The sequence below is a fragment of the Falco peregrinus genome, chromosome 5, assembly GCF_023634155.1.
Source record: "Falco peregrinus isolate bFalPer1 chromosome 5, bFalPer1.pri, whole genome shotgun sequence".
Classification (NCBI taxonomy): Eukaryota; Metazoa; Chordata; class Aves; order Falconiformes; family Falconidae; genus Falco; species Falco peregrinus.
Window position 1 is genome coordinate 52,877,655 of NC_073725.1, and position 115,069 is coordinate 52,992,723.

The following is a 115,069-nucleotide window of genomic DNA, read 5'->3' on the forward strand; positions in this document are numbered from 1 at the left end:
CCTTTAATAACACAATTAAGCTGCTTTGGGCAAAAAATCCAAAACAGAACAAACTCTGTCCATTAAAGAAAACTCCAACCTATCATGTGGCTGGTTTTCAGAAGAACCAGTTGTTTTCTTTCTCTCTCACACGCTCCTTCAGTTACAGAAAAGGAGAAGATGAGCTCTGCAGTCATGAACGCTGAGTTAGCAGAAGGAATGATACAGTGCAGTCTTACTGGTCAGATGTGTTTGGTTTTCTGCTCAGGTATTGCATGGGGGTACAGCCTGGAGGAGGCATGAAGACAGTATGTCCAGAGGGCTAAGTATCAGGGATGCTGAGGCCCCTCTAGAACACAGATATAATGGGGCTCGTGATGTCAGAGAGCTTAAAATTAGACCTTTTTTTTTCCCCTTTTTTTTGACAAGAACTGTTGTCTGATGAAAAATAGTCAAGTATTAAAGAACAATTTTATTGAGCTCGTATTAGGAATAACAATTGTTTCACTGTTTGAGACTCAGTTTTTATATAGCAGCTACATGGTGACCACCTAATACTTCTTGCACTACTTGAGGCACTTCCTGCTGTTCTAAATACCTATGCTCAAAGAGAAGTTTTATTACTTTTCCTGATCAGGCTCCGCCCGATGGTTTGCTCAGTGTTTTTTCCTCATAACAGTTCTGTGAAACTGAAACAACTTCCTAAGGAACACACCACCTCTGCTTGCAGAAACAGTTGTCTGCCCAAGAATGAATGCTGAGACACACTCCCCTTGGATGAACAGTAAAGCTTCGTGTCTGGGAAGACCTGACCTCATTTCAGGCACTATGATGTGCTTTATTGCCTCTAGTAGCGAGGGATTTGGAACAATACATCTACCTCAAAAACAGTTCCAAAGGGTACTTGGGTGTCCTTAGAATAGGTCTTCTCAGTTAATTGCAGTATTGTCTCTATGGGAGTTTCTAGCAGACACTCTGAAGGCAGGAATATGACTCTTATCAGTAAGGATTAAAAACAGGATGCAGAAGGCTCTATCTGGAGTAATTTCTGAGATGCAATGATAGGCAGCAATGCATGGTACAGATAATTACTGCCAGCAGGTTGTACGGTGATGTAGCTTTGCCACGTTTGAGGTAGAAGGCAAGCTGAGGACCGGGAGAAGTCCTAGAACACGACTCTTTCTAGTGGATTTTTTTGTTTGGTTGGTTTTTTTAAGTCCTGAGAAGAAACCATGTTTTCCATTTGCCTAATTAACTATAGTTAAGAACAAATTATGATCTCCACTGAGTAAGCAGAATTGTGTGACAAGCCTTGTTTGTTCTTTGGTCAAACAAAAGAACTCTTCAATCTCACTTCAGTTTTATTAATTGAAGATATAATCTATTCCCCCACTTGGTAAACTGAGGCCAGGAATTCAGGAGTTCTACCGAGACAAGGGTCTTGTAGCGTTCACAACCCACATGAAGCAGAAGGCTCTTTCATGGCATTTTCTCCTTAAACCCTACTGACGTTTATCACTTCCTTTTGAAGCCACAACGGCTCAGCCTTACCCCAGTAGAAGCTGCCATATAAAGACCTAGCATATTTCGCTGGCAGGGTCTGAAATTTCGGGACCGGCACCTGCCTGCTCCCATCGCTGTGTGGCGGCGTTTCAGAAAGCAACAACACGCCCCGCGTCAGCGCAGGGAGCCGAAAGCCCGGCCTCACGGCCCCGAGCCAGGGCCGGCAGGGGCAGGGAGGCCCGCCCGGCCCCGCTGCCCGGCCTGCTCGGGCCGGCTCCGTCCCTTCCCGGCGTGAAGGGGCACGGCCGCCGCACCGGCCGGCCCGCGCTGCCCTGAGAGCCGCAGCGATGGTCTGTCAGGGCTCCGGGCACCGGCCGGGCGCTCCCTGCCGCAGGGTGCTCGGCGCGCAAGCAAACGCCATTTCCCCGTCACCTGGGAAGGCACCGATGCGACCCCGCGGCGGCGCCGGGCGGCCTGGCGAGGCCCCGCGACTGGAGCGCCGGGGGCGGGGCGGGCGGGGTGGGGTCCGGCGGAGGGGCTACGGCAAGTGCGAGGAGATAAAATGCCTGGAGTGGGCGGGCGGTGTCGGTCCGCCTCCGCGCGCGCATTCAGAGCGGGTGACGTCAGGTGCATCACGTGCTTCGACTCGTCACGCCGCGCGCGGGGCCCACTCCGCCAATCCGCGGGCACTGGTGCCGGCAGAGCGCGCCGCTCCGCGCAGTGTCGCTGGCCAATCCCTTCCGCCGGCGGAGGAGGGACTTCCGCCGGGAGCCGGAAGCGGGTCTCTCATGCGAGCGGGTGGTTGAGTCTCGGCTGGGAGACGTTTCGGGCCCCGGAGCCGCCGCCGCCGCCTCCTCCTCCTCCGCGCCCCCCCCCTCCCCGCTGTGCTGCCGCCGCCTGCTCCTCCTCCCGGCCCCCGCCCCGCTCTCCGCTCTTCCTCTCCTGGCATCCGGCGGCGGCGAGGCCCCGGCGGCGGCGGCGGCGCAGCGAGCGGCCCCGACGCTAGCGGAAAGCCCGGCAGAAGCGAGAGGCCTCGGCGCTAGCGGAGAGCATCCCCCCCCCCCCCGTGCCCGCCTGTCTTCTCCCCTTCGAGGCCCGGCCCGAGGGCGGCGGCGGCTGCTGGTGACAGGTGAGTGCGAGGGGCCTCCCGGGGCTCGCGCCCTCCTGGCGGCGGTGCCCGCTTGGGCCGCCCTCCCCACCCCCCCCCCACCCCCCACCCCCACCTCCCCCCCCCCGCCATCTCCCGGTGTGAGGGGGAGTGGCAGAGCGGGAGGGGGGAGACACCCCCCCGTTCCGCCACCCGCCGCCCCCCTCTCACCGGGGAGGCGGCCGGAGCCGCCATCTTCCCACCCGAGGCGGTTCCCGGGGGAGAGGTAGGAGGGAAGAGGAGGGATCCCGGTTCGGGGCCTTGCTGGTGGCGGGGGGAAAGGCGAGTTGCCGGGCTGGGCTGCCGGGGCCGCTCCCGCACTGCGGTCTCACCGAGCGGCGCTCGCTGCCCCGGTCGCAAACGATGGCCGGGCAGCGGCCGAGTGAGCTTTGCCCCCCGCGCCGGTTTGGCGTTGCCGAGGATCTCGGTGGGCAGTGGGTGCGAACGCCGGTGGGGACGGCGGGGAGGGGGCGAGCGGTGCGAGGGCACGCCTGGAGCACCGGCTTCATGGCGCTTTCGGGCCGTGCACCCTTGGCGGTGAGGAGCTGTGACCCTCTCGGATGAGCGCGGCTGGAGGAAGCGGCAGGCGCGGGCGGTACCGGCCCCTCGCCGATTGCTGCGGGCAGTGCAGGGCAGCGCTGGCTCTTCCCGAGAGCTGTGCCCTGACCGGGTGAGTGGCTGGTGCAGGAGCCAGCAGGCCAGCTGTGCTCGCAGGTTACGAAGCAATACTTGCAAAAGCAGCTACCGCACAAACAGTGTTTTGCCCCTAGGATTTTGTTGTTGTCGGGCCTTCACTAGCTGCCTCAGCCAAGTTGTTTTCACTCTCAGTTTCAGGCTGTGCAGATGCTCAAAATTACTACATAGCTTTGTCCACAGTTTAAACAGATGTGCAGTTGCCAAACAGTGTTGTACAAGATTCCTGTGTGGCAGATAAGTATAATTATTTTATTCTGCAGGTAAGGGAATTGAGGCAAAGTGGTTAAGACTTGCCTGTGGCCACAGAGAGCGAGCTGGTTTCAAAACCACTGTTTAAACTTGAGTCACAGTTGGGGTAAAACCATGGGAATTCTGGCTTCTGATCTTGCGTCTTGTCTCTGGCCTAGTTTTGTCAACCTCCGTCTGAATCCTTAGTAAAATTGGAGTAGAAATCTTAAGTACTGCCTCAGGATGGCTGTCGAAAGGCTTTAACCTTTCATGTGGTTTAAGTTTTGTGTCAAATGAACTTGGTTTTTATGGATTGGATAATTTTTCAAAGGTCAAAGCAGGTTGTTTTCTTTTTTTTTAAACTGGCTGAGATTTCACAACTCCAGGGTTTTGATTCTGATCTGGTAACTTTTTTATCAGTTGAACTTTCACTTGTTTCCTGCTGACTTGTAAGCATTTCTTCAAGTTAATTCTTGAGATATGAAGCTATTCAGCTTAATCACCTTAGCTATTAGAAAAACATTGATATTTTCTGACTTTTTTATTATTAATTCTGCAAGAAGTGAAAGGAAGGCAAAAACTAGGATGAAGCCTGATAAAGCATGTACAGAAAACATATGTAATGTCTGTAGGAAATTTTATTCTTCTAGGTGTGTTGTCATTTATATGTGTATGCTATTTATATGGAAGCCAAAGTTACTCTTAAGTTTAATTGGTCTTACGGGTTTTTTGGGGAAAAAAAATAAAAGCTTATTGAAACTGAAATAAAGGATTTGCATAAATGATGCATTTGACCTCTTGGATGTTCCTAAATGATTGTATATTTTCATGGTATATAATCGGGTCCTTAAGTGCACAAGGTGTTCTGGGTTAGATTGAATTGTTTCCCTTGTAATTATTCATGTTTTTTCAAGTGTTTACACACAAATGCCTTAAGGGAATAAAGGTGTTGGCGCAAGTGTGTTCTGCCATGGTTGCTTTTTATGGCTTGCTCTAATGCAAATATACACATAGAAAGGTATGGATCACTGATATGTACATAGATATATTGTTTAGATATGTGGCTAGGACTTAAATCTGCTTCAATACAGAGCAAGATGGAAGATCTAGAACTGGAGGCAGTTGTGGGAGCTTTAGGGTTTTTTTGTTTCTGTGAGACATGTGGTAACCATGTAGGCAATTTCTGACTCTTCCTTGTTTAGAGTGAAATGAACTGCATGCTTTATTTTACTGAAATGCAAAATAAATAGTCAGGTTTGTCTAATACACATGTTCTGTGGGGATCTGTTGCTGTGTCTCAGGTCTCATATCTGGCAGTGGCTTTGGCTTTAAATCAGTTGTGAGCTTAATTGGCATGGTAATATAAACTCTTTGTTAAATATTTATTACATTACCTCACAAAATGCACATGCTAGACACGGAAAAGGCATGTTTCTGGCCATAGTGTGTGACAAATCCAAAGTGACAGCTGAAAGGTAACAAGGACAGACTTATAAAGAACAAAGTAATTAGGTGTAGATGTGTTTCATCAGTTTAATTTTCTTAAAATAGGTGGCTTTTGGGCCCTTCAGTGCTATTAATCTTTAATTCCGTGGTGCCTGTATATATTCATCAGACATTCACATTCTCATAAATTAACAGGTAAAGTACATGAATAAGCCTGTAGAGCAATTGTCTTATCTTTTCTTGTGCCTGTGTTGGAAGAAGCAGTTTTTGTTAAGGGCAGTGGCCTTATTGATCTTGAAAAGCATTCTTGTCTTAGAGATGCTTGGTGAAGGAAGGTGTAAAGGTGGCTTGAGAGGTAGCTAACAAATGCAGTGTCAAGAAGGCACTTGCTGGCACAGAGAAAAAGGCAGAAGAGACCAGATTAAGCAAGCAAAGAAGCACAGTTTCAAGTCTAGAGAATACGAAGCTTTGATGGTGTGATTTTTTTTGTTTGTGGGTGCATGTACATGCACCGTGAGGAACTCTTACATGGCTTAAGACATTGTAAAAAATGCGGTTTGCATAGTGTTCTGTTCCTTCAAGCATCTACTAGCAAAATGACATTTTTATACAAGTTTGTGTAACTCTTAGACATAACTAGAAAAGACTCTGGCTGTGTTTATTCCTGTATGTAATCAGTGATACTAAACCAACGTGAGTATTGCATGTCTCTTGTACTTGCATTCAGAATGGGCACACAGGTATGAGTAGGAAAGGAAGGATGTTACAAAACAGGACGTTGTAAGAAAGAAAACCCTCCCCATGCAGTTTTGAAAGAGGCAATAGTGTGTGGAGAACTGTATAGCAGATGACAGCAAAAGCTACTCTTGTAGTAAAGGCCCTGGAAAGGTATTTGAGCAGTGTTGTTTCCAAAGCAAGTCATACACATGCTGAAAAATAATACTGTTATTTTAGTCAATATAAAACAAGATCGAGACAGGTGGATTTCGCCATGTAAGCCAGACATTAAATTAGGGAGGGAAAGTGATGTAAAACATGAACTTTGAAATAATGCTGTTTTATTGTGATACCTCAAAAAAGAGAAAACGTGCACGCACACCCTCTTCCCCCATGAACTGGTTATATGCTTTACCAAAGGTATGGTTTGAAAATGTTGTAAATACAGCTGTAAGCTAATGCTTGGGGAAGTTCTGTTTTCTTTTCCTATGTATTAACTGTGCTGAATTCGAGGCAAGCTAGTGTGTCATAAGTCAAACACAAAAACAGAATACTTCTGAAGCACTTTCTCTGAATGTGAAACTTGGTGATACTTCACCTGGTCAATAAATATAATTCAGTGCTGTAAATACGAAGCAGTTGAAGACCCATTGCTATTCCAAGAATCTGTTTCTTTCTCTTTAAGGATATGCTGGCTTTGACTGGCTCATGATAAAAAATTATCTAAAACCAGTAAGTTTGAGGAACTTGTTAGAAACAAACTAGAGGTTGATTTCTGTACCACCCATACGCTTAAATTAATCTAGCCAAGTTCTACAAAGTAGTGTGGGAGAAACAAGTTCTATTAATTTGTTCTTAGTTGATAGTTCTTAATTTTTGGTGATGTGATGGAGCCAAGGATTTATAATCCCTTTTTCACTGATCTTTCCTGTTTGTGTTGTCTGTGTTTGTTGCTGTTAAATACGCTTTTTAAGGGGGGTGTCCCCCCGTATTAGGAAGCACGCACTACAAAGTAATACCTGCAGACAACAGAGGTACTTTGGAGTACTTAAATTAGGTGTGACTGTAATACAGCATAATTGTGCGATTAGGATAGCCGTGACAGTATTCGTTCTGTGATGTGTGCTGGTGCAGGTATTTTGTGTCTGGGTATATGTTTCAGGAACAGCAATTACCTCCAAAATTGAAAGACTGACAGGGGTTACTAATATGTGGCTAGCTACTTGGCCTAGAACATTGCAGGGAATTGGGGAAATGCTGTTTTGACGCCCTGATGAATCACCAATTTCTTTGAGCCTTAATCTTTTCTAACCCTCGTTTACCATGGAGGGCTGGGCTATGCATATTCTGGATCCTGTCAGTCCAGCTCCTTAATGGGTAGTTGAATGATGTAATACAAAAGGAATCAGTTGTTCATAAGCTGAATGGATTGCCACCTCTGCACTTCCAGCAGCTCTGTTGTTACTAGCATAAGGCTGTTGGCACGTAAGGAGTTGGTATCCCTGAGAGTGTATCCTACAGTACAGGTTTATTCTGGATAGCGTTTGTGGCCATCTGGGGTTCATAGGTACCTCGGGTTCAGTGTACGTGTATTTAAGGTAGTAGTAGCTATACGTGACTTTTAGTTCTGGACTGTTACGCAGATGGATAAATAGAAAATTAATGCCTCTAGATATCTGTAGAAATCTATGTAGCGTGGTAGCCTATGATAAATTAGACACAGAATTACTTCATCTGTTAGACTCCTTCCTAAAATGCCTGCATCACTTTCACTATTGAAAATAGCCAACACTGGCAAATACAGACTCTGGAAATGACATCTTCAGATGCTATCAGTAGTTCACATGGGACTTGTTCAGGAATATACTGAGTCTTGAGTGTAGTTGTAGATCAGTTATTTTAACTAAAGCTAGTGCTGGGCTGTGTGCAAGTGTAAATACTGTATCATTTAATTTTGCTGTTAGATTTCTTCTGATAATTGCAAAGAAACAACAGTATTTTTCCCTTTGCTTAAATTAATTCTCCCTCAGCTTCATACTGGCCCTTCCCTGCTATCTTCTGGAAATAAACAATGATGAATATTAACACTTTATTGATGGTATTCATAAAGCAGACTTCCATCTGTCTTGGTATTGGAGTTACACACCTACTTCAAAAAACTGTAGATTTGTTATTCTATTAAAGTGTTTCTCTGTATTTCTCAGCAGACCTAATGTTCTGCATTCTATTTTCAAGTGTTTTATAATCACAGGATGCCAGTGATCTGACAGGGAATCTTGACAAATTAAATGTTAGTTAAATGGTAATTATGTTGAGGAAAAAATATTTAACCATTTGATAAATCTCACGTGTCAGAAAATTAATGAAATGTTTGAGAATCTTTACAGTGATGTTGGCAGCTTTATGGTTTTGTTTTCAGTCAGTGTTGGTATCCATAAGCATATTTTCACAGGTTGTGGTGCTGTCACAGGTTGCCTCACAACAAAGCCTGACTGACTGTTGTTCAAACAAGGAACTGATGAATCAACAGACCAATGTCCAAAGTAACTTGCTTTTACATATCCTGGCTCTGAAGGCTTATGCTCACACATTTTGATGGATCCTATGGGCTTCTGCTTCTTGTTCTAGGAATTAGAAAAATAAAGCACAAGTGAAGAATGCATTGGGGCACAGTTACTTTAAGTGCTGAGCTACCTGTATGTGTGGGATTTGCAGTCTTATCTCAGAGTTTCATTCCCATTCAGTGTTGCTGCTGCCCAACAGATAGGGGCAGAAAATGGTCAACATGTTGCTGTTTAAAGCAGCAAGGCAAACAGTTTGGCCAAAATATCATTGTCTTTGTTGGCATGTCTCCAGGATCTTAGGTTTGTGTCCCTGTTCCTGTTTAAATCTTGTTGTCCAATATTTTGTAGTAGATGTCGAAAAGATTTGTATTGTAAAGAAGGGAGTGGGATCTTTTTTTATGAATAGTTTCCAGCTTAGTTTGTAATTATTTTGTTATGATTATAATTTTCTGTTCCTTAATTAATGTTGTGTATTTTAACCACCTGGATTCAAAGACTGGAGCTTTTAGGAGAGTCTGTACACAGTTATTTTGACTTGCAAGGAAGAATTATTGTTGTTAAATCTAAGCTCAAATATTGGAACAGTCCATACTTAACAGCAAGTCAAAACCTGAATTACCAGTAGTTTTGATTACAGTGATACTCTAAAAAGGTGGGGTTCTCTAACTGAACAAATGTGCACCCAGCAGGTGATACTCTTAAAACAATGTATGAAACACTAAGCAAGAATTGCTTCTGATTTCAGTTAAGCTTGTAATGGAGGATGGTGGCTTTTTTCGAAAGAGGAAGTAATACTGAAGTCACTGGATTATTTGGGTTAAATTCTGTTTTTGGCAAAGAGGTTAATGAAATAATCATTGGCAAAAACATTAGCTTCCTTTTCTTATTACAAAACCTTAAAGTTACATGACACTTTTTTGTAAGTAGTTTAATTTCACTTCAGATTTGGTCCTGAGCATGTTTCAAAACTTAAGCTAACATATTTTAGGTAAATTAATGCCTTTCAAGTCATCCAAAAACACCCAGAGCCAAGAGCTGAAGGGGAGTTCATCCTAGGCTCTTTGTTTTGCAGAACAGCTGTTTATTAAAATAGTCTTTGCATAGTCAAGGATTACTGTATACATTTGTGTTGGAAGAAATCTTGTAATTGTATCTTCTCATTTATCACTGCAGTTTATTAACATTTTATTTGGTTCTGTATATGCCTCTCAACTGGACTTTACGTAGATGTAGACTGTTTTCTTTCTCACTTTCTCAGACCTGTTCTGACCAAAGATGTATTCTAGGAGTACTGTAACAGCTGTCCCATCAGTCTGCATCAAATCTTTTCTAGTATTCTAGTTCTGCACGCATTTGAGTTTGAGATCCTTGTAGTAAGATTTTGGCTTCCCTGAATAAGACATTTATTGTGTGGTCCAAGAATGTGATGATAAACTTAAAAAATTTCCTTTGAAGCTATGTGTGTGTCTTAGAGTAATTCAAAGCACTAAAAAAAAAATTGCATCCTAGAAGTTCCTAATACAGTTTTTGACCTTCTCTTGCTTAAGCATAGCACTGATTGCAGACTTGAAACGTAGAATTCAAAAGAATAAGTGATATTCCAAGATGATAAGCCTATTAAGACCTGTTAAACAATGTCAGACTTCTAACCTCACCCTTGGAGCTACCTTAAATATTAACCATATAGCTCCAAGTGATGCTTTTAATCTTGTCTTTCATTATAAAATACTTCATCCTGTTCTGCCAACTTCAGAATTTTTCTGTTGAAGGTGCTGTCCATAAAATCCTACCCAGCAGAGCTGGGTTAGTTATTTCCTTTACTTTTATGAACTGTACTGCCTAGAGTCACAGGCAGCATCATGAGTGTGCACTGGCCGCTTTCTGGTTAGTGGTGTAGTGAAGTATGTGGAAAACTTAGATTGTATTAGTAAATTGGGAGGAGGAACATTCGGTAATTGAAACAAGGAAGTTTGTTGTTCCCAGCATTGCTAAACTGACATTCTTCATGCACAGCATTTAACTTGTTCCCTCTAAGCAAGTGCTAAAGCTTCTGGTATTTTGTCATGTGTTGTATCTTTTGAAGCGTTAGTGTTTCTTTGAAGAATTTGGAAAGGTCAAATAGGCCATCAATTGCTGCATCTTAACTTTAAAAAATTTGAAGCAGCTGTTAAAATACTGTAGAAATTGCAGTTGTTTTGTGAAATAAACAGAATTTATTAAGTGACAGGTCCATTTGCTGTGACACTATCACACTGAGATGCTGGTGAGTCTGTTAGCCAGCAAAGTACAGTATCTTTTCTAGTTTTCATTCCCAAGTCAGGAATTACTTTCAGTCTTAGAATGAAAACTGCCTTTCCTGATGAAAGTGCAACAGTTTCCATAACTTTACTGCTCTGTGTAGAGCTCTTAGCATGCCTTGTTGTTGTTTCCTTCAGTAGTGGAATGGGAAGATTAATCTGTCTGACTTCCATTCAATAGATACTTTAAAGAAAAGTGAACACCAAAAAATCCTGCTTGGTTAAGTGAGAGCAAGCCACCTATGTGGCGAGGGAAGGGAAACAAGGAAAAATAAATGATATTATGCAAGATACTATCCTTGCATGATAAATCCTTGTGTGTGCGTGATTTCAGAGAAGATATGATAGAATGAGACATACTTGGTATCCAGTGTGCCAGAGTAAACTCACCTGCTGGAAATAGGATGTGTGTCAAAATGAAGAACTATACCTTTATAGGAAAAAATATCTGAAGTCTTTCAGGTGGCTTTTTGATAGCCATGTTAATCTCTTCATGTGGTGCTTGGTTGGCTATAAGAAGTAATATAGGCTGAAGATAGGTGTAGGATTTTGGAAAGTTTCCCTTTAAATAAATCAGAGTTCAAGCATTTAAGTTGCCATCTGGTGTTCTGAAAATGCAGATTTAAAAAGTAAATTAACAATAAAATGAACAATTTTTTGTGAAATGCATAGTCATTAGTACTAAAAGGTATCATCTCCTGCCCTGTCTACTCCAGGGCAAGCTTTAATTTTCTTTCAAATTCAACTTACTACTTCTAGTCAATTTTGTCTTGGTCTTCTGTTTTCTGTGTGTACAGAGGTGGTGTGCAATTGCTACACTCAGGTGACCTCAGTGCAGACAAGCAACATGGATGATGATAGTTGATAAATTAGAAGAAGTTTTGCATTTGATGGTCCTAAACTTCAGAAGTAGTTTTGTGATGCTTTCCTAATATTTGCATTAAGTGAAAAACTTAGTTTCCATGTCAGCGAACAGTATTTGACATTAAATACTGGTATTGCATTAAAAGCCTGTAATAGCCTTCCTGCTAATTTGTAGGCATAAAGGTATGTGAAGTTACTGAGAAGCTGTTATTTTCAGAGAAAAATGCAATTAGCCTATCAAAGGTCACACCAAAGCATCTAGAGTTAATATTTATGTAGTAGGTAAACAATTTTAGCAGTTAAAATGATGTATATTAGTAAAAATACTAACAATTCTATTTGCATTACCTCTGTGGTGGCTTGTAGTTGCGGATCAGAATCCCACTGCACTGGACTCTGTGCAAGCAGAGACTGTTGCCTTGTAGCTTAGTCAAGCGTAACAGGTAAATGCAGGTGGGATGGGAGTGTTACAAGAAATTAACCTGAGCAGTGGATTAGTATAATATATGATGCCAGTCCTCTGATGAAAACCTCATCAGTTTTTAAAACACACTAATTGTAAAAAAATCTTGCAGGAGGAGGGAGTTTCTGTCATGTCCCACAGTTTGTTAGGCATAAACTTGTTTTTTATTATATTTGGATGTTATTTAGTCTGACTGGTTTCAGAAGATTTTATGAAAAGTTACTCTATAGTCAGGCTCATTTAAAAATATGTATTCTTTATTATACAGCTTGGAAGCAGAGGCAGATGTGAACTGCTGTGCAGAGTGTGGGGTCTGGAACTCCCAAGCTTGTCCTTCTGTAGGTGCTTTGAATCATCATCGCCCCGTGTTCAGGCTTAATTGGTTTTCTGTTTTGTTTTTTATTCAATGCAAAAGAGCAGTGGTTTGCATTGACCTGTTCTTTCACTCTTTAATTCAGTGCAGGCATTCTGCTGGGATTTCTCTCGTGAAAGTCCTGCAGGCATGTTACTATCGTCTTTTGTTTCTTTTTTTCTTTCTCTTTTAGTAGAAACTACCTGTGATGCTTTGTAGGCAAGAGTAATAGCAGCAGCAGAGAGCGATGTAGACTTGACCTGTTAAGTTTCACTCAGAACTGCATTACTAGGTTTGCAGTACTCTACTGCTGATGATTTCCTAGAGAACAGGAAAGGAGGATTAATGGCATGAGTTGTTCAACTGGGGTCATCCTCTACTACTCTTCTAGTGGTCCCAGAAGTAAAGCATGTGTATGAGCAACTATTGTGTAGTTATCTGTTTAACTATTCATAGAAAAAATGGTTTGTTCAAATTTATAAAAATCCTGTTCTTGCTAGAGATGTCTTCTGTCCTGGAAAAGCAAAAAACCCACTGGGGCTGGGAAGTAGAGAGGTCAAATGCTCATGAATCTAACAGAGGGCAAGTGATGGAATATTTTACTGGAAAATCAAATTTTGAAGTGCTAGCCTGATGTGCTTGAGGGGCAGATTCTTGATCTCTTTCTGGAGAAAGATAAAAGGCCTTTTTTTCCAGTGTGAGGTGTTTTCTGCTTTTTGTAGGCGTTGGGTAATTTATGTAGAACTTGTGGTTCTATATTCAACTAGATAAAGCAACTTTTCAAGAGCAGATGGGGTTGTGGAGAGTTACAATCCATAATGCTTAATATTAAGGTGGTATCCCACCATTTGCTTCAGAATCGCCATGGTTTGGCAAAGCTGCTAACAACTTTAACTTTGCCATTTGAGGGGTTGTGCAGATAATGCACAAATGAGAGTAAAGGATTTATTTTAATTTACGGTTCAGTACTTTTTGAAATCATCATCTGATAAAAAAAATCTGACATGATAGTTGTAATAGCAATTAAATATGCATCTTTATGGATAACCTGCAGGGTGTGTGCTGTTAGTCCACTTACAGTGATGAAAACAAGCTTGTGGCTTTGTGATGGATGTGCTACATGAAGCAACCCCTGTTAATTAATGAGCTGGGTTTCTTAATGTTACACGCTTCAGCCTGCAGTCAGGAGAATGCTGCTTCAAACTTGAGAGCTAAGAACAAACTGTAAGAAAACTGAGAACTGCTCATGACACAATCACATTTGTCTTGAAGGCACACAATGCTTTTACCCGGGCATAAAAATTTCTTCCCAGTGGGTTACTCCTGTCTTGGTAGAACTCCTAGTATTCTTAAATGGATTTTTTTTTTTTTTAGATTGTGTACTACCAATCATGTGGTGCATTGCATTACTGAGGAGGATATGATCCACAGACTTATTAGTTCATTTCTTGAGTGCACATCAGATGATACCTGTGTATACCTATCATCTCGGGGTGCAGGGTGACTGCGGAAATTCTTTGTAAGACCTTTCAGTATAGTGAAAAAATCTCCTTTTATTTTAAGCATATATATTTAAAATACCATGCATAAAAGGCTAGACATAAAAAAGGTAATCAGGATTATTTGGTGGTGGAGTAATCTTGTTATCTTCAGTGTACTATAAAGATCTTTCTTCCTGTTGTTTGAGATTTTGTGAGTAAATAAGACTGTAATTTTACCCCCTTCATGTTTTTCTTGCTCTTGACTGAAAGTTTTTTGTATACCTCTGTATAAGGTCCTTATCATTTACCACTATCAGGTCTCTTTACTATTTTATCACCTTGCTTATAACTTCTTGTTTGGACAACTAATTACTATAACAATCTGAATTTCTAGACTTGTGGAGTAATCGGTTCTGGTGTGCAGTTCCATCATGTGGGATTTTGTATGAGTTAGAAACCTCAGTAAATGATGGGAGTTGCAAATGGCATGTGAAGCCTAGTGCAGAAATGTTTTTGTAAAACTTCAAATAAGGAAATGCAGTGTTCCCTTTAAATAGCAGGGTTTACTGTTTCTCTTGATCTCAGCAATTCTTAGAGGAGAGACCGGGTTTGAAGAGATAGCTAACAGAATTACAGAACAGTTTTGAAGGCTATCAACCTTATAAAGAACAGAAGGTTTTTTTTTTTAAAAAACTTGTGAAGTAGATGCAGCAGCAGCTCTAAACCATTTGAGCTGGTATTTTTAATTGCAAAATGTTAAAAACGTACAGCATTAAGGTTTAGGTGGTTTTTCTGAGACAGTGCGCTTCTTGCTGACACCTCACTGCCCATGTGGGTTTTAAAATGCCTTGCACCTGCCAGGTACCGTGTTACTGGTTTGCCCTTGGTGCTTGTGTCCATGCCCTCTTCAAGAACCAAAACGCTGTGGTGTTCTGGGTGCTGCCTGGGAGGTGCCCAGGCATAAGTAATGTTCTTGGCAGAAAGGAAAACTGAAACAAATCAGATGGTACTTTTCTTGGGTTTTTTGAAATCTATTTTTCCAGTCACCATACTGGCACATACACTGGATGCATGTACATTTTGAAACGTTCATCTGGCAGACTTTGATGAAAGTACAGGGTCACACTAAGCTCCAGAGGTGAAATGTTCAACTTTTTCCCCAACTGTTTAGCTAATTAGCAGCTAAATTTAGAGCCTTGTGGTAATTTTTAATAGTAGTGTATTCAATATTTAACTTCTGTAGAGACACGCTGTGACTAAATATTTATGTCATGTCAGCTGTTTAATTGCTGTTGTGTAATACAGAGTTTACAACTGACATAGGCACAATGATGATTGCAGAGATTGCCAAAAACAGATGTGCTTTTTGGGGTTGTTAGATTATTTATTTTTTTCATTTGCAGCTATTATGTCCAGTGTGGTAATGTAACTGCCTCACAGTGTGTTTTCTTTTGAATAATGCCATCTTTTGAATGATAGGTTGCTTGTCACATCTACTCTGTAAATAAGCTGATTTCCTGTTTTGAAAGGAAGGATGGAAACCCCTGAGTTCTGTCACAGGCTTTCTGTATCAGAATGATACAGCTTTGTATGGTTATTCATCTACAGAATGGTGATGTGCCCCATGCAGCGGGATGATGGTTCAACTCTTAACGTTAGAGCTTAAATCTTTCTTTGAAAGTCTTTTAAAACAGCCATTGATTAAAACTGCAAGCTCAAGTTTGTGTCACTGCTCATAATGCTAACAGAGGGAAACTTGCAGCTTTTCAGAGTTTGCATTTGTCACTTGATGTTCTAGGGCTTCACTATCCTGTGTCTGAGTTAGCAGCTTTACCTGGGCTGACAACATGATTAACTTCTGACAGATTACATATGCCTTGGTAATTCAGAACACATGTGAAACTAATAAAGGTAAACTTTTAAATAGTGTACTTCTGGAAGAGGCATCTGTTGCTTCTTGTATCAACTATGTGATGTATTCAACAGGTGCTAAAACTCTTTTCAAAGCAGAGGTCAGTGGTAGCTCTGTTAACTTCTGCTGTGGTGTTGTGATCCCTGTGAATGTGTAAGAGTGTGAAACACGGTGAGAAAGTATGTTATCTCTGACCCTAGAAAGAGGATTTCTGTCCTGTAACTGGAAGTTTGTTGTGAGACTTAAGTTAAACGATGCACCTGTTAGAAAACACTTTAGGCTTTCTCATGTTACTCGAAGGGTATTTCTGTATTAGCCTTGTGAGAAGTTTATCTTAATCTGTGTTTAAAGTTTCTAAAATGTTTGCTGGGAAGAGTTCTGCACAAAGCCAAGCTCAAATCTGTTTTTGTTTGTGCTTGCTGGAAGAGCAATGAAAAGGTCTTTTATTCTAGTGAGCTTTTTTGTTTTATGGTGTTGCTGTTTGCAGTGTGAAAGTTAGTTGTCAGCACTTGCATTTGTAAATCTCTTTTTAAGGGCTGATTACTCTGGGCTGAAAGTTGGCAGGCAAGATCTCAGCCCTAGAGCATTGTTTGGGGTTTTGCATGTTTTTAAATAACAGATCTATCTGACAGGTTTGATTGAGAGAACGCATGCTGCTACTCATACTCTTACAACTCTAGACAGCAAAACAGACTGTATCAAAGCACGCTTTGAATATGAATTAGAGAAATTAGAGAGGAGTACTAATGAAAGCAGGAGAACTGGGGGATACACGGGGGGGGGGGGAGGTTTGGGGGGGGGGCAGTAGTGGTTTTGTTGGCTGTGTAACAATTGTGTAGATGTCTCTTCTGAGCTGTTCGCAAGGTTGTAGTGTATGTGGATGCAGTGTGTGTTTAAGTATCTTCAGACAGTTGAACATTAATTCTGCCAGTACTATAAGATACCTAAACCTGAACTAAAATGCGGTGTAAAGGTTGGCCTGATGTTGGCACCATAATAACACACAGGTGGCTTTTTAGATGAGAGCAGTCCCAGCTCTGTTTAGCTTGGCAGCCAGACAAGAGTGATCATATGGTTGTGTGCACTTACCTGTATAGTTATCCTTTATATCTGGTATGTTCTGAAGTGATGGAATTATAACAAGATGCATTTGACAGTGTTTCCCAATAAAGAACCACGTTGTCAACTTAAAAACTAAACCAAACCAAACAAAAACCACACACTAACAACCCCCAACTCTTTATTTGTGAAGATGGTTGTGGATGTTGCAGAGGGAAACCAGTAGGCTGAAATATGTGCATCTGTGTCACTTTGCCAGGTCTCAGTCCCTCCTGAGAATGTTCTTCTAACTCCTCAGATTAACCGCTGCTGACCAGGTGCCCACAGAGACAAGATCTGTACAAGTAGGAGTGAAGAGTTACTGCCCTGCCCCCATTGTCTTCTTTCTACTGAGAAAACAACTGTATTAAGGTGCCCTTCTCTTTCCTGTTGCAGTTGCTAATTTAGGAGACTGAGCAGTGTATTACAGTTTCAGGAACAGTAAGGACTTCATGCTTGAGTGTTATGCGGTTTCTAAAGAAATGTAGTTTTACCTATACTTTAAACATCTGGGGGTAAGCGTCTTGACTGCTTACAAACCAAGTGCAGACTGCTTTTGATAAGCTTCAGAATAATCCATGCAGTTTCTCTTCAGTTAGGTAGTTCTTCAAACAAGTATTTGCATGTCTCGAGAGTAACTTTGCTCTTTACATAATATATCTGAAGTTGTTGAACTTGACTAATTACTCTGTGATGACCAAATGGCAAGCCAGAAGGAAAAATAAAGATTTACTATACATACAGAACTGAAATTATATATAATATTACAATGTTAAAATTGTGTACTTCTAAATCAATTCATAAATGGCAGCTATTCTGTAGAGTATGTGACTAGACATAATTTGTGGAGAAATGAATATTCTTTTTGTGAATCTGCTTGCTATAGACTACAGATATTATTTAAAAGCTTACTTAAGAGTTTGTGTGCCTCTGAAGGTTTTTCTTGTGGGTTTGTTTTTTTTTAATAACTTGAATGAAAAAAATTGCAGTCTACTTCTGACAGCTTAGTGTTCTGCCATAGGTATTGCTATCTCTATCCCAAATGGGTCTGCTGACTTGTATTTTCCTCTTGAATGCCTCCTACATATTGCAGCAGCGTGTATGTATGCAAAGATATGGTTTACCAATCAGCAGTTCAGTGCATCTTTTGAAGTGGTGGGCAAGTTCACTGTTCAGTGAGATAATGAATTTTATTGGTGCATTAAGATGCCACATTTAACTGGCTTGCGAATTTGACTATTAAACTAGCATTAAAAGAGGATAAACTCTCTTCCAAACGATCCATCCTGACCTGCAGTTTCTAGTACTACCATATAGTGATTATTGTACCTCTAAATAAGCTTGTGAATGAAGGTATGTATCAATACTAAGGAGAAACATGATAAAACACATCCTGTGAAGAGCCTTTAACATTTTGTGACTTTCAGTGTTTCTCTACCTAAAGTAACACTGCCCTTTCCACACTCACTGTATTCTCTGACATGGTAGTCATGGAAGCCTGCAGTCACATAAGTTTTATGCCTTAAGAGACTGGTAAGTGACAACTCTGTGGTGGAAAAGTTGATGTCGCTAACTTTCCAGAACAGCCCTGCACATTAAGTTGTGAAGTATATCACAACAGATGGGATTTTGCAGCAGAGCACTTGACATCCTGAGGACTTGTAGTAGTGTGACATACTAAGTGAAGAAAATTGCAAAGGAAACTTAAGCATTTGGGGTCTTTCTGTATGGCTTATCAATTTGCTGAAAGGCAATAGCTGGCTGATGTTTAAAAGCATGGGACTTAGAAGGCAGATCAAATTTTCTGTTTAAACAGATTATGATAGTATCTCACTCGTTTTGGAAGTAATCTTGATCATTAAGGATCAAAATGCAACTTAAATATATGGGTTTGGCATTGAAGCTATTAAAAATTATTTGTTCACAAGGTGAGTGGGTTTGGTGTGTTGTGTATCATAAGAAATCTGTGTAACTAAAGAGAATATGATTATTAGTTTGACTAATCCAAACAAAGTTAGGTAGAGCTTCAATCTAGACCTAGCTTGTGGTAAGTGTCTTGTGTAATCTCATCTAAAGGACTCCTGAAAAGCAGTAGAATGATGTGGTGCTCTGATTGTGGCTTGCCTAAGAAATTGAAGTTGCAATGTGCACATTGCAGTCATGCATCATCTATCAAGTTGGCTAACAACTTGTCTACACTCAGCTGAAATTAATGATTTAGCTGAGTATTTTGTGCTTGATGGCCAGTCAGCAAATGCTTTAAAGGATATAGGTGTAATAGAACTTTACTCTTGTTTGACTCGCATGATCTTAGCTGTTTTCCTTCCATAATCGATAGGTTTATGAAGTACTGGTGCTAAAACTACATACCGGAGGATGGAAGATATTGCAGCATGACTGGGGACAAGTTGATCCTACAAGGGAATGGGGATGTGTGAGATAAGCAGGTGACATAGAGGGGTGCAAAGAAGTACCTTGTCATTGATTTGGGGGTCAAAATACTGAGTAGATAACATCATTGCTGACTGGAACACATTTGTCTTTCTGTAAAGGAGACTTTAGCTGGTGAATCTGGACTAATGTACATGTTCAGGGTATAGTATGAACAGCAGTGGAGATCATATACAGTCAGCACAAAATGTGTAAGAAGCCTTGTGGTTTTTTAGAAAAATATTAACCTAAAATTTTAGAAGGCTAAAACCAGTTTCTTTAAAGAATATTAGCAGAAGCATTCTCAAAGAAGCTTGAGACACCTTCCACAGTGTTAATGTGCACACAGCTTCTAATGTGTGGGTTTAAGTAACAGAGTCTAGCTATTTAATACTTGCTTTTGAAAAATTGCCTTAATCCTGTGAATGGTTGTTGGTTATTTTATAAAATACAGACATCTGGAATGAATTCCAGACTTCCTGCCAGGTAGACTCTGTGTATGTTCGTGTGTGTGTAACACTGCGAGGGGCAGTATAATTTTGTTCTGGTGGGTTTTTGTCTGTATCACTTCTCCTTTCTTTAAGTAGTTTCTATTCCAAGATGAGAGGCAAGACGTTAGGAAAGAAATTTCTGGGAATGTAATAGTGACACAGTGCGTGTGTTTGTTTCAAAAAACATGTTTTTCATGCTGACTTTGCATCAATAGTGAAGTGATAAGCAACTGTTCATCTAAGCTGACTATTTCATCCTGTCGGAATGTCAGTATATTTGTTTCTTCAATGGTGCACGCAGAATATCTTATCTTCTGCGTAACCCTGTAATAGAATGCTTGAATCAGTTCAAAGGTGAATGTCATAATTTTATTTAAAATTTTTGGACTGTATTCAAGCAATTGTATAAAAGGCTTTTGCTTTTGTCCATTTCAAAAAATAGTATAGAAGAGATTCCATGGAAGACCATAACACCATAGACTGAGAAATACTTTCCAACTCCAGTCTTTTCTGATCAAGATACCCTGAAAGGTGCTTATGCTGCTAAAGAATAGAATCGTACAGTCGCCTTCTGTGTACTGCAAATCTTGATTGTTTTTTTTAAATGAGACCATAGAGGATCTTACCCTGAAGTTTGGTGTCACCAATTTGGAAGCAATACATTTCTGTCATGTTCTTACAGATGCAGTACTGGAATTTCTGCGTGAATAAGTAACTCAAAGCATATTACAACTTTCTCACAGTCCTTTTGGAAAAGATAAAATAAATTACTCTGATGTTACACCCTAGTATTTACTTTCTGAATCTTCATGCTTCGAATGACTTTCTATCTTCTAAAAGACCAGTAGTTTTGTTTTTTTTTTAAATAAGAATATTAAATAATAGCATCAAATTTCAAAGTGAAGCTGCTGTCAGTTTTTCAACTCTACTTAGTTTTCTACTTGTCTAATCAAATAAAGCAACACTTTAGGCTGATGGAGCAGTACAACTACTTCAGTGTTACTAATCTAGCAGAACTGTTGTAACATGCTTCTTAAAACTTGCAAAGATTCAGTGACTGTCAGAGTAGAAGACAAATGTTGGTTTGTGCCTAAATGCTTTTTAGTAAGTTAAGTAAGTCCATCAGGTGGTATGAAGAAGTCATGGTTTGAAAACCAATCTGAATAATTAAGATGAGAATAAAGTGAAACATTCCCAGTGGAATTTCCCTGCCCAGTGCTGTGGCAAGTGTTCTTGTGCACGAAGGCAGACAGTGACTAGGAACTGAGTGTATCTGCAAGATCGCTTTATCCTTGCCTTCCACCATAACGTTTTCTCTGAATGTGTGATCTTGACCATGTTGTGTGGTAGCTCTTTGGACCATTGGTCTGAATCACATGGCACATCTGGAATGGCTGTGAGTTCTCAGGAATTTCAACAACCACTTACAGAATCTTTTCTCTTCCTATTTCCACAGCTTACAAAGGTGACTGGTAAAGTTCTCTCTGAGCAGCCAAAAAGCAGACAGCTCATGACTTCTGATCAGGACACTAAAGTTGTGGCTGAACCGCAGGTGCAGCAAGTACAAGAAGTTAAAGACGGTTCTCATCTGGTGAGTATTACATATTCCCCTGGTGTAAGTGTTGCATGAAACAGCTTATTTACTATGTCTTAATCAAAATTTTATCTCAGAACGTTTTAGAAGTTGGCTGATAGCATTGCAGCTTAAATGCTAGAGCCAGAGCAGTTGAAGGTGGCCAATTCTCCATACCGAGTAGAAGCCTCGACTTAACATTTCTTCAGCCCTACAGGAGATTTAAACAAAAAGCAAGTTACAAGAGTTTGCACTCATTTAAGGTAAAGGGCTTTTTAGACTGCAGAAATTGTACTGCCAATCTTGCATTACGTTCTAGCTCCCAGATTCACATGTGAGGAAAATGCAGGAAGTGCACTTGGCATGTATCTACAACTGAAAAAAGTACAAACCCATACAAATAGGAAATTGGATTCTGTAGCAGGAGTTTTGCTCAGTCAGTTCTGCCAAATGGCACACGTGCTGCTGCTTTTGTGCTCCTGTGCAGGATCCAGTAAGTTGCTTTATGGGATGCTTTTGGCAGATCATACAATAGCTGTTACTGTGTGTATATGTATCTGTGTTGCAGTAGATGTTACATAAGTCTTCAAGAAGACTGAATACTTTGTGTGTAAGCTGTAACATCATATTTTCATCTTTGAAACTGCTTATTGGGAGGAATATTTCCTCTTGGGACATCTTGAAGGGTTTGGTTTTAGTGTATGTTCTGCTAGGCATTTAGCCTGTGCTATACTAAGCAGCAGATGCTTGCTGCTTCAACTTACCTCAGAGCAAGCGCGAAGGAGCATTTTGGAAAACACTCTAGACATGTGTTTTTCTGTTAAACAAGCTAGTGGGGTTTCTTTGTTGTCCCGTCCCCCCACCCCCACCCCCCACCCTGTTTTTTTAAATCCTGTCTTCTTTTCTGCTCTGTTTCACCTTTCAGGTGTGAATTTTGTCTGTTTAACAGTAGAGGAGAAAGTTGAACCCACTATTGGGCCATGCTTTTGGAAGTTGAGCTTTTGTGACTCTTGTTTTTTTACTGTACTCAGAGCAGTAATGCCAAGAAACCAGCATGTAAGCCTGAGTGAGAGGCTTTTGTAGATTTGCTTCAAAATCTTTGAACTGTCAGTGTACTTTCAATAGGTGCATTAGTATTAAAGGTGGTTTGATTAGTCTTCACGTGGCTGGTTCTTTTAATCTGGCATACTAGAATTTTTATGAAACTACATATAAAGTTAGATCTAAATCTTAGTTTCTGTTCTTTAATATTTATTTGGAGAAAGGGAGTAACCATTTCATTCTATTTCAGAAAACCTGCCTGCTCTTTTCCTCAGTAGAGGAGACTTAACGTCAATTTAGATATCTTGGAACGTGTCCATAGTGCTATAGTGGCACATTTAAAATAACTAATTCTTTTGAGACTAAAACTTTTCTTTTGCTAAATATTCCAGAAAGATGAGACCTGTAGTTTATTAAGCTTTTTAAAGTTATACCAGTAACATAGTCTTGTATTCACAGCACCAGAAGGTAATTTTCTTGTATAAGAATCATCAGCAATACATGCTGTTAAAAGTGGTGTTTTCAAGATGGTCTCTTCCATAATTACACGCTTACATGAGTATATTTTGCCAGTGCTTCAGGACTTCACTTGCAAATTTTGGGGACAAGGCTATAGTTTGAGGAAAAGCTTCACAAAGTACAGGAAGAAGTTAGAAAACTAAAATCACTGAGACAATTTCATCTTTGCAAAAATGTGATAGGCATAAGAAAAACTTCTGAAGTCCTGACTCAATTGCATTTAGCAAGTACGTGCTTCAGGTTATCTGAAAATCACCTGCTGTTCCTTCTGTGTCTTAATTACTTTGAGAGCAGAGGGCTAGACTGCATAAAGGTATAGATTCATGTCTGTGGTAATCCCTGGTTTTATGTATATTTGGTATGGGGCCATACTACCATGGTATCTAGTGCGATTTATAGGGATGTCATCTTGTGAACGTAAAAGAAATTTGCTGAATTACATTCCCTAGCTATTTTGGCTGTGCTGTTCTAGAATCTGGTGATACCTAGTCTGATTGCTGTTGTGGCAGTTCAAGAGGAAGGTTGTAGAATGTCTGCTGGAAATTTTGATACACCTCTATAGATCCTGGAAAAATAACTCCCTGTATGCTAGTCTTACCACATGTAATAGCTACAGAATTATTTTTGTTACATCTTTTTTTTAATACTAACAATAAATAAATCATGCAAATAGTCTATTTTCTGTGGCAGAAATAAAACTTAACACATGTTCTACTGTCAGTAATGTTGAACAGATAGTCAGTAGTCACTGAATTAAAATGAAAGTTTTGATGTTGTGGTGGAACCCTTCAGAAATCACTTTCCAGGACTGCTTATGTTAATGATATAGAGGTAATTTATTTACTAATAGTTTAAAAGGCTTAACCTTGTGGTGAAGGAGGCAAACCAATTTCTTCTGCTTTGAAGTAGCTATGGAACTATATGCTGTTTAATGCCTAATGTAGATTGATTGCAAGCTTAGTATGGTTCACTTTCAACAACAGTTCCTCTTGAATGGCTGATATTAGTAGTACTTAACAGCAGAATGTTAGTAGTTTAGTATGCAAGTCCATTGAGGGAAATTGTCAGCTTGAGGATCCTCATAAAGTGCTTACACATGCAAATTGGAAGTATATGATTTAGAGTATATAAGGAAATTCTTAGCTTTGATAAATTTGGGAGTTAAATATTTGTTGGGTTTTCTGGCTTTCTTTTTAACCTAGAGGGGTGGGCTTTGTCACTTCAGGTATTGTCTGTAATTGGATATTTACCTATTTTTTTTTTTGTATCCTGATGACAGCTGTTCTTTCCAAGAAAGCCCTTTTCAGACTGGACCCAGGAAAGTCAGTATTAAAGAAATGTGTCACTCCCTTTTGACACTCTTTCCTTTTCTATAAGTAATGCTGTGCTGCTAGAAACTTGAGGTTATTGTTGGAGGGAAGAGGCCAAGACCCAAATGCCATGGTGGAGGTAGTTTATATGACCTGTCTCTGCCAGACAGGACTTAACTAACCTTTAGTGCTAAAGGCATGATCTTTTTCCTTACTTATTGATCCTAAACTCTTCTCCTGCCATGCCCACGTTTGGTGTCTTGGAGCACTTTCCAAGGGCAAAAAAATTTTCTTTCCTTGATTAGCTGAATCGAAGACCTGATCTGGAAATTTGAGGTGAACTTTAGAAGGGAGTCTTGTCATCAAGTGGCAACAGGTTCTGCAAACGTTGGTTTGTTCTAGTGGAAGATATTGCTGTGGTGTCATTTGAACTTGCTGTCTGATTGCAATATAAGCATTGCCCTAGTTAAATCTCTTCCTAGTTGAATAATTATTGGGTGCTGCCATGGGCTTCTGTTAATGGGAATTCAAACTGATGTCATGTGCTGGCTTTTGTCAATGCTTATGGGTGCTGTAATATACATTCAATCATATTGTTGATTCTAAGCGCAAGAAAAATAGCTAGCAAGTCAGAAAACTTAAGATGGGACTTAATTGTACTCCCTAAAATGTTTTTCATAGGAGGTAATATGGAAGGATGGCTAGGGCTTAGAGCTTCTGGGTTGTGTTGTTCAAAAACCCTTTTATAACCCATTCAAGAATAAGCTTCAGAATAAAAAGGGACTGAGGAAGTTACATTTACTAGTTTAATATAGGACCCTATGTAACAGTTCAGTGAAAATCTGGTATAGCATATAATCCTCAGATCATTTGACAATACACAGTATGTGCCAATTAAGAGCTAAGTAGCAGTTTGTATAACAAGTAGGTGATATTTAATAATTCTGAGATCATGAACAGCTTTAAAGAAGAGATGGGAGGATTAGATCTTAAATTGAACATCTATGGTGTCAGCATCATGTAAAGGATCGATACTTGTCAGTGTTTGCTCTTTCTGTCACATTATCATAGATTTAGACCATAAGTGCTGAATAGTTCTGCACCTGGTGGCTTGTAGTGCTAATGTTTAATTGGTTTAATGTGTCAAATGTCTATTTAACCTCTTTAACAGTCAATTTAACCTTGATATTTTGGAGGGAAAGTTAAGCAATCTGATTAGTTTCCAAAAACCTTGCAGTAATGAAGCTGTGATGTCTGTTGTGATGCTGTTCTTCTCCCTCAGCTGGAGGTGGGCATGACATCAAGTATGGCCTAGGAATACAGGATAATTGCTTTCCTCAGAACTGGTTACAGTTGCATCATCATAGAAAAAGTATAGATGAAGTTAGATGTCTGAAGGTTGTAAGGACTTTAAAGCTAGACTGTATTTTAAAACTTAAGTATGTAAGACTGTATATGGGATAAACCCATATTCCTTGACAAGAATTAGGGACGTGTAGAAATGAAAGTAGCTAGGTAGGTATATTCCTATTAATAAGCTTGTTGACTTCTTGCCTTCTGTGTAGGTGTGTGCAGAACATAGGACTAAAACGCTTATTAAAATTGTTCACATTACGAAAGTGCAGCTTCTGCTTCAGAGCAGTTCTTTTTCATGGAGAAGGAAAACCTATTTAGGCTTCGAGTAGATGAGAAATATACCTATAAAGGAAAAAAACTAACAAAATAAACAAAACTCGCCCCCAGCTGAGCTGGGCACTGAAGTGGCAAAGCAGAAATTCTGGTAAAGTGCTTTTCAATTCCGGTGGTGGTGTTTAGCTTAGCCAGAAGGCTTTTAAGTCTTACTGAACCTTGCAAGTTAACCAGCCAGCCTTGGGTAATGTAGCATAAATTTATGTTGCTGTTTTTAATGGTGATCCCACAATAACCAGTATTGAGAAATGTAACTTTGTGAATGTGCACTATAGGTGCTTAAAAATAGAAGTTATCCCTGGAACTCTTAGATAAAACCAGGGGAGCAAGTACAAAATGTGCCTTTGCACATAAGGTTATGGGAAAACTGGAAGTCTGCTTGCCTGAACCACTTCACCCATTTTTCTCCCTATTAGTTGATAGCAAAGTGCTTGTTAAAGCACTGAAAAAGTGGACTTTGCCCTGGTCTGTCTCTTAAAAGCACTTTGTTCCCCTCTAGAAAGCACATAGTTAGTAATGGTTAAATAACAGAGGGGAAAAAATCATGCTATTTGTTTACCCAATGATGGAGTTTTCTGAATAGTTGTAAACTTTGCAAGTATTACTGTGACTTTATGCTGACATTAAAAACAGTTGAATTGTTTGCTCATGGCATTTGTTTAAAAAAAACTATTATAAGTAACTCCCTCCCCATTCCCTGATCTTGGTTCCAGGGAATGCTGAAGAGAGGAGTGATTTGGCATAGCTTTAAGTCTGGATCTAAGCATGTTGAGTAACTTTGTCCCCCTGGAGAATTAAAAAAAAAATGCAGCAGATGGCAGCAATGATGCATCAGACTTCCGATTCTTAAGAGCAATGTATCTGGAGGTGCTTTGAGGCTTCACTTATTGGATAAGATGAGGGGTGGGGGGGCAGGGTAGTCTTCCTCTTATACTATGCAGTTTCAAAGCAGATTTGCTGTGGAGGGGATGTGTCCCTAGCTAATTCAGCAACCTTTCTTTATGGTCAGAGGATTAGCAGTGAATAGGTTTCCCCTGAAAGTTAGCCAATATGTTTTTTTCACATATAGAAATCTGAGTCTGCCTATGGCATTTAAATATATGGCAACCTGTGTTTAAGAATCTAAAGCACGTTATTTTTTTGTTTCATTTGTCCTATAAGCAGAATACTTGTCTGGGGAGAAAAAGCTGCATTGGCAACTACATTAGAGCTTTGCTCTTTTGTGTGTTACAAGTGTTTATAAAGAGAAGTAGGGTAAGGAATGACTCAAATATTCTAATCCATTGTAAAAGCTTCAGAGAAGAGAACAGAAGCATTTCATGCTGTATATGGAAGAGATTCACTGCCAGTCTCTGCTGTTACATGGGAACTCCACTGTTACTGCAGGAGCAGTTCATAGTGGCTGCAGTGCAGACTAAAGTGAAACATTTGAATTTCTAGAGTGATTCTGCACTTGCTCAGTACTACCTTGTAGTTGCAAGCTATTATAAGATTGCAAACAGTTAGGGATAGCAAGAGTTTTTTTTATTTTCTACCTGATTTTAATGCAGCTTGATTCTGCTTACTGTGGTTCAGTGCAGCAGCATTTGTTTTTTTTCTCAGTCTTCAGATGACAACAGGAAACAAAATGCTTGCTTCTCTTTTGTTACTCTAAACAGATGTCAACTTAGTTTACTAACAAGATAGAATGAGTAAAAGAGGAACTGATGCTTGATTTATTTCTATGTTTATAGTAGTAAATTTTCTGTATTTTCGGTCAGAATTAAAGGAAGAGAAGGAGATGGAAATGAGAAAGTGACTGTGGGCTTCTCTGGTAAAGATGGAAATTTTTTGTCTTGGAATTTTGGAAACAAAGCAGAAATCTTGCAGTGTGGTGGTGACTGAGACCATATAGACAACATAAATGAGACTGAGTCATTTCTCAAGCCTTATATAGGCTTTGTGACTTGCCATGAAAGCAGCTGTAAAATAAGTCATAATGACAATCATGCCAAAAAAAAGTAAGGGTAGTAGAGTATTAGAGCATGGATCTCTGTGTATTAAGCAGCCTTTACCCTGCAAGTGGGTACAGTAGAAAATAAAATAGATTTCTTACTAGTTAACTTAAAGCTGTAGTTCAAGTACATCTTTATTAAACTAGCCGTAAAGTGCACAACCAATTGAAAAATAATACTTGAGTTCAATGTATAGCTGAAAGAACATTTGAAATAGAGTTTAAGGGTCTGTCTTGTTTTACTTTCTTCTGTGTTTTCAATACCTTTTAAGTAACAGAGTAGAGTGGTGCTGTAGTGGTACAGTCTGCAAGCTCTCTGAAGGATGGGGTCCAAATTTGAAATGAGAGGAATGGATTTGAGGAGGTCTGAGTGATGTAAGGTTATGTAAAGGCAAAGAACATCTGTTTAGAGCAGAAAAGATTGCTAGGTGTTTTCAGCTTCTTTTATTGGGTTTTCATTTTTGAAAAAACAAACACTTTTTTAGCAAGTAAAGGGACTTAGTAGTAGAAGTCTTTCAGTATGTAAATACATGTGTATAAAGATGTTCTAGCTGTCCTAAGGTCAGAAAGAAGTCTGCCTATGTACAACAAAGAAGACTTACACTGGAGACAGACTTTTGGAAGAAGTAGCGTTTAGTCAAATCACCTTTTAAATTTGTCTTAAGTTTTTTTATAAAAGAATACATACTTTTTTGGTGCTTAAGTATAATTAATCCTGCCACAGTACCATAAGATGGCTAGATGATCTTCAGGCCCCTTCCAGTGCTGTAATCAATGAAGGATTATGTATTTTCTTGTGTGCAGATAACAAACAAAAAAAAAGGGCTTGGAACAGAATTAGCTACTGATAACGTACAATGTCTCCTCAATGGAATACATGAGGTCTTATCTATCTTTAGCCTGCTTTTCCTAAAGAAGTAATCTTGCTAGAGGTTCAGCTCTGGGGGAAGGGAGGAAAAGGAGAAAATTGTCCAAAATGTCTTTGATCTAATAGCTTCCACTGGTTCAGTCTTAAAATCAGATTTAAACGTGTGAAGCCAGAATGCATTTATCCTTGTACAGAAAGGAGGCGTTGTATTAAACATGAAGGCAAGCAGGTTTTTGGCAGATACAGACATTGTGAAAGATGTCATTTAAGCATTTTAATGATTTGGATGAAGGAAACTCTTCAGGAAATGAAACAGTGGAAGTTCATAAGACTTGGTAATACTTGTAAACAGACTGTAATCTCATTAGGAGAATTATTTGGCTTGAATATTACAGTGCATATGATGAAATACTAAAACATGGCTCAGCAACTGGGATTTGGACTTTGAGTGGCAATGACATATGAACCCCTGTATGGTTTTAAAGTGTGCTATTTTTGGCAGCTGGGTGTTGGCTTGTTTCCTCAGTAGCAGTAGAAAGTTAGTTTAGTGTACAGAGGAAGGTGATTTGCAATGAGAAGACTCCTCTGACGCTACTTATTAACCATGGGCTGCTGCTTCAGTAAAGAATTGAGTAACAGCACGAATGAGGAGAAAACCAGCTTGTTGCAAAAATCTGTGGAAGAGGAAGCGCCAGAGTCAAGGATAAGTAAAACTTTATCTTCAATTTTAGGAACTGTGGAAAGCCAGGATCTGCGTACAGTGGGAAGGACAGTTAATGGGGCAGCTGCGATGGTCAGCATTCGGTGCGTTCGTAGTGATGATTGCGCAGCATCAAATTCTAAATCTGGGTTCTGGGATAGAAAAGCAAAATATCAGTCATACAAAACCATGGAGAATACTCCTCGTGAGAGCTCTAGGAGAACGTATGACAGACCTTTTAGCTTCTTTAATTCCTTTAGTCGCCTCCTGAAGGTCTCTGGTACATACAGAAATCTGCAGAAAAGTGAAGAAAATAAAGACAAGTTTTTTAAAAAAAGAGCACCTAAAAAATCTAGTAATAATGGTCAGTACATGAACAATATAGAAAATATTAACAGTAATATTAATGAAAATGTAGCTGCAGAAGAGCATTGCTTGTTTGATCATATTTCTACTTCACATGTACCAGATATCCTAGACAAAGGCTTACAGAGTGAAATTTCCTTAAATAGAAATTTTCTGGAGGGTCATGCAGTTACATGTGACCATTCAAGGCAGAATGAAGTAACAGCAAATGCTGAAGATAGCACGAGTGACAGCCTGCAAAAAGGTTCAAATTCATATGGAGAGAGGTCTCCAACATTTTCCTATCTTGATGTAGACAACAGACAGAATAGAAAAGATAGGGAGTTTTACAGTATTTGTGTTGTAGATGCTGAAGATCTGAAAGGGGATGAAGAGGTGCCAGCTACTGTGCATGGAGAGACTGCAGCAGACATAGATAACTCAGCTGTTACTGATGAAGGAATGTGCAGCATGGCACGACCTCTAGACACTGGGGAGGAATTTCCAATGCAGCAGTCGGCACAAGTGGAAGCTAAGCTTAATTTGCAGAAAGAACTGTTTGAGTTTAAAAAAAAGGATAGGTCAAACATGCAGAAAAAGGAAACAAAGGAATATTGTAGCATAGATACCCAGTCTTCTTACGATAACTTACTGGCTAACAGATGTCAGGTGCATAGGTTAAGTACTGACAATACAGTAACAGATGGCTTAAGGGCGAAAGTATATGATGAAGTTGTCCCTGAGAATCAACAAGAGGTGGTATGTGCTGTAGATGATGCTGTCAGTTGGAATGAATCGCCCCATACAGCTAGTGATACTTTAAAATCTGCAGATGCTGCTGAAGAGAACAGATACAGCCCCGATTCAGAAAACATGAAACACACTGATTGTATTTTCAGTGTCTTGATAAACACTGGAGAATGTAATTCAGAAAAAAATGAGGGAAGTCATGATTCTGAGACTGTACCATTCGATTTAAGTAGGCATCCATTGAGTGTTGTAAGGGAAATAAATACTAAACAGGTGGCAGAGAACACAAGGGGTAACTTTAAGTTATTGTTAGAGTTACGTGAAATGGACAATGATTCTTTTTTGGTGAGTCAACATGCAGAAAATCTTGCTGAAGGCAGTGACTTCCTAAAGCCAGAAAGTGAAGTAAACTCAAATGTGGAAAAGAGAACATTTCAAAGAACATACGGCGATAGCCAAATGTTTGTACCTGACTGTAGTGAACACCACAGGGTTTTGGAAGAAATCTTGAAAGATAAAGAGAAATGCACAGGTACAGTTTTGGGTAGCCGTGAAGCTTTGAGTAGGACTGAAATGCACAAAAACTTGGGAGAAGCTTCTGATTTTCAAACTCAAATTAAGAGTTGCTCTGAAAACAAGACATCAACTGAAGGTGCAAACCACCGTGGCATGGAGGAAGATGTCTGTGTGAGTATTGTTGAGCTAAAAAACATGCTTGAAGAAGCTGGTAGCTTGAGCAGAACTCGATCATGGGTAAGCGATGACACTTTGACATCTCATGAATTACATCACACAAGTGCAGATGAAATGTTCTTAAAGAAAAACAGCCTAGAATCTGGGATTTCACAAGAGTCACCAGGGAATAAAGAAAAAATATGCAGTTATTCAAATTCAGATAACAAATCCAGCATCTCTTCTGTGTCTGTGGAACATGAGGATATGAGTAAAGTGGACATGAACTGTAGACAGGATGAGCAGCAGGGTGCATGTTCCCTCCACACAGTGGCACATCAGTGGAATGCAGGAACTGACCCAGCCAAAACAGCTGGGGATGTAATAGAATCTGTAAAACAGACAAAATTTGAAGTTCACCTAAATGAGACAATTGATAACAAGGCAGAAAATGTAAACCAGAATTTGGATGCTAACATTGTTGATCATGGTAAAAGCCTCTTAAATTGCAGTGAAGTCTTGTCTCATGATCAGAATGCTTACTCTAACTCCGCTGTACCTGCAGCTTTGGACAACTGTGTAAAATTGGTAGATGACACTAAAAATCTGGAAGACGCCAGTAATCTCTTACATAAAGCCCACAATTGTTTACCTTCATTGTGTCAAAATCTATATTCTCATGTGCATGATAAACCAGTAGAAGAGCCTGAGTTATGTCACTGTGCCAGTCCAGAGCCAGAGGTCGGGAACATCCAAGTTTCTGTTGGGCCTTTTACTGAAGTAGGATCAGGAATTTGTGAAGAAAGAGTGTGTGGTGTTAATGAGCGTAATCTGCAGGATGATGAAGTAAAAGAGTGTGTCAGCATCCACTCAGAGGAGGAGAACCTTACTGGTTTTGATATGTCAACTGGGAAGCTAGAAGCTTTTACTACAGGGGATTTAAAGCAGTTAGAGACCAAGACTGCTGAACTGAAAAACACCAGTTACTTATTAAATACTGAAATGAATGACTTGACCACAAGTTGGGAACAGATGCAGTCAGATCACAAGACTTTCTCAAACAAAGAGCTTGGAGTCTTTGTTGACCCAAAGCAGGTAGACAAATATGCTGCTACTCCTTCCTATGAAATACACAGTGCCTCTCCTGGTGCCGCAGGATTTCAGCAAGGCAGTGAGCAGTGTATATTAGACCTGATGGAAGATGCGTTGAGTGACCAAGAGCACTCCTATGAACTGGACAGACAAAATCCCCAAGTTGAAATGTGGTCACATTTTATCAGTCTTCATACTGACAATACTGATTGGACAAAACAGCTGTTTTCTGGCACCGTTACTGCTGGCAATGGTGAATATCTGATGGGCTTTCTATGGAATAATGCGATTTCTAACGATACTGTAAAGAATGACAGGCTGTGTATAGTTAGTGAAGACTTCCAGAATGGACCTGAAGACTTGACAGGTACTTCATACTCAGTGAGAAGATACCCATATCAGCTGCTAACACCAGAAAATATTGGTACTTCGGGATGGCGAGATAAAGACAAACTTGTAAGTATTCTACAAAAGTGATTTGATGTTAAAGCTTAAAGCTGAAGCTAGGAATTAAGGCAAGTCAAACTGGTTTTATTAGGTAGCTATATTTAATGTGTTAACTTGTCTTGAAGCTGACCACTCTTTCCTTTGCAAAACTGAATGCTATACAACATGTAGTGGTTCAGGATGTTGCTGGATATTGATTATTATTTTTTCTTTTTTTTTTTTGTTCTATTTACCTTGTGTGCATGTTCAAATTTTGGGCAAAGTATCTTGATTGCACATTCTCAATTCTGGATGAGCTTGAGATGAACGCTTAAGTATGTGGAAGGGAAACTTTCTACAGACTGGTAATAGTACTCTTTACCTTCAAATAGGAAGAAATGTCTGTGGATTTCCTGAAAGCTTAAAGTTCTTGTTTTGTAGCAATTAGGAAACCTTTTGCTTGCTTCAGGAGGTGATCTTCTGAAGTGCTGTAGAAAGCAGTGGCTGCAGGAGGAGCATGAGGAATTGAGTTAGACTGGATCTTGGCTGGCTGGGGTAAGAAAGAAACAAAAGGTGACCCGTGGTAGCTGCTGCTACTCTTCCCTGCTGAGCAGAACCATTGCTCTCAACAGTACTCTGTTACACAGCTGCTCTTACCTTGCCCAGCAGTTGCAGTCCTGGCAGTGGATCGTACTAGAGTCTTAAGTTTATCTCCTGGGGGGGGAACTTTTGTATTAAAAATGGAAACTGATCAAACTTGTCATCTTTGAATCCTTACTATTCAAGCAGTTGAACACTACTACTTTTCATGTCTGTTCTCAGTCATTCTGTAGATGTGCTTAAGTTGAGATTCTTTAGATCTTTTTACCTTCTGGATATAGACATATAGAAAACATAGTGTTTTCAATACACTATGATAATGACTATTTGAGTGCATGTGTTTCAGAATAATTAAAGCTTCATGAAGTTTTGAAGTGCCCGTCTTAAGCTCTATAATGTTCCTTAAATTCATAAAACAAATCTTAATGAACTTTTTTAGTATGTGTTATTTTGAGCAATACTCTTTCCCATTATAATCTTCATAGTAAAATTTACCAAAGATACTCTGGGTATGGAATATCTTAATGCATTTTGCTCAAACATTAGCAAAACAAGAGAAAACAGTCTCATGCTGCTATCAAGAAAGTATTGTAGGTGCTGGCACTGCAGAGAGCAATCTCTGAAGTACAAATATAACCATGTATATAATGGTTATGTATAACAGTATATGACTGTTAAATGTGCCCATTTCTAATCCAGGTTAAAGGAGGTTGGCCTAAGATATGATTTAACTGCATATGGTAATTCATTCTTTTTGTCCTACCTAGGGGAAAATGGATCTAAATTTTCATTAGTGTTCTATTTTTCTTTTCTTGAAGTAATGATGGAAGTTGTCATTCACATCTCATTGCTTTCATTTTTCTGTAATGCTTCCTTAAAACTGTTAAATGTTTATATAAATCCAGAGAAAAACCCTGTGCGTTTTTATTTTCTTAAATTTTTTGTTATTTTTCAGAAACATATACAGTAACATTCCACATCAAGTTAACATGTTATGTTAGCGAACTGCCTGAAATCTAGGGCCAAGTACAGGTTGAGTTAGTTTGTCAGAGGCAAAGAATGAAAGTTTGTTGTAGTTTGCTTGGCCATCCTTTTCTAGTGATTCTTCATCAGGGAAATGAATCTTGTGCTGCACATTTCGGTCATGTCTGTACCTAAAACAATTATGGGATGGCAAGTCAGTTAATATATTCAGATGTGAAAAAACTTGACAATACAGTCTTGAGTTTCGCCTCTGATACTGTTATTTGAGAATGTACATATATGTGCACAGATGTGCTGTGCATCCGCCAAGTGCATAATCAAAAATCCTTCTCTTTGTAGGAGTCAACCAAGGTTTCTGAGTTAAACCCTAATGCAAAGGTTTGGGGAAATCATATGTTACATTTGGAAGCAAGCGGTGCCACTGATGGTAGCGTGAGCAAAACGTGGGAAGAAATACCTGACCAACCTCCAGATTCTTGTAAAGAAGGTAGGAATAAGTTTCTAGCTGTTGCTCATGCAAAAGGTAAAGCTGAGTGCAGAACTTTCTTGATTTTAATTTCCTATTTAAAAAATGCATGCAGTTTTTTAGTTTTATCTGCAGTGTTGCTGTGATTAGAAGGAATGCTTATTTGAGTGTGTCATCTCTGCTGCAGGACTGGATGCCAATGGTGATGGCGACAAAAAGCATCAGAATGCGGTGCTGACAGAGCTGCAGGAGCCGTCACCAGCTGTTTCTGTGTCAGACCAGGCAGATATGAACCCTTTGGCTCTTGATCATTCTGAGTATGAGTCTATGCACGAAACTACCCAGACAGGTAAGGGAAAGCTAATATTTGATTGGACTTGGATTAAAAAAAAAAAAAAGAAAACATACTTTGAGTTGAAAAGTGAGCATCCATTAAAAAACCCAACCAAAAAACCCACCACTTCTGTTGTTCAATGTATGTGTTCTGTAAACAGACCCTGGAAAATCCTGTCTCTTTTGCCCTCAGGTTTAGACATATTTAGAAATCAGTCTCCTCCTGTTTTGTGTAGGCCTTATGAGATACTCCACAGAATTGATCATAAGTTCTGGATATAGCAGAGTATTGTTTTCTGAAATGTTATTGTGAATGCAAGTCCCCAGTGTAGACATTTACATTTAGATATCTACCTAAGCCACATGTTCCTAGCGGGGTCAGGTACTGAGGTGAAATTTACATACCATTTGTGTCTCAAGTAGTAATGTTAATGTGTTGGAAGATTAGTCTTGTACTTTTTTAAAATGCTAAAATAAGCAACAGTTTAGTCTTGATTTCTTTGCATTCTTTTTTAATGAACTTCCATGAACTTTTTTCAGTGCAACTGTTAGTAGCTGTAGCCTATACCAGATGGCATGTTTTAAGAAACTTCTGGAAACTAGCATAGAGGTTCAGCCATGCTTATATTTCACTGAAGGGGACAGAAGGCCTGCAAGATGCATGTAGGATTACTACTTGAACGGAGATGAGGAATGGGAAAGAGGAAAATGTACTGGCTGTTTGAGATTTGAGACATCTGTTCCATGTGCATTGTGCTTAGCTGATTTTATAACGTGTATTTGAAATGACCAGTATAGCATCCATAATAGTTGGTAATCAAGATGACTGAAACCAGACACAGCTGTGGCATCATCCTTGCTTGTGTTGAAAACCGAAAGTTCTCTTTGACTCTGCTATTCAACGGTACTGTTGGGGAATATTAAAAAATTACTAACTGGCAAACAGAAAATTATATTTATGGTGCCTAGCTCTCTAGAAGGGAACAGTGTTCCGCAGTTTAGTGTTAGAACTTGTCAGTGTGTCCTTTACGTGCCTGAAACAGTTAACTTTTAATGAGTCAAATAGTATTGTAAATACCTGGATAGCAGGTCAGATCTATGCCACTAGATGAATAGTGACATAGGTGGTCCGAACTCTGAAATCTGACTATTTTTATTTTATTATTTTTTAAAAATGCATGTAAATTTGGTCTTTGCTAGGTTTTGGGCAAGGAAGAAAGAGGAGATGGGGAAGAGAAATAGTGGTACCGGCTAGGTGTATTTCTCAGGTGTTGGCATTATCTACATCAGAATAGAACATGTGAAGGACAAAACAGTGGGAGGACTTAAGAGTTGCTTTAGGAAGAAGGGTTAAGGAGAGCTGAAGAAAAGGATGAAATTACTGAAGGGAATGGAGTTGTTGGTGTGAAATACCCTGTAAAAAACCCTAATTTATGAAACATGTCATGTGTTTTACAAATCTCTAAAAGCCACAGTAAACTTCCGATCTTTAACAGTTTAACGTCTTAAACCATTGTCTCCTTCTTAGTCAAGATATTAAGTGATCACACATCTGTTGTTAATTGATTGGACATCTGCTGATATTTCATAACTATGGTTTGTAAACACTTTTCTGGATTAATGTGGTGGGGATTTAGAGCAAGGCCAGAAGTATGAAGTGCCTCCATTATGCTGGTCACTTGCTGTATTGGTTGCATTAGTCAGGGTTTAGTCAGCTGAAAATTGGTTTCCTAAGACTGGAAGACACATATGGGAGCTAAATTGTCTCAGTGTTTACTTTCAGATGTGTTTGTAGCTGCTCTTATAAAACTGCTTCAAATTTATATGTATTTGGAGAACAGAGATTGACAAGTAAAGTGAGATATGGGTCTTTTTTCTGTTTTAAATAAAAAGTGTCCCTCTGCCATTTTGGTGGGTGCTGAACTAATGAACATTTATTGAATTGGAAAAATTGTTACTAGTTATATAGACAGCAGTAGACACGATAGCTTGATTAAAATACTGTGTAATATAGCATAACAAAATTTAAACTTAAGTATTTTAATTATTAGGTGGAAATGAACAGTTGCAGCCCGAAGGTCAGGAAGACTTACGAGAATTACTGAAAAAAACACTGGAATTCTGTTTATCTAGGTATGTATATACCAAAATGTAGCAAACTGGAGGATAACTAACAAAATCCAGTACCTAACTTGGAATGTATATCAATATACTTCTCAGCTGTCACTTAAAACTGAGTGGGAAGGATGAGTAATTGGGGAAAGCAACACACAAATTTGAGTATCGTATTGATGTAACTGTTAAAGCTTGTGTGAAACTTCTGGGCCTAAAACATAAACTAGCAAATACATTGTTTTCTAGTGAGAGTAGTTACAAGCAGTTATGGATCAGGTGAATTTTAATGAGTTACTGATGTTTTTCTGCAAATTAAAACTGAGTAACTTAAGCCATTTTGTAAAGCTTTAAGCTAATAATTTAAAAATTTGCATTGATAAAGTAGGATTTTTGTGCATCTGTAGATCACTTTACAATATAAAGGATCAATTTAAAAAAAAAAAGGGCTCTGAATCACACATGTTGCAGTATAGACTGATGCAAGAGCATCAAAGCAGTTTAGTTAATTATTCTCAGTGCTTGTCTGGGTAAAAACAGCTTAAACACATGTCTTAATAACTTAGAACAATTCTTAATTTGTATACTGTTGCATAACCAGTTACAACCAGTGGTCATTTGAAGTAATAAACTCCCAACAGTATTATGTGTTTGGGGGGGTAATGTGCTGCCTGAACCAGAAAGATGTTGCATGAATGAAAAGAAAAATGTTCATGTTTCCTAGGAAGTGAAATTTCAGTAAGTGAACGGACTAGGGAGTTTGTAAACATGCTGAATACAAAATTTAGTGTAGCAATCTGCGTTCTATGTGATGAGTTGTTTGCCTCAGATTTGTTGGCAAAAGTTACATCTGTGACATTTCCTTGTTCTTATTTTTTTCTCTCCCAACAGAGAAAATCTTGCCAGTGACATGTACCTTATATCACAGATGGACAGTGATCAGTATGTGCCAATAATGACAGTAGCAAACCTTGATCATGTCAAGAAACTCAGTACTGATATGGATCTGATTGTTGAAGTGCTGAGATGTAAGTAAAAATCCCTCAGTGCTAGAAAGTGTTTTGGTTATTGCTGTATCTGGGTTACTGCTAATCTGGGGTTTCAATCTCTTCCTTTTTTTTTGTTCTGTATCACAATAAAATGCTATCCTTTTTCTGTAAGCACTAAGCAAGCAGCTCACAGTGTAGACCATCACAATTATAGGACTGCGGTTTTGTCAAAGCTACTTCACATTTGAGGTACTGAGTAGTGATCTCTGTAAATGAGAATGTGAGCTTAAATTGTGTGATGTGGTGGGACACTAGGCTGTTTTGTAAAGACAGGCAAAGAAAAGGAGAAGTCATGCTTTACGTTAAGGAGAACCTTGAATGTATGGAAATCACTATGGAGATTGTAGAAGCCCCATTAAATGCTTTTGGGTCAAGATCAGAGGGGTCATCTCCAAGGGGGAATCTTACAGTAGGCACCTGCTACTGACCTCCAAACCAGGACTATAAAGCCAACAAAATGTTTGGGTCACTTAAGCAGGCTTCAGGTCAACAGAGCCTGGTTCTTATGGGTGACTCCAACTGCCCAGACATTCAGTGGAAGAAGATACAGCAGCTCACATAATCATCAAGTTCCTGGAACGCGTAGAGGCCTGCTTCCTCATACAAGTGTTAGATGTGCCGACCAGGAATGAGGCACTGCTGGACTCGCTGCTCACAAACCAAGAAAACCTGCTTTGTAATATCTCAGCTAATGACAGCCCTGGCAGCAGTGATCACAATGTTGTGGAGTTTGGGATCCTGCTGAGCACGCTGAAGGCTAGTACTAAGAGAGGTTTTAGACTTTAGAAGTGCAGCTTCAGCTTGCTCAAAGCTCAGCTGGGAGGGATTCTGTGGGAAGCTTCCATGGGGGGGATAAAGGAGCTAGCAGGTGCTGGGAGTTTTTTCAGAAATGCTCTTCTGGAAGCACAAAAAGAGTTCATCCCCTTTAACGGTAAGGGAAGTGGGCAGACCAAAAGATCCCCTTGGCTTAACTGTTTGCTTCTGAGTCTGCTCAAAACCAAAAGAGAAACGTACCAGAGATGGAAAAGCAGATGAATGACAGTTGAGAACTATGAGGGCATTGCCAGGGTGTGTGCAGTGATGCAGTTAGAAAAGCAAAAGCTCAGCTTGAATTGAAATTGGCCAGAGATGACAAAAACTACAAGAAAAGCTTCTTCAGGTCAGTCAACAAGAAGCAGAAACAGAAGGAAAATCCTGGCCTGCCATTAAACAGAAGAGGTGAATTAGTCACCAACAATGCTGAAAAGGCAGAGACCTCTGTCTTTACCAGTACTGTTGAGCCTCAAGCCTTAGGAACAAAAATCCAAGTTGATGCAAAAACAGACCCAGACAGTCAGTGAAGGAAGAGTTGATATGTGAACTTTACGGGAGCTTGACCCCTACAAATCAGTGGGCTGTGACAGTATCACCTGAGGGTGATGAGGGCTGGCTGATGTCATTGTGAGGCTGCTCTCCATAATCTTTGAGAAGTTGTGGAGACTGGGGATGTCCCAGAAGACTGGAAGAAGACTAATGTTACTCCTCCACAAGGAGGGCTTAAAGGAGTATCCAGGAAATTATAGGCCCATCAGTCTTACTTCAGTCCCTGGGAAAGTTATGGAACAAATTCTCCTGGGGGCTATCACAAGTTAAATGAAGCACATTACTGGGAAAAGCCAGCAAGGAGTCACCAAGGACAAATCGTGCTTGACAAACCTGATGGCCTTCTATGACTAAGCTAGCTGCTTGGTTGATTTGGGGTGAGCAGTGGACATTGTCTATCTGGATTTCTTCAAGGCTTTTGACATGGTTTCCCACATCATCCTCCTAGAGAAATGGATGTGTTGTGGTCTGTGCAGTGGGTGGGAAGGTGGCTGGCAGGCTGTACCTGGAGGATGGTGGTAAATAGCTGCTTTTTAAGCTGGCAACCTATAATGAGTGGGGTCCCTCAGGGATCGATATTGGGCAAACTCTGTTTAATTTCTTCATAAGTGATCTGAATGATGAGATCAAGGATACCCTGATAAAGTTTGCTGATGATACCAAACAGAGTGAGGAAGTGGATATTTTGGAAGGGAGAGCAACCCTGCAGGAAGATCTGGATAGGCTGGAAAAATGAACTAACACAGTGTAAGGTCTAGCACCTTACGATGAGGGGTAATAGGTGCAAGTTACTCCTGGGGACATCCTGATGGGACACGAGGAAAACTTTTAACAGTGAGAACAATCAGCCACTGAAATAATCAATAATCTCCCCAGGGAAGTGGTGGATTCCCCAACATTAGACACTTAAGGTTCAGCTGGACAGGGTGCTGGGCCATCTTGTCTAGACTGTGCTTTTGCCAGGAAAAGTTGTACCAGATGATCTTCTAGGTCCCTTCCAATCAGGGATTCTAAGATTAAATTCTCAGAAAAGGCTATTGCATGTTACCACTAAAGTAAGAGTGAAAAAAGAACATGACTCTGTGTGCCTTCAGAATTAAAAACTAATGATTGCTGACAGCTAAAAATCATATTTTTTTTCTCTCTTAGCGTTGCCTTTAGTCCAAGTGGATGAGAAGGGAGAAAAAGTTAGGCCAAATCAGAATCGTTGTATTGTTATTTTACGTGAAGTACCTGAATCTACCCCCATTGAAGTAAGTGTTTAATTGTTCAGTAAAGAATGCTTTTTCCTTAGGATTTGGAAGTTAGATTTATTCCAGATTTGAATAAGCATATCACATTTCTTACTACATTGTTAGTTTCTAGCAATGTGTCTAAACCCTCATCTATTGAATGTGTTTGGATAATAAATATATTTGTTAGAAGCATGTTACCTTCAATAAGACTGTGGGTAAAACCTGTAGCTGTGCAGAGGGCTGAAAAACTGGGAATGCTGTGTTTGGTAGAGATACCATAATATTCTTGGACTCTGGCTTATCCATATGCACTTAGCGCTCAGCTCCTTGGATAAATAGCAAACAAAAATGAGGTAAGATAAGTCTTAGAATGGAAAATGCCACTGCTGTGCCTTGAAGCTTGTTAGGATAAAGTATGTAACTTTGCAAATATTTCCATAATGCTGAGGGTGGAGGTGTCAACAGGTTGCTAAGGATCTCTGCTGGCTTGTGGAATGAGAGCAAGAGTGGAGAACTTGATTCTTGGAAAGATATTCAATGCAACTCTGTATCTGGGACTATGACTAACAGAAAGACTAGAAAAAAAATGACTGGGCCATGGATTAAACCAACTGGAATTTTAAAAAAAGGTTCTTGATGATGAATAGGTATTTTATTTCCCCCTTTAATTTTACGAGGAAGAGTAAAGATTCTGAAAGAGTTGCTTTTGATAGTCTTCATACGAAAATAAAAAGTACTGCGGTTTAACTACAAAAAGTGGCCTTAATTAATAAACAGGAGCATGAAACAAAATGCTAAAAGGAATTGGAGGGAAGAAATTAGATATGCCATAACATGTAGCTTCAAAATATCAGCTGGTTTTAGCTTTGTAAATGTAACATTTCAAAGACTGCCTAGCTTTTAATACTACAGATACTTTTTTTTCCTCTGCTGTCATTAGTTTGTCAGGTTGGATATATTAGTACTGGGGGATTGCTCTTAAACGCTTAATGACAGCAAAGTTCTGAGGTGTCTTTATTCTCAAAAGAGGTGATCTGAAGTGTTTTATACATTGTGTTTAAATTTGCCAGTCTGGAAAATCTAGACTTAACAAGCCAGATCTAATAGGATAAGTTTTCTGCCATAGCATGATCAGGCTTTATTTAAGCAGCAGAATTTCAAAGTGCTTGTAAGGCCTCCCAAGTTGTATTGCTTTTTGATGATGCATGCCTCAGCTCTGTGACAAATAATATGCAAATGGATTAAAATGAATATAAAGTCCAAGTCTTCTGTACTAACTAGGCAATTGTTTTCAAGACAACAAACCCTGTTTCAAATATGTTAATCTGTAGTTCCTTGAGTTAGTGTATCTTTCTTTAGGTTTCTGCTGGAAGGGCAGGTTTCTACCCCATGCGGTATGCACAGGTTTTCACGTGGCTCTGTAGTTTTGGGGACTGGGGAGAAATAGACATTTTTCTGTACTTGACACCAAATTTAAGTGTGTCTCTATGGCCTAAATAGCTTATCTTCCTGGATATGAAGGAACAAGCAACTACTACTTGCCACATGGCCTTTAGACAATGCTTATTTGAATTATTTCTGGTTAGTGGGGAGACTGGAGACAGCTAACACTACTGCAGGTGTCTGAAGTTCTAAGTTCTGTTTTGTAAGGCCAAAAGGGATTTTTGTCTTTCTTACCTGGAGTTCCAGATTTCTGCACTTCAAATTGATGTTTTCTTCTGTCCATCCATTTTCTTTTTCCCCCACTCTTTTCTCTCCCTTCCTATCAAAACCACTTTCCTTAGGAGGTTGAAGCACTTTTCAAAGGAGATAATTTGCCTAAGTTTATCAACTGTGAGTTTGCCTATAATGACAATTGGTTCATCACGTTTGAATCAGAAGCTGATGCACAGCAGGTAAGACTATTTTGAATCATTTTAGAATATAACAGTAAACAAGGGTGGGATGAGAGTGGATTGATGGGTTTTAAAGTATATTACAAATATGTAAAAATTTTAAAAGAAAAATACTGAAACTTCTAAAACCAGTAGTGCTTCTCCTTAGCTAATATCCAGTTATCAGTACTATTAAACATAACCCTGTAAGAGTGTTATCTTGTTCACATATCCTGGCTGTATACAAACAGTTGTATTTTTTTTTTTTTTGTAGTAAGAATATTGATATATTGTATGACACATTGAAATGCTTTGATCGTAAAAATTAATCTTGTTTTAATGCTACTGAAGCACTTCGACAATAACTTAAATCTTGCCAAATGCAGATTACATATGAGGGTTTTCTATAGTCTAACTAGCAGATGCTTCAAGAATTAGCCTTAGGTTAGGCTTAGACTCAAGACTTAAGTTTCCTTTGTTGAAATTATTTGACAAATTTTATAATTACTTTTTTAAAGGCTTACAGATACCTTAGAGAAGAAGTGAAAACTTTCCAAGGAAAACCAATTAAGGTAAATAGAGCTTTATGGGAGGGGTGTCTTTTGGGCATGTTGTGTATATATTCTGGGGCTCATGCTGTTTTCTAATACAAATCTAAGTGGTCCAATCTGAGTAGTCATTTGAGCTGGAGATGGGCTTTGAAATGTAGCACATGCCATTTACTTCTCCTTTTCTTCCCTTCTGGCGGTGGTACATGCATCCCACCATCAGGCCAACAGGGAAGCATTCAGTTGTTTCTGCCTTCCTTGAAGGAGAATGCAGTGACTTGACAAGTGTCCAGTAGAAGTTTGAGAGCTGCTAGTTTGAACCATTTTGATTTAATTTGAAAGGCTGCTGTAATAAATAATCTAATCTCCTTTGCAGGCAAGGATAAAAGCAAAGGCAATAGCTATAAACACATTTTTGCCAAAGAATGGATATAGACCTCTGGATATGAACCTCTACACACAGCAGCGTTACACAACATCCTTTTACTTACCTCCGGTATACAGCCCCCATCAGCAGTTTCCATTGTACAGCTTAATTGGCCCACAGACCTGGTCAGCCACACACAGCTACCTTGACCCTTCATTGGTAAGTCTCTTGGTTATCAAACGGGTGCATTCTTTTTAAGTCTTGGGGTATAGGAAGCATATGTATCCCGAAAGGGGGAGTTTAAGATACTGATTCTTGAAAAAGTTCTTTAAAATTCTTCCCATGGTGTTCAAGATGAATTATTTGAAGATTGTATCTGGTCTCAGGCTGCAGTGTGATTCTCTTGAACTTTTTGAGGCAGTTCTTTAGTAAAGATTATTAACTAGCCATTACCAAAACATATCTTTCCTAAAGACTTCTTTTAGTAATGGTTAAAAGCCTCCTTAGAAATTAGATCTTCAGAAAATGTATGTGACTAGGAGAAAAAACAATTCTGATATGTACTGAATAAACTTAATGGAATCAGATAAATAAGGATACCTTAGTATATTGATCTTTCAGCAAGAAAATGAAGTTCCAGGTTAACATGCTGAATTACCTTATTCAGCATGTTCTTAAAAGCAAAATATTTTCTGTGCAAAAGTAACATCTTGTTTGGCAATAAAAAATAAAATTACTTTAAAAAATACTCACTTTTCAATTGCTTAATTAAAAAAAAACCAACTTTCTTAAAGGGGCTATCGGTAAGTCTTAGAGCTAGAGTGATAGCAATAAGACCATATATATGCTAATGAGATGTCCAATACATGCTGGAATGCTGCTTTCATCTTTTCCTCCACTGTGACAGTCCCATCAGAATTACCTTGGCCTTTGTAGTCTGCTGCCGCTGTTACCCTACAGAAGCTAATGTGAATATAGCTTTCTGTAATGACTGGGAGACTGTTTGCTCTATGTGGAACCTCTTTCTCCCCTCTGTAAATGCCTCTTGACTTGCAGCTAAAAAACTAGGGTAGCAATGCTCAAAACTAGAAGCTTTGTTGGAGCTTTTTTGGCAGAGGATTAAAGTGTCCTTGAACAAACTTGAGCAAACTTCTTGTGTAACAAACAGCAAGCTAATTAAAAAGTTGGTGTGCTAAATACTTTACGCGCAGGGAAGGTAGCCAGAACCCTTGCAGGGGGAGGCTTTTTCAGGGAGATGAAGAATGCGGAGGAGACAGGGTAGCACAGTGAATGATGCTGTTTCAGGAGAAAAGCCACCTTATTAAGCAGCAATGAAAACTGTTCTACCTCTAGATAACTAAGATTGACCACTGCACAGACTTGCTGTGGGATAGTGAAGTAGTTGGATGGCATTGGTGTAGAAGACATAGATTAATTGGCCACAGGTTCAAGCACAGCACAGTGTGTATCTGCCTTATGTCATCCTGGAACTTTTTGTGTTCCAGAAAGCTTACTAGTCTTGGCCTTTGGGGGAAGACGATTCAAGTTTGCCAGCATTAAAGATCTCATACCTTTCTTAAGAAACCAGCTAGCAGAGCTCTACCTCCTGCTGTTCTGCAGCATATTGTCATTGGTTAGCTGCATTTTGTGTACATTAATATGTTTCTTGAACCTTTTATAGGAAGAGCTATATTTGAATAGAAATTGCTTGAGAACAGGGACCATGAGAGACTATCACACAGGAATAATTTCCATGAGACAGGGTTGCAGTTTGTGTGTAGACTTGTGTGCAAATATAGCAGAAATTTCTTTTGTGCCTTAGCATAAACACTAGCAATGCTTTGTCTCATTTATTAGAGATTTAATACACCCATTTGCATGGACATCCAGTTTTAGTTCTGAAACTAGAATATGGTAACAGTTGTCCTCAAAATTCTAAACCTACCTACTTCTTCAAGTACTTAATAGTACTAAGAAGATCTGGTTTCTCCTGCTTGTATTAAAAAAGTGTACTTTATATGAGCCAGATGAATTCTGTGGAGAAAGCAAATTTATGCTTTTGCTGTTACTGGAAAATGAAAATGACATTTTTGTCTCAAAAAAAGGTCACCCTTTCTTAAAGAAAAGGGGTGAATATTGTTAGAGTCCCTTTAAGCAATGAGTTGAATTTGTTTTCCTTTAGTATGCTTAATGTCTTCTCATACAGGTTCACTAGTTACTAGTTTTGATTGAATTTTACAGTGCTCAAGTTGTAACTATTAAAGCAGAAAGCACTTCAAAGCAGTATTTTGATGAAACTTTGTTCCTAAAATAGCTTTATTAAAACTTCTAATGGCCTATTTTTGGAGTCTGAGATAGCACACATGACAGCAAATGCTAGGTTAGACTAACAGTAGTTCAACATGACAGCTTTGGTGTTAAACTTTTTTCATTGATTAGCGATTTGCTTTAACTTTTGCAAGAAAGGTTAGACAAGCTTAAAGATACCTTTATAGAAAATGGTCTTAATCCCAGCTGTTTCTCATCATTTAATTAACTGTAGAAGGAATGCTACGTACAAGTCTTACTGTTCTGCATTTTGCCTGTTTTCAGGGCACAAAGACAAGCATTTGCTGTTGCTAATGATAACACTTCCTAAACGAAACTCATTCATTCATTTTGAAAAAAAGAAAGTGTGCTAGTTGAGGTTGCAGAAATTACTATGAACATGTTTCAAGTTTGTAGGTATCTTGTTAATACAAGACATGGATATGCACCCACCCCAAAAAATCTTTTGCTAATGTTGCTTCTTCAGGCAACAAGACAGTAATTCACATGTAGAATAATGTGGTAAGATGTGAAAAGAATCAGAGGCCTATTCAACATCCACTTACTCTCTAGACTTTATTTAGGTGTCACATGGAAGATACGTAGAATGAGGGACTAAAAACCAATTTTTGTTCTTTTTTGGGAGGGATTCACACATAAATTAGAAGAAAAACTTACAGGCTGTGTAGGTTACTCTTTGATGAAGGATCTCTGTAGTCTGAAGTCGTGCATAGTATGGTGTGATATAGGAGTGTTGCTTACAGCCAAGAATTTTGGCTCAATGTTTTCCAATCATCAGAGCTTGAATATGTCTTCTCAAAACCCAGCATTTTCTAAGTTGGTTACAAGGCACTGGACAAATGCTGTATTGCTGTTTGAGCCAACGTTTTAAGTACTGCCCTGTATAGAATGATGTGAAGTATGGGGTTAAGAAAAAATAGTACTCAGTTTGTAATTATGAGCATGCAATGTATTCTTCAGGTAACGCCGTTTCCAAATACTGGTTTTATCAATGGGTTCACATCTCCAACCTTTAAGCCTGCTGCTTCTCCATTGACTACGCTCAGACAATATCCTCCCAGGAACAGGCAAGTTCAAAAATCTTTTAACAATATACGTACTATTCTAGTATTTGGCTCGTGGGCTTTTAATCTGCTTATTTTTGTGACACCAGCTAACTTGAAAATACTTGTGAAATTGACCGTGGTGCAAGGTTAAGTGAGGCCAAAGGGCAGATGGTGCTGCTGTTAGTGGATGTACTGTTTCTAAATGTAAATGGACTGTCTGAAAACTGAGAACTTGTCTGCTCCGTGATCTAGGGCATTCAGATGAAATACACTGAATGATGGCATGTGATCAGCAGGAAGGATTATTTGTATAGTATTTTCAATTTCAAGTAGTTTTTAGTAAAGCCATAGTTGAAAAAAGACAGCGAAAAGGTTAATTTTGGGAATTCACATGACCTATTAAATTGGATATTTTTCATTCTTATAAATTTGCAATAAAGGACTAAAGACCTTGCTTCTTCTCAATTCTGTGTATAGCCTTAGGCCTCAGAAGATCTCTCATAGTACGTATGTTGAAATGACTTTTGAATTTGTAGGAATCCTAGCAAGTCTCATATACGACATACAATACCCAGTGCAGAAAGGGGACCTGGGCTTCTAGACAGTCCTACAATATTCAACTTTTCTGCTGATCGTTTAATCAATGGCGTCAGGAGTCCACAGACGCGGCAGCCGGGACAAAACAGGACACGGATGCAGAATGCTACTACGAGTTACACCAAGAGGGAAGTGGGAACTGGACGGATGGAACAGACCAGTGTTGACTCGTCTCCTGGATTAGGTAGAGGAAGGTGAGTGTCCTCGATGGTTGTCCTCTGAACCTGGTATTGCTGCTTCTAAAGTGCTGAAGATAGAACATAAGCAAAGTGGACTTGCATGCTTTCCTACCAAATGAAAATCGTCAGTGGCAACTGACGAACAATTTACAGCTGTAAGATAACATCTAATCCTCTGTCCTTTCTTCATCTGTTGTAAAAAAGTTTTTACAGATTGTTTGAATTTAATGAAGCAGGTCTGCCCATTCCATTGTTAAGCAGTGTAGGCTGTGCACCTGAACCTGTACTAGCAGTGCTCATTGTTAATTTTTTCAGTTGAAAGGTCAGAATTTTGCCCAAATTAGAAATTTACAACAACAAAGGTGATGGATTGGTATGGATGAAGGAAAAAAGATTACATTCAAAGAAAACTATTGTTATGCAGGTTAAAAACAACCAAACAAAACCCCAAAAAAACCTCACCTGGGGAGCTGAAAATTGGTGGCACCAATATTAATTTGAGAATTTAGCAGGCTTATCCTGGAATTTATTCAGTACTGTACAGTTCTAAGTGCTTTATAAAAGTACTGTGCAGCTTTGTTTAATAATGGCTGTGTTTTTGTCTCCAAGTAAATCACATCGAGTGACTTACTGAATTGGAAAATATCTTAAGTCTTTTGCAGATGATTCTATATTAGACTTGTGTTGTATCACTGCAAAATTAAGTGGGGATTTTGTGCAAGGATTGTAATACTTGTCTAAATCTGTTTTGCCAAATTGTGTTGTAACTAGTGGATGTGAGAGTATGATTAAGGATATAGAAAACAAGATTGCTTAAGTGGAGTACGAAAATGTACAGGAATTGTCAGTACTTAAGTCAAGTAGAAAACAAAATAGATTGAAACATTAGAACGCACTGCAGATTTCAAACTGCTGTGTGGAGGGGCTTTAGTTGAAGCAGGGCTGGGGGAGAAGTGCTGAAAATGCTTTGGAGGGGCTTTACAGGACTTGAAAATAGCTGTATTTCAAAGGTGCACAGCCATCAAAAAAAGACAAACCCTTTACTTTGGGTATTGAAAGGTTTTGTCTAAGCCTTATATGTAATCGGCACAGAGATGCTTTAAATGCCGGAATTATTTGTGACCACTGTATTCTTATGCTGACTTGTATAAGATCCTTACCTTTAATTTTTCCCTAAAACACTTTTTTAATAACCTGTCTAGAATGAAGATAGATGAAATAAATTTTTGAATTAATTTCTCCTGGTTTTGCCAACTGCCTTCCATTTATCTATAGGCAAGGTTCTAATAACTGCTTTCTTTCCCTTAGGAAAAACTCATATGGCTACCGAAAGAAAAGGGAGGACAAGTTTACAGTGAGTGTTCATGATTGTATTAGTCTATAATAAAAGTAGGGTAACAAGGCAATAGTATGGATATTATGTGGAGTAGCAGGTGAGATGAGTTTTTGCGCAAGCAATTGTATGTCACAGTTGACTGAAGACAGCAGTCATGTGAGCTTATTGCATTTGGGTGTCAGAGAAGATTGTTAATGCAGAAGTCAGGAAAAAGTTAAAATTACCTTTTGCTCTATACTAGCACAAAATTTCCATCTTAGTGTTACTTTGTCAGCATACCAGCTGACATATTCAGGGAGAGCTAAATAACTAAGTTCAAACCACTAATACTTGATTATCATTTGTGTAGATGTTGAAGAACATCTTATAGATTCATGTGACATAATGTATAGCAAGAATGATAGTTAGTAAATGGTCAGTTCTGTTTCTTAAATCCTTTCCAAGTACCACTTGGTAGGGGTGTACTAACGCTATTGAAATACTAGTTTTGGTAAACTGAAATCCAAGGTGAATACCTAAATAACCTTGATACTTAAAAAGGCTTGACTAGATACTGTGTAGAAGAAAAAAATTGTAATTTTTTGGTAAGACTTAAGGTTTGATTTGATGAATTGCAGGAAGTGTCTGGGTTTTTTTGCCACACACAGCGTGTTCCTGAGTTTGAACCGGAGTATTCCCTTACTCATGTTACAGTTGCAAAGTAACCCCACTGCATGAGCCATAACACTTTCTCAAAGATCTGGAATCATTGCATTTGTGGATTTGTGGCTCCTGCACTTGAGTAGCCTTGGGGGACTTGGATGCAGGAGCATCAAGGTTTGGAAAGCATGAAGTGGCAAGTGGTTCCTTCCTTTTGGTTGCTTTTAGTTCTTGTCAAACTTGTCAAAGCTCAGTGAGATCAGATTGCATGTAGGACTCTCAATACTGCTTTCTCTTGCCCATTCAAAGCTGCTTGAATTTTTAGTTTGGTGTTTTCCTATAAACATTATTTTCTGTCTTTGGAAGAACAAGAAAGTGGTACAGGTTAGGCGTATAAGTGAGTGGCTGGAGTGAAAGGGTTACCTTGGACGCTCTTACTGAGCAGAGATGTTCTTCTGACTTAGCTGACGGTAAAAGCTATGTTAACTTTGAATGTAAAACTGGTAGACATAACTTCTTTGGAGGTCCACAGTTCCTTTCTCTCAGCCCCAGGCTTTAATTGCAGCCAGGTTCCTTCTAGTCTCTTCAGACCCATGAATCTTTCGTCTGTACTGCCCAGTAATGTGACTTGAACAGAGATGAGACCTGCTGCACACCCACAACTGTGTACACTGGGCAGGAGCATACTCTGAAGTGAAGGATTAACATTTGACCCCTTTAGACTATAGAAGTAATTGAATCCAGGGTCCTGTTTCTTGTATGATGCTGTAGTGACTAGATATAGTGTACACAGGACACAACTGCAACCAGTTGTGCTTGAATAGTGGCAACTTTTGATTTTTATTTTTTCAAGGAAAAATTAGAGTATGCGTACTTGCATGAGAAAGCATGAACCTTTTTATTGGATTATAATTGACTGTAGACATAAAGACATAAGCAGGTTTCTCAACTTGTCATAAGTTGATTTGAGAAATGTTATGCAGTATGCAGCTTAAAATCCATGTAATTCCCCTAATTTAATATGTTCATACTACTTGTCTCTTAATATGTTGGGCTTTTTAGGACCATTCTTTATAACTTAAAATGTTTGTAGAAAATACAGAAGCATTATCTATTGAGGACTTCAGTCCCCTTTTAAGAAAACTAAGTGCTGTGATTTGAAGAATAGTTCCTTAAAAAAGCAAAAAAAAAAAAAAAAAAAAAAAGGTTGTTCCTCTTGCAGTTTGAGCTGGATTAAGTGTAGTCTCCCACTGTGACCCTTTGACAGGTCATCTGACTTATATTTTTGGAGGTTTGCAGCCTCCATTCCTGTAGTGCTCTTAAACTGTGTTCTGGCAGGTAATGCTGGGTCAGTAGCAGTCCTAGGAGCTGCAGTTGTTCTTGCCTCTGTTCTTTCCCTACTTCCCTCTTGACACATGCTTCTTTTGACATGAACTGTAGTTTCTGAAAAGACCTTGAGGGTAGTTTTGTATCTGTTGCTCTTCACGAGGAGGAAGGTGTGTGGGGGAACAGTAAGTGGTGCAGCACATTTCTGTCCAGAAGCATTGTTCTTGCATTCAGACCATTTTGACTATATACTTATATTTTCCTTTTCAAAATAGGAATGGTCTCAAAATGCTTTGCATTTGGTATTCTGCAGATGAGATGACCTTAACACAGGCCTGAGCAGTCATGAAACAGTTACTACTTTGTTTACATGATGTAGAAGAAGTTAACAATTAACTTCAGTTACAGCATATTACAGAAGGGATTTTATTTTTTCAGTGTAAAGAGCATTTAGCTTTATAAATCCTTACAAGTGGTCCTTGCAAGTAGTCTTTAATTGTGGTACTCAACTCCTGAACTGCCTGCTGTCTGTATTGCAAAATAGTTGTGTTTAGCAGACTTTTTTTTTTTTTGCTGGGATATTGTTTTTCTTAGATTTAGTTAAAAAAATTCACATTGTTTCAGCAATAGTTTTGACATTTATCTTTGCATTTTTGTGAAGTGACCATGTAAATTCATATTAATTGCATGTTGTCTACACTACATGCAAGGCATGCTCTCTTGCCACTTCTTAATTTATCTGAACATGATAAAAGATTCTTGTTGACTCCTGCCTTTCATTTAGAATGTTACCAACCACATAAATGTGCTTTATATTTTCACTATATCATGATATCTAAACCATTCTGTTTTGCTATCTGTCAGTGTAAGTGTCCATCCTGAAGGAAGGGTTGGCAAGAAGACTTCTCTTATTCTACCAGTATCACTAAAACTTACGCATATGAAATATCTAAGGATGCTTATGCCATCACATTTAAATAACAGTTAAATATTTTAAGGGCAGCAGTGAAAAATGAAAGTATCTATTCCTGAGTGCTGTATCTTGGGAGGTGGGATGGAGGAGGCCTCTCTAGGGCTTCAAACTGTATTTTGCATTTGATTTATACCTGTGAAGTTCCACGTCTGTCTCTTTGTCATCCAGTGCAGTAACCTCAACATGTTGTTTCTGTTCCAGAGAGGCCAAACACAGTCTCCACCACCCCCAAAACCTCCGTCTCCTAGCTTTGAATTGGGTTTATCTAGCTTTCCTCCATTACCTGGGGCTGCTGGCAATTTAAAGACTGAAGACCTTTTTGAAAACAGGCTATCCAGCATGGTAATAGGAACGTCAAAAGAAAGAGTGAGTAACCAGTGTTCATTTTTGTTGGGAAAACAAAGCATTGCATATCTCTTGTTTTCAGATTTGGTGGCTTGTACATGGAAAAGACTTGTGGATTTGCATGGGTCCTAAGAAATGCTTTTAAAAGATAGCGGTCAAATGATGTGCTGCTGCCTTCTTCACTTATATCTTAAAATTCGTTGAGTATTCCTTTTGAAATAGTTTGGGAGTATGAGCACCAGTATAAGTAGATGTTAATAGCAGAGATTAGAAAATATGCTCTTTGCTGTTCGTAATTGCCTCAGGCTTTTTGATAGACTCAGGTGAAAAATATGTGATAAAAGTTTTCCTCATGTTCGAAAGTTAGACTTCTGAGATTTATATAAAACACTTTAAAGTGACAGAGACAAACTTTTAAGCACTGAAATATAAAGAAGCTGCCTACATAATCTCAGTACACTAAGCAGCATAGCTGGAACAAGAACTGTTACCAAAACCAGCTGGATCCCAGCATTGTCTTGTCATATTACTTGGAAAGATAAAAATATACCAGAATGACTTGGCAACCACTGCTTTCTAGATGTAGTAGAGATGCAGTTGAAAATTAATGTTCAGTAGCTGTTCAAAGATTTGGTTTAGAACTCTCTCTACCATGCCACTTGTGAGTGACAGTTCTCCTCTCTCAAGACTCATCTAATAACCCTGTGTACTATGGAACAGTCTAGGCTATGGAAGTCTATATTGGCTTTTTTTGGTAGCTCTAATTTAATTTGTGTTTTTCTAGCTGTACCACAACTGAAGAAATTAACCCCTGGATATAGCAATGTAAAGCAACATGGTGAAACACCAGTATCTCTCCTGCCTGGTCTCTAAAACCAGTTTATTGCAGAAGTGTTTTCTTTGGTGCCCACATATCAAGGGTGGGTAGGGAGGGTGTGTGTTGGTAAAGAAAGGAAGCGGCAGGGCAGCCTGCACCAGGTGCAGCGATTGCGCAGACAAGCCATCTGTTGTCTCCTGCAGTTGGTAACAGGGACAACTGTTCCAGGGTTGCATTTAGGGGGAATATGCAGGACAGTGCCATGATAAGATCAGAGTTTAACTTAGTGTCAGTGAGTACTCCAGACTGTAGTCTGTTCCTGGCCAAGACCTATTTTTAAAGTATTTTACCTCTATTTCTGAAGTGTTTTTTATTACCTTATTTCAGGTTTTAAATATAATTCCAGCACTTGCTATTGATGCCACGGCTGAAAACCCATTGCTTCTCCCATTAAAAATCTAGCACTTGCTTTGCACTTAATGTAAAGAACTTACACTTCTTCTCTGTAGAGGCAGTCTATACCTCTGTAGACCTCTGTAGAGGTCAGGCACCAAGGTTTTACGATATGCGATGCACTGGCACATTAAAAAGTTTCCTTTGATGTCCTAATTTTTTTCTCCAGCTTGCATGAGTTAGTCTATACCATTGTATGGAAGAAACGCGTTGTGCTGTCTTTCCTTGTTGGTGTTAATAAGGAATGAGGTAATAGCAACTGATACCAAAGACTGATTGAGCTCTACTACAAAGGTGTTTGAGTTTACATTAGAATCTTGCCAATGTATACCGGCTGCTTTTCACTTTGATCTCAGAATTTTTTCATGTCACCTGATGTAGGGTTACACAGTGCTACTCTTTATAGATGGGCAAGTCCAACGTACAAAAGCTGAGTGAACTTAAGTTGCGTGTTTCCAATGGTTGTTATCCATGCATCATCATCTTCATGCGCTTTGCTTTATGGTGCTCTTCTAGATGTAGGTCTGGGGAATGGCAGGTGTTAATGATCCCACATTTTCTAACTAGGAAACTGCAGTGCTGACAGACCAGGGGCTGAGTGTTTTGGCCTAGGAACAGCACTTGCATGTCTGCTTGACTTGAAGCTATTCACGCTTGACCAGGCACCTACAGTTTTGAACTTGGCTGGAATGCTCAGCAACTTGCAGTCTCAAGGCTTTGCACACACTACTATAATGAGTAAAACTAAAACTTTAGAAGCTATTCTTTTATTTCTGAACATCCTACCTTTTATGGTTTTACTTTGAGTAAAACTAGGCTTAGATCTACTGCAGTAATCTATGCTGCCTGGTTTGAAACAGTGTCGTCAAATACCATTTTCCTTTGTAACAGTGACCACAGGAGTCTCATGTTTTCTACACTCTCATCTGCTACCAGAATCTGTTCTGGTTCTAGAGTCAGACAGGTCAGAAGCAATACAAAGGACACAGCACTTCATTAAAAAACAAAACAAAAAACACCCAACCCACCACCACCACCAAAATGGTTATAAATGTCAGAAATCCATTTTTCAAGATAAAGTCTTTCTCTTTTCTTATTTTGTGACAATATATATTTATGTATGTATCTTGAACCTATTTGGCTTTTACCTGGAAGCACGGTATCACTTGGCCCTACCAGAATCTTTTAAGGGCTATGAAAAAAAAACCTCTTCTGCTTCGTAGCAGATCACCCTTACAGCATAAGAAAAGGACTTTCAAATTATGGTCGTATCCTAGTTTGCAAAAGCTTCATTTTTTTTTTTCTAAAAAAGGTTAGTATGTTTTAGCACCAGCTATTTGGGATGATGCAGAGCTAGAGCTTTGAAGATGATGATTCTTGGTGCGTAACTCCAGGAGACTTACACCTTAATAGGCTACCTATGGTCATGTGAAGAGGAACAAAGCCTGCTTTGTCACCAGCAGGTCCGAATTTGCCAGGTTGAATGAAGTGACTTTTGTCATCCGGATATGTCCCAAAGGGAATTAATTTTTGTGGCTCCTCCCCCAATTTTGGGGGGAGGAGCCACAGTGTGCGATTTTGTTTGTCTGTGTTTCCAAATAATTGTAAAGGAAAAATCTCTTTTGTTACAATAGATACATTGGATCCTTCTGTGTCTTCCTACGGTCAATTCACCTTTATAAATCAACTTGTAAACTGTTTACTGATTGTGTTAATCTTCAGGTAAACCATATATCAGATATTAAGATTGCCCTTCTTTTTTTCCCCTCCTTTAGAACATTAATGTGGATGCAAGTACAAACACTATTTCATCGGGAATTCCTCGAGAGCCGTTGTTGCCAGTTTCTTCTACATTGCCCAGGACGTTTGAAAGGTCTCCTTCGCCATCCCCGTCTTCTGAGTAAGCACTTAATTACATAGCTGTAATTATTCTGCTCAGAATCACATTTCCATTTTCTCTCATCAGAAGGATCAGTGGAACACTGTAAATGGCTATTCAAATCTTGATCAGTGAAAAGAATAATATTTTGTTGCATATTATACTTGTAATAAAGACAATAAAGCTTAATTTCTGAACAGTATCATAATAGAGATTCAGTCAGTCATTCAGCAGACAAATTTTGTGCTGTTTCAGTCTCTGCAAGTATATAGAAGTTTAATGAATACCTTACTGTCTTTGAAGCATAGAGGGTAAACCTATGGTCCTGTGGGCAGTATCATTGCCCATACAATAAATAAAGCTTTCAGTAAGACCTTATTTAGAACCTGCAAATCAAATAGAGGTGTTAAGATAACAACCAAATGCTATCAATGTCGCAAATTACAAATAGTGTCAAATTCCACAGGAATATCTTTTCTTTAATATTTGATAGCATTTTTAAATGCAATGCTAGTCATTATGTGCTAGGCAAACTATAGCTGTAACTTCTTATAATCATACTCAACAGCTTTACACCCATTATTAGATTATTCATCTATCCTGAAGTTTTGCTTTTCATGAGCCTTGCTTCTTGCTGGATGCTTACAGGGACTCCAAGGTTGTGGATAAACAGCAGAGAGAGACACAGAGTACAGAAAGGCTTTCTTCTTCCACACTCAGCACTGCATGTAAATCGGTACAAGTCAATGGGGCTGCCATAGTAAGTGACCTTATTACTTCACTTTCTCTTAATGATCCAGTTTGATGCTTTTAACAGAATATTGCTTTCATTGCTACCCAGTGTTGCTTAATCATGTGAGCCTAGTATCCTTAAACTTGTGTTGGTGGCCTCGTGATTACTTGCACGATACAATTATGCAGTTAACACTGCAAAAATGTTTAAAATAACTTGGTGAATGATAGCTCTGTCTGAATTCTCTTCTTGGTAGTATCCTTGAGGTAGAAGCGTTAATACATAAGTTGGTATTTAAACAAGAGTATTCATTGTCTTTCAGCTGTCTTAGTTTGCTTGAATCAGAAATATTTTGCCATGTCACAGTACCCCCATTTTTCTGGCATACTGTTTTGCATTTTACCTTGTCTTGAACCTTATTGTCTGTACAACTTCTGTAAAATTCATGCTCATGCCCTCATCTGCATATTTTACTGCAGCGGTCTTTTGGGGCAAAGATTTTTACCTTTTTTGTTCATAAAAGTAAATGATTTTTATTTTTCCTCAGGATGCCTTAACTTCACTGTCCTGTTTGCTTTTGATTTCACAGGAACTGCGAAAACCTAGTTATGCAGAAATTTGCCAGAGAACAACTAAAGATCCTCCTACGTTGCAACCCCAGAAGGAACAGAAGCCAAACACTGTAGCATGTGGAAAAGATGAAAGAAAGCCCACAGAAACAATAGAGAAAAACAGAGAACCTCCTCCTGCAAAGTCACATCCTGGACAACCCAAAGACCAGAGGAGACAGTCAGGACGCAGATCATCACCTCCAGCCGTTGGCAAACGCTTAAACAAAGAACAGAGTACCCCTCCAAAATCTCCTCAGTGAAACTAACACCTGGGAGGGATTTGAAAAGAGGTCTGCTTCCCACAAATTAAACCCATGTTCCCACTAAGATACCTGAGAATGAGTTGCTGGTTAGGAGCTTGCAGTGATACTAGGCATATAACAATGCCTGCAAGTTATTTTTCTGTGAAATACTTTTTCCCCTCTTGAACAAACATTCTATTTTTCTGGATATTTCTGGATAGTTGTTCTAAACCTTACATTTAGGTTGGTGCTTAATTGGAGGTGAAGCTTAGTGTGATTATTTTTTTTCAAGATGTAAAATATTCGTCTTTAAAAAAAAATCAACTTTTTATTAAGCCTCTCTGTGGCTGTGTGAGTGCAAGCTCTGTATAGTGAGTTTTTTCTAAACTGTTAAGCAGAAACGTGCTGCTGCAATATTTTTAATAAACTGGTCTGCAAGTACATATCTAAAGTGTCCAAAAGACTGGTAACGGCAGCTAGTGTGTAGAGTGCAAGGAAGTAGACATATTTTATTAATTAGTATGTGACCTTGAAGATTTTTTTTTTATTGGGCTGCTGTACTAAGTGTCAGCAAACAAACTTGCACTTTTAGGTTAAATGAGTAGTTGTTTCTAGCATTTTTAAAAATTTAATCTTCTATTGATGTTTTGCACACACAAAATGAATCCTACGGAGCACCATAGCAGTCTTTCTAAAATACTTCCTTTTTCGACTTACTGCAAGCAAGTAACCATCTTCTCACTCCAGAATAAAACTGATGTTATAATTTGCAAATACAAAGCACATTGTGAATAGAAAGAATTAAGTCTGTGAGCTTCTATGGTGGTGAAGCCTGTTAGTGGGTGTTATCAGGAGAAAGCACTGTAGCCTTCTTGTGATAACCTTAGCTTCCCTGTGCTTGTAAGGGAGTTAACTGAGTCAGCGCTGTATGTTCTGGTTACCCCTGTGCTCTGTGTAGACTTTTTTTTTAAACTCTGCCCCAAGTGCTCTTTGAAAGAGTCCATATCTTAGTCAGCTTTGTGTTGACGTCTTCCTGTAACTACGAGCATTGGCATATGGATTTGAATTTTTCAAGACGTGAGATAATGGTGTTTGTTTTGTGTGGTAGAGGAAGAGATCCCTGATATTTACCTCTGGGATGAGGTTTCTCACACTTATTTACTTTAGAAGTGATGCGCTTTCTGAAGGACAAGGATGCACTAAATTAGCGAGTTTCTAATAAAGTTGAATATAAATTATTTTTGTTTTAAAATGCCTAAAGTTTTTCTTTAAGTGTTTAAACTGCAGGAAGTTCAGACAAAAATCATTCCTGCTGATTATGACAGTACAGTTTATTCCACAAAAATGTTTATTTAAACAACTGATTTTTTTAAAGAATTATTTCCATCCAATATTTAAAGACTTGAATTTTATTTAAACTTGAAAATGACTTTGCCTTAACTTTTGTACAAGACAGCTTAGAGTTAATGAGGTCTGACCCCGTGGAGGGTTAGCATGAGTGGAATACAGAATTACTCAGTTACAGTATGTATCTATTGTCACTGGTCTTACTGGGTAAACATACTGTAGTACAGGAACTAGCAGCAGTTTTTGTAATATACCTTAAAGATCTTACACAGTTGATCTTTTTCAGATTGTTGAAAAACCTGTAAATGCAAATAGTCAATACTGTATTAAATATGTGCACTTGGAAGTGTGTGCTTTGCTTGTACAGTTGTAAATAATCAGAACATATAAAAAGGTACCCTAAAGAAAAAATCTGATAAAAATTATTGATATTATAAATGTTGCTGTTGAGCTGGATGTAGATAAACTAAATGTTGTGGTTTGAATATTACTTTAATTTGTTGTTTTTTCTTTTTCTTATTTTATTCTGGTGTGCTGAACTGACTCTGCCTCTTCACTGCAAAAGGGAAATGGAATAGAAGTCTTATTTGAAAGCCCTCAAATACTTTCCTGTGTCCTTCTGAAAACAAGTGATGTAACCAATTCAAAAGTGTAAATAGTGAATTTCAGCAGTCAAACTGTAATTTTGTCATAAAATCAAATTCAATTGGAAAGAATTTTAGACTGCTACAAAAATACACACTGAAGCTTACTTGTCTGCTTTCAAGAATATCAGTGCTTTCCTTAGCGTATGAATCATAGAACTGTAAAGTAACTATAGAAGTTGACTCCTGATAAATTTCCTATTATGAGCATCAATTGGTGACTAGTTGACCGTTTAAATCCAGCCTGTTGTATGCTGCAGAACTGGTCAAAGTAGGGCATGCTGGGATCTGATTTTTCTTGTTTAAAAAGCGCACTTTGTGACTGCTGTGAGAGGAGATAGGACTCTTGAGACGACGTCACCAAAACCACTCAACTAGTTCTGTCATTGGATTTTGAATACGCTTCTCCTTTCCCCAGCGGCAGTGAAAATGGCAGCTAGGTTTGTGTATGGTTTAGGCCAGCTGTATGATTCATTTTGTTTGTCTGCTGCAAGTGAAAGGCTTACCAGCTGCAAACAATCACAAGTGGTTCCTTACAGCGACTGTGTACAGCTAGTCATAATGCTCAACTGGTACCTAAGGTGATATGTTGACACCAGCGGGGTGTGTTGTGCCGTTCTAATGTATTCTGCTGCCATTTGTGCTAGGTCAATACACTGTAATTACTGCTTACCCAGCAACAGTCTGTTGCATTGAAAGTTTAAACCTTCCTCTGATGTGGTTTTTATAGCTTTTTTCTTAAAAAGAAAAAAAGTGACACGCCAAATAGCTGTGTAATATACAACTTATCCTTACTGCATTTTACTTTGAGATTTTTCTTTTTTTTTCCACTCAGTGACAAAATGGAGTTTTCAGAGTAGAGTTGTGAAGTTGCATGCAGGCTGTTGCTACGATACATAGAAGGATTAAACTGTGGCTTTTAAAATTCAAAATCTCCGAAAAGCAGTAGCTGAGTTAAAGGTGCAGGGATACAGTAATTGAAATTGGCATTTTACCTTGTAGGACTCTGGCCATGCTTTTAATTGTGAAAACAAGTCAAAATGGGATCTGAGACTTTCAGTTAAAAAAAAAATAGGTTGCTTTTAAAACTTACTGTTGTTTCAGATCAGTCCCCCACTGTGACGCTGTCGTTTGCCAGTTAGAAATCTTACGAACAGTGGCAATTTTTTTATGTTGCTGCATTATCCTTCAAAGACTTCAGCAGCTGGCAGAAAGGCCCTTGTTTGAGTGTGGTGCAGTGTATCAGGAGCAACAGCTGACTGTAATGGTGCATACCTTCCTCTGTATCTCCTTCAGCTAGCTACAGTTAGGGATTTTTATGTGCTTTGTAACCTATTACACTAATAGCAGCAGACAATCGAAGATTTCTAAGGAGACCTAACAGCTGCCAATTCACGAAATAGAAGTGTAATATGGGAGCCTTCTTGAGGGTTTTTGTTTTTGTTCTTCTTCCATTAAGACTGGAATCAAGCTTACATGTAAACTATCAGTAATTTAAGTTTCCTTTTGTGTCATAAAAATGTAAAACTGTCTAATTTGAAAAAAATATGTAGGTTATGAAAAATAAAGATTTAGGCACTGTTGAATTCCTGATTTTTTTAATTAAACCTTTCTTCAGCAGTATTTTTTATTACCTTTTGTCTTTTGCTCCCATTTTTGGAAATTGTATATTTCTAATTTTGGGAAAAAATCTTTGCTTGCTTTACTTCTTCAACGCAGCTGTTGCAACCATCACCTAAGGCTATGTAGCAGCAGCAGGACTACCTATAATGTACCTCTGAAGGCAGCAGTATCTATCTCTAGGTAACTGTGGTTAACTTCTTAAAACAAAAAAAAAAAGCTGATGTGATGTTTTGTTTACTAGGGGATATAATCTTCATTAGTGCTTTCCACAAATTATTAGATAAGGTGTTGGCTTGGTCTTAAACATGGATTTTAACATTTAGGTTAGTGCTTTGCTTGTTTGGCTCTTGAATCCAGAGAAGTCCTGGGATTACTTTTGGCTTTGGCTGGTTTCGCTGCTTATCCTGGTCATGCTGCTAGGAAAGAACTGCTGCTGGGATATCCTCCCTGTAAGTAAAAGTTCTATATTGGAAATACTTGAAACCCTTTTAAATTTTTTTTTTAAGTTTCTCAGCTGTATATGACAAGTTTAACAGAGGACATGAGCATGCAAGTATTAACAATTACTGTGTTCTATAAGTATCTTGGGAAGTATTGCAGTATTATTCTTCAGGCTGGATACTCTGTAAGCTTCTGGACAGGTTAGGCTGCTTGCTGCTTTATTTCCTCACTAGCGTGTGCGCAACAGAATTAGGGCAATGCAGAAATACCCATGTACACCGGGCACTGCATGTTACAATAGTCAGTTAAACATTAGGCTTTGGTGGTGTCATGGACTACAAGTAGTTGCAGACAACCAGTTTTCACTTCAGCGTGGAATATCCTGTTTTGCCCTTGGAAATCAGTTTTCTATTACTTAACGTGTGAAAACATAGAATTGGTCGGCAGTGTTGCCGTAGTCCCAGTGTGGCTTTTCAGGACCAGCCCAGCTGTGGCAGCAGTCGGGTAGCTGTTTGTTCACACAACCAGATAGGGCACTGTCCCCTTGTGCTAGTTTTCCCTAGTGCAAAGAGATGTTCAGTGACGGCTGCACCAATGTTCATGTTGAAAAAAATTTTGTTTCCTCTTGGGCATGAGGAGAAAAAGTGAATATGGAAGATCACATGCAATTGAGTATCCAGAGATTACTTACTGTCGCAGAAACTGTGACTCATTGAATTTGGATCCTAAGGCTTCTTTAGAAAAAAGTTCATGAAATATTAAGTCTGTTAATAGGTTTTTACTTCAGAAACCTCTGGAAGTTAAAAGCTCCTTTTCTGTTGATTATCACGTCTCGGCTTTTATGAGTGCAACCACTTAAGGCAGGGGAGCGACTGAATTTCAGATTTTGCTGGTTTATAGATGGATGTAACGTTACCCACTTCATCTCTGCTTCTGGGAGAATAAACTAGGTAGCAGTATAGAGCCTTGGTGCCATCTGGTTACAGTAGCTCAGTTACTGCAGCATCGACTCTCAGAATGGGTATACACCTCGTAATTCAATGTTCAACCTAAGCTGACCAAGTAGTTTGCTCCTTTTGAAGTGGTGTGTGGAATACTGTTCTGAACTCGTGTGCCAAATAAGCACGAAAACGCTGTGAAGAGGCTGCCCTGCCTGGGCTGTGCTATGTCCCTCCTGTCGGCTCCCCCACAGCAGCACGCTGGCCTGTCTGAAAAGCAACCAAGAAACAAGTTTGGGTTTTGTGTGTTGTGTTTTGGTTTTTTTTTTTTTTTTTTAAACAGGTCAGAAGCTGTTGTTGCACCATAAGCAGAACGTAGGATGAGTCAGGACTACGCAGTCGGTGCCCAGAGGAGACTGATGTGGTAACGGTCCTGGCAGGGACAGTGCCTTATATCAGCTGAATTAAACGGGGTGTTTGTATGATTAACTTAAGGTGAATGGAAAATAAAAGGTCCTGGCTTAAACGTAGCTTTGCTTGCGCGGTGAGCATGGCTCAGCTCATCAAGCGTGGCCGGTTTTGAGCCTTATTTTCACAACGGGGAGGAGAAAAGGTCGCAGATTTGCTCTAGCCTTTTTGGTTATTCTTATGTACGAGCTGTAAATGTGCTAAATCTTAAATCTGTCTCGCATTGGCAGGCTATTAGAAGACTTTATGCATCATCTTGTCACAACTGGTTTGGGAGCAGTTCACTGTATGTACTGGGGGAAGGGAGCCTTAAGATAAAATTGCCCCCTAATCTCTCTTAAATTCTCATCAGTTTGAAAGGCAAATTGCTTTGTGTGCTTGTTACGCACGTACGGTGTGGAAACCATCCTGCAGTCTGATGGCTTTACATCCCATTTACTGTAGGCAGTGTTTGCAGAGTAGTAAATCTACCGTGGCTAAGGATGCTCTGAGGCAGGAGGGATAAAGGGATGAATTTAAGAGTTGTAAAACATACTGAAGCTGGACAGATCTATGAAATCTACATGGATGGAATTGATACCTAACGAAATGTGTCTAATACCTTCCAAAACTGGAGCCAAAGTCATATGTGTGCTCTCTGTGCAGCTTGATGTGAGCCCAGACAGCAGGTCTAGCCTATCCAGCTCTTAGGCCAAGGCTGGGAGTGTTTCCCAGGAACTACAGTTCAGAGGCTGTAGCACACATGAGAAACTTTCGTCACTCTTTACTTTTTGTCTCTGACTTCAACTTACGTAGCTTGGGCTGAGGCTGCCAGCGTGCAGCTCGTGCAGCGCAGCGGCTCTGTGCGCTGCAGTGGCTCGCAGCTCCCACCAGCCAGCCCTGCACGGTGTGGGAGGCAGCTGGGGGCCTTGCTGGGATGGAAGGGCCCCAGGACACGCTCTGTGGTGGGAGCAGAAGTTTGGAGACGGGCGGTTAAATAGGCTCTCTGGGGGAGAAGGACTCTTTCCTAAATGAAATTTCTTGGGGATCCACGGTGTCTGCAGCTGGCCTTGCCTACACAGTCTCTTACTCCTCTGCAAGGAGGAATGTGATTTCTGTCTTGTTTCCCTTTAGAAATAGGATGTGTAAGATTTTTAGTCACTTTCTCTCTCTTGGTGTGTTCTCCTCCTCCTTTCTAGTGATTCAGTGCTCTCATTCTCGAGCTGCATCACTTGTGGAAGATGGCAGCTGTTGATCCCTGCTCCTAAGAATTACACCTACTTCCAGATATACAATAGGCTCAGCATTTTGAAACGTCTCAGTTGGAACTTTTTTTTGTCCCACTGGTTAAAGCAGATCTGATACTCAAAGGTCAGTTATCCTGATATGTGTTAAATCTTGGGCTCTAGGTTCCCAAAGTGTAATGTGTACAATAAATTTTTAAAAAGTGTGTTCTGTCTTTGAATATTTATAGCTGTTGCTGGGTTTGTGGTGTTTGTCTGATGCTAAGTTCTCCATTTCTGTTGGCTGGAATCTTGTCTCCTTCCTACGTACTGGCAATTGCTAGCTCCTCCTCTCTGGTATGACTCGTGGTGGTACTCGGGGAAGATGCCTGCCTTGAAGCTATGGCAAAAAGGTGCTGGAAGAGACCTGATGATTCAGCCAGATACCAAAGTGATGAATTTGCTAGAGTGATTTTCTCAGGGGATTTTGATAGCTTGGACTGGCAACCAAATGCTTCCTTGGTAGCAAATCCTGTTTCAGATCAACCTTTGAATTTCACTTTCCCTTTGAATTGCTCTTCCCATGGTGACTAAAGCTCAGCCATGCTGGCTGCCATCCCGCACGCTGCTGCACACTTTCATCCTCGCCTAGAAAATCTGAAGGCAGCCACACGGCTGGATACATGGAAGTACGGTGCCAGGTTTAATGTGCATTGATCTTGAAAATCAGGAAAACAAGAGATGTTCTTTGGAACTGGGTTTTAGTTCTGACGTGGAAAAGAGGATATGGCTACCACAAGTGGTTCCAGAATGGGAAGGTAGGGAAGCGCAATGGAGGTGGACTTAGCAAGTCATGCAAACAGCTCACTGCATGCCTCACTGTTCAGCTGTAGCAGGTGCTGCTGTTGCAGTGGTTCTGACACCCCAGGACCCAGAAGATGTTACTATTGTTTTGGTGTGAAAAGCCTCTACTTTGTTTCTGCATCAAATGATGCAGAGTTGTCTGAAACCAGAGGTACCAGCCCTTTTTCCTGTAACTTCAAGCTGTAGTTTCTGTTGAGGGCTGCTCTTTAACTGTAAGAGGGTGAGTTGCTGATGTTTATCTATTGTATCGCTGGCCATGATACATCAAACATTTATTTTGTTGACCTGAACGTTGCAGACTTGGTGATCTTGACAAGCTGGAGAAATGTGCCAACAGAAATCTTAGGAGGTTCAACAAAGGGACATGGGAAGTCCTGCACCTGGTGAGGGAACAACCCCATGCACCCAGGGGGTGACAGCTCCGCAGAGAAGGACCTGGGAGGTCCAGGTGGGCAACAAGTGGGCATAACTAGAGAGAGTCCGGTGATGGGCTGTAAAGGTGATTAAGGGATTTGGGGCATCTGTCATACGAGAGAGCCTGTGAAAGCTGGGACTGGTCAACCTGAAGAAGAGACAGCTCAGTGAGATCTTACCCACGTGTACAAATATCTGATGGGGGGAGTAAAGGCTCTTCCCAGTGGTGCTCTGTGACAAGAGGTAATGGGCACAAACTGAAACGGAATTCTGTTCAGGCAGAAGGAACACCTTTTTTTGCTGTAAGGGTGATGGTGCGGGTTGCCCAGGGAAGTTGTAGGGTCTCCATCCATGGAGATACTCAAATTCTCACCAGACACAGCCCTGATCCACCTGCTCTGCCTGCCTCTGCTTTGAGCAGGGGTTTGCACTGGATGATCTCCAGAGACCCCTGGCAACCTTCACTGTTCTGGGATTTTGGGATTCCCAGCTGCTAGCTGGGAAGGGAGATAGTCTTACTGTGGCTTAGTTATTGATAGAAAAATTCAAATCGTACTGATCATTGAGTAATTTAATTCCAACTGAGAGCCACTGTTAGTTCTTCGCACAGAGACCTTCAGAGACGGAGTTTGGTTTCTTTGCTCTGGCTTACCAGCAGGCAGTTTTCAGTGTGGGTTGTGGGGGGGGTTCTGCCATGATGTGCATTAACAGTTCGTATTTGATGCATTTTACTAACTGCCTCAAAGCCATCAACAAGTGTATGGTAAAGGTGAAATCTTCTACAGAACATATTATTTAAATAACTTTGTTCTAAACATCTAAACTGAATGACCAAATCTGAGTAAGAACTTAGTACCACTTTCTGTAGAGATTTATTTTCCTATATTCCAACAAATTCCATCTAGCTATTCCAGCTGCATGTCAAAATGGAAGCCAGGTTACTTGGGTAACTAGTCCAAATTCTGACTTGACCATTTCACATTTGCCTTTGTTACCCTTTTAGGAAGAAAGGTAACACAAAGTGATGCCCTGCATAGGTAGGTCTGAGGACTGACACAGGATGCTGGTGTTTCATGGCAGCACATGGGACCTGCCCCTGTCACTACCAAATAAACAGTCACAGAGTCTTGCTAGTGTGATGTGATGCTTGGATGCAGATGGGGATCTCCCTGTGCCTTCCAAGTTCTCCAAGCATGTCCTGAGTTGGAACACGTTTGTTTGTGGGCCCTCAGGCTGTGGGCAATCCTGGTGATTCAGCAGCAGTAATGGTGTGCTCCGCAGCCACCTTTAGGTGTTTGGCAGCGTTTCCAGGGACATCTAAATGTTTTCTAGCTTGATTCTACTTCTGTACAAACTGGTGGGTTAAAAATAAATAAAAGGTACTGTCCAGTAAAGAGAAAGAAAGAGTGCAGAGGGAACGATGTACTTTGCACCAGGAAGAGAATGGCAGGCTTAGCCAGGTGACTGTAGGGGCTTCTCGTGCTCTGTGGAGACGTGAGCATCATGACTGCAAGATACTTCTCCGTTGGGGGGTATAAGAAGTTTTGTTGGACTCTACTTCTTACAATGTCTTCCCATCCCTTAGCCTGACTTGGCAGCTGTGGGTGAGCTCAGCATGGTTAAAATCTCCCAAACAAATGACACTAGAATTGCCTTGTAAGCAGTTAAATGGGAAATCGTGTTAGGCTGTTGTCTGCTAATACAGCATAAAAGAGCAAGGAATGTGTATATAATATGCAGAAATTAAGTTATAAACTACTAGGCAGTGGTTGGGACTCAGCTTGCAGATGCAGATAAATTGAATTGTCTGCTTAGTCTGTGGAGCTGGGATCAATAGGCAATGGAGCCTGGAGGGCAGCTCATCTGCATCTCGATCAGCTTGAGTGGCTCTTCAGGCTCCCCTGAAACATGAGGACACGCATATACACAGCTGGTATAGACACCTGTAGCTTGGCGTTTGATCTGTGAACTCAATTTCATACATGAAAATGACCAAGTGCTACAATTCTTTGTTAATAGAGAAATACATAGCGCACTTTTAGTGGCCTAACAGATAGCCTTTGTTTGGAGAGGGCTGCAGCTCACGGCGTGTTTTTGGATTTGCTGTTAGACGCAGGGAAGGAATGTGAACCAGGCAGAAGCGAAGGAAAGACAGGGAAAAGCTGAAGAAAATCACAATCCTGAAGAACCAGGCTTTTTGCTCCTCTTGCTGTGAGGAGGGTTCCAGCACCCCGTGCGGCCCTATGTGCCAGCCGGCGATGATGGCAGGTTGCCCAGGCTGGCTGGTCGTGCTGCCCTGCCTGGCCCCGCTAGCCTCACCATGGGCAAAAATGGGTGCGTTTATTTGAACGCCTCTCCCAGACAGAGCTGGCTCAAGTGAGGTGTCTTGCTGATACTGAAGTAAGAGGATATTCCTTGTTGGAATTTAAAAATCCAGTTTATAAAAAATAATGTAGTAGGCGTGCTGATCTGCATTTCGGCTGCTGTTTGATCTGGTCAAAGAGAAGAAGCAGAGAGCTTGTGCGACATGATTTATGATGTCTTCAGTGTTTTGGCACTTCAGCTGTGCATATTATAAAAACCAAAGACCGTATCTCTTCAACCTTAAGAGTGACGCTTGGCCAAAGATGTATTGTAGTAAACTAATGCCACGAATGCCTTTCTGACTGCATCTGAGAATACTTTGCTAGATGGAGCAGTTGCTTTCTCAAGAGTGTTCTCCTTCAAGGACCAGGAAATTAGCCCTGTCTTATAAATACACTTCTAGTGCATTAAACCATTGACAAATGCAGCGTAGCCATTCTAAACTAATTTGTCTTAAGTGGGCATCTGATGACTCAATTTATCTGAACTTAGTCATTTGGATGTAGCTCAGCTGCTCTGTTCAAAGGAAATCATCTGGATGCATCTGCTGTTTCTTGCTCTTAGCACCAGCCTAGGACTGTACGGGAGAGGGCTGAGCGAACTCAAATCAGCTTGTATTTGATAGAGAGAAAGAGCACGCATGGGGTCGATTACTGCGTATTGCCTGTGCCCTGGTGGTAACCAGGAGTCAAACCCCAAAGGTCTGGGGAGAAAGTACTCCTTTAAGAGTGTCCTTCAAAAGAAATAGCCACCAGTATTGCTAAATCAACTCTCTCATTCGCTTTACTTTTACTTGAGTCCATCCTTAATAAAAGGGATTTGCCAGAGCTAGCAAGTTGCCTTGCGATTTAGAGTATATTGATTTTCAAAATTACTAAAACGTGGCATTAAATACCGAATTACCAGTGTCAATTGTCTGTCACCATGGGCGACGTGGTTTTTAGTAAGCAAGAAATCTGCAGATAAAGAGTTGTAGGATCCTTTATATATTTTATAGCATCTAAGAGATTGTCCAATTACACAAATGTTCTTGGACATGAACTGCAGCCTGGCTCACCAGCCTTCTCTCAGCAGTGGAGAGCAGTGTGTTGCTGCTCCATGTTCTTCTCCGTGGGAGGCCCAAGTGAACTATCCACAAGATGTCAGCTTCTACCCAGAGAGATGCCGAAGCTGGTTTTCATTAGTGATGCAAAAAGTCATTTTACGAAGTACTTCACAGGGATGCCTGCAGCATGTTCTCATGTGTAGATACCTAAATGAACACCATGTATCATGCTGTCCTTTGTTAAAGAGACTGAGCCTGTACTGGGGAAGCTTTAGTGATATCTTAGGGAGGAAGCACCGATTCTTTGACTAAAAGACTGGTGGTTTTTTTTTTATAAATACAAAGAAAATCAATGCTTTCATGCACATTTTCAATGAGTCTTTTGGCTTCTCTTGCCCTTTATTTAGGGAAACAACTGGCTGATTAAATCATCCCCCCCAAGTCCACCTCAGGCCCTGGAGTAGGGGCTAGACCCGTGCTGCTGGGCTTCAGCTTTGGATGTTTTCTGACACCGAGGAGGGAATTCCCAGACGTCTCCAGATTCATGTTATTTTTGGTCATCTGGGCTAGAATGAGGCTTTTGAGAAGACTTGCTGCCAGATTTGACTTGAGCTAGTAAGAGCTAGCTTATTGCTGGGGCCAAATGAGAGTCCACTGGTTGTGGCTGTGGGGTGAGGGGGTTTTAGTCTTTCCTGTGCCTGGCAGCGTTAGGGGAAGGCAAGATGAAAATCGAGATACACAGGACACCTTGTAGAGCTGGGATTGGGCAGATACCCCTGTGTTGTCGTGTGCCCCTTGGCTGGGAACGGAGCATAGCAGATTTCCACCTAGGTGAAGGTTTTTAGGTTCTTCAGTCTCCTGAGGCCGAGGAATGGTGATCGTGTTTCCCAGGTAGGTGAGCTGAAGTGGCAGCTTTTTGGTGGCGGGGAGCAAAGCTAGGTCTGTGCGTGTGGGGGTACAGCTACTCAGGGTGGGTACAGCTGCAGAGAGCTCCTCGGGATCACCTTAGCCATGGGGCCTGAAGGGCTTGTGAGCCTGGGGCTGGATGGCAAGGTGACAGGCACCCTGGCTGTGGTGGGCTCTGTTAGGGCTTCTCCCAGCAGCGTTTGGGCTGGCGTGGGTAGGAGGTTCCCATTATGCTCCTTTGGGTTTATGCAGGGGACTAGCTCCAGCACGGCACCAGCTCCTGGCTGTTGTAGCTCTCCCTGAGGAAACAGGTATCATTATTCTCTGGAACAAAACATTTAGGAATTTCAACATGTTTTATGGGATAGAATTATTTTCTAATTAAACTGTGAAAGCTTAAAAAGCTAGGTCTGTGTGTACGTGCACCTGAATAACTGATGATCTCCTGAGACTTCACAGTCTTCCCAAGTCTAGTCTTTAAGATTTCTGAACCTTAGTTCTCCTCTCCCTGTAAATTTACATATTTTCATAGCAGAAAAAAAAATATTTTAATTAATGCTATTAAAAAAAAAAGACAGGAAAGCTGAGTCTTCGCTGGTTAGGGATAGTGCACTGAGGGATCAAGGACTTGCTGCCTGGTTGTCTATGGCATTTATCATGCAGCTGATCTAGATCACGCTGGTTCCTTCTGGACTTGAGTCTACAAATCTCTGCAGAAACACCCCCTGCCCTGCGCTTTCTCAAGCAGATGGTTAGGCAGATGAAGACCAGAGATGTGCTACTTCAGCAAGCGCCTTGTTGGTGCCAGAAATTTTAAAAAGCAAGTTGGAGGAAGGAAAATGTGCAAGAAAAGTGCAACAGAATGGGCTGAAACTTCCCGGCGAGGAGCTATGCGCTGGAAGGACATGCAGGATGGCGCCTGGGGAGGAGTGAGGTCTGTGGCGGATCGGTGAATTGACTCTGAAGGGAAAATAGGAAAGGAGGGAACAGTGTGACCCTGAGGTGTGAAGAGCTAGGATGATCTCTGCTGCCTTGAGCGTGTTGCTTATCTCTCAGTGGCATGGGGAGTTTGCACAGCTTCCCTGTGTTAGATGAGCATAACGACACTGGCCGAGAGTCCCTTTAAATACTGTGGTGCAAAGGGCATGCAAACATCTCAGGCAAGTGTGAATTTTGCTATGTCAGGTGGGAAAATTAAAATGACAGAGAAAGCAGCTGGGAAGTGGGATGGGTAGCTGAGATCACAGTGATTTTAGCAATGTCTAGCAGAGAGGAAAGGATGCTGACAGGTCAGGGAAAAACCAAGGATACAGAAAGTGGTTTCTCAGCTGAGATAGAGGAAAGCCCTCTGTAAGTGCTCTGGGATTTTTCATGGATTTAGGAGGAAGGTGACTTATAGCTGGTCCTGGAGCTCTGAGCTGAGAAAGGTGACGTCTTGCCCAAGACACCTTCAGCACTTTAAACCAAAGTCCATTAATAAATACCACAGCTCTGACTGTATTCTGCTGTTTATTGGCATGAGAAGTGACCTTTTTGCTTTCTTCCCCTCTCCCTGGGAGCCTGATGGGCTGTGATAACCCACTTAGCGGGCGCGTGGGCGGCTGGTGATGGCGTCAGAGTGACGAGAGGGAAGCAGCTCATGCCATATCCTTACTGCTACAGCACTAAAAATAAACGCCATCTCATGTCGGGAGCCTCTGGCTGTGCCTCGGCTGTTCCTCTCCCCGGCGTGTCTGTCAGTGCTGCTCTGCAGCAGCTGATGCGCTGCGCTGCCTCTGAAGCGTCTGAGTCACCCGGGACCAGGCTATGGGGAATGGGATGTTTTTGCACGGCAGAGGACAGAGAGCAGCCACGGAGCCGTCACTGGGCCCCGCTGCTGAAATTTCAGGGACCAGGGCACCTGCGGCCAGCAGCTCCTCTGGGTGCCCAGCTGGGAAGCAGAGGTTTGGTCTCATCCAGGTCGGCATCGGTGGTGACGAACTGTAGAGTGAGCTCATTCCAACACATCTGGCACAGGGAGCAAAACCACACTGGGTGCCGGGAGCATCTTTGCAGGCACGTGAGCAGCTGAGGTAGCTTGGGTAGGAGGAGATCCCAGGCAGGGCCTGACCAAGGACGGTACCAGAGGTGGCGGAAGCAGGGGAAGGCAGCTGCCCTCATGGGCTGCCAGGTCCCTGCTGTGCTGGCCACTGGGTGCTCCCAGCATGTCCAGATGCGGGCTGGGGCAGCGCGGCTCCTGCTGTGCAGCTGCTTCAACACCTTCCGCTGGGTGCAGCAGCAGAGGGCACAACCTGGGCAATCGGACACATTCAGCGTGGGCTGAGAAGGCTTATCTGGAGAGGCAACACTTTGTGTCAGGCGACTCATTTACTCATAGCATGGATGGTTGACACAGGGTGTAGGATGGATTCTGCAAATGCAAACATGAGAAGGGAAAGAGAACAAAGCAGAAGACAAAACCCAGGAGGACAATGTTGCTGTAGGAAAAACACGTGTGACGCTGCTATAAGAAAAGCACGTGCCACATCATCTCTCTTTCTCCCTTGTTTTCCTTGCATTTCGATGACAGGCCCAGCATGTCAGCCACACAGGGTGCTCCAGCCCCCGTGTCTATGGGCGACCGCTGGGTTGGGCTGGGCTGGGGAGAGCTGCATCTGGGCTATGGTGCTCATGCCATCAGTGGGAGTAGCAGCTGTTCAGTGGGACCTGCTGCTGCTGAGATCCTCATTACCTTGTCACTGGTTCTTTATCCATCACCTACACGGTTCCTACTGCCTCTTTTTTCCAGTCCTGAGCTGGGACTGTTCCGCCTGGAGAAAAGAAACTGAAGGGGGTTCTTGTGTGTCTGTATTAGATACTTGCTGAGGGGAGTCGAGAAGAGAGAGCCAGGATCTCTTCAGGCTATCCAAGGAATGGATGACACAAAATGGGCAGAAACTGAAACAAAGAAATTTACATGGGAACATTAAAAAAAAAAAAAAGAAAAAAAAGAAAAAAAGAGCTTTTTCTTTTTTTTTTGATGAAGATGGTCAAGCACTGGAGCAGGTTGCCCAGAGAGGTTGTGGAACCTCCAACCTTGGAGATATTCAAACCTGACTGGTTGCAGCCCTGAGCAACCTGCTCTGGCTGACCCTGCCTGAGCTGGGGTTCGACTGGATGATCTCGAGGGATCCCTGATGTTCTTAGCCAACGTGTGGTTGTGCGGTCACGCTCTTTTATCCTTCCACCAGCTCCTGCTGGACATTTGACCTGCTGGCACAGCCATGCATAGCTTTCAACAAGCTGTTTCTGGTATAGTCTTTTTCCCCGTGAAGCCCATGGGTCTTCCCCTTGGTGAGCAGTGTCAGGTGAGATGGATGCCTCACCTTCCCTGGGGTGCAATAAAGTGGTACGTTTTCTTTGGACTGAGGGAGATTCAGTGGTAGGTGAGGGAGAAAAGAACTTCTCTTTAATTGCCTGTGTGACATGAAGGCAATGCTTGTGACTTCCAGCACTGCTCTCACTGAGCTGCCCTATCTCAGAGTTTGTCCCTAAAAAGATAACTAGAAAAGGCTTAGATTGTTTAGGGTTTTTTTTTAATAAAATTTAAAAGGCTTTAACTGGTAACAGGTCAGAGTTTTTAACATAATTTCAGGCTGAGATAATTGGGCAGTAGCATATACCAGCTTGCTGAGGAAGAAGGCATCAGTGTCAGGGGTGTTTCCTACCTGGCTGCTGTGGCACTCGTCTGGCTGGGCAGGCTGGCGGTGGGTGGGAGCTGGCACTGCTGGGCTATGGCCAGTGTGGGCAGGCTGCCGTGCCTCTGGACCTGGCTTAGCGCTGGTGGAGCCGGGACTCCATCTCGTGGGGCAGGGAACAGGCTGCTGACCCAACCCGCAGCATCGCCCTGCGTGCTGCCCAGTTGCATCTGAAAATGTTCTTGTGCAGGTGTGAGCCGAAGGAGCACACGCGTGCGTGTACATGTCTTATTCTTTATGTGACCTGAGATTTGTCCAACCATCCTGAGTACGGTTACCATAAACAGAAGCAAATTATGTCGGAAAGCTCTTTTCCTGTGGTGCTACCCTTTGTTTATTCACAAAGAGCACGTACTGTTTTCCTGCATCACAGGAGTTAACTGAAGTGAAGGTAAGCTTCAACCTCTCATGGGCAAAGATGAACCTCAGAAGTGCCCTTCCTCAGCTTTTCCATCCAGGCTTGCCTGTACAAGATGCTTTTCTGTTCCCCCACGTTTCACAACCTTCAGAGAACCCCCTGTACCTTGCCTGGGCTGTGTTTTCAGGGGAGTTCAGGTCTTGGCATTTTGCTGTGGAATTGTGACTGTTGCCACAATCTGATACTGTAAGAGAAGACTGGGGCTTCCCACAGCCAGCTGGAAAAAAAAGCAATGAGCATGTACTGTGCTCTACAGCATGGTTTGTGGGGGCTGGCATTTGGAGACATCACTAACTTACCTGAAATGTCCTCCTGTACCAGCCTGCAGAAGCAGTTGCCATAAGAAGTTCCCATATTTCATCGTTTCTTCCCACAGAGTGTGTATCAGATTGTAAGTCCCTGAGAACAGTAGGGAGCGGAAGAAAAAGGACAGAAAACGAGCATCCTCCTGAAACTCCAATTTTGATGTTGGAGGAAAGACCTCAGCCCACCCCTGACTAAACTAGGGGGTTTGTCCTGTTATCTTGCCTCCACTAGCATCGTCATAGCTGACTCCTTGTATCTTAGCTGAAGCTGCACTGCTGTGCCCTCCCCTCATCTCCTCAGTTGCAGAACCCTGTAGACCCTGGGTTTGGCAGAGACTTCCCTGGAGAACTTCCTGGGCACCTTGCTCTTCCCGTGCCCTGTGCAGGCAGGAGTTCTGTGCGTAGGAGGGTACGAGGAACTAACTGAGCAAATAAACAGACTGAAAGAAGCAGAAATTCAGACCTCAACTTGTCATTGTGTGACCCTGAGCAGCTCGTCACCTTGCAGCACTTGGAGTCGAGAGGGTAACACACTGGAAAGTTCACGCCAGAGTTTTAAAACATTTTGATTAGGATACACAAGAGAAATAGATCAAAATCAAGGCTAAGCATTTTGAAACTGACATTTAGTAGTTGGGCAAAATGTACATAATCACAACTGGGTGTTTCAAAGGGAGGATGTGGCTTAAAGCTCTTATTTTGTCAAGCAACAAAGACAAGAGGGAAGACTTTGTTCTGGTCATTCCTAATTGCTTCTTCTGTGACTGCAAGATGTGCACAGAGGATGAAAAAGGAAAGGATGGGAAAGACTGGGGGAACACAGCATTTTTGGGATGTCGTTGGTGCCCAGGGCAGCTCCAAGAGAGCCATCAGTGGCAGCCGGGCCCTGGGGCTGGACAGGGTGGGTCAGGGTCTCACCTCACTGGCCCAGGTGAAAGGCAAAGCAGCAGGTGAGGAAGGCGGCAGAAAAATCGCAGGGTTTAGAAGAAATGCAAGGAGGAAAAGTTCCCGTATCCCAGGGCAGTGCCCCTTCAGAGGGACAAACAGTTGGTCAGAAACCTGCATCTGATGTGATGCCCTAAGCATCAGAAGGACGTTAGAGCTTCGGAACCGCAGCCTGATGGGAGTTGAGGCAGGTGCGGCACTGCTCCATGGCCTGGGGAGCACTGCCTGTCCTCCCGTGGGCCCCTTCTCTGTTTGGTAGGCAAGCGTACTTAGCCACATTAGCCCTCACTAGGCTTGCTTGCCATCAGTCACCTTGGGGCAACTGATTTCCACGCCCACGCGCTGGCTTACCAGGTCCTCAGCATCACCCTTGGGTGGCATCGGTCAGCCCCGCTGCTCGGACTGAGCCAGTCCTTTACCTCCCTTTTGCATTTTCTCCTGTTGCTGTTTGTACCTGGGATGTCCTGGAGCTCTCATCTACTTCTGGCAGCCGAACATGCAGGTGACAGCTCCCCTCTTTCACAGAGGCTGCTGAAATTGTAGCCGCGTGGCTTTTCCCTTACGCCTTTGGTGAGCAAAAAGATGTCAAGTCTAGAAGCATGCAAAAGCAAACGCCGGCACCGAGAGTGCTCCCCCGGCGCAGCTGCCTTTCCCACCACATTTTTGGAAGAGAGCAGTCAGGGTAACAGGTCTGACTCAGCCCCATGAGGTGGTGTTCAGAGGCAGAGATTAAGAACAAGTGTGAATTAAATGAGGTTCAAAGTGTTAAACAGGAGGCACTTCCCTAGTGTAAATATTTTGGCACAAAGCTTTGTCAGGGTTTTAATCTAAAGGAAGCAGTGAGACGGGAACAGACATAACTTTGGGCGCTTATGGAGACACACTCATCCCGACCTGCGGCACCCCGTGGGGAGCACCTGCCTTGCTTGGGAGTCTCCGTCGCCTTTGGCAGGTTTGGGTCTGGTTCAACAACAGAAGCAATAGCACCATGTTCTGTCCCCAGCACGCCCCTCACAGCAGCGCGGCTGGCTCCAAAACCACACCATAAACCCTCCCTGATGGTGGCCCCTGTGACATTGCTTTTTCGGCAATGTTTTACCTTAACCGGTATCAAAGTATGCAGCCACAAATACTGTTTTCTCCCTCCTCTTCTATTTACCTAGTGCACTGTGAGAAAAAATATCGCAGTCTTTTTTCTTTACATTTAATTTTTCTATCTGGCACTAGAGGGCAGAAGGAAGGACGGTGAAGCCTTGCAACCCAGACTTGTCTCTTCTCAGCGGCTAGCCGAAGGTGCAGAAATAAATCTGGCTTGAAAGGCTCCTCCCTTTGCCCATTACAAATGTGCATCAAGGGTTTCATGCCCCAGCCTCTTTAGTGCTATTAAAGTTTAATAGTTCAATGTTGCATTTCAGCGGTAACACAATGCAAAGCAACCCGACGTGCTCCTTGGCAGGCACCGTGCCGAAGCGGCGTCCCAGTTTGCTCTGGATGTAAAGTGAGTGTTTGTGGTTTCTGCAATTTGGGAAATGACTTTGTGTCATGGAGAACTTGCTTTCTCCCCTGCAGCAAGGCTGCTTGCCTTGCCTGCCCTTAGCATCCTTTTACTTTGAAAGCCTTGTCCGGCCAGCCCAGCGCCTGCGAGAGGGTATTTCGCAGCTCCACCGCAGGGCAGGGGGGAGGGAAGTGGGATGTGCAGGGTGCGATTTGTCCAGTGGCACTGATGGAGCCAGGTTAGGAGCCAGGAAATACCAGCTCTTCACAGGCTCGAGGGATTTCTCATTAAAATCGGTGAAGATGGGGCATTTTCATGGTGTGCACAGCTGGGTGCCTCATCACATGTTTCTTCTCTTTGCCAGAGAAACGCTGTCTGGGAGCCACCAAGGCTGTGGCACAGAGGATTAAACCCCGCCGTGATGCCCCAGTTCCCAGACTGCCTTTGTCAGGAGGAGAAAAGAGCATGTGAGCCCCGGGGGCTGAGCACCACGTGTCCTGGTCAGGAGGTCCCCAGCTGCTGAGATGTTTGTTGCCTTCTGTAGATAAGGAGGGGTCGCCACGGGAAAGCCACGGCGGGTTTAACACTGGTTCTCCTCTGGGATGAGGAGAAGCAGAAATTAACTGAACCAGCTCCTTCTGCATGTCCAGCTGCCGCTATTTGATGGCTGAAGTGCAAGGGGCAGATGGCAGCCGATAGCAACTCACTGGTTTTATGCCCCTGTTGAACTAGTTAATTTCATTTTTTCTTCTGATTTTTGTAACGTCTGTAATTAACATGCATGATATAATCAGCTATTTAATCAACAAATACAACTAAAGATATTCTTCTGTTTTATTTTTCATTTGGTTCATCTCTTCCATGTACCACTTACTAGGATGAAATGATCTGACAGTTGTGGGCAGTGGAGAGAAACTAAATTTCTTAAATTCAAATGAAACTGTGCTGAAAAGGGTTTTCACAGTCTGCCACACTTTTTGAGATTATGAGTTTTATTCTGTTTTCCACAGAGGAAAAGGAATATTTCATATGCTGACAGTATAAAGGACACCAAAAGAGCTAATAAGTAGTCCCCTGGTCAGGACACTTAATTTGTGGAAGAGCTGATACTGGGTTTGTCGTCTAGTCATTTTGACCTCTTACACACGGGTTTTCAAAAGCCCTATTTTTTTAAAGCAAAAATTTTGGTTTCAACTGATCAGCATTTCCTGCCTGGACAAAAGGACTGTCAGAACTCCTGACCACATCCTACCAAAGGAGCGCTGAATGCTGAGGGAAGCTGGGACCGAATCCAGCGCTCCCTCGTCGCACCACGCGCTGCAGCAGCACCTGGGAAGGAGCGATGTCCTAGGTCCCAGCTGTGCTAAAGCTCTGCACAGACCGACCACAACGGTGCTCTTTCCCTGAACTGTCTTGCAAGGTCAGTATGCTGATAATTGCATCCTGAAGCTAATTTAGCAGCTTGGTTTTGTTCATGGTCTGACGCATAGTGCTCCGTCCCTGGGACGGAAGGGTCCATGCTGCTGGCCCTCAGGAGCCGCTGCGATGTCCAGCTCCTTCTCCTGGCCCTAGGGGAGATGAGCAGAAGGACATTGTCAAGGAAGAAATATGTGTCGTACCTGAACTCCTCTTTGTTTGGACAGCCGACACTTCTGTAGCGAGGCTTGATTGTTGAATTAGCCTTTGCTTAACTCGAAGACTATTGTCTTTCTGAAAGAAATCCTCCGAAAGCGGTTAACAAATGATACACACTCATACACAGGTTTTCAGGTGACCGAGTAATCCATTGTCTGAAATGGGTTTATAGGAGTTATTCAGCAAATAACTCATACCTTGGTGGCAAGTAGGATTATTTCTCAAATAACACGTAAAAAGAAAACATGCTTGCCATAAGTCATGAATAAAGAGTAATTCAACAATCCAAAGCATAATGTGTGCAAGGGGCATCCAGGCTGGGGCTTCTGTTCCACCACCAAACGTTCAGGAGGTGGAATAAGTCGTGAAGTGTTTCACCCAGGGTAACATTTGGAAGATTTCAGGAATACGTGAACATAAACAAAGAGATGTGGGACAGGCATAGGAAATTATCCTCACTCACACGGAATAAGACTTATTCTTTCTCCAGTGGAAATAACCAGTTTCAGGCAGGAGGTGTTTGTGTTCAGTCCAGTTGGCCTTAAACCGCTACTGAGCATTTTCATTTGCTCTGTTCCTTAGCAAATACATTAGACCTATGGGGCCCATGGAGAAGAAACTTTTACCTCTGTTGATATTTAATTTTACCTCTGATAATATTTTTATATAGCACAAAAAGTACCAACTAACTCAAAATCACTGCAGGGAAAAACCTAACTGAGATCACTCTCTGGGACAGGTGCACATCCTTCCGAAAATTTCTGGATTCCGAGAGCCAGCAGGACCTCTTACTGTTTGTCAGAATAAACCAGTGCTTGGCTGGCCATAAACTGCTCCAGGAAATATTTTGGTTAATAGAACATTTGCACATTTCTGTCCTTTTTCCTTCAGCTGGATGCTCTTTAGGACAGAGATATTATTTATTTACTCCTTCATCCTCAGCTCACCTTCATCCTAATAAGGTGGAAACATGAAAGAGGATGGCACAGGCTGCTTTGGTTTGTATTGCCTATGGAACTGGTGGCTCCCCAAATGATTTTGTGGAGCAATGCAAGTGTTTCACAGGAACCATGCCAAAGAATGAGCATAGCTCTTGCCAGCCAGGATTTCCTCCAGCTGTAGATGTTAGCCTAGGGCTCTGTCTAACCCAGCTGCGGTGTCTCTAGCACAGAAAAGCCATCGGTGTGGTTTGTAGCACAACAGTGTGCTCAAGACAGCTAGAGAAATGGCCGGTGTATATTAGCCAGTGTATGGTTAGCGAGTCTGTGGTCCTGAGGGAACAGGCAGATAAGTTGCTAAGCCACTGTCCATATCTGAGAAGTTGTGGCAGTATGGTGAAATTCCCACTGACTGGAAAAGGGGAAACATGACCCCCATGTTTTAAAAAGGGAGATAAGGAAGACCTGGGAAACTACAGGCTGGTCAGTCTCACCTTGGTGCCCGGCAAGATCATGGAGCAGATCCTCCTGGAAACTATGCTAAAGCACATGGAAATGAAGGAGGTGATTGGTGACAGCCAGCATGGCTTCACTAAAGGCAAATCATGCCTGACAAATTTGGTGGCCTTCTGCAACAGGGTTACAGCATTGATGGATCAGGGAAGGGCAACTGACATCATCTACTGGGGCTTGCGCAAAGTTTTTGATACTGTCCCATATAACACCCTTGTCTCTAAACTGGAGAGACTTGAATTTGATGGGTGGACCACTTGGTGGATAAGGAATCAGCTGGATGGTCACACTCAAAGAGATGTGGCCAATGCCCAAGTGGAGACCAGTGACAAGTGGTTTTCCTCAGGGGTCCATACTGGGACCAGTGCTGTTCAACATCTTTGTCAGCAACATGGACAGTGGGATCGAGTGCACCTTCAGCAAGTTTGCTGATGGCCCCAGGCTGTGTGGTGTGGTCAACGTGCTGGAGGGAAGGGATGCCTTCCAGAGGGACCTTGACAGGCTTGAGAGGTGGGCCCCTCCAAACCTCATGAAGTTCAACATGGCCAAGTGCAACGTCCTACGCATGGGTTGGGGCAACCTCCAGTATCAAGAAGCTGGGCAGAGAATGGATTGAGAACAGCCCTGAGGAGAAGGGCTTGGGGGTGCTGCTGGATGAAAAGCTCGACGTGGCCTGACAATGTGCATTTGCAGCCCAGAAAGCCAACTGAATCCTGGGCTGCATCAAAAGAAGTATGACCAATAGGCTGAGGGAGATGATTCTCCCCCTCTACGCTATTCTTGTGAGACCCCACTGGGAGTGCTACGTTCAGCTCTGGAGCCTCCAACATAAGAAGGACATGGACCTGTTGGAGTAAGTCCAGAGCAGGGGCACAAAGATGACCAGAGGGCTGGAGCATCTCTTCTATGGAGACAGGTTGAGAGAGTTGGGGTTGTTCAGGCTGGAGGAGAGAAGGCCTCAGGGAGACCTTCCAGTACCTAAACAGGGCATGTGAGAAAGCTGGAGAGGGACGTTTTACAAGAGCATGTAGTGATAGGACAAGGGGAATGGCTTCAAACTGAAAGAGGGGAGATTTAGGTTAGATATTAGGAAGAAATTCTTCACTGTGAGGGTGGTGAGGCACTGGCCCAGGCTGCCCAGAGCAGCTGTGGGTGCCCCATCCCTGGCAGTGCTCAAGGCCAGGCTGGACGGGGCTGGGAGCAACCTGGGCTAGTGGAAGGTGTCCCTGCCCATGGCAGGGGGGTTGGAACTAGGTGATCTTTAAGGTCCCTTCCAACCCAAACCATTCCATGCTTCTGTGATTCTGTTTGCTGGGGAAAAAGGAAAAAAGGAGAGCAAAGAGGATTTCTGTGAGTTTCCTTCGTGTGGGGTGTGATACTGCAGCTCTGTTGTTCTGACCAGTTTTTAGGAAGTGAGAGGAACATTTCCAGTGTCAGTCACAATGGCACCTGAGGGCACAGAGGGGTTATTGGCCTGGCAGCAGCTACCCCAGGGCACAGGGTGCCCACCCCCTGTCCCACCACCTGCCTCACACCATTGTGGCAGATGGTCGCCTCCACATGGTCCACCTCTACAGATGTACATGCCACCACTTCCCCTGCCCGTTCTGCTCCCAAAGCCCACCTGTTAAAGCCCCTGCTGGAAATGTTCAAGTGAAGAAAGTGCTTAAATGGACTGATGAGACTTAGGGGTCAGCTGCAGTCCCCGCGTACTGGCAGTGCCGGTGGTGGTATTCCCCAGAGTGGAGACATGGATCTCAGAAGCCTGACCCAGCCCGTCCCCACCGCAGCTGACAGCTCAGTCACACAGGCTTCAGGAGACCCTAAAAAACCTTTCCAGGTGTTCACCACCTTCATGCGCTTCAGAGACTGGCATGGCTGTCGGCGGAGCAGCTGGGTGCTGCTGGGCCAAAGCAGTTCCTCTACATGATGTAGCTCAGCACCATTATGTTGGGGGCTCCTTCTGTGTAAGATGCCAAGGGGAGAAAATCTGTATCTCTGAGCAACCATTGCTGTTTCTTTTTTTTTTTTTTTTTTTAAAGGCTAAAGATAGACTCCATATGGGCTGTGCGCAGTGCGGTCTGACCATACATACCATGGATCTTTTCTCTCGCCCTTTTTTCAGGCAGCAGTAGACCTACGGTGAGAGGTATCCCAGTGGTGGACCTACTCCTCCAACAGCCTTGACAATGAGCGCATCAGATGGCTTTCACTCAGGTCATGACAATAGATAAACTTTCATTTTGTCAACTATACCTTACAAATATGACCTGATGCTGCAAATTGTCACCAGTCTAGGGAGGAGAGATGCACACAGGAAGGGAAAGCAGGAAGGGTTTGTTTCCCACAGCACTTGGGATGGATGCAGGGAAGGATGTCAAAACCAGTCCAGCTACCCAGCAGGATGTGGCTGGGCTCACTCAGACAGCCCCAGCCTCTTGCACAACGCAGCAACACAACCAGCTCCTTTTCTCTTCTTCCTCTTCTCCCCCTTCTTTCTCTTCCTCTTCTTCATCTTCTTCCTCTTCCTCTTTTCCCTTTTCCTCATCTTCCTCTTCTTCTTTATATTATTATTATTATTGTTATTATTGTTGTTGCTGCTGCTGCTGCTAATATAAAAATTATTGTTATTGTTATTGTTATTATTCAGGAGAAGACAGCCAAAGCTGAAGGAGGTATGGGGTTCATGGGTGGGCAAGGGGACCCTAAGGTCTGATCGCAGTTAGCCCAACATGGGGGAGATATGAGAAGGTGACAGCGGTGCTCAGCACCACTGCCCTGCCTCTCCTGCAGCACCATGCCACAGCTGCACATGCAAGCACAGCCTCCCAGATCTGTGCGCTGGAAACTTGCAGCTCACAGCATCCCTGCATGGGAGCGGGACCACGCTGCTGCTGAGGGCTGCAATATCCAGTGGGGTGGCTCGTGTCCATCAGCCACAGCCCCTGCCTTGCCCATTTTGGGGATCGCTCACCCAAAACCACCCAGTCACCATGTGATGGGATTGCAGGGCTCCCTCTGTGGGGATGTGGACATGGGGATTGCCGAGTAGCTCTCATCCCAGTTTGAAAAGCCAAAAGGAAAACAAAGAGATCACTTTCATGTGTTTTCACGGACGTGGTTCTGTTAGCAGGGCTTGTGACATTAGTACTGTCTGGTTACAGAAAATAAAACAATTCCCACCTGACTGTTATCATTTCCACTGCAATTTTTTTCAACAGTCTTCAGCATCTTCAGTTTCCTGCTGAAGTGATTTCCGTAGTGATGGAGAGAGGAAGGTGGTTCCAGGGAATGACAGACACCACGCCAGGAGTGAGACAGCTTTGCTTCTGTTTTGACTTGTTTTACCTTGACATTTCTCTACCTCAGATATGCAACCAGCAAGCAGACCTAGGGAAAGGTGCTCACCAGCTTCCGAGTCCTGTTAATGACCGGGAACCCAATGCCCTGAAGGTTTTTGCATGTTCTAGGCATGGAAACTGGAGCAAATGCTGGAGCTGAAGCATGCAGCCTTGCAGGCCTGGTTCTCCCACCGCCGCTGTTTGGTTTGCTTGCTGCACCCATTGCTCAGCACAGAGCTGCTCTTCTGCGTTGGCGGGCCCAGGGCAGGAGGGGGAAACCTGGTCCCAGGGAAAAACACAGGAAAAACATGCGAGGCAGCGGGAAATTGCAAAATTTAAAACCCAGGCATGGAGGCTTCCTCCTCCAATCATGCATAGCACGACATGGGACATTTTAGGGGAAAAAACCCATCATGGCTTACTTGTACCTTGAGACACAACAGTTCCAAGACTTAACTTTGCTTTTCCCTGTGTATCTGTAGTATCTATTTGCGGGTTTGGATCTCAAAGAGCCTCTTCCAGTGGGAACCACTGCTCGGTACAGGACAGTTCCTCGGTGGCTGCCGCATACAAGCAGGATGTTTCCTCTCACTGCCCATCTGATGTGCCTATGAAGGTACGTGTTCTGGGGACACCACCTGCACGCAGCCATTTTCCACTGCTCATTTTCTTTTCCCCTACCTACTGAGCTGTGAATTCCCTTATGCACCAGTGGAGCTACCGCTCATTAAAACTAATCAGCTGAGCAGATGCTGAAGGAAAGAATGGGCTGGGAATAAAGAGGACGTTGGTCATACATCGCCAAAAATCTCTGCAACAGGCTTTTGTAGTTCACTGAGTTTTCATTCTATTCCAAATCAACATGCAAACCAGCTCCACTGGGAGGAGAGCAGTTCAATGAGGAAAGGGAACTTCAAATTATGAAGGATTGATTGCCAAATGATACAGAAGGAACCCATCATATAAAATATTCTGCTCCGAACAAAACTTGCAACACAGTAATGGATGTAAATGCAAGTCAATCTCATCCTACTGCCACCACAGCCATAATTGGCAAAATGAAAAGTCTCTCCCTGCCTATGCCCTGAATGTATACCTGTGATATGGGAAGCTAAGAGGGATGCTCTCGCTTTCAGTAAATTGATATACGATGCAGAGAGGAACTAAGCTGGGAAAATGGCCTACATTAAGTTAATATCTGAGTATACAAATAACTTGGGGCCAAAATTAGCCTTCAGTTGCATTAGTGTAAACGCAGCATAGCATCACTGGGTGGGTGGGGCTTTCTGGACTGTAAGTGGAGGGAGGATTTGGCCCTTAGAAGCCTGTAACGGGAAGAAGGGAGAGTAGATCCCGTTACCTGGCTTTGCAGGGGAATTGATAGTGGTTTCCGTATGAGCGTGCTGCTCATACCAGATGGCACGCTGGTGAGAGCCCTAACACCCAGCAAAGGCAAGGCTCAGGTGTCAGCCTGCAGTGCAGGAGCACATGGATGAGCCTGGAAAAAATACAGCAACAAAAGGTGGGGAGGTAAAGCCACGTTTGCTGAGGTAATTTTTTTTCTAGGGATTCCAATTAAAAGTCAACATAGCGGTAGGCACATGTTTAGCATGTCAAACATACCTACTGTTTTTCTGGCAGGAATGTAGAAGGGGGCTTCGTCTTTCAGCTGTTTACCTTGGTGATGGTGCCTGGCGCTCCCTCGCATCAGATGCCCAGACAAACACATTTTCACTCCTAAGAAGATTTTGTCCTTTTGCTTTATAACTTTAATTTTTGATAGAAAGCATGGAGTCTCTTTTGGTTTTGATTCACACTGGCAACTTTTTGAAAGGTATTTCTGATCAGTATTTAATTTAGTTACAGAACAGGAAGAATTTTTGGGGAGGTTTTATTTGAATACAGCAAAAAAATCTGGTGACATTTTTATCAAACTAGCTCAAGCAGCTTCAGGAATTAATTTCCTCTTTCTCTCTTTTCTTGGTTCTTTGTTTGTTGCATTTTCCTGATTTTTTATTTCTTTTTGTTCTTTTTTTGCTTATTTTTTAAATCATTTTTATAGCCAAGAACACAAATGACTCACAATCCGAGCTGTGCAAACAGCAAGTTTTCCAGTGTAGTGGCCAAGCTGGAAAATGAAGGGTCAGTGAACTACATGCATTTGGAGCTGATTTGAAATGCAGTATTTCATCAGGAGCTAATTTTTACCCCCTTTAAGAAATCAGCTTGGCATCAAACGAGAGCAAACATTTCATTTTGCAAGGTCATGAATCCATCTCTCCTGGCTGTTTTTTGTTGTCTGCAACGCTTTGCTGGGCTTTGTTCCCCAGAACTGAGCTCTGTGGAGGTGAACCCTGGAGGAGAGATGATAACAGCACAGGATAAGGAAGAAGACGCTTTCTTGGAAACAGCTTCCTGGGGCTGTAAATTAGGAGTGAGGCCAGACTGAAGGATTCAGGTCCGAGTGTCCTCATGCTTTTTATGAGTTCATCCAAATACCCATGTTGGGGACCTGTCCTTCTGTAATTGATGGGCTTGAACCTCAGGTCTGAATGGGAAGCTTGTGAACAACCCTTCGTGAAGCCAAACTTTCATAACGCTGGGGCTCGACTCTACTTGGTCTCAGTGTTGCTAAAAGCAAGTTATTCTTTTTGTGGAGCTGCCAAGACGAAGCACTCAGGACCACTGGGAGAACTGAGTCCCCAGTGCAGTCTTAGAACAAAGACTCTGAATCCCCAGTTCCCCTAAATTCCACGTGTCCTTTCCTTTCTGCTTCCTATCTCCCTCTACACGTTCCTCTCTCTGGCTTTTCTCGTTTCCTTCTTTTGCCCATGAGAGTCTTGATTTATTCCCTCAAGCTTGGTGTGGATGGAGCAGCTCCTTCCCTCCTCCGCAGGCAGCAACAGGGGGTGGCTTGGGCCCCCTTTGCTTTTCATATGAATAGTACGAGGGTCACATAGGGAACATCTGTTTCCCAGATTGTTATTCCCAATGAGGCTCAAATGTGTAAGGCTTTTTTGCGTATGTGCTGCAGGTCTTAGTGGCTTCCCGGTGGCTTCTGAAGCAGACCACTGCGAGGTCAGGTGGCCAGCATGCAGATGGCTGAAGAAGACAGGACCTCATTCTCATACCCTACAGAAGGCATGGGCTGATCCCTTTTCCTCATTCATAATACTACACCTGGGTTTTTTTCACTGCCCCATTCAGTGTCATATCCCATGTCTCTTCCTGTGAAAGAGAGAGAAAGCATCTTTCTTTCTCGCATCAGCAACTCTTTTTTTCTTTCCTAAGCCTATTTCTTCCTATCTACTTCACTCCATCATCCCCGCTTCTCTTTACAATTTTTTTTTTTAATGTTTTGCCACCTTTTCCCTGTTTGCATTTTCAGTAACCTCAATCTTGGGGTGGGGGAGAAGGAATAAAAATAACAACAAAATCCCTTACTCTTTTCATTTTTTAGATCAAAGATGACTGAGCAACTGAGGGGGAGAATTCAGGGCAGCCTTTGATGCACAGTATTGATGTTGGCTTAGCATGAAAATCTCCTTGTGCTATATTTGGGCCAATTACCAGGGGTCCACACAATTAACCTGAGACACACTAGCCCCATGTGAAGCAATGAAATTTGAGGCCTAGGGTAGTTAATTCAAATCTCAGATGTTTCTGTGATAGATTACCTACCCTGTTCCTTTGTATTTGCTAGGAATCTTTGTGACGAAGATTTTGATACTCCGTCAAAGTTGTGCTCTGGCAGCATGCCTCTCGCTGTGGTACGTGATTGCCTGCCTGTGCTGTTGGACTCTGAGCACCGTAGCTGGGCTGTTTCTACAGCAGAGGTGCTTTTTCTCTCATGCCTTCCAGCTTCCCATGGGAAATGCTTCCTAGACTCCTGAAACGGCATCTGAGCTTCTGCAGCGCTCTTCACGGCAGTGCAACACCCCCTAACCTCTTCATCATCCTGGTTCTGTTGGATTGATGCTTTTTCTTCTTTGTACAGAGTTTCCGCTACCCAAGTTTTGGTCAAGGCAAGATGTCACACAGCAGAGACAGGGATCTCTGAGACCCACTTGCAGGCTGACACAGCTTTGTCTCCGACGGCTGATGGGTGCTGGGGTTTTCTGACTCCAGCCACTCCTCAGAAAACTCAGAATTTTCTGTAGCTATGAATGTAATTCTTCTGTAAATGAAAACAGCCTTTATTTCCCACCTGCCTTATAATGAAGTGGTACCAGTCCTGGCATCTCCTGCACCACATGATCTTTGTGAAAGGAAGAGCTGCTGGTTTGGGAAGGAAAGCCTGACTGAGCCCCAAAGCAGCAAGGGACTGCAAAGAAGGTGGAAACAGGGACAGGCTGGTATCACTGAGTTGTGTTTGGGTTGCGTTCCTGAGAGTGCAGCTTGCAGGTCGAGGGAGGTGGTTTTCACAAGTTTTCACATGCAGGACTTGTAAAATTGCCCCAGTGTCCAATCTGTGGCTCCCCAGGATGAGACAGTGGGAGACTGGAATAGAAAGCTACCAAGACACTCAAGGAGACTTGTTGTTTTTAAATTTGCAGGCCTCAGTGTGTGATTTGATTATGTAGGACACCATGGCTCAGATCCACAAAATAATGTATCCAGCTGCCTGGGTCACTTTGAGACCATTGATTCAGAGAGGCTCTGAGAAAAGACCCCTCTGGGGCTTGCCTCCTTAGAGCCAGCTGGTGTTTCCACAAGATCAGGTGTGTGAACATCTGGAAGCTGGCACCCTGTCCCTCATACCATCTTCTCTTGGTGTTTACTTTACAACTAGCTCTTCCCATGGTTGGAGGCAGGACAGCCATACCTCTTGCCTCTCCTTCACCTCATGTTTGAGAATAGAGCTGGTCACATTCATCCATGTTCTGGCACAGCATCAAAGCCAGATCCTATACACATTCCCTCTCCAGGGGCTGACGAAACTCCTTTTATTGCTTGCAGTCTGGCATGGAACCTGCTGGCACACACAACCTCCCTCCTCTTCTGTGGGCTCTGAGGCAACTGGCAATGCTTTTGTCTCCATCTGACAGGTCTACAGTCAGACATCACTGGACAGCTGATGTGGTTTCCTACAAGGACCTCTCAGCACCTGAAGCTTGTTTCTGCAGTCAGGTTTCTTCTGCTGGAGTAGGAAACATTCCTCTCAAGCCCCGAGAGCATAATCCCATATATCAGTCATGGGCACACCTGTTTTGTGAGCTGGAGGCTCCTTATCTCTAATTCACACACTACTAGGCTGTGATGAGAGCTTTGTCAGCACTTCTACCTTTTGTCTTTTTTTTGCTATTTGTACGGCCGGTTGTTTAATGGGTGGTGTGATCCCACTCTGGCTTGAAGAAAGCAATCTTTCTTTCAGGTGGACTCGGGTCACTTTTGAGATTTCAGATTTTTGCATTTTGCATCGCTGGATTAAGCAGCAGTGATAGGTTATCCCTGGACTAAGGATAACACAGTCACAGTTCAGACTTCTGCTGCACTTACGCTAAGGAGCTCGCCTCAAATTGAACAGGCTTGCTTTCTGTCTTGGTCCTGTGTAACAAAAACGCATAAAGAAAATTTGTACCAGTTTGTGCCTTGGCATATGGCAGCCATGGATTTCCTTAGCCCTTCTCTTGTTTACTGCATCATTTTTTGTTACATGCTTGACTCTGACCATATGGACAGAGATTCATCAGCTTTTTTAGCTGCAAAGCACTATACATACACACTGACTGGGCTTTACAAATCTGAAGTGTTGCAGAAGAATGGATGGCTCATTACTTACAGGATGATAAAAGCTGGGGGACAGATAATAAATAGCCCATTAAATCATCCAGCCCCACCACTGGGAAAAGGCAATCTCTTTTTTTTACTCACGACACGACATTTCATCTTCTTGAACCAATTCAAACCCAAAGCTGATCCACCGCCGGGTTCATCAGCAACCTGCCAGCAGAAGACGGGAAGGGTGAGCCAGCACCAGCCCTTCTGCCGGAGTGGGGCTGTGCCTTGCCTCTCGCCGCACATGTTGCAGCAGCAACACCCGGGGCTGCACAGGCAGGGGGCAAAGCAAACCCGTCCCCCTGGGGGCAGGAGCTCCGGGTCAGGGCTCAGGCAGCCACAGAAGCTGCCCATAAGAGGAGCTAGGTGAATTTGTCACTTTTTATTCTATGGAAGTTTTGCAGATAAGAGGAAGACTTAAGTCCCCAAGGCGCTCCATCTGGCACCTTTCATGAGCACTAAATAATTTAGTAAAGAAAGTCTTTACATGTTCAGTGCTCCCTTCCTATATCTGACATGGCTTGCCCAAAGCCCTCTTGAAAATAGAAGTGTCTCAAAGTAATGTTTTCTCAAAATAGACCAAACCCCAAATATTTTTAGAGTTAACATTTTCTGACCATTGGTCACTGTTCTTTATTAATGCCAAACCTATATAATATTAAAACCAGAATTACACCTGTTTTAATAGCCTTGTCTTTGTTAATTGCCTGTGCAGCAATTTGGATGTCTTAGTAGGTACAGTAAAAGTGCTTTTCTTTGTGAAGAAATTCTTATTTCTTTTTATATTCTGCAATTTTCTTAAGTGTAGTTGCTAACTGCCATTTTTCTATGCAAAACAGTTTCTTTTTTACCCCTATTCCTCATGTTCTTTCAGTTTTATATAGAGAAGGAACAGGCTGCCTGAGTTTCACATCCTAAATGCTCAAAAAAATGATTGGTATGTCTGGACAGCCAATTTGAGAAGTCTTCAGAGAAACCTGATTGGAAAACTGGGGGTGCTCAGTACTTTCTGGAAAAAAAACCAACCCTGAAACCCAGAAAACAAAAGACATGCCACTGCCAAGGTATTTCAAGCAGGGAATCTATTGCCACCAGTCTTTCTGAAAGCTTTTATCCATTTCCCTTATGTCTTCTCCAGACACAAAGGATACAAAGAAAAAACTAATGTGACTGCTGCTTTTAAATACTCATAAATTTCTGCTCTACCTGTGACAATGGTGTCTGGCTTGTGGGAACTGGTGATGGGGTGCCTGATGTTTAGGGCCTGCCAAGAGGTGTGAGGTGTGAGGCTGGTCATCCTGGAAGCCAGAGGCTCCGGTCTCTGGGGGGGAGGTTGCTGCCAAGGAGGGATGTGAAGTCCTGCCGTGAGGGGCCCTCTGTGGTAAAGTGGATGGTCTCCTAGATAAAAACACATTTATATTCAAGGAAAGGATTCAGACAGACTGTAATCGGAGTTTGTGTGGGAGAAGGGGGCAGCACCGACTGCAGATGTTCAGAGGAGCCTTGTGGAAGACCATTTTTAATGAGCCACAAGATGTATTTTTTGAATCTGAAAGAGCTTGTTATTTCCCTGTCCAAGTTTAATCCGAGTGTATTTACTCCAGTCAGAAGCCCTATTCAGCGGGTCCTTACAGCCCATTGAAGTCCATAGGAGTTGAACACATGCTTCAATGCTTTCAAAGCCATAGTATTATTTTTTTTCCCCCTATTTCTGTGTTCCTCACACACTGGTCCGTGCATGTGCCAAAGCAATACAAACAAGTCAGTAAAGCTGCCCGCAGATCACAGAGTTTCATCCCTGGCTCGTTTGAAACCTGTGGTCTGTGCCAACTCAAATCTCACCAAAAGTCACGAGGAAATAGTGTGTGACATGCTTTACTTGTGAAAGACACACAAAACGGGTCTTCAAAGGTTTGGTGGTGGGTTAAGTCAGCAGACACTCGCTCAGAATGTGGCTGGGGAAGGTGGCAGGCTGGGAGATGCGGGCAGGAGTGCGGCAGGGGCCGGCGCGCGGGCTGCGGTGCCCCGTCGGGATAACCCTGCATGGGGCTGCTGGGAGCAGTCACCCTGCGTGTGACCTGGTGCCACCTCCAAATGCTGATCTTGTCAGCCCTTCTCACAAGTACTAACTACTCTCCAGGAACTTTCCCCATCTCCAAGGCAAAAGTTTTAAGGAAGCATCATTTTGTCCCTCTGTCCATCTATGCATTTCATGGTAGAACTGGCTCATCTACAGCCTAAAGTTTTGGGTCTCTTGGAAATTATCTGTCCAGTCTCTTTGATAGGAGATGTGCTGGATGAGTCTTGCCGTGTCCTAGTCCGGGTTAGGGAATTGTATCTGTTTGGAGCAGGAGCTGTGTCTTAATGGAACTGGCTGCCTCTCTATGAGCAGCTGCATTTAGAAACCAAGCAGCATGTACGGTGCTACGGTCATCGGAGCATAATGTGGATGAACTAGGCTGCACAGTGAATATGAGGTATATTTACACCACTTACCTCCCCACGGGTCAAATTCCCTCTTGGAAGGAGAAGCTCCAGCTTTCTGGCACACAGGCAATTTCAGAGACATTGCTAGGAATATTGCAGGCTTACCAGGAGATACTACGCTCCAGGGCCTTCCAAAGCTCATCGGTGAGCAAATGAAAAACAACAGCTTCTGGAAAGGCACCTTCTGGGACTGGGAAGCAGTGGAGCAGCGTAGGTAAAATGCAGGAGCTTTGCAGAGGCTTGCAAGAACCTAGGTAAAAGCCACGATAGCACAAGATCGCCTGAAACAGAAGGCTCTTGTAAATTAACATAATTTAACATAATTACACCTTTGATCTTGTCCACATTTACGAAATAGCAAATGTGGAACCCTGAAGGGATTCAAGGAAGAACTGACTTTATATGAAACCTCTCCATAAATCAAGGCCCATTGTAAATCACGTTTCTCAGCTGCCAGAACCTCAACAGAAGGGCTGAGCTTGCCCCCAGTGCTCCCAGCCCTGTTAATGTCAGCTCTGCAATGAGCTCTGCCAGGCCACTGCTGGCCAGGCTACGTTTTGAAAAATCACAGGAAAAGCAGCATAAAATGACTGCTTAGACTGCACAAATTTGGAGACGTGGGCTACATTTTTCCTGTCTCACCACCCTACGGTGTCAGGATACTTACCCCTGACTACCATCTACCTAGGATCCCAGATACTGCCCTACTAGCTATTCTTGTAATTACAGCTATAAAAATCAAGAGAAACCCACATCATTCAGGTATTTAAAAATAAGGCATTTTAATTTTAACTTTAACTTCCTTGAGAGCTGGAAGGTTATGTATATATGCTTGTATAACCCTCTTACTGCAGTGCAAAATGTTTGTTATCCTAATATGTGTTTTGAGAACACCAGGGGTAGTTCTGCTATACAAATAAACAAGCAGAGGAATGAATGGAAATACTGTTCGGTCAGGAGTCCCTCATTGATAAAATACCTGTCACATACCTCTGCCTAAAGCACACAGGCGCACTTGTATAGCAACGTGGCAAGTGGCCCACTAATCATGTTCCAAGTATGTCCCGAAAAGGAAAATTTCTACAGTCTTCAAATCTATAGAGGAGCAGATGGATGATGGTAAACTCTAAGTGCTTTACTGGCTGCCTGCCTGCCATCCTCTGAACAAGGGCTAATAATAATATCACTTAAAAGAGCCACTGAAAGGTTAGATTAGTTTCACTGCTGCAATTTGCAAATAATCCAATATCTGAGTTTACTACATCTTTTGCTATGACCTTGTTCAACAAAGCCCTGGGTACAGTATGTTTACCCACTGATACGGGCTTACGCTTACCTTTCGGGAGGAAGAAATCGATAGAGTGGATCTCGGTCCTAGTGAAGTCACTGGCAAAATACGAAGTTTCACCAACCATTTATTTTTACAGTAACTCCCAGTCTCTTCAGTCAGGGGGCAGGGAGGAAAGCTTGCTCCCACTCACCTTCTGTCTTTTTCTGCAGGTTTTTAAGCCTTTCTTGATGGGAGTTTGGAGCCATTGGTGTTGCACGTGACTCAAGGGAAGCACAGTCTCACCTTGAACTTCTGGGCAGGCATGTGGTTCACGCTTTTGTGGTTTGCTTGTCTCTGCCACCATGCAGAGCTCTGCCATGGCCAGGGCCTATGGGGACCTACCCTGCAAGCCACCTGCACCCACGTGGCCTGGGGCTTCATGCTGCTGCTGGCCTGGGGCTGTGAACAGCCCGGTCAGTGCACAGCCAAAATATTGCAGTGACTCACCCCCAGCAGAAAGTCCTGCTCTGAAGGAGGCGAGCATGGTGTCACCAATAAATGCGGTGAACTCTCTCATTGGACACCAAGCTGAGACAGGGCTCAGAAGTACTACTGAAATAACTCTGAATATATGAGTTCCCAGATTAAGAGGTTTGATTCCCCTCTTTTTTCTCCTCCTTTGTTTCTTACATGATGAGGTCTGTGAATGTTTGAGGTCAGAGCCATAAGCCACTGCCACCACTTTGCCCTCCCCCTCCAAGGGTTAATAAACTCAGATTTGGATTTTACTAACTGGTGAAACATGGAAGGCCATGTTTCTACATGAAACGGTTATTGTCAAAGCTACATCAGAGAATAAAATGATCTTGGAATGACTGTGGTTTGACCCCAGCCGGCAACTAAGCACCACGCAGCTGCTCGCTCACTCCCCCGCCACGGTGCGAGGGGACAGAGAATCAGAAGGGTAAAAGTGAGAAAACAACTTGTGGGTTGAGATAAAAACAGTTCAATGGTTAAAGCAGAAGCCATGTGCACAAGCAAAACAAAACAAGGAATTCATTCACCGCTTCCCATGGGCAGGCAGGTGCTCAGCCATCCCCAGGACAGCCGGGCTCCTTCATGCGTAACGGTGACTTGGGAAGACAAACGCCATCATCACTCCAAATGTCCCCCCCTTTCCTTCTTCTTCCCCCAACTTTATATGCTGAGCATAACATCATATGATGTGGGATATCCCTTTGGTCGGTTGGGGTCAGCTGTCCTGGCTATCCCCCTCCAAGTCCCTGTCCCCCTCCAGCCTCCTCGCTGGTGGGGAGGGGTGAGGAGCAGAGGGGGCCGTGACGCTGTGTAAGCACTGCTCAGCGCTAGCTAAAGCATCCCCAAATTATCAACACTATTTCCAGCACTAATCCAAAACACAGCCCCATACCAGCTACTATGAAGAAAATTAACTCTATCCCAGCCAAAACCAGCACACTTAATTCCAAGTATCTTCAGAAAACATCTGAAAAAAAGAATAAGGAGGCTCGGCACCTAGAAAAAAGGCTGTGGCACTTGGATCTGTACAAGTTGACTGGTGTAAGATGGAAAACACTTGTTCTGCATTTCCTGAACCTGAGATCTGAATAAGACTAAATGGCCCATCCTGCTCATTCTGTGTATTTCTTTACTTATTTCCTTTCTCTGATCAGCTCTTCAGAAATGGTTATTGCTTTCAGTTTGATTGTGAATAAACAGGAGCCACCCCAGCTGCACCCTCCATATCGGTTCCCACTCAGGTCTTTGACTTTCTTGGTAGGAGGACCAGATTCAGTCCATTTGCCAGGAGTTTGGTCACTGTGTGACTGCCACAATGTCCTGGGCAGGGCAGGCAGGCTGTGATGCTCTTGTCACCGGGTGATGTTACCAGCAGGTTTTCAGTCCCCTAGATCATTTACGTTTTGATACCAATACGACATCTCTGCCTGTTGCCAAGCAATCCGAACAACACAGGCAGGGCAAGCATTTGCTGTACAAGGCCTTTCTTATACTATTGTTTAATAGCAAATGGAAACAAAATAAATCACAAAAAATGCCCGTTAATGCTACACTGACCCACATTTTACAGTCAATGAAAATTTTCTTTCCCCCTGCAGCAAGAGCTGCCAGCATTCCCTAGGGAAGAGCATCAGACCGACATAGCTCACCACATTCTGGTTCCCACAGCAGACCAGGCTGATGCAGAAGGGACACACACACACAGACCAGCACACAGGTTCCCAGTGACATCCCACACACACACACAAAGCACAAGGAACCCCAGCAGTCTCACACTAACCTAAGGACTGATGACAGCAACATCCAAATGGACTGGTGCAGGACTGTGTTATCACCACTGCTGTCAATACAAGCTCATCTATTTTGATCATTTAATACTTTGTGTTCCTGAGAGGTTCTGCATTGCTGATGTTTGCAGCTGGCCTCTGAAATGTTGTGGAAGGAATCCCTGGAGCTATGGAAATGCATTTTTTTCCCAGTAAAAATTAATCTAGATTTTGCTGAGTTATGAATTCTGAAAACATTGATTTCTCTTCTGTCCTTTCACATTTCCCCTAGAAAAAGTTATTAGTAGCTTTTCAAACTAATTGCTCATGACTCTTCCTGTGCCCCGAAGCACATCTATGCCTGCAGAGGGGGGCTGTGTAGGAGGGCCGGCTCGAGAGCCACCAACAGGACAGGCTCCTCCAGCAAGAGCATTGCTGGGGCCTCCCATTAGCAGAGCAAGGGTGGGTTGGAGTGGCCTCAGCTGCCCTGTGAGGCCCTTACAGGTCTGACAGCCAGCTCTGGCTTGGTTCACGGAAACGGAAAGAAAGAGACAAGGATTCTTCAGCCCTCCCCTCTCCTCCTGTCTCCTGGCGGGCCACCCCTCACCCTGTCAGCAGCAACCTACACGGCAGCTTTGCACAAGCACCTCCTGGTGTGACCAGGCATCAGCAAGGTGGGAGAGGTGGTCGCAATGCCGAGTAGTCAGTGTGCCCTTCCCAGTAATACTGCATAATGAATGCAGACAAAAAAAGACATAACAGACATAAAATAATTGAGTTTTTTCCTCTTCATTTGAAATTACATAGAAAGCGGTATTTAGCAATACATTAAAAGAATTCCATTTAGGCTTCAAAGTCAAGCATTGGAGATGAAGGAAAGGAGTGATTAGTGTGCAACCTTAATTCTGTCCCCTATCTGCATTATGTTACAGAATTTAATTGTTGAATCATTTGTGCCTCAGGGAGAGTCCAAAATGGAAGTTCAAGAGGCAGAATCAAGACAATTTTAATGCAGCATTAATTTCCCAACTTTGCAGTACACATTTTTGCATCCTGAGCAGCTTTTTTTTAAAATATAATTTATAAGACAAAGCAAAAAAAATCTGCAGAAAAGAATATACAATTGTTTATGAATGGGTAACTGAGATGTGCAGCAATTAAGGAACCTGTTCAGCATCACACAAAAACAAATGACAGTGAAGAGGGAACTGAAACTAGTTTCCCAGTAGAGTTTTTGATCACAGGAAGCTGATCCATAGTGAAATACTTCTGTTCAACTGTTTAAATTAAGGTGACTTTTATCAACAACTTTCATCTACAATGCCTGTATTTTTACAGAGTGTTGGACCGTCATTTTCAGTTTCTCCTATACTTTAAAAGAAAAAAAATCCCATGTCCTAATTCATATGTAATGATGGTGAGATTAATATAGGAAAATCCTTTCTATATTTTCCGTTTATTGCACATCCAGGATTTTGCTTGCATTTATTTTCTTTGCTGAAAGATGAGTAAGAAAATGATGGCACTGGGACATGCCTTTCCTGCAGGCCACCCGTTCCTCCACATCGCCCTCTTGATTGTGGGGGCCCTGTGTGATGTGGAAGGCTTTCTGCACTTCTGGTAAGTGATGCTCAGCACCATTTTCCAGGAAAAGTAATTGCTCATTAGTTTTCCATCTTTGCACGTGTTCACACAAAGAAGGAGAGCCTGACAGGCATAAACTGCATTTGGTGAAGAACAAAGCGCTACAATTCAGCTACTTACAGCCTGTACCAAGACCCCACTGGTCCCCCTGGCTGGTAGGGATGGACATGACCAACAAAACAAGTATGTCTGGAAAGCTGTGTTGTGAAGGCTGGTTATCTCAAAAGTCCTGCTCAGTAGAAAAAGGATTTTGTGGTGTGCTGGGTGTCCTCACTGACACCTTGATGAGGCTGCTGTGAAGCTGCTCTGACCACTGAGCGTGAAGCCTGGGAGAAGACTCAATGGTGGGGTCTCAGCAGCTTCAGCAGAAACATCGTTGTGGCTACATCCTCCTTTGGTCCTTTTCCTGCTTATTTCCAAAATGCCCCATCCATGCACCCTGTGGCCCACACAGTGCCTGCAGCCCCTGGGGAAGGGCAGGGTAGGAGGGCCAACGAAACGAGGCTTTCCCCTCAGCCAGTGTCGGAGGGGACACCAGAGGCGTATTGCTCCCACCGCTCTCACCCCACCCCATGTTCCCAGCCCGCAGAGGGAGCATAACTGCTTTTCTCTGCAGCCCTCGGAGTTCAGCAGCTTCTTCTCCTTCCCCCCTTCTGCCGAGTGCCCAGCCCGGACCTGCTCATGTACACCAGCACCTGACTATCCCTGCCCCTATAGGCACCACATACGTGTGCCCCCTCCAGCAGTGAGACCCCTGGGGCAGGCAGCTGGGAGCCAGGGCAGGGCAGCACTGGGGGGACCCCCTCAAGCAACAGAAACCTCCCTGCCATTAAATCCAAACTCCTCCGGGACCGCAGCTCTGCCCTTCCTCCCAGCTTTCTCTAGGAAACGGCTGTGAGCTTTGGGGATTTTGTTCCATCCCAGGATACAGTTACGCAGCCTCTGCTTGTTTGCACAGATTTGTCCTGCCGTTAGCTTTGTGCTTTGTGCAAACAGCAGGGAAGCACAGCTGATGGCAGATGCAGAGGTTCCTGGTGCCTGGGCAGAGACACTATGCTGTGCTCACCAGGGCTAATGCTAGAAGGGTTAAGATGTATGCCTGAGCCAGAAGAGATAAATCAAAAAAATCCTGTCTCTTCAGCCTCTCTTTATCTACATATATGGCCTTCAGCTCTGCCTCCCACCAGATTACAAACATATCCCCACAGCTCCCTGCAAAAAAGCCAGGGCTTGACTGAATCTGTCAGAATACTTTAGGTACAAGATCATCCTCCCCTTAGCCTGAACTCTGAATGAAACCATCCCCATGCTCTGAAAGTGCTGCTTAACCAGTGCTTTTATTTTCTGCATGCCTCAGTTCTGCCATCGGGACACCTGGTACACACAAAAGCCTTTATTTACTATGAGGGATTTATGGCACAGCCAGAAATGGAAGGGAAATGCTACTCCAATGCCTTGAGATCACTTTGCAGCTTCCATCCCACACAACCACCTTGGAAACTGTGAGCTGCTTTGTGTCCCCTTCTGCAGAAAAAATCCATCTTTCCCAGTCTTTCCAGGTAACCCCTCTCTTGCTTGGCCTCCTCAAGGACACAGCTATATTTCCTTTACATGCACAGAGGAGTAACTCTGCAGAAAGCTGGAGACCCTGCTCAGTACTGCGGGGTAAATGAGGAGTGAGGGAAGCTGGGCAGTTGTGAAGATCTCTGCTGTGGCACAGGGGTTTTCCTGGAGCTCAGTACAAGCTCACTGAAGTGGCTGGGATGCTTGGCAGTGAAGGAGGATCAACCCTTTTATTTACTTCTGGAGCTGCTGTGTCTCCCTTTCAGTGAGGTCCTGACCATGGCCTTTTCTCCGTGACAGGCAATGGCTTAGAAGGTCCATGCAACCCACGGTGGGACCCAACACAGAGTTTTGAAGTTACCAATACTGACAACAGCCTAATTCAGGCTTTTCTTTTGCAGCTTACCCTGAGGGGAGCCAAGGGCTCAGGCGCATGGTGAGGACCAGCTGTGTACTCACACCCAGAACACGAGGCTGGGCTCACTCACCCCAGCATGGCTCCCGTTGGGATGGATGACTCTCTGGACCCAAGCGACGTGTCACCCGCCTCGGGCACGAGGAAGATGTCGGTTTCAGCTATCTCTGTTTGACACTGCAGATGTATGTCCAGACGTCTCCATGCTAAAGCAGTAGTAAAGGCACTGCAGAGCTGCCTTGAGCCTTTTACATTGCCACCTTTTCATGACCAAATGAAAGCTGGACAGTTTGGTCACAAACTCCTGGGAATGCGTGGAAATCAGTGACAAATTCCAGCCAGTTTATAACATAATTAATGAGCAGTTAATTACCTTGGATGTGATAGCCTAGCTACAGGACTGCAGCATGGAGAGACACTGTGCACTGTAAAAATAGAAAAAACTGCGGAATTAAAAAAAGTTAGTTTTCAATGAAACAGATGCTAAAATAGTACAAATACCATGACAGAGTAAGCAAAGCTACAAGCTACAAAGGAATCACATTTGTTAAAAAGAAACGTTGACACATCTCTCTGGACTGTTTCTTCACCAACTTTCTTTCCCTAGCAGCAGGGTGTCTGAGTTGGGCTACAGTCTCTCCAAGGATGTAGTACAGCCTGTGACACAGACAAAATTAATTCCTGACCAAACCAGCTCACTGTATTTGGCTTCTGCAACAGTGTCCCACACCAACTGCAGCAGGGCACTAGCACAGCCCTGGGCTGGAAACCCATCACTTGAACTTATGCTTACCCAGGTGACCAGCGATGCTCTATCTCCGATACCAACCCAAGAGCATCTGTGCCCTCATCCTAGGGCTGAATCCAACCCTTGGACTAAATCTTCTTGGGATTTATAATGCAGTGCCTGGGTCGGAGTTTGGAGGTTGGAGGCCGAAGTTTGGAAGGGGTATCCTGAGGCACAGGGCTTCCCCCTTCTGGTCATTCTGCCCTGTAGGCACAACCTTCTGGGGTTTTTTGTGTAACTCCCATGGCAAGGACCTTTGTGGTGTGCATGTGTGAAAAAATAGCTGCTGGAGCACAGCTTAGTCTTGTGGCCTGTCTCTTGGGCCCGCCTTAAGGGTGTGGTGACATTTCCATGTTATCTAAACTACACCCAACTTCATCAGACCCAAACTGCTTCCAAGAAAGTAAGCATGGTGTCACGAGTGCTCCCTGCAATCTCCTGGGTATGCACCATCGGAGGGGTTTCTTCTTACCATGGCTTACAAGATCCGGTTCTCACTGCAGGTTATCCCAGGCATGTTTAATGTTTTATTTTCTCCCTGGATTTAAATGTCTTCCCACCTTACAGTCTGTATTTGTGACTGGCTCATAGGAGTGACTGCTGGGTGTGCCATCATACATCCGTCTCAACTGTGAGATCCAGGTGGTTTCACTCTTCCCATTATTTCATTCCTAAATCACCAATCCATTACATGTTAAAATGTCAGAACAGATTTTGAAAGCTTTACTCACAAAGGTGAGCATTTACTCATACAAATAAGCTTCCTTATGTTATGGGTGTGCTTCTACGCCCATTGAATGAATAAAAATAGTATGACCCCTCAAGTATGCTGTTAGGAGGCAGATCCAGCTCTAATTTTGGTTTTACCCGTTCCTTATTCTTCCAAGACTCCCAGAAAGTCACATCTACCAGTGAGTCTTCCTGAGACAGGCTGGAGGCATGCAGAAATGCAGGCAAGGAGCTCAGCACTGAGGCACAATCTCTTGTGCAATCTTGCCAGTACACACATAAAGAAAAAGGGAACGTGGTAGGTTGTTGGGCAAAATTTGTCCATCACGTCAACTATGGGATGGATTTAACCATAACTGCTTACCACTTCTGAGTACCATGTGGAGCAAAATTTATGCTGTATGAATCTAATTTGAAGAGAGGGCATAATCTTTTCTTAGGACTTTCTCAAAGTCTGAGAAAGCTTAGAATAACTATAAGGTTAAAAACAGGGGGCAAAGCAATTATGGCTAACTTGCAGTCTCATACTTCTGTGGAAGATCAAAGTAATCTATGTATTCCAGGGAAGACTCATTCCCAGTGTAATGTTTCTTACCATTTCTGCAAATGTTGCTCTGTCCTTGAATTAAATTAGATTTTTCTATGGGAATTATTCTTCCAGCATCTTATATTCACATGCATTTCTATCTCCCAGATAGGAATATGTTTTAATTCCAGCTGCATCAGTCCCATCTCCTCTTCACTTTCTGGAATTTGCTCTTGCTCATGCAGAAGTAACTGCAGCTTGGGAAACATAACTTGGGAAACATAACGTAATTTGGGAAAATAACTTGGCAGGTATTGTACTAGGAATATGGTGGGGGTTGACCATCTGAAGAGACATTACTTACAATGAACTCTATTTCTCTAATTAATTCAAAATGATTCTAGAGATTTAAGAAGCTAAGAAGCATCATCTTAGAGTTAAAAAAAAAATATCTCAAGATTTAAAATAGTGCTCAACTAGTTTCAAAGATGGGATATGTTACCCGTAAGAGCAGGAAACTCAGCCGAATTCAGTAGCCCAAGCAGACCTGCCCGTCTACCTCAAGTGGTCTATAAAACATCCCTGCTCCATAACCGGGCAACCAACAGCTGTGACTCATGCTGGAACTACACACAGCAAAGCGATGACTAAAGAAATCTATTTTTTGCAGTATAGATGACGGCTATGGATCCATAGGGCTGAGGAACAAGTCAGTAACACTCTGTATTTAATATTGATCTTAGTTTATGACCTCAGGTAGTTTGCAAGAGGAGCGTAGCTTGTAGTTCTGAGCTTCTTGTTTTGATTTTAAGGACACAAGAAACTAAACTAAAACTTCTTTAAAGGATTGTTTCAGTCCTTAAAAATATGGCACTTCTTTTCAAAGCACATTTTGCTAGCTGTGAGATTTACATATTGTACCAGCACGTATGTCCCATTCAGAGTTATTAGTGAGGGGTGCTAAATAAATTTGCTCTAGGAACTCAGCTGGAAAGTGTGCAGACTTTAGCCTTAATGCACTTCATGTTAAGTGTGACACTCCCTCTCTTTTCTATGTTCAAGTAACTTGGAATAACTTTATTTTAATACAGTTTGTATACAGAGCACATATTCACATGTCATCATTTTAAGTACAGATATATTTTGGCAGCAGGGTGATACAGCACATGAGATGCGATAAAAACAAAGCGTCCTTGGTTAGGCTCTAAATAACTGACTAATGCTCAGATTTTATGTCCCTATTTAACTTTCACTGGCTCGAAGTAACAGAGTGGGTCAATTAATCCTCATAACAGGAAGTAATTGCATTGCTGTTCCAATCTAGTCTGCAGAGAAAAAATGCTGTACTATTTTCACAGAAAGCAACTGCTGTTACCAAGCCAGGGTCCTGGACAATTTATTTAGTGTCAATTTGTGACAGTCTCCAAGATCTGTGCTGCCACGTCTGTGCATTTAATGTCATGGACCTGGACATAATTGCTTGTCATGAAGGTTGCAAAGTCCATTTAAGACCTTACTCCCTCCAGGAGGAGCCAAACCTGCACCTGTGTTTTGTGTGGCAACGGCCTTGTCTGCATAGAACTGATGCAGCACTTGTGTGTCGTTTGTTCTGTGGCCCCAGATATCATGGAGATATTCCAATCAGCTTAAGCAGCTGATGGATTTGTCCTGAAGGCTTGCTGAGGAGCGTGCTCACACAATGTGCAGGCGTTTCACGATTCACTATCTGTATTGCAAGAACGGCCCTATGCATTGTGTACTGCAAACTGTTTATGCTCTGCTCCAGAGAAAAAGATGATTAGATAGGAAATTTCCTCATTAGTCTATTACATTCACCACAATACTATCTGAGGTCTATATCCAAAAGAGGAGGTGTGAGCACACTGGGTGTGGTGGTGCCTGGTTTCTAGACAATTAAAGGACTGAAGATGTTTCCTACCTACAGGTAGGAGCTGGGTAACACCTGGGTACCCAGAGCAGGAGGTACCAACACTAAGGCGAGAGAAAGGTGTCATTTACATTTTTTCCACCTCCCTCAGATTATTGTGCCTTCTAGTCCTGAGTCACCTCAAAATAAACAGTAAGGACTAAGCGCTGCAAAAAGCAGATTGTTACATATGCTTTTCTTTCCCCAGAAAGGAGGCAGTTCTCATTATAGCCAGTAACGCAGCGTATGGAGCATTCGCCCAGGATGTAGGCGACAGGTTAAATTCCTTTCTTTTACTGTGGAAATGTCCCATTAATTCCACATACACTCTCAGTTCTTCTTTGATCCAGTGAATGTGCCTGGAGATCAAATTTGGCGTGGTCCTTGCAAACTGTCTGTGTTTGTGGCTTTACCTCCTTCTTCCCATGCAGCCTTTGCATCATGCCTCATCTTCTCTGGAAGTATTAATAGTGTCTTTGCCATTACCTCAATGCTGGGAACCAGCAGTGGTCCCGAACAGAAATCTTGCCAGAATTCATTTAGACAATGGCTTGTTTCATTTTCTGTTTTATAATTTAAATAAGCCATCTTTCACACGTCTGTCGCTCTGCATGAAACTTTATATTCATGGGCCTGTGAGTAATGCTCCAGCACAATGTAAGTCCCTGAGGTTTGTTTCCCAGTGCCTTTCCTGTTACAGGCAAGAGTAACTGGTCACTGAACAGCATCAGAGACAGGAGAGAGAAATTCCCATGACAGCTGCTTGCAGAGAGGAAAGGCAGGGCCTGTGGCTGATGTTCTATCGATTGCAATGCAGGCGTGCACTTTGCTGTGAAGGGACGCAGTGTCACTGTCGAGCAGTGTGGGAGAGTTTTCCCGCCAGGCTGTGCTGCAGGCGCAGCAGGTGTGACGGCCACCCACTGCCCAGCAGAGCGGCCACCCACTGCCCAGCAGAGTGGCCACCCAGGGCCCAGCAGAGCGGCCACCCACTGCCCAGCAGAGCGGCCACCCAGGGCCCAGCAGAGCGGCGAGTGCCTGGCTGCAGTGCGTGTGCCACGGGGAAGCGGTAGGTGCAGAGTTTAAGGGATGGCTTTGGAGGTACGGATGCAGGAAGGCTTTTCGCAATAAAAGTAACGGCACACAGCTGAAGGTGTGTTTGCTATGCATTCATGTCTAAATTTTCAGCGGGCCAGATTCACATGCCTGACAGACGGCTGCGGGGTACCTGCAGCAAAGGGCGCAGGATCACTGCAGGTGAGGCACTCGCACCCTTCCACAGGTTCACCACTTTTGTAAACATTTCACCTATGTAAAGAGCCTTATGGGCCTCGGCAGGGACAAGAGCTCTTGCATGATGTGTGAAGCAGCAGCAAACAAGGCTGCTCAGGATTTGCCTTGGTCAGAAGTCTTGGTTCTGCTGTACCTTCAGCTGATTGCCAGTTACATCTAATTAGCCGGCACCTTAATTAACCGATGCTCATCCAGATGAGACTGAATGGAGGAAGGCTGGTGTTTCTAATTCATTATTTGCAACTGTATGAGGGAAGATTCAGATATCCTCTTATAAATATAACTGACAAAGTTTAAAAATTAATGTTTCGACAAAAATGAGCTGATGAGGCAAACAATACTTGTTTCCTTCGATGAAAAATCAGCCTTTCTGGTATAAGCCAATTTATAATCATCTGCCTTGAATTACAACACAACAGAAATTATTTCTTCCAGTCTTCTATGTAGAAATAGGGAAATAAATAATTAGCATGGGATGACACAACTTCAAAGGGTGTCTTTAGTTCAACCATGTAGTCTGCTACACTACCCACATGTGGAATGCAATATTTTGATGACAAATGAGAGCACTTACTACATTCCTTACTGTGTAAGTGATTCTGCAGCCATTGGTAAATAGGTTTACATAAAGGCCTGGCACAAGGGATGCTATATTAAAAAGAACAAATTTATGGGGAACATCTCATGAAAGGCCTCAACATTCCTGCAGACTGGATAAAATTATCAAGGAATTGCAATCACAAGTTTCGCTAGAATATTTTCCTTTTAATACTGAATGACGGACTCCCTTAAAGTAGCATGAAAGGAGGAAATAAAAAGGAAAAGAGTCTATTACCCTAAATTGATTCTTAAAAGCATGAAACAGTTTAAGAAAAAAATAGGAGGAAAGGGAAAATTGGGTTGCCAGGAAAACAATCTTCTCAATTTCCTAACTAGAAATTGTCTGAAGAGTGACACAATATTCTCTTAGACTGGCGCTCTAGAATTATATATCCAATTCTCATCAAGAGTCGTTCAGAGGAAAAGACTTTATGCAAAGCTGATACTGCTACTTGACAAATCTAAGACCTGAATGGGACACATCATTGCTTTCTGAGTACTATGAAATGAAGAAGAAAAGCTACTGTTGGTGTTCCTGCTTCTTCTATTATCTTTTATAATGAAAGAATGATATCCTACTCAAACACACTTCAGTTCAATCAGGAGTCCCTCCCATTCTCCCATCAAAGATTCCTGAACATCTGCAGGATATGGGCTTTGATTTTTAAAAAAATCATTTATAGTCTCTGTTTTTGAAGAGAAAAAACCCACAACTTTCAAGTGTGAAGCGAGTGCAAACTGGTGCTATTCTCTGCAATGAGCTGAGATAGTAAATCAATAGAGGTAAGGAAGATGACTCCCTCCCCATCTCCCACCTTTCATCTCAGTAGGCTGAAGATGCTGAAGATTGTCTCTGAAGGCTGATTTTAGTGTCAGTGTTGTTATCAATTTATTTTTCTGACAAAAGGCTGTGAGGAACATGGAAACAGGACTGAGAGGTCCTTCGGGGTCACCAAATTGACTCCCCTCCCATGGCAGCACTGCAACATACAACTCTCCCCATAAATATATAGCACTATTTTTTAAAAATCTAACTCTAGTTTTTGGCACCCACTGTTCTGATTAAAGGCTTCACTGCCCCAGGGTAGCAGGTACTTTCTTCTAAAACCAAAGCTGAATGTATTCACGACCAGTTTTTATGCATTTGATTGTGTGCCAGTACCACTCTTTGGTGTAAATAGCTCTCCTGCTTTCTTGATGTTAACCCCACAATGTAACAGTAATTGCACCCCTCTCAGCCTTCATTTGCTGGACTAAACAAGCAACACTCTACGAGTCTCCTTGATGCTGACACACCTCCCCCCCCCCCCCCCCCCCCCCCCCCCCGTTCCCTGATCCTGCTAGAAACGTACAGACTATTTCTAGAAACGTACAGACTATTTCCAATGAACATTCACCAGTACATTGTGTAAGTAGCAATAATATTTTCCTAGTTTTGCTTGGGGAAAGCCTCCTGAGAGTCTTTCTTTTCTTAATTCTGGCAGGTCTGAGAATAAGAAACCTATAAAAACTACCCAGACTGACGAGGCTGTTTAAAATACGCCTATGGGCACCTGGCTGATGGAGTGGCAACCCTTTCGATTGCCGAGACAGCACTGCTGAGGCTGAGGTCCCCAGGCATCTCAGCCCACACACAGTCTGGAAAGAAAAAGGGAAACAAGGAGCATTACTTCTTATTTCTTAAGTAATTGTTTTTGTAATACATATATTTTTTTAAAGCCCAAATGCTCTTCTCATATTCCTTTTCCCTGCCTTGGTGCTTGACACTCTCTGCTTCATAACAGAAACCAGTAAGGAAAACCGGGAACTGTGCAAGGCAAGGAGGAGGCTGGGGCATGAATGGACATGGGAAGCCTGGCAGGGGAGAGAGGAGGCTGGCACAGAGACGTCCGTCCTGAGGATGCTCCTTGTCCCAGTGGTGCAACCAGAGGGTGCTCCTGTCAGCCCAGCACTGTGTATCACCTATCTGAATGGTTGCCTTATGCCATCAATATTCGTTTCCCTGATGTCCCCACAATGATGGGAATTTTCAGAAAAGATACATTATAATAAAATGCAAATAGCACACTGTCTCTGAAAATGCCCATAGCTGAGTGGGTAGCATAATGGTATTAATTCAAGCTTCTAAACAACATCACTGGTACTGGTATTGATCTGACACTCATAATTGATATTAATGGGTCATATATTCAGTTTAGTTACTCCCTTCTAAAATATCACCTTGAAATTTTCCACTGCTGATAGTACGCGGCCGTGAGTTCATTTCCAGAAGAGGTAATGGAAATGTGGCCAGAGACAGAAATGAAAAGCAGCAGAGATGCAGACAGAACAGCTATGAAAGAGTGTCCATAACAAGAGAGGAGAGGAAAGGCAGAGGAGAAAAAGGAACCAAAATGGGCCATACTATAGACTGGCTATATTCATATTTATATAATGGTCATATCTCTTGCTGGGGATCTCTGAGTTATGCAGATATAGGGCAATCATTTTTTTTTTGCTGTCAGCTTGGCTAAGAAGGAGAGTGCTGGCCCTCTTGCTGAGGTGACGTTCCAGCAGCAGGAGAAAGGACCAACCGTGCTCGGTGCCTCAGGTCAGACAGCAGCAGCAGGACTGCCAGGAGCTCCCCCACGCACCGCACCGCTTGGAGCACCAAGTCCCCACCAGAGAGAGCACTTCCAGACCTTTTGGTCAGACAAAACAAATCTTGGATTCAAGTACTGAGGTGAGTACTTACATTTGTGATCTGTGCAGACCTGCTTCACCAGCAAACAGTTTAAATATAACCGACGTGTAAAGTGTGCAACCTGCTGGAGTGTGCTGGTGCGGATGCAATTCAAACTCCATTATGGGCAAGTCCATAAAGACACCTTAGCCTGAATTTAAAATCACTTCAATAAATCTTGCATCCTTAGGTATGAATTCTCAATTAGGCTTAAAACACCAGTTGTGTGGTTTGATTTCTGAAAGTGAGCACTCAGGACCTCTTTCCCAATGTTTCATATTGGTCTAGGGGCAGATGGAAATACCAAGCTTTGATCTTGGGGAAATGAGTGCTGAAAGCCAAGCTTAAGTACAGAAGAGGCTCCATTACAGTATTTTCCCTGACCCTTATGATGAAGCAAATTCACAAGCTTGCTTTGACAGGCTTTCCACATTAGGTGTGTTGTCCCCTCCCTCCCTCTCCCCCATTTTTCTGGCTGAATATTCATTTTCTCCACCATGCTAGCTTGAAACTACAATTGCAAAGCTCATAGCTTTCCAGTGCCTGCTTTCCATAACTATTGACCTTTACTGAGGATGATGAGGGAAACCAAGGGTTTGCTGTCCTCATATACCTCCCAGAATGTCTGATAGAGACAGAGCACTCTGGAAAATCTATGATCACCTGTAATTTTCAAGAATCCCATACAAAAAAATCATCCATGTAACCAAAAATAAGAAGGAAATATGCACATCATCTGAATGTAGTTCCGGTGTCCTCAGAACTAATTGCTTGAAGTACCTGAAGGAAATCTGATGGAGCATAATGGTTGTTGAGGTGTTTTCCCACTTCCCAGGAAACACGGTGCTGATTTTACTGGGGTTTGCATGATAATTTTGTGCAGCATTACTGATAATACTCAGAAACCTCTTGCTGTGTGGGTAGGATTAATGCAAGATGGTACTGATGCAAATATAGCCTGCTTGCTGAAAGAGAGCTGGAAAATTGTTTCACATGTTGACTAAACTATACCCTGGGCACATATCAAAATGTGTTCAGAAGTTGTTGTTATTTCTGTGCATCAAGAACACAAATCAGAATCCAGATTTCACAAAGACAGCAAGAGATGTATCTACCAGAGTGGGAGAGAGTATAGATTAAGACACACGGTTGAGTTTCCTCAGTTTAACGAGTCACCACAGACCACCTGAGCTGCTGCAGCTAACCATGGACATGCCCTTCACCTGTGGCAAAGCTGGCAGGAGGTTGCAGGTCCTCCACAACAGTGGCCCAGCTAATGCTCAGTAGCATGTCCAACCAGGAGTCACATTCTGCTCTGCACTCAGTGCAAATAAGCTGCTACCACCATCCTCAAGCTCCAGTCTGGGAAAGAAAGGAGTGCCTGGCACTGTTCACGAAAGGGCTGCCAGACCCTGTGCTGGTAGCTCAGTTGTGTGTTTGAGACATGGATCTCCAAAGGTCTTTAAAGGTTACTTTGATCCCTAGTGGTGCTGAATACAACATCTCGCTGTGAATTTAATGGGATCCAGAAAAGCTCAGCACTCCTGGAAAATAGTCTGCTTGAATCTATTGATGTTAAATATATTCAAGGGTTTTTTTCTTGTACTAGTTACTTAAAATGCTGAGTCAGCATCTTAGTTTCGGGGATAGTAGACAATGTTCTGAAAGCAGTTCTACCCCTGTCTGCACTGAACCAGACACCCTTTACAAGATGTGATTAGGGCAAAGGATCATCACAGTCAGGTTACGCTGATAGCACTGCTGCTAGCTTACACATACTGCACTGGGTATCTCATGAGTTGTTGTTACCTTTTCACTGGACAATACCATGATTTTTGTTCTCTGAAGACAGATGTGTAACTTGCTAGCTGGATGCTCCTGTGGATTTGGAAAAGCCTGGAGTACCAGCAACCCCAGCTGCTGAAGAGTGCTCAGGTTTCAGGGCTCCCTCCCTGACCTTTTGCATGTTACCAAGCATGGCTTGATTTTTGTATGAAAAAAGTCATATTAAATAATAGTCTACACCTACTTTTATAAGAGACATGGCCAAATATCAGGTAATCTACATATTAAACTCTGTTAATGTTTGTGATGAGGTCCATTTCGTGTTCTCATTTTAACTGTTATCTCATCTCTGTTTCCTGGCCCTGCACCTCCTCTGCTAGCTCCCAACATGAACTGCACCGGCTCTGATTCCATTTACTCTCATTAAAGACAGAAACTTTGAATATTCAGTGTACTTTAAAAGGCTATTTAATAGTTATAGTTCGGGAATATTTTAAGCTGATGACGATTGTTCCACAGACCAATAGCTTCTACTCATGTGTCAACCTTTTTGGCATTGGATATCATCTTTTAGCTTTTTGACAGTAAGTAAATGACCCACAAAGAGTAAAAAAACCTTAAGCTCCCTTTTGTTTCTGTTCAGTTTTTTTAAATAAACCTGCCTTCTTGCTTTTATCCCTTTCTGCTGAATTTGGCAGAGGAGGGAAAGACACTGAAGTTCTACAGACTTCACGGAAATGGATAGTGGGCAGAGGAAGGGATACAAATCCCTGTTTGTCGCAGAGAGAAGGGCTGTGGGTCAAGCCCAGGTGTGCTGAGGCATCGTGCCCTGTCATGGGGACTGGGAACCAAGGAGGAGCTGAGGCTGGAATTCCCACTCCTTTATTAGGGCAGGGAGGCAGTGAAAGGGTGTCTCTCTCTCAAGCCCTCTCGCAGGGAAAGCTGAATGTAACAATTCTCATACACCATATAAAAACAATCAGACGAAAAGACATCGTACACTTTTTATCTTATATATAAACAAAAAGGATATAAATCCAAGCCAAGAAAAAATCCCAGTAGCCACCTAGTTCACCATCCCACAATATATATAACTCCAGTTGAAAACAGTACGTATTTACTCTGTATCACTAAGAAAAACTCAGGCCCTTAATATACTACCAATTACAGTTAGAATTATATATGGATTATTTTAATGGTTTATTGACATGCTAGTGAACTAAGTACCTTGTTTTATTAGCATCATTTAAGTCTGTATTAGAAAACATTATAGAATTTCACTCCTAATAACAATAATAATCTGAATTTTTGAAGAAAAGGAAAAACTGTCTATACGTCATTTCCATGATAGAGCCACATAACAAGACATGATCCTAAAAGTATATGAAATTCGGAGTTGATCATAGGACTGTTAGCACGGTAATTCAAGAATTTTTAAATGCCACTTTGTTCACAGTGGTAATTTACCTTTCATGTGATATCCCTATAATAATCAATCATATCTGCATTGCACAGATCTTTTTTTCTGATGTATGCCTTCCCATTAATATATCCATCGTAATTGTGCTCCAGTTACTACCTCTTTCTCTAAATTGCACCATTTTTGAAGTAGTCTATTAAAAAAAAAAAAAAAAAAAAAAGAAGTGTCCATGACAGGATACACTGTAATGTACAAAAAAAGCTATTTCACTGAAGAGTACCCATTACATACAATAACAGTGATTTGTTTTGCAACATCTATTTTACGCTTCAAGCTATATAAAAAGCACTCTTGTCCCAGAGTAATTAAAATAAGACAACACAGACAAGTTGTTTTACTCCCCATTCTGTAACAGAAAGAAACCTGGAGGGACAGAAGTTTGTCATCCTTTTATGTGCCTGGAAAAATGACAGCTCAGATAACGGAGCAGGTGGTGAGCCATTCAGGTGTCACTGGCAACGGGTACGCAGATGCTACCAGGTCTTGACATTAATCTTATCCGGAAAGGTGGGTAAGCTGCAGTTCCTAGGAGCAGGAGCATTTGACACGTCTTGCTTGGTCTGAGCTGGAGTGCAGCCTCCCAGCGCAGCCCTCCTCACCCACCAGCAGCAGCTCCTTCAACACCAGCCCTGAGGAACCAGCCCACTCAGGGCTATCTCCTGATTGCTGTTTGAAGGTCCTAGATTATTTAGCTGTCCCAGCCCAGGCTGATCCCTCATTCAGGATCAGCAGAAGGTACAAAAAAGCCCCTGGGGCTAGAGATGTGCCCAGCACCAGGCTTTGGGTCAAACAGCAGAGGCTCTTCAGAAGCCAAGTCACAAGGACCACAGGGTCCCCAACCCGGTGGCCAGGGCCCCAGTGCACAAGAGGGCTGTGAGAAGCGAGGATTATGAGTGGCAGCGAAGACGAAGATTTCTGGCTAAACGACTAACTGAAAAATTAAGTTGGGCATCTCAGAGAAACAAAATTGCCTGTGAATTCTCTCTAGTGTGTTCAGAAAACATTGCTAAATGAAAACAATACATGAAAGAGTATACCAAATTTGTATAATCTGTATTTTCATCCTGCAAATGCACTCAAGCAAGGTATTAACTGACTACTCCGGCTAAAAAGGCAATAATATCCTCTTCCTTTATATGTGCGAAATTGTCGCATCAGGATTTCTTTCAGATAAAGTCCCGGAAAGCATTATAAGAAATCTGGACTTACCTCACCTGTGCTGACATAACATCACATCTCGGAGAAAGGTGACACCTTGGAAAAACTGTGAATCAAATTATTTCACGCAATACAAACTAGTTTGTTTGTTGGTTGGGTTTTTTTTTTTCTTTTGTTCCAGAGGAATTACATGTAAGAAACCTGAGGACACAACTTAACTCCAATGGGAAGATATTTTTCTTAACAATAAGAAAAAAGCAAGAAAGCATTGGGACATTTAATAAACTGTGCAAAGAAGGTTAGAAAAAATGAAGATACTTGAAAAATTCCCCTGGGCAGAATTTCATCTGAATAAATTATTTCAACAGTGCACAGTACTAAGTCTTCTCTATTACAGACAGTCACACCAATTAAACTGGTGCAACCATTTTTTTGGATTAAGGGCACTTCTACTTCATCTTAGTTTTGATTTGTTCTGAACTGATGCAAGCTAACTGATACAACTCCAGTTTAATTTGAATTAAAAAATGTTTTATATAGGTTTTAACTAGTGATACACCAGAAGGCTGTGCTGCTGTTCAGCGAGACTTGGACAGACTGGAGAGCTGGGTGGAGAGGAACCTCATGAAGTTCATCAAAGGCAAGTGCAGGGTCCTGCACCTGGGGAGGAACAACCCCATGCACCAGTACAGGCTGGGGCTGACCTGCTGGAAGGCAGCTCTGTGGGGAAGGACCTGGGAGGTCTGGTGGACAGCAAGGTGCCATGGGCCAGCAGTGTGCCCTTGTGGCCAAGAAGGCCAATGGGATCCTGGGGTGCCTTGGGGAAGAGTGGCCAGCAGGTCAAGGGAGGTGATCCTCCCCCTCTGCTCTGCCCTGGTGAGGCCACATCTGGAGTGCTGGGTCCAGTTCTGGGCTTCCCAGTTCAAGAGAGACAGGGAGCTGCTGGAGAGGGTCCAGCAGAGGGCTATAAGATGATGAGGGGACTGGAGCATCTCTCTTACAAGGAAAGGCTGAGAGAGCTGGGCCTGCTTAGCCTGGAGAAGAGAAGACTCAGAGGGGATCTTAGCAATGTCTGCAACTATCTTCAGGGTGAGTGGCAAGATGCTGGGGCCAGGCTCTTCTCAGTGGTGCCCAGTGACAGGACAAGGGGCAACAGGGACAAACTGCAATGCAGGAAGTTCCATCTGAATATGAGGAAAAACATCTTTACCTTGAGGGTGCCAGAGCCCTGGCACAGGCTGCCCAGAGAGGCTGTGGGGTCTCCTCTGGGGACATTCAAAACCCACCTGGACATGGCTCTGTGCAATCTGCTCTAGGAGACCCTGCTTTAGCAGGGGGTTGGGCTAGATGGTCTCCAGAGCTCCCTTCCAACCCTGACTGCTCCGTGATTCTGCTTAGAAGCAGTCTGAAAGTTAGTCCCATGTGACCTGGAGACCTCACATCAAAATAAACGTGTTCATATACAGACTTGCACCAAAACTATCCAAAGGTTTGAATTTCGGCCCATCTCGTCATTTTCCTTCTCATTATTGCCCAGACAAACCTGTGGTTGTGTACTCAGCAACTCTCAGTGGTTCAGCACTACATACCTTCGATAACATTGCGAGTCGAGGCAAGAGTCCTTTTGAAGTGATGCAGGAGAGCTTTTTAAAGGTCAGTAAACAGATCAGCTAAAAAACAGACCAAGAAACAGTAGACTCAGAGCAAGAAAAGAGAATGAAGCAAGATCAAAGCACGTAACTGAAAGATCACCAGTTCCTGGGGTGCAGTGTTGCCCTGTTCAGAGAATACTAACCAATCCTGTTTTCTCTGAAAGGTCTAAATCCCAGAAAGCGAAGTGCTGTTCCTCTTAATTATGGTTAAAGGACACTTTTGTAAAATCTCAAGGACATTCTTCTCAAAACCAGAAGGAAATACTGGAGGTATTTTAATGCATAGAGTTGTCTTTGTTATTAAGTAATATTGCTTTCTTATATTGCTGAAGAAATGTTTAGCATTAGATAAACATGGTATCTGTGGCATTCATGGCATTTCCTAGAGAAACACACAAGTACTATTAAATAACTGGTCCTCACAACACCTGATGAGGTAAGTAAATATTATCCTATTTCTACACTGCTAGATGTTACCCCCATTCTCTGGATGACGATGACCCAGAGAAATTAAGTGAATTCGTTGTCAGCTCCAATGGCCCCAGAAGCCAACAGAATTTAGATGGGTGTGTGTACTTAAAAGCATTAAGAAGATGAAGAAAAAAGTAATCTTAAACTTGGGAACTTAAGCTCCTAGCTGCCAATCCTGACCTGAATTTCCTGGACTATTCAAAACATAAATGTAAGAGCTTGTCATTGGAAGTTAAACAGTATAGGGATGATTAATTCGAGCCCCTGACATGGGGTTGTAGGCCAATGATATTGCGTTTGTGGAGTTTCAGTCTTTTCTGGTAAGAATAGCTCCCATGGCCAGAGAGGAGAGGGGGTGGGAAGCAGTGTCTGCTGTTATTAAAATGGTCTGCTGATCTCATGCCTTTGAGGAGGCTTGGATGAATAAATAGTCAAACATTAACCTTTGTAGCTTAGAAAGGAAAAGAAAACCTCCACGCACAATGAAAAGCAGTAAGGCGGTGAGCCATCCTCTGCCTGCGGCTCCGAGTGGTGCTGCCCAGCTGTTCGGTACCCCTCTGCTGCCAGATGTGGGTGCTCACAGCGCTGCTCACCGCAGCAGGCGTTTGTCCATATGTCAGGAACAGCGAGCAACGGTTTCTCATTTGAAGGGTATACTTTAATTCATTAATTGGCTGCATAAGTGAGGTGAAGACTAAATCAATGACTTAAGTAAGCCTTTGCAGAGAGTAGACAGAAAACAAAACAACTGCTGGTTAATCTTTTCAGCACTGAAATTAACTTCCATGTAATTATTTAACAAACAAAAAAAAAGAAAAGTGACACAAAATCACAAATAAGTTCCTCTTCCAGGGTGCCCTGAGGTAGTGCTAAATCACGCACCTTAAATAAAAACTGTGACTGTGGCTTCATGCAAAACCATGCAAGTACATTGCCCTGGATTTTCCACTCATAGACCAAGTAAGGAAATGGCACACGAAGAAGAAAACAACTGGGCCATTTCATTAATGGTTATGTAAACAGCAAATGCTTGCCACTTAAGCTCTGGCAGGACTTATTTTTGCAAAAAATCTGTGAGAAGAGTTTTTGCAGGGTAAAGTTTTAAAAGACAGTAGCAGGCCAACTCTTTCTACAGTATTTCTACAAAGAAGTTTTGTACAGTTCTCTGCAAGTTTTCTCCTGGACTTAGAGAGCCCTAAAGGACATCAGCCCATAGAGAAGCTGGTACTGCAAACTTGAATACAGAGAAATGTTAGAAGACATCCTTCAGAGGTTCATGGTAAGATTGGAAGGTAGAAATGGCTCTGAGACAAAAATAAGGATGGGAGTTTCAGGATTACAAGATTTTCTCAAAAAAAAAACCAACCTAAAAAATCAGCTTTCCTACAGAAAGAGCTCAGAGGTGATGAGTCTGGCCAGAATTGAGGCAAGAATCTCAGGACAACTAGGAGGAATATCACAAGTGTTGACTTGCCAGAGGGCATCCCTGCATCTGGACTACCTTTGCTGAAGGCTGAGCAAAGCATGTACTTGCTTTTTGGAACAAGTATCTGGACACTGTTGAGCCAGCACCAAGGTGCACAGACTAAAATGTGAGAGCTAAGACTGAGTCTAAGTGCTATTTATTTCTATCCAGCTGAATTACATTCTTACATGGATCGTGACGGTGAAAGCGATGATGATAGCAGCATCTTCTCAAAAGACAACTTACTGTCTCAGAAAAGAAAGGGCTTTCTAGCTTCCAGAAAGATAGAATAAAGTACTTTATACAGTTAAATAGTAAGATCAGTAATTGTCATACATTTACTGCCTATTGTGC

General features: G+C 42.3%; 1 protein-coding gene across 6 annotated transcripts; it reads left to right on the forward strand.

Moving 5' to 3' along the window:
* The first annotated feature begins 2,242 nt into the window (after positions 1-2,242).
* On the forward strand, positions 2,243-60,657 carry LARP4B (La ribonucleoprotein 4B). 6 transcript variants are annotated; one of them, XM_055805089.1, is made up of 18 exons: positions 2,243-2,611; positions 17,007-17,119; positions 21,125-21,259; positions 34,570-34,717; positions 34,884-35,045; positions 37,081-37,162; positions 38,033-38,169; positions 40,702-40,805; positions 42,572-42,682; positions 43,180-43,233; positions 43,586-43,795; positions 46,865-46,971; positions 47,487-47,741; positions 49,035-49,080; positions 52,202-52,366; positions 55,391-55,515; positions 56,143-56,254; positions 56,817-60,657. In XM_055805089.1, the coding sequence occupies exons 3-18, from the start codon at positions 21,179-21,181 to the stop codon at positions 57,096-57,098; spliced, it is 2,181 nt and encodes a 726-aa protein (XP_055661064.1). In that variant the 5' UTR covers positions 2,243-2,611; positions 17,007-17,119; positions 21,125-21,178; the 3' UTR covers positions 57,099-60,657. The 6 variants fall into 6 exon arrangements, with proteins under 6 accessions (XP_055661064.1, XP_055661063.1, XP_005233988.2 ...); XM_055805088.1 differs by lacking the exon at positions 17,007-17,119; XM_005233931.4 differs by lacking the exons at positions 2,243-2,611; positions 17,007-17,119 and adding an exon at positions 19,097-19,194.
* Positions 60,658-115,069: the final 54,412 nt, after the last annotated feature.

Bases quoted from the DNA above. Each gene is read 5' to 3' on its own strand.
- LARP4B (XM_013296470.3), top strand. From the start codon at position 29,266: ATGGGCTGCTGCTTCAGTAAAGAATTGAGTAACAGCACGAATGAGGAG. The intron at 52,367-55,390 runs GTGAGTAACCAG...CCCCTCCTTTAG, and splicing joins TAGGAACGTCAAAAGAAAGA to AACATTAATGTGGATGCAAG. The intron at 56,255-56,816 runs GTAAGTGACCTT...TTGATTTCACAG, and splicing joins AAGTCAATGGGGCTGCCATA to GAACTGCGAAAACCTAGTTA.